Source organism: Mobula birostris, chromosome 10 (genome assembly GCF_030028105.1).
Source record: "Mobula birostris isolate sMobBir1 chromosome 10, sMobBir1.hap1, whole genome shotgun sequence".
Taxonomy (NCBI): Eukaryota; Metazoa; Chordata; class Chondrichthyes; order Myliobatiformes; family Myliobatidae; genus Mobula; species Mobula birostris.
The window spans coordinates 102,578,876-102,723,054 of record NC_092379.1 but is presented as its reverse complement, the minus strand read 5'-3'; the positions used below and the strand labels follow the sequence as shown (position 1 = coordinate 102,723,054).

General features: G+C 40.6%; 2 protein-coding genes across 6 annotated transcripts; both read right to left on the bottom strand.

Annotated features, from left to right (window-relative positions):
• Positions 1 to 10,650: 10,650 nt before the first annotated feature.
• Positions 10,651 to 14,588, bottom strand: LOC140204214 (rho-related GTP-binding protein RhoG-like). 3 transcript variants are annotated; one of them, XM_072270734.1, is made up of 2 exons: positions 14,481 to 14,588; positions 10,651 to 13,153 (listed from the first exon to the last, which is right to left on the bottom strand). In XM_072270734.1, exon 2 carries the CDS (start codon positions 13,125 to 13,127, stop codon positions 12,552 to 12,554), a length of 576 nt encoding a protein of 191 aa, XP_072126835.1. In that variant the 5' UTR covers positions 13,128 to 13,153; positions 14,481 to 14,588; the 3' UTR covers positions 10,651 to 12,551. The 3 variants fall into 3 exon arrangements, with proteins under 3 accessions (XP_072126835.1, XP_072126837.1, XP_072126836.1); XM_072270736.1 differs by lacking the exon at positions 14,481 to 14,588 and adding an exon at positions 14,310 to 14,474; XM_072270735.1 differs by lacking the exon at positions 14,481 to 14,588 and adding an exon at positions 14,334 to 14,474.
• Positions 14,589 to 37,914: 23,326 nt separating this feature from the next.
• fhdc2 (FH2 domain containing 2) lies at positions 37,915 to 105,558 on the bottom strand. Of its 3 annotated transcripts, XM_072270733.1 has the most exons (14): positions 105,390 to 105,558; positions 102,624 to 102,778; positions 100,896 to 101,464; positions 87,030 to 87,091; positions 84,879 to 84,981; positions 82,387 to 82,472; positions 78,369 to 78,469; positions 76,809 to 76,879; positions 67,021 to 67,128; positions 60,400 to 60,470; positions 57,111 to 57,228; positions 51,799 to 51,960; positions 41,155 to 42,384; positions 37,915 to 40,449 (listed from the first exon to the last, which is right to left on the bottom strand). In XM_072270733.1, the coding sequence occupies exons 3-14, from the start codon at positions 101,310 to 101,312 to the stop codon at positions 40,411 to 40,413; spliced, it is 2,568 nt and encodes an 855-aa protein (XP_072126834.1). In that variant the 5' UTR covers positions 101,313 to 101,464; positions 102,624 to 102,778; positions 105,390 to 105,558; the 3' UTR covers positions 37,915 to 40,410. The 3 variants fall into 3 exon arrangements, with proteins under 3 accessions (XP_072126834.1, XP_072126832.1, XP_072126833.1); XM_072270731.1 differs by having other exon boundaries at positions 37,915 to 42,384; XM_072270732.1 differs by having other exon boundaries at positions 37,915 to 42,384; positions 105,422 to 105,558.
• Between the last annotated feature and the right edge of the window lie 38,621 nt (positions 105,559 to 144,179).

Sequence of the window (144,179 nt, the reverse complement as noted above, 5' to 3'; positions counted from 1 at the left end):
CAGTCTGTGCCGTTCCTTTGGGTTCAGGTGCGTAGAGAGGGGGAGCTTGCCTCATTGGTAACAGCCTGCTCTCCATATCATGCTGCCCAGGCTTGCGTATCTAGACAGCTAGGTTGCAATATCCATGGTCATCTCTGACTCAGAGATTCTAGATTTTTTTAAAATTAAAAATTAACCCTACAGGATGCAACAAACAAAAATCAGTAGGATGAACCAAAGAATCTGCCTTCTACTGAGGGCCAGATCAGTGGCATTCGGGTCTGGTGATCAAATACAAGTGATCCAGTACAACCACCAATAAGCCATCTCGCATGCGAATTCCAGACCAAACTGGAATCACAGAAGGGTGCTCGATAGCCGTGATAGTGAAAGCTATCACCTCCAACAGAGTAAAACCAAGAGACATATGTGACAACAAGGCTTCACTCCCAGATGAGCTCAATGCCTTTTCTGCTCACTTTGACTGACAATACATGGAGGCACCTCCATGAACTCCCACAGCCCCTGATGACCCTGCGACTTCAGTCCCTGCGGACGATATGAGAGCATCCTTCTGTAGGGTGATCTACAGAAAGCATTTAGCCCAGGTTGAGCACTGAAGACCTGTGCTGATCAACTGACTGCAGCGTTCACTGATATCTTTAAGCTCTCACTTTGGCAGTGTGAGGTACCCATCTGCTTCAAGCAGGCTTCAATTACAAGGGTTCTCACATAGAACATAGTAAGCTGCTGCAATAACAGTAATACAGCAGCACTTACATCCACTGTCATTAAGTGTTTCGAAGGGTTGGTGATGAAATATATCAACTCCTCCTGGAGGGGTGACTTGGATCTGCTCTGCTTTGCCTGCTGTCACAATAGAACAACAGCATAGGCTCTTCACTCAACCCTGGAACATCTGGACACTGAAGATGCATCATTGGGATGCTCTTTATTGACTATAGCTTGGCATTCAATCATCCCCTCAAAGCTAAATCTGAAAGCTCCAATATCTAGGCCTTAATACCTCCTTGTGCAACTGGATCCTCGATTTTCTCAGTTGCAGGCCCCCACTAGTTCGGATCGCCAGTAATATCTCCTCCACAAACACCTTCTGCACAGATGCACCACCAGGCTGTGTGCTTAGACCCTGCTCTACTTGGTTTATACGAGGGGTGACTGATAAGTTCGTGGCCTAATGTAGAAGGAGTCAATTTTAGAAAACCTAGCACATTTATTTTTCCTACGTTTACACACTTAGTCCAGCGGTCATGGAGCATACGGATCCCTTCTTTGTAGAAGTCGCCGTCTTGGACCTCCAGAAGTGGTCCACAGCAGGGGTGATTGATAAGTTCGTGGCCTAAGGTAGAAGGAGATGAGCTATTAACTTCAAACTTTCTGCATTTTCACTCAAAGAATTGACCTGCGCGTGCATGTAATGACAGCTGTATAACTCACCTCCTTCTACCTAAGGCCACAAACTTATCTGTGGACCACCTGGAGGTCCAAGGTACTCTTGTTACATGCACATGCAGTTCAGCTCTTTGAATGATAATGCAGAAAGTTTTAAGTTAATAGCTCATCTTCTACCTTAGGCCACGAACATATCGATCACCCCTGCTGTGGACCACTTCTACAAAGAAGGGATCAGTATGCTCCACGACTGCTGCACTAAGTGTGTACATGTAGGAGGGGACTATGTTGAAAAATAAATGTGCTAGGTTTTCTAAAATTGACTCCTTCTACCTTAGGCCACAAACTTATCAATCACCCCTCGTATATATGACTGTGAAGCTAAGCACAGCTCCAATACATTATTTAAGTTTGCTGATATAACCATATAACAATTACAGCACGGAAATAGGCCATCTCAGCCCTTCCAGTCCGTGCCGAACTCTTACTCTCACCTAGTCCCACCGACCTGCACTCAGCCCATAACCCTCCGTTCCTTTCCTGTCCGATTTAACTTTAAATGACAACTTCTGCTGGAAGATCATTCCACACAGCTACCACTCTCTGAGTAAAGAAGTTGCTTCTCATGTTACCCCTAAACTTTTGCCCTTTAACTCTCAACTCATGTCCTCTTGTTTGAATCTCCCCCACTCTCAATGGAAAAAGCCTATCCACGTCAACTCTATCTATCTTCCTCATAATTTTAAATACCACTATCAAGTCCCCCCTCAACCTTCTACATTCCAAAGAATAAAGACCCAACTTGTTCAACCTTTCTCTGTAACTTAGGTGATGAAACCCCGGTAGGTGATGACACCACTATTGTTGGCAGAATCAAAGGTGGTGAAAAATTAGCATATAGGAGGGAGATTGAAAATCTGGCTGTGTGATGCCGTAACAATGATCTCTCACTCAATGACAGCAAGTCCTAGGAGTTGCTTGTTGACCACAGGAGAACCGGGGGACCATGAGCCAGTCCTCATCAGATGATCAGAGGTGGACAGGGTCAGTAACTTTAAATTCCTCAGTGTTATCATTTCAGAGGATCTGTCCTGGGCCCAGCAACTAAATGCAACTATGAAGAAAGCATGGCAGCATCTCTGCTTCCTTAGAAGTTTGCAAAGATTCAGCATGATATCTAAAACTTTGACAAACTTCGAGAGATGTGTGGTGGAGTTTATTAACTGGTTGCATCACTCTCTGCTATGGAATAACCTCCAAAAAATAATAGATACAGCCCAGTCCATCACGGATCAAGTCCTCCCCACCATTAAGTACATCTACAAGGAGCACAGGCACAGGAAAGTAGCATCCATCATCAAAGACTCCAACCACGCAGGCCATGCTCTCTTCTCACTGCTGCCATCTGGAAGGAGGTACAGGAGCATCTGGACCCATACCACCAAGTTCAGAATGGTTACTACCCCTCAACCATCAGGCTCTAAAACCAAAAGGGATAACTTCACTCACCCCAACACTGAACTTCTCCCATAATCAATGAATTCACTTTTAAGGACTCTTCATCTCATGTTCTCTATATTTTTTTGAATTTGAAGTTTGTTGTCTTTTGCATTTTAGTTGTTTGTCATGTTGCATACGTTTTTTTCATTGATTCTCTTGGGTTTCTTTGTTTTTAATACGAAAGCCTGTAAGAAAATGAATCTCGGGTTGTATATGGTATGTACCTTGATAATAAATTTACTTTGAATTTTCAAGTGAAATCACAGTCCCAAAGCTTTATTGAATATTAACAGCCTTTAAAAAAATTCATAGCTTTCAATATTGAGCTAAATTCTAGTACAGTATTAATTTATTTTAAGAGCAGTGTAGTATACTACAATACAATTTTTACCCCGTCTTTCCCATGATTATTTTTCTCCATTTCGTAACAGTATTCCTGTGGAAGAGCACATGAGATCATTAGTGGCTCAACATTTTTTGACAAGCTGGAGGAATAAAGGCAACTTTGTCCTTTCTTTTGGTTGACCAAAAGGTGACTCTTTACAAGTTTAAGGTCTATAATGTGATAAATACATAAAATATTTAAAACGTTCAGCAGCTCAGGTAAATCCTGACAGATCGAAGCAATTAATATTTCAGGTTAATGACATTTAATTAAAACTAAGAAATGCAAACTTATTTTAGTTTGCTGGGAGAGGGGAGGGCTGTATATAACAAATGACTGTGATAAAATCAAAACCAGTAGAAACCAAATGATGCAAATAATGGTGATGTCATCTGAGAGAGAATGACAAAGGCTTTTTAATAACCTCTCTGGAAGAAATGTAAATAGATGGAGACGAATGAGAAAAGAGAAAAATAATGAAGAAATTGTGTGATACAGCCTACGGTAACTGGCAAGTCCATTGTTTTATATCTCATAGCTGCAGCATTTTTAACCCCTATTTTCATTTATCTCCATGGTTTTTAACAGCTCCTTCATATAATTTGCACATAATAAGTTTTCACCACTCTTCCTCATCTCACTACTTCAGTTCTTTTTGTTTATACCTGCTCAGAGAGACACCCTTTGTTCTCTCCATCTTAATACTTATTTGCAATTTTTGGAAAACAAAAAGCTTGTTTTGAAGAAAGATCAAGCTCAAGGCATTACATTTTGCTCCCCACAGATGTTATGTGAACTGCTGAGTAATTTCTGCATTTCCTATAAATATTTCAGATTTCATAATTGAGTCCATTTGATTTGGTAAACAGATTAGAGACATTACACGGATAATGGTCAAATACACTAACAGGCAAATTGTGATTAGTCACTTCTTTCCATATTGCAGTCTCAACCATTAATATTTCCGGATGATAATATTCCAATTATATGTAATCTGCTGATGATAGATTCCATTGTGAAAATAATTGATACAATTATGTGAAGTGAATGGAAAAAGGCAATTCGATTTTTCCATTGACAAGAATTACGTTGTCAGAAAACTGGATCATGGCACCTTCATATCACTTGTGCTTCTATAGAGACCTGTATTTTATTAAACATCCTCTGCTGTACTAATCCAGACATTCACTTAACAATACTAAAAATAAAGTCCCTAGGTTGAAGAGCCAAAACAGTATTTCAGTTATCCATCAGCTACAAGCTGATTTGGAGTATAATCAATTGGAAAGCCCCTAAAAATAGTATCCATTTTCAGAACTTATAACGTTGCATAGACACAACACTTCCTTCTGGATTTCAAGTGACAGTTGTACGATTACAGAGAAATGAAGAAAATGGGAGAAATAGGTATTTCAGCACTTTAAGGTTACTCCACCATTCATGATCATGGCAGATCATCTACTTCAGTACATTGAAATAGTAATCAAAAATTGCAGAAACTGGAAATTTGAAAAAAAGCAACATTTAAAACACCAGCAAATCAGGAAGCATCTGTGGATAAAGAGAGCTTAAGATATCATGCAGAGTAGCTGAGGGAAAATGGAGGTAAAATGGATTAGAAGTTCACCATAATATTTTCAAGGAAAGACAAGCCTACTTTAACGCTGCTATTATGCTCTGCAAGAACAGTCCATTCTTCCAAGATTATTTCAGATATAGCGGTGATTCAAGAATGAAAATGATGTTTCCTATTGTGGGGGATCCAGAACTAGAGGGCACAGCCTCAAAATTGAGGGGTGACTCTTTAGAACAGAGGTAAGGAGGAATTTTTTAGCTAGAGTAGTAAATCAGTGGAATGCTCTGTCATAGACTGCTATGGAGGTCAAGTCTGTGGGTATATTTAAGGCGGAAGTTGATCGTTTCCTGATTGGCCAGGTCATCGCGAGAAGGCAGGTGTGTGGGGTTGAGTGGGATCTGGGATCAGCCATGATGGAATGGTGGAGCAGGCTCGATGGGCTGAATGGCCTAATTCTGCTCCTATGTCTTATGGTCTAATATTGTTCTCGACTATAAATGAACTGTAGAACCCTGCCCCAAACAATGTTCTCAGTCAAACATCTGCCACAAAATTTGAGGAATTCACAATATTTTAAATTTAATCAAAAGTACTCCCATTAGGGAGAGTATAGCTACAAATATTAGTGGTCTCTATAGCTAACCCCAGAAAGACAGCAACCATGTCACAGCTTACAAGGATTTCCAATTCAGAACTCTAAGATTGTAACATCTACTTTGTCTCAATCCTGTTGCTACCACATTTTTAAAGGCTCTTTTAACAGCGCTTTCAAATCTGTTATAAAAATTAACACATCCTTTGAAACTGGAGTTTTTCCAGATGCCTTCAGAATTGTGGCTGTCAAACCTCTATTTAAAAAGTTAAAGCTTGATAGTGAGGTACTAGTTACCCACAGGCCAAAATCAAATCTTCCCTTCCTGGGCAAGATTCTTGAGAAAGTCACTTTCAACCAACTCACCAATTTTCTGAATGAGAACAATATTCTAGAAAAATGTCAGTCAGGTTTTACTGCAAACCCTAAGGGAGACGGCCCTTCTCAAAATTGTCAGTGACTTTAGGCTCAGCACTGATGTCAACATTGTCTGATTTCTAATTCTCCTAGATCCAAGTGCTGCCTTTGTCACAACTGACCACAAAAGGAGGGGAGAAGATGGTGGTGCGACGCAGTGCGCGCAGCCGCTCCGAAATGATATCGTATTTGTGAAGTCGGTACTGTGCACAATCCTGATTTGATGGAGACGGCCGACAGAGCACGGAGGAACATCTGGAGAAACTTCCGAAATGCCCGCTTCGCTGCCGCTGCCACTGTGCGATCGAGAATCTCTGGAGGGGAAGGCCCCAAATCCTCAGCTTTGCCTATTGCCTGTTGACGGGGCCGGGGTCAAAGTGCTTGGCAGAGATGGTGCTTGGTGTCGGAGGCTCGAAGTTTTCGGACAGACTCAAGAGTCGGCTATGGTCGGGTGCTTCCAGAATGCTGCATCGGCAAGTTTGCGGTGCTGGAAGCTCATGGCAGGGAGAGTTTTTCTTCCTTCTACTGTCTGCGTAAGATGATGGGACTTTGCACTATTGTAACTATATGTTATAATTATGTGGTTTTTGTCAGTTTTTCAGTCTTGGTTTGTCTTGTGTTTCTGTGATATCATTCTGGAGGAACATTGTATCATTTCTTAATGCACGCATTACTAAATGACAATAAAAGAGGACTGCGTGTCCTCATAGTCTAAATCTAATCTAAAACGTTCTCCAAGATTGCCTGGGCTGGCCTCTCTGGTAATGCTCTTAATTGGTTTCACTCATATCTCAGAGTGGGGAAAAAAAACTGCCTGTATTGGAGACCAATTTCCTGAGATACAAGGTATTTGTTGGTGTTGCCCAGGAAGCTGTCTTGGTCCCTATTCTTCTCCTTATTCATGCTCTGTTGAGGAGACATCATTAGAGAGCATAAACTTAATTTTCACAGTTATACAGATGACATGCAATTGTATCTCTCGGTTGAGCCTGATGATGATAACATCCCACCTTCCCTGACTTCTGGTATGGCTGCAATAAACAAATGAACAAGAAATAATTTCCTAACATCGAATGAAGATAGAATTGAAACACTTTTGGTTAGTCCCAAAGCCAAAAGAGATAAACCTTTTGATACATTTGGGAACTTGGCTCCCCTTGTAAAATCAGAAGTAACTAAATCCCATATGAAGAAACTGACCACAGAATTTCTGAACTTAAAAGAATTTTTGTTTCTGTCATGTAATGATGCTGAAAAATTAATTTATGTCTTTATATCGAATAGATTAGATTACTGCAATGCACTTTTTACTGGCTTCTGAAGCAATCTATTGACAAATTTCAACTCATTCAGAATGCCACTGCTGGACTTTTAATTAAAACCACAAAGAGGGGGCATCTCACTCCCATCCCAGCTACTCTGCATTGGCTTACCTATTAGAATTGATTTTAAATTTCCCTTACTTGTTTTTAAAGCTCTCAATGGCCCTCAATGAACCAGAGCACATCAGAATTGCTTTCGTTTTTGTAATCCTGCTCAAGCTCTCAGGTCTTTCTCTGTCAGTCTGTTAAACGATCTCCCTCAAAAGGTAACTCGCAGGTCAGCTTTTTGGAACTATGTTCCTGAACAGTGGAACTCAATACCTGTAAGTGATGCAGACTCCACTGATACTTTTAACTCCAGCTCAAAACTGACTTATTTAACCTTGCTTTTAACTAACATGTCATCTTTTATTTTCATATTTGTACTTTATCCCATTGTAAAGCATTTTGAACCATATCATTTGCATGAAAGGTGCTCTATAAGTTATTATGATTAAAGAAAGTTAATATTTTATCCACTACAATGCTGTGTTGGAGAATGAGGTTCTTTTTCCTGTTCTCAATTTAAATGACATACTCCTTGTTATAGTCACTGTAGCTAGTGGGAACATCCTCCCTATATCTCATGTGTCTACTCCAATTAGAATTTTATAGGTTTCTATTATTCTTATTCTTCTGTACTGTAGTGAATTTGGATCAAACCTGATCAATTTCTCTTCAGATAGCAGTCCTTCCATCCCATAGATCAGTCTTAGTAAATCTTTGTTGAATTTGTGTCATGGAAAGGAGGCTAACATAGCACACAAAATTCTAGGTAGAGGTCTCACCATGTCCTGTACAGGTATAGAAAGACATTTTTGCTCCTAAGCAAAAGCCAACACAGCTTTTGCCTTCCTAACTGCTTCCTACATCTTCTCTTTTCCCAATTGCCATTCTTATGTCTTCCTATATTTAGAAGCAAAGTAGACAACCTGTTCTGGTAAGATGGTGGCATGCTTGGCTGCAGCACTCTTTCCAGGTTTAGAAAGTGGTATAAATGTGTCTGAAACATTTTTGTTATCGCAAGATCCTGTTAGACTTTGGTAATATAAAATACTGCAGATGCAGTTCATTGGTGAGACTGACAGCAAGGGAATTGTGTGACCTTGGTTGCTGCATGGAATTGTCCCTCATGCGCCAGTATCACCCATTACAACCATCCAGGGGAGGAGGCACCACGGGCAGTGGGAGAACTGGAATCAATGCTGACTCTTCAGCATTCACTTCCTGGAAGACATGCTAGATTGCATTCATCTGCAGCTGACTCAGAGGAACTGTTGCATACTTGTTTTTGCAGAAACCTGGCTCCAGGACAACATCCCATGTGCCAACAGTCTTCAGTCCATGTCACTCAGGGACTTGTACTATCGTTTTCCCACTTTTTGTACTATTGATATTCTATGCCCTTATGATTGAATAATTAAACTTGAACTTGCCTTTACCCACATTGCATTGTATCTTCCACACGATTGCCCATTCACCCTACTTGTCTAACTCACACTGGGCTTCTTTGCACCCTTTACTCGGTCTACCTCACCCAGCTTCAATTCATCTGCAACCTGAGGCAGTTAAAGCTGAGACAATAACCTTATTCAAGTTACTGATATACATTTTCCCAGGCACTGATCCTTTTGCATCCAATAATGTGCCTGTCCTTTTGAAGCAGACCCCTTTATTCTTTGTTTCCTGTCTGCCAATCAATTCTTACTACCTAACCCTATTTGCTTTAAATTTCCACTCTAACCTCTTAGGTGGGACCTTATTAAAGCACCTAAAATTAGCTTCTGTATCAGAGGCTTTAAATATTGATCAGGCATATTATTTCCTGACTATCACGTGACAGATATACAGTTACAAACATTAAACAGAAGGTTTCAGTCCTGCATTAAAGTGTAGAAGTTTCCCTTTTTAGTGATACAACATTGAAATCCATTCAGTGCAACACTTATGTGGGTTTGCTAATATCACATTCTGTACCAGAATAGGTTGATGTCATATCTTTCCCATTACCAGCTTCAATCTGTACAAGTACTTTTCTCAGGTGTATAGATGAGTGGTTTTCTCATACCAAAAAAAAAACCTCCCTGTATGCAATCTTTTAACATATAAAATGAACTGTCACATGCATTTAAAAAATTGGACTTGTATTCCAAATTTAAACATATTCCAAAACATAGGAAATTGCACTCATGTCTTTAACCGAACTCCCCATTAATGTACCAAGCAATAACATGTATTTCACTTTCTTGTAACAATTTATAGTCTATTTCTTTAGAATCCATATCTGAAATAATTAATTTCATGGTTGACTTTAATATTTTAAGTTTCTTCTACCCACACCACCCCAGCAATGCCACCACCATGATTAACCCTAACCTAATCACAGGGACAATTTACAATGACCAGTTAACCTACCCTGTACGTCTTTGGACTGTGGGAAGAAACTGGAGCACCCGGGGAAAACCCATGCATTCCATGGGGAGGATGTACCGAGACACCGTAGAGAACACCAGCAGAATTGAACTCCGAACTGTAATGATGTCGCCTGAAATACTACACTACCATGGTGGCCAATATTCACTAAATGCATCTACCATATTTATTTAATAAGATGCATTTGAGGCAATTTTGTTTGATTGTGCTTAGAGAGGCAAGCATCATTGGCAAGTACTACATTGATTACTCATATCTAAGATTGCAAAGGTGATAATAAACCTTCAACCATTTTAATTTAAGTGGTGAATATATTTGTACAATACTTAGATAATTTTTTTTACTGCAGTCTTAAATTTTATAGTGGCAGATTAGTAAAGAAGGCAAACTACAAAATAAATGTTCTTTAAAAATAAAGCCTGTAGTTTGCATAGCAAAAGTGTAAGTGATTAGTTACGTGCTTGGTTAGTGGCTTTAGTTATAAGGAACAAGCAACCTTAAATGGGAATGAATCAATTGAAATATCCATTGACATGGGGTTTGTTTTCACAAGTTTTTGTTAATAATTCTGTTAGAGAAAAAAGTTGGGGAAATTAGAAGTTCATAGTAGGATCGAGGAGAGTAACATCAAGATTGTTAAACCCCCATTTATCAGATAAGGAACAGATGTAGGTGTAGTTACAATGTATCAGTGCACTTGCAGTGTAGTTAAATATCTGACTGAGACTGAAACAGTTGATCCAAGTGTGACCACAAAGTTGAGGTTTTGTCTAAAACTGAAAGACAACATCACAAATTCAGGAACAAAGGCACAGTAATTGCATTTTGTTGTGAATAATTTGTAAAATTAGGTCATTTGCTATGGGCTGATAAAAAAACAGATCACTATAAGCTACTGCAATTATGCAAACACTTGAATATAAAACATTTTAGATTTTTAAAACTTAATAAGGCAGTTATCCACAGTTCAGAAAGTTACACAACTCAATTATGAATGAAAATTAAATTTTATTTCAGCAGTACAATTTTTAATAAATCATTTCAAAACAATGCAGTCCTAATTTACATTTTTTTTCTAAAAACATGACTCAGGTTTCTAGTGCATAGTAATAGCATTTCCCATCATGGTTACAGCGTAGTGAAAAGCATGATAATGACAAAACCAAAAAAAAGGATTTTATTCTTTAATTCCACTCAGACTGGCAACATTTTTCTTTGTGTTTGCTTCACTGTATCAATAACAATAGCAAAAGTTAATTATTGGACCCCAAATATACAGCTTTGTAAAACAAAGGACTGGGCCATTTTGAAATGAGAATCTAATACAATGAGAATCTAATACTGCAATAAAAAACCAGCAAATTTCCTCTAGAGAAGAAGATGGGATAAATTAAATTTTGTTTTAAACATACAACAGAATTTCAAAGTTACATTTAAGGTTAGAGTTTGAAATGTCTTTGGAGCAAACCGCTTTCTAGGTGTTTATTTGGCAATCTTAATGTAGAAAGCAGTATTTCCCTATCTTGCCTTGATCATGCACACCAAAAACAAAATGTTAAGACAGTTAAATTGCCTACACTGATCCATTCAGGTTGGCTCACTTTTGGTCATCTTTCTGCTAAATGATGCCATTAGGGTATCCCACAGACTGAACTAAGAACAGATCAAAGAATCCCTCAACACAAATATTCTTTTAACTAAAAAAAAAAATTAATTCAAGCTGAATATCACTGTTCCACAACTACCAGATTTAATGTTATGTTAGTCACATCTGAGTTTACTTCAAAGAACAAGAATTGTGCACCAAACGTACCACCATATGTAGAAGTGATGCAATATAAACTGTTCAGACTTGATCTAAGATAATTCATATTAGCCATCTTCCCCCACACATCGGCAAATGTCAGTAATTTCTCATTTTCCCTTTCATCCTATGTCAGTACCATCTGCAATGCGCTGAAACACCTGCAAATTCACGCTGCAGCAGGTTGATTCTAGAATTCGTACCTTGCCAGATCTTGCACTTGTGCAATATAAGTATTGGTCAAACTTAATTTGTTTTTGTGCGATTGGAGCTGCATGTATGAAAATGGTCACCAACCAAAAATTCCTGAACAACACCCAGTGAAGGTTACCACTAATATTTTTGTACCAAAATGCATTTGGGACATTTAGTTGCATAGAATTGAAATGTGATTTTAATTTCACCCATTTGAAATCTGATATTTAAACTTTGTTGCTTTTTGACTAATGTCAAACTTAGTAGGTGTTTCACCAAGTCTTGACAGTGCCAATGCAGACAGCAAGGATTGTGTTTCATGTTTATAACAGTAAACTGTAGTAAGTATTAGTTCAGGATTTTACATTGAAATGTATGCTTATAATTTATAATTTCATACTAGTGCCAATGTGAGAAATATGCTCTGCTTATAAACCAATGTAGTTGTGAAAGCCAGCATCAGCTATTTGAAACCTGAGCAATAGCAGAAAAAAATTGCCATTTGTTTAAAGTGATCAAAACAAGTTTGCTGCTAAACCGTTACATCTCAAAAAAAAAGATAGTTGTGAGTAAAGCTATTAATTTAACAGAATTAAGAATCTGAAAAAAATCTTTAAAGTGGCTGTTAGAAGGCAATCAATTTAGCTTAGCTCAGGAACAAGAGGACATTTAATTGCAAGCTAGAAAGTCCAGTGCCATTATATCATATCTCATTAAAGGCCTGCATTTCTGTAAAAATAACACCCAGCCAATAAAGCAGCATTTCAACAATTTCCAGTTTCAGTCATACAAGCTTGTTTTGTGCAAGATCCTTGCGTAACACCACAATGCAATCCAAAACACAGTCGATCCATGGCTTTCAATCTATGTGCAACCACAATGTTCGTGTATTTGGGCTACAAAAGTACACAATTTTTGTTTTTCTTTTTTCTGTGAGGATAAAGGACTGCTCTCACAGCCTCCACAAACACCTCTCTGATGCCCTCCTGATTGAGTGCTGAACATTCCAGGTACTTGACCGCTCTAATCTGTTTAGCCAAGTTTACTCCCTGTTGAAACGATGTCGGGGAAAGGCTTTGCTCCTTGAGCTTTTTTACGGTTTCAGGATCACTCCTTAAATCTTTCTTCGTACCAACCAAAAGTATGGGAACATTTGGGCAGTGGTGTAAAACTTCTGGTTGCCATTTATGGCGAACATTGGCAAAGGAAGAAGGACTAGCAACGGAAAAACATATGATGAAGACATTACTCTGTGGGTAAGATAGAGTGCGAAGACGGTCATACTCTTCCTGCCCTGCTGTATCCCAAAGGTTCAGGCTTACAGTTCGTCCATCAACAGTCATCTGTGCACTATAGTTGTCAAATACAGTGGGAACATATTCTGCAGGAAAAGCATTTGTTGTGTAACTAATGAGAAGGCAGGTCTTCCCAACTGCACCATCTCCAACCACCACGCATTTTATAGTCTGCATTATTCATACAGTATGAAGGTCACACTCTGTTAACAAAAAATTAACAGATGTTAAAACAACTTCACAGTATCCAGCAATCACTCAGCTCAACTCTGACTGGCTTCAATCCAATCACAATCAGCTGCAAAGCAATTAGGAGTCAAAAGTTGCTGACAGTTGATTTGGTGTTCAACAAATTAAAAGACAAACATGGTGGACCATTTTCTCAGAAATAAAACTTTCAAACATGTAGCTATTAGAGTTGAAAACCACTTTTGTTTTACCAGAGGTGTTAACTTTACATTATTATTTGAACAGCAGGTGAATTTGAAAGTATCTCTCATTTCATTTCTATTTTGAGTAGCAATTCATACTTTTTGAAAGTTTGCAATTTGTAAAATGGCTACTGCTGAACCAAATTTCAGTAAGTTGAAATTTATCTGACTCAATCCTGATTGGTGATCGATAAATGAAATATCATCAAATGAAGTCAAGCAGATTTTTTCACTCAGGTCCCTGTTCAATGTATTTGAAGTACATGGGCAATAACTTGCATTAGGAACTATTAATTATATCCCAACATGAATTTTTAAATTCATATTGTAAGCAGGTCAGCTAAATAATTGAACAAAGCTTTCACAAGAAACAGCTGCAACAAAAGAACCACACAAAGCTCAGAATTAAGTAAAGGTATTCTCTCCCTTCTCCCCCTTTCCGCCGATCTCGGTGAACAATACTGCCTGTCCTTTTATCCTCAACCCATCAACATTGTTCGCCAACCCAGTTTGGTTTTCTCTTTCTGTTACACCACCTCTTTCTCTTACCTCAGATCCCATCCATCTCCCATTCCTAATTCAGTAAACTCCTCCCCCGCAAATTCGCCACACCCAATACAACTTTATTACATATTGCGTGTTTTATTATTATAATTATTATACTTTTATTTTTTTTGCGCTGGATCGGATCCGGAGTAACAAATATCTCGTTCTCCTCACACTTGAGTGCAGGAAATGACATTAAACAATCTTGAATTAGCTTCTTCCAAACTTGACACAGTCTCCCACATTCAAGTCGTCTAACTACATATGGCCAAGGTTACTTGGCACACCCCAGCGTACCCTCCCCCCCCCCCCCCCACCCCGGCTCCAACTCTCCCCGTCCCACCATCCTTCCTTCACTCCAACTTTAGTTTCGACTTCTTACTTCCCGTTCCCGGAACCGACGCACCTTCACTTGTTCCGTTCGCTTTCAGCATAATACCCCCAATACCGGCGTCAAGAATCGGACTTCGGCAAGGAACAGACACCCGCCGAGCGGGTGAGCGGAGCAGCCCACCGCGGACAGTCCTAAATCCACAAACCCGAAGGCACTTACCTCCAGCTACCCGGGACAGGCCTCATCCGGGACTCACAAACACAGCCTGCCGGGGAATGTAGTACGGCTGGCAGCCGGTGCGCTTGCGCAGTAAAGCAGGTGTGGTGAGCCGCCCCGCGAGTTGGCGGCGCAGGCGTACAGTCAAAATGATATCATTTAGACGAAGGCTGCGTGTAGGGGCGTGATCGCTTCGAACTGCAAAGCAAGCTAGTGTATTGCCAGAGTTGGTTTAAGGACCTTGAGAGAGGATAGGGATATGAAGGAGGAACAATGATCCTTTGTACTTAATTGCACATTAAACATTCCAAGATAAATAAGATTGGTAACACATATGACACATCTAAATTTATGGAAAATAATTGTTTTGATAATAGCCTTCTTTTAAAGATTGCCTGCACCACAACAATGTGTATAGAAAGTTCTAGAGGCACTGTGTAAAAAAAATAATGAAAAAAAACACTTGCATCATATAGAATCCATGCAGAGAGAAACAGACTATATTGTATCTGTAGAAAGAGAAACAGTTAATGTTTCAGTTCTGATCAAGGTCTGGGATTAAAAATGTTAACTTTTTTGATATGTTGCAGACCACCCAGTTTGTTCTGTTTTTATTTCAGATTTTCATCGCCTGCAGTTGTTTTTTCACACTGTGTTCTCTCAATGGTTTCAGTTGCAGATCAAGAAGAGGTAGAAAGAATAAGGGGAAAGGCTGTAAGATAGTGTAGACCAATGTCAATATAATGATTATCTTAAAAGCTGACACACACAGAAGAGGTAAAAAAAAACAATTGAAACTGAAAGATAAAGTCAAATTTTAAAGAGGTATGAGGAATGATATTCTAGAGCTTTTGAGGGCACAACTCAGAATGTGGAAGGAAAGATAAACAGACATTCAAGAAACCAGCATTTTGGAGGACTGTAACTATTTTCAAAAGAGGTGCTAGACGTGAGCTATGGAGGTCAGGATAAAGGCATGGAAGGATTTCTTTCTGGGGATTCAGGTGTTCAACCCTCAGGGCACCAAAATCCTCTCCTTACTAACAATACTTGTTGTTAATATCGCAATTAATATATTATTATTCCTCTAAATGGACAAAATGACATATATTTTGTTAAGGTTACGATAGCAGTAACTCCACCACATCTAGGCCCATAACCAAATTCACAAAATCGCTCTACCATTTCCAACTTCCCACAAACACATTTCCTCTTGCTTTATTAACTATTGTGAATTCTCAGAGTAGTAGTTTGCAGTGTGTGCATTATGAAAGGCAGGAAACACAGCAAGCTCTGAAAGGTCAAGTTTAGTTAACATTCTTCTCAGACGGTGTACTTGCTCATAATAATGCATGTGATCAAAATGTCACAAATTATATCATACATTTAAACATATTACACTTTTTGTGTCTTTTAAAATAAAAAACATGGTCATAAAATCACAACATTTACAACATTTAGCTGACTTTCTGATCTTTGAAACTCATCAAGCGTCAACCATATTAGCTTTGTTTATGTTGGTTTTAGATACATATGATATTGACATTGTATTCACTTCAGAATTCATGGAAATTCTGCTTTTTTCAATGATGTCCTGTGTTAACTCTTCTACCAATGTTGGATTTACTTCTGGAGCATAAACTTACAACCTTCATCTTATTCTCATGGATATCTGGCAGTCATATAAAGTCATCTTCATGAACCATTTTGAATCTCTCCTAAAACCCCTAAATAAGCCAGCCGGTGGTGTAGTGGCATCTGCATCAGACTTTGGGGCGAGTGGTCCCAGGTTCGAATCTGGCCGGCTCCTTGCGTGCTTTCCATCCGTGTTGGGTTCAGTGTTGAGCTAGCAGCTATACCTTGTGGAAACAGACAAACGCTATAGAAACATCAAGTGTGCCGCCTGATGCACTAATGAGGTGTGGGAGGAATTCATTAATAATAACTAAACCCCTACATATTAATTCTTGAAAATGCATATCTGCACAGTCTCTCCAAACCCTTGCCTAGAGGTCTCAGCACATGACCTTATCATGCAATCTGAATTTTTGTCATTGTGTAGCTTGTGTCACATTGTTTACTCTGTCATTAGCCATTCCTCAACCTTTTTATCCTGGACAAGGCTCGGACACATCCCATGTTTTCTGTGCAAGTATATACCTTGCGGTGATGTTAATCTTTAGTTCAGAAGAAAGCTTGTAGATCAATGCTTAGTCTTGATATCTAGCTTACTTCCTAATGCTTGCTTTGCAATGCAGGTTTTTCAGAAGGGTGGGGAACCGAAGAGGAAGGCAGCAGTAATAGGGGACTCTATGGTCAGGGGGAGAGGCAGGCGATTCTATGGGCATGAACAGGAAAAATGGATGGCAGTTTGCCTTCCAGGTGCCAGGGTCCGAGATGTTTCTGGACGTGCCTACAATATCCTGAAAAGGGAGGGTGAGCAGCTAGAAAATGTGGTACATATTGGTACCAATGACACTGGAAGAAAAAGGAAGGAGGTCCTGAAAAAAAGAATACTGGGAATTAGGAAGGAAGCTGAGAAGCAGGAGCTCAAAGGTATTAATCTTGGGATTGCTGCCTGTGCCATTCAACAGTGAGGATAGGAATATAATGAGGTGGCAGATAAATGTGTGGCTGAAGAATTAGAGCAGAGGGCAGGGATTCAGATTTCAGGATAATTGGGAGCTCTTCTGGGGCTGGTGGGACCTGTACAAAAGGGACGGATTGCACTTGAATCTGAGGGGGACCAATATTCTACTGAGTAGATTTACGAGAGCTGTTGGGAGTGGTTTAAGCTAATATGGCAGGGGAATGGGAACCAGTGTGATAGTGCTGAAGATGAGCCAGCAGGTTTACAAGTAGATGATAGATGTAACATGAATGTTAAGGAGGACAAGCCAATGATTGTGTCCACGTCCTGACAGAACAAAGAGTTAAATTGAATCACAGAGGCAAAATTCAAAAGGGCGAAGAATGTAGGGCTGAAAGCCCGATATTTAAATGCACATGGCATTCAGAATAAGGTGGATGAACTCGTGGCACAAATACAGATTGTTTAATATGGCATTATAGGCATCACTGAGTCCTGGCTGAAAGAAGATCATAGTTGGGAGCTTAACATCAAAGGATATACTTTGTATCAAAAGGACACCGGAAGGCACAGGTGGTGGTGTGGCTCTATTGATAAGAGGTGGAATTACATCTTTTTGGAAAGAGGTGACATAGGGTCAGAGAATGTTGAATCTTTATGAGTGGAGTTAAGAAATTGCAAGGGTAAAGAAAAAATTGTGGGAATCATATATAGGCTTCCAAATAGTAGGCAAGATGTGGGTTTGAAATTCCAAATAGAGCTGGAAAAGGCATGTAATAAGGGTAATGTCACAATTGTAACGGAGAACTTCAATCTGCAAGGGGTTTGGGAAAGTCAGGTTGGTGTTGGATTATAAGAGAGGGAGTTTGTTGAATGCCTACGAGATGGCTTTTTAGAGCAGTTTGTGCTTGAGCCTACTCAGGGAAAGGCTATCTTAGATTGGGAGTTGTGTAATAACGCAGATCTTATTAGGGAGCTTAATGTAAAGGAACCCTTAGGAGACAGTGATCATGATTGAATTCATACTGAAATTTGAGAGGGAGAAGCAGAAGTCATATGTATCAGTATCACAATGGAATAAAGGGAACTACAGAGGCATGAGGAAGGAACTTGCCCAGGTGGATTGGAGGAGATTACTAGCGGAGATGGTTGAAGTTTCCGGGAACAGCTCACAAGGTGCAGGATAGAGGAAGAAGTTCTCAGATGGAAGGGGTAGGCAATTGTGGCCGACAAAGAAAGTTAAGGACAGCATAAAAGCCAAGGAAATGGCATATAAGGTAGCAAAAGTGAGTGGGAAGTTGGATGATTGGGAAGCTTTTAAAATCCGCAAGGCAGCTACAAAGAGCTATAAGAAGGGAAAAGATGATACTGTATATGAGAGCAGACTAGCTAATAATATAAAGCAGGATATCAAAATTTTTTTCAGTTTTATAAGAGTAAAGGGGAGGTGAGAGTTGATATTGGACCACTGGAAAATGTTGCTGTTGAAGTAGTGTTGGGGGACAAAGAAATGGCAGATGAACTTAATGGGTACTTTGCATCTGTCTTCACTGTGGAAGATATTAGCAGTGTGCCAGACGTCTGTGAGTGTCAGAGAGCTGGAGTGAGTGCCATTGCTATACAAAGGAAAAAGTACAGGCCAAACTTAAAAGTCTTAAGGTGGATAAGTCACCTGGGCCAGATGGACTACATCCCAGAGTCCTGAGAGAGGTTGCTGAAGAGATAATGGATACATTGGTCATGATCTTTCAAGAATCACTTGATCCTGGCATGGTCCCAGAGGACTGGAAAATTGCAAATGTCACTCCACTCTTTAAGAAGGGAAGAAGGCAAAATAAAGGAAATTATAACCAGTTAGCCTAACCTCGGTGGTTGGTATAGTGTTAGAGTCTATTATTAAGAATGAGGTTTCGAGGTACTTGAGGACTAATGATAAATTAAGTTAAAGTCAGCATGGTTTCTGTAAAGGGAAATCTTGTCTGACAAATCTGTTGGAGTTCTTCGAGGAAGTAACAAGCAGGGTGGACAAAGGAGAGGCAGTGGATGTCATTTACTTGGATTTTCAGAAGGCATTTGATAAGGTGCTACACATGAGGCTGCTTAACAAGATAAAATCCTATGGCGTTACAGGAAAGATACTGGCATGGATAATGAAATACCTGACAGGCAGGAGGCAGCGAGAAGGATAGGCTGCTGGTGACTCGTGGTGTTTCTCAGGGGTCAGTACTGGGACTGCTACTTTTCACGTTGTCAATGATTTAGATAATGGAATTGATGGCTTTGTGGCAAAGTTTGCAGATGATACAAGGATAGTTGGAGGGGTAGGTAGTACTGAGGAAGCAATGCAATTGCAGCAGGACTTAGACAAATTAGAAGAATGTGCAAAAAAGTGACAGATGGAAAACAGTGTTGGGAAATGTATGATAATGCATTTTGGTAAAAGGAACAATAGTGCAAACTATTATCTAAATGGGGAGAAAATTCAAACATCAGAGGTGCAGAGAAAATTAGGAAACCTTGTGCAGGACTCCCAGAATGTTAATTTACAGGTTGAGTCTGTGGTAAAGAAGGCAAACGCAATGTTGGCATTTATGTCAAGGGGAATAGAATATATAAGCAAGGAGATAATGCTGAGGCCTTATAAGACACTAGCCAGGCGGCACTTGGAGTGTTGTCAACAGTTTTGGGCCCCATATCTGAGAAGGGATGTATTGTCATTGGAGAGAGACCAGAGGAGGTTCACGAGGATGATTCTGGGAATGAAGGGGTTAACATATCAGGAATGTTTGGCAGCTTTGGGCCAGCACTCACTGGAATTTGAAGAATGTGGGGGGGCATCTCATTGAAACCTACGGAATGTTGAAAGGACTAAATAGTATGAATGTGGAGAGGATGTTTCCTATGGTGGGGGGGGGGTATCCAGAACTAGAGGGTACAGCCTAAAAATTGAGGGGCAACTCTTTAGAACAAGGTAAGGTGGAAGAGAATGGTCAGAGAGTGGTTAATCTGTGGAATGCTCTGCCACACATTGCAGTGGAGGCCAAGTCCGTGTGTATATTTAAGACGGAAGTTGATCATTTCCTAATCAGTCAGGGCATCAGAGGACATAGCAAGAAGGCAGGTGTATGGGATTGAGTGGGATCCGGGACCAGTCATCATGGAATGGTGAGCAGATTCGATGGGCTGAATAGTCTAATTCTGCTCCTATGTCTTATGGTCCTATAAGGCTGGACAGTAAGGAGATGTGAAGAGATGTTTCTCTCTATTTCTCAAACTGAATAAATAATAATTATGTGATATAAACTTTCCAGGATGATCATGCTTTGTCTAAACGGATCTAAGTGCTCCCTTTGCTATGTTCACTAATGCTGCATGATCCTACACACTTTACATCAATCCACCTCGAATAACTGTCCCCGAACACAAAAAAGTTATCCTTATCCCTGCGAAGATAGGCTATGCGAAATGGTGCCCACCCTTGGGCTTACTCTCGTGATAAGCTATGTACATACTCGTTAGCTCTTCCAAGTATTTTTCTATGCCAGACCAGCAGAAAAAGCAATGAGCTATTCTTCATGTTAACGATACCCAGATGTTCTCAGTGAGGTTTCTCTATTATTCTTCATAGCTCAATATAAGTACTTTATGACCTCATATGATGTGGCTTGGAATTATTGAATCTTCATAGCATCTATAGTGGAAAAGCTTTATATTCCCATTCAAACATTAGTCTGGTTGAGTCCAGACACTCAAAATGTAACTGCATACATGCTTTAAAAGTCAATTCTTCTGCATCCATCTCAATATCTCTACAACTGTAACTGTCTGCCAGCAGCTTTGTATTACAGTTTAAACAATACACCTAATGTAACATTTTGTTTGGATGCTCCATACACAATGTCATTGTCATATTGTAATAAAAGCACAGCCAACCATTGCGTTCAGGAAGACTTCTGTGATGAGAGACCTAGGCAAGGTTGGTAAGGACCCAAGTGCTGGAGTATCCGAGCTGGAATTGAGACGCGATGCAGGACTGAAACGAGGACAGTGCTCTAAACTAGATGCTAGATGAGAATCCAGAGTGGAGTAGACAATTGAGCACCGAACCTCAGTTCAGATGCTCTTTAAATATTAAAATCCTGGCGCCAAACATAGCTGCCAATTAGTGCGGGTGGGCCTGAATATTTAAAGGGGTCATGCCAGCTATCCATATTCCAGAGAGTCAGAGTGTTTAAACCCTGGAAGCTGGAGTGGTCGGGTACATATCGTGACAGCTTCATTTTGAAAACAATGGTCTTTGGTGTCCAAGAATAGCCAACAAATGTGGATGGTCTGCCACCCACCCTGCTCGTGGACTGTTTGTCCCATTCCCATCAGGGAGGAGGCAATGTAGTATCTACGCTACGACCACCAGACTCAAAAACAGTTACTTTCCCCAAGCAGTAAGGCTGATCAGCACCTCCACCTACTAACCAACCCCTCCACAATCCCACCCACCACTGCTACAGTCACCATATGTACCTAGCATCACTTTATGGACTTAATGTTTTGTATATAAGCTTTATATTATGTATTTATATTTGTTGTGTTCTTTTATTATTGGTTTCTTTGTCTTTTGTGGGGGTTTTTGAGCTGCATTGGATCCAGAGTAACAAATACTTTGTTCTCCTTTACACTTATGCACTGGTAATCCGAATCAAATCTTGAATCACCCATCAAAAACTGCTGGAACTTCCAAATAAGATTGTCAGTGCCTCTTTCTCTATCTGGGCATATATTTCTCATCTAATGCATATGACACAAAGACAATGGGACTTTCTGCTACTCTCCGCAGTGTGGCTCATTATTAGAACAAATCTGAGGAATCACACAAGGGTTCATGGCTCTGATGGTGTCACAATATGCCAATAAAAATATAAACTGCTGAGATTTTACTTAGAGTAGCTGAATACCTTCTGTTGTTCCTACTGTATTCTCATTTTCCAGTCTTCTTTAACAGCTTGTCTGACAAAAACCTGGCATGATATCAGACCGTCCCAAAGAAATGTTGGACCTCAGCTACTCAGGTTTCCTTACCCTCACAATGGGTTGTCGACTATTTTTATTGAGCCTCAGACCTAAAAAAAACCTCTTTCTTCACAAAAAATAACTTACTTTTCTCAAACGAGGTAGGGAGCCTCCTTATTATACCATCAAGCATTCAGAGATTTATCTCTTCTTTGATTGTATAGATAGCATTTTTTTTAGATAGCATTGAACTCCCTTTAACAGCTTGTTTATTATGGCATGAAATATTTTGGTTGATAAACTTTACTTTACTTTACTTTTTACTTGACCTTACTTTATTGTCGCTAAACAATTGATACTAGAGCGTACAATCATCAGAGCGATATTTGATTCTGCGCTTCGCACTTCCTGGGGTACAAATCGATAGTAAATATTAAAAATTTACATTATAAATCATAGATAGAAAATAGAACAGGGAAAGTAAGATAGTGCAAAAAAACCCGAGAGGCAGGTCAGGATATTTGGAGGGTACGGCCCAGATCTGGGTCAGGATCCGCTCAGCAGTCTTATCACAGTTGGAAAGAAGCTGTTCCCAAATCTGGCCGTACGAGTCTTCAAGCTCCTGAGCCTTCTCCCAGAGGGAAGAGGGATGAAAAGTGTGTTGGCTGGGTGGGTTGTGTCCTTGATTATCCTGGCAGCACTGCTCCGACAGCATGTGGTGTAAAGTGAGTCCAAGGATGGAAGATTGGTTTGTGTGATGTGCTGGGCTGTGTTCACGATCATCTGCAGCTTCTTCCGGTCTTGGACAGAACAACTTCCATACCAGGTTGTAATGATGATAATAATGATAACACATATGTACAAATCCTCTTATAGGCATTGATGATTAGTTAATGATGGCTTCCTTTATCTATATTTAATAAAGTAGGGAGCTGACTTAACTAATAAAAGCATAGCCAACCATTGCGTTCAGGAAGACTTCTGTGTTAAGAGACCTAGCAAGGTTGGTAAGGACCTAAGTGCTGGAGCATCCAAGACTGGAATTGAGACACGATACAGGACTGAAACGAGGACAGTGCTATAAACTAGATGCTAGATGAGAATCCAGAGTAGAGTTGATGATTGAGCGCCGAACCTCAGTTCAGCACTAAGTGGCAGCTATGTTTGGCGCCAGGATTTTAAAATTTAAAGAGCACCTGAACTGAGAATGGTAGGGTGAAGGAACCATGGGTGACAAGTGAGGTGGAGAATCTAGTCAGGTGGAAGAAGGCAGCATACTTGAGGTTTAGGAAGCAAGGATCAGATGGGTCTATTGAGGAATATAGGGTAGCAAGAAAGGAGCTTAAGAATGGGCTGAGGAGAGCATGAAGGGGGCTTGAGAAGGCCTTGGTGAGAAGGGTAAAGGAAAACCCCAAGGCATTCTTCAATTATGTGAAGAACAAAATGATGACAGGAGTGAAGGTAGGTCCGATTAGGGATAAAGGTGGGAAGATGTGCCCGGAGGCTGCGGAAGTGAGCGAGGTCCTCAATGAACTCTTCTCTTCGGTATTCACCAATGAGAGGGAACTTGATGACAGTGAGGACAATATGAGTGAGGTTGATGTTCTGGAGCATGTTGATATTAAGGGAGAGGAGGTGTTGGAGTTGTTAAAGTACATTAGGACGGATAAGTCCCCGGGGTGTGACGGAATATTCCCCAGGCTGCTCCACGAGGTGAGGGAAGAGATTGCTGAGCCTCTGGCTAGGATCTTTATGTCCTCATTGTCCACGGGAATGGTGCCGGAGGATTGGAGGGAGGCGAATGTTGTCCCCTTGTTCAAAAAATGTAGTAGGGATAGTCCGGGTAATTATAGACCAGTGAGCCTTATGTCTGTGGTGGGAAAGCTGTTGGAAAAGATTCTTAGAGATAGGATCTCTGGGCATTCAGAGAATCACGGTCTGATTAGGGACAGTCAGCATGGCTTTGTGAAGGGCAGATCGTGTCTAACAAGCCTGATAGAGTTCTTTGAGGAGGTGACCAGGCATATAGATGAGGGTAGTGCAGTGGATGTGATCTGTATGGATTTTAGTAAGGCATTTGACAAGGTTCCACACGGTAGGCTTATTCAGAAAGTTAGAAGGCATGGGATCCAGGAAAGTTTAGCCAGGTGGATTCAGAATTGGCTTGCCTGCAGAAAGCAGAGGGTCGTGGTGGACGGAGTACGTTCGGATTGGAGGGTTGTGATAGTGATCTTCCACAAGGATCGGCTTTGGGACCTCTACTTTTCGTGATTTTTATTAACGACCTGGATGTGGGGGTAGAAGGGTGGGTTGGCAAGTTTGCAGACAACACAAAGGTTGGTGGTGTTGTGGATAGTGTAGAGGATTGTCAAAGATTGCAGAGAGACATTGATAGGATGCAGAAGTTGGCTGAGAAGTGGCAGATGGAGTTCAACCCGGAGAAGTGTGAGGTGGTACACTTTGGAAGGACAAACTCTAACGCAGGGTACAAAGTAAATGGCAGGATACTTGGTTGTGTGGAGGAGCAGAGGGATCTGGGGGTACATGTCCACAGATCCCTGAAAGTTGCCTCACAGGTAGATAGGGTAGTTAGGAAAACTTATGGGGTGTTAGCTTTCATAAGTTGAGGGATAGAGTTTAAGAGTCATGAGGTAATGATGCAGCTCTATAAAACTCTGGTTAGGCCACACTTGGAGTACTGTGTCCAGTTCTGGTTGCCTCGCTATAGGAAGGATGTGGAAGCATTGTAAAGGGTACAGAGGAGGTTTACCAGGATGCTGCCTGGTTTAGAGAGTATGCATTATGATTAGAGATTAAGGGAGCTAGGGCTTCACTCTTTGGAGAGAAGGAGGATGAGAGAAGACATGATAGAGGTACACGAGATATTAAGAGGAATAGGTAGAGTGGACAGCCAGCGCCTCTTCCCCAGGGCACAACTGCTCAGTACAAGAGGACATGGCTTTAAGGTAAGGGGTGGGAAGTTCAAGGGGGATATTAGAGGAAGCTTTTTTACTCAGAGAGTGGTTGGTGCATGGAATGCACTGCCTGAGTCAGTGGTGGAGGCAGATACACTAGTGAAATTTAAGAAACTACTAGACAGGTATATGGAGGAATTTCAGGTGGGGGGTTATATGGGAGGCAGGGTTTAAGGGTCGGCACAACATTGTGGGCCACAGAGCCTGTACTGTGCTCTACATTTCTATGTTCTATAACTTGAGAAAGGTCTTGGTCCCTGCCAACTCAGCATACAAATCCTACAAAGGGTATGTTCTCCTCAGCTTGGTTGAGTCACTTTATGATCTGTGCAAAACCAGGCAGTTTGCAAAGCCAAAAGGGAGAAATGAGAGTTACCATCTCTGAGTTTTGATCATACTTTCTGTTTTAGCTTCTTCAAGCCATTTTCATTTTGAGCCTTCAATGCAAATATTACCAGACCATTTGCAGCTGATTAGCTTGGCAGCTGGGTCATATATTGGACCCGTGCCCTTTAATCTTTGAACAACACTGTCGGCTATGTGCGGAAACAAAGGAAATGGGGGAGATCTTAAATAGGTTTTTTGCATCTGTATTTACTAAGGAAACTGGCATGAAGTCTATGGAATTAAGGGAAACAAGTAGTGAGATCATGGAAACTGTACAGATTGAAAAGGAGGAGGTGCTTGCTCTCTTGAGGAAAATTAAAGTGGATAAATCCCCGGGACCTGACAGGGTGTTCCCTCGGACCTTAAAGGAGACTAGTGTTGAGATTTCAGGTGCCCTGGCAGAAATATTTAAAACGTCGCTGTCTACAGGTGAGGTGTCGGAGGATTGGAGAGTGGCTCATATTGTTCCGTTGTTTAAAAAAGGATCGAAAAGTAATCCGGGAAATTATAGGCCGGTAAGTTTAACATCGGTAGTAGGTAAGTTATTGGAGGGAGTACTAAGAGACAGAATCTACAAGCATTTGGATAGACAGGGACTTATTAGGGAGAGTCAACATGGCTTTGTGCATGGTAGGTCATGTTTGACCAATCTTTTGGAGTTTTTCGAGGAGGTAACCAGGAAAGTGGATGAAGGGAAGGCAGTGGATATTGTCTACATGGACTTCAGTAAGGCCTTTGACAAGGTCCCGCATGGGAGGTTAGTTAGGAAAATTCAGTTGCTAGGTATACATGGAGAGGTGGTAAATTGGATTAGACATTGGCTCAATGGAAGAAGCCAAAGAGTGGTAGTAGAGAATTGCTTCTCCAAGTGGAGGCCTGTGACTAGTGGTGTGCCACAGGGATCAGTGATGGGTCTAGTGTTATTTGTCATCTATATCAATGATCTGGATGATAATGTGGTACATTGGATCAGCAAATTTGTTGATGATATAAAGATTGGAGGTGTAGTAGACAGTGAGGAAGGTTTTCAGAGCCTACAAAGGGACTTGGACCAGCTGGAAAAATGGGCTGAAAAATGGCAAATGGAGTTTAATGCAGACAAGTGTGAGGTATTGCACGTTGGAAGGACAAACCAAGGTAGAACATACAGGGTTAATGGTAAGGCACTGAGGAGTGCAGTAGAACAGAGGGATTTGGGAATACAGATACAAAATTCCCTAAAAGTGGCCTCCAGGTAGATAGGGTCGTAAAGAGAGCTTTTGGTACATTGGCCTTTATTATTCAAAGTATTGAGTATAAGAGCTGGAATGTTATGATGAGGTTGTATAAGGCATTGGCGAGGCCGAATCTGGAGTATTGTGTTCAATTTTGGTCACCAAATTACAGGAAGGATATAAATATGGTTGAAAGAGTGCAGAGAAGGTTTACAAGGATGTTGCCGGGACTTGAGAAACTCAGTTACAGAGAAAGGTTGAATAGGTTAGGACTTTATTCCCTGGAGCGTAGAAGAATGAGGGGAGATTTGACAGAGGTATATAAAATTATGATGGGTATAGATAGAGTGAATGCAAGCAGGCTTTTTCCACTGAGGCAAGGGGAGAAAAAAACCAGAGGACATGGGTTAAGGGTGAAGGGGGGAAAAGTTTAAAGGGAACATTGGGGGGACTTCTTCACACAATGAGTGTTGGGAGTATGGAATGAGCTGCCAGACGAGGTGGTAAATGCGGGTTCTTTTTTAACATTTAAGAATAAATTGGACAGATACATGGATGGGAGGTGTATGGAGGGATATGGTCCGTATGCAGGTCAGTGGGACTAGGCAGAAAATGGTTCGGCACAGCCAAGAAGGGCCAAAAGGCTTGTTTCTGTTCTGTAGTTTTTCTATGGTTTTTCTAATACTGCATTTTGATCAAGATATGATTGGCTCACACTGAACCCATTATTCTTTGAGCCATACTTAGCCCAGTAGGTCAGCTAACATAATAGGTACCCTCACTTTTGGATCACAATAGACACTGTAGATCATTCCTACAAAAGTGTTTTCAGTATCTCACCAGATTACAGCATGTCTTCAAATTCATTCTGCTTTTTTTGCCAATGATACTTTCTCAGTTTCCTTCTGTAAATATTTCTGCCCATATGATCATACAACTTAGCACATGTCTGTGCTGACCATAATGCCAATCCATACTGACTGAGCAATCATTGACATTTATTTTGATATGATGATCAGTAACTTTTATTTCAATGTTGATTTTGCTGCTTTTCCACTTAATGTCCCTGGTAGCCTGTTCAATGGTTCATGGTTATAAAATCTGTGATGAAATGACTATCTTACAAGCATGTTCAAACATTTGGTCTTGCCCATTCAATGATTGGATTGAATCTCCTCATCAGCTAAGCCACAATTTGTTCACTTCCACTTTCTCTAAAAAGGCACCAAAGTGCAATGTTGCAACAAGTTCTTCAAAGCCAATATAAGCACAAGTAGCTGCTCTTGACCATAAATTTCTGGTTTAAACTTGTGGATTTAGCAGTCTGTGAGGAAACTGTGTTAATATGATGCTGCGATCTCTCAGTCATCTAATCAAATTAAACCTTTTTCACTTTGCTTGATACCAGAAGCTCGGCCAGAGTGACTTGTTTGTCTGAGTAAATTTCTATCAGTGAGGTTTATTTCTTGCAATCTTGTAGGTCTCCATTTTTGGTATGTATACACAAGAACATTGTTTACTCTAAAGAAACATCTTCATTCTTCCAATATGTGGACTGAATGACCCCTGGGCTCCTAATGCAACCAGTTTGAATTTACACTGTCACTGCCTTTTCTTTACACACTTGTAATACATATTCAAAACTCCTTTCTACTGGCCTTTAATTCTGTGTATTCAATCCTATGCTTGAGCCCCATCACTTCCAATCTGCGTGCTAGTGTTACAGTGATTCGCTTGATCACCAGAGAGGTGAAATCATTTGGTATCCACAGCAACTTCACTACTTGGGGAGGTTTCATTTTTTTCCCCTCATCACCAATGTGTATGTTTGTGAATTCGTTATTTATAATTCCCAGAGTGCACAGAATAAAATATGAGAAATTTGAAGATTTCCAAAAGGTACATTATGTTCTTCTTTGTCTGTGCAAATATATAAAGTGATGAACATATTATCAAATATGCACAAATAACAACACATATGTTCACATACACATACTCTCCAATCATCCCCATTCATAATGTCAATATTTTTGTCTCCTACTCAATAGCTTGACACTCTTTCCTCTCCTAAATACAGTTAAAATGATATTCTTATATTTTTCTCCCTGCTCCAATCAACCTCTATTTAATTCTTTGTTTATTTCATTGTCATCCATTTGCCATATTCTTTGTCATCTGCCCCTTTTCAGCATTAACTCTTAGGAAGCTGATTCTGTGAAAGTAGCTATTCATATTTTCACTGCCATTATTCTTTGCTTGTATGATGTTTCTTTCACAGGTTGTGGGATGACTGGGAAAATGCTCCACTGTTCTTTTAATGCTACACTACACTCACTAATCAAAAACATTCGTTATTTCATATTCAGTAGGAAAGTCTATATTCTTCAATCAAACTGGTACAGAGAGTCTCTAGTTGTGGATCAGAAGTGGTATTGATGAGAAAAAGGATTGATGCCAAGATAGTGACTATTGGACTTGGTTATGGATGTGATCAAGGTGAAGCCAGAGCACTCGCCATTGACCATATTTTTGTAATTGCTCACCTCCAGCCAGTGCCCCCTAAATGTTGCCTCTCAATGTAAGATGGGGATGACACGCAAATATGACTCAGAGTAGTTCCTAGAGTACATTATTCTACATTAATGTCTTTGCCCCTCGCCTGATCTACAAGTACTTGAAGTTTGCATGCAATATTGAAATTCGAAAAGTCCAGCTTCAGAGCAGTGGACAACATTTCCATGCTACGTTCAACAGGTTCGCCCCAATCTCTGTTCCATGGAGTGGTCATCCTTCCTCTACCGGTTCATGGTGCTCTTTGTGTACTCCAAAAGACTCCCATGTGTCATCTCTTGTCAATCACTTTATTTCAGCTTTGCTCCTTCTTTCTGGTTCTCTTTCTTCAACTTTACGATTGGCCATTCTGTATACTGCCCCCTCCCCAATTCACTTTTTCTGTGATTTTGTTCAAACTCAATACAGTTGCTGCTTTTATACCTGTGTTTATATTGATGCATATTACTTTTAACTTTTCTCTATTTGTCTTAATCCCCTCTACAGATGCACAGTCAGCCTGTTCTGTGTTGTTTTTGTCCATACTCTAAGGCCCCAATCGTACTTTTAACCATTCTCGTCTACTGCTTTCACACGTTGAGAGATCAGCACAATCTAAAATCTACATTTGTTTCATTGACACTGTGCTGTTGAGCTTTGTGTTCAAACTAATTGCTCCTTACTGCGATATCAGCATCACAATTTCTGCACAATATTTAGGCTGTACTTGGGCATCTTCTTTACTTCAGTAAATTGAGTGTATAATCAGCACAATTTGCATCCTTGCTTGGCAACTGTTTCTGGAAGCTAGCAAATCTACACAGAAATCTTCTGGCACAAAAGTGCAGCAGCAAACAGCAGAAAAAAATATAATAATACAATTATTTCAAAACTGCAGTCTGAAAGATCAATTCACCTAAAGTCTCTGAGCTTGAGTCTGTGTCCTCTGGTAAGGGCTAGTGGTTTTATCAAACATTCATGGGATAACGTTTTTCATGAGTTTAGAATATTAGCAAAGTGTTACCTGAACATTTTTACTGAAATAAGCAACCATCTACTTAGATCAGTCAGTGCATCTCCGCTGTCTAATTATCATGCTATGCTTAGCTGTCTTTATCTTGCTATAAAAAGAATTACAAACGTTTGTAGAAAACCATAGAAACCATAGAAAAACTACAGCACAGAAACAGGCCTTTTGGCTCTTCTTGGCTGTGCCGAACCATTTTCTGCCTAGTCCTACTGACCTGCAGATGGACCATATCCCTCCATACACCTCCCATCCATGTATCTGTCCAATTTATTCTTAAATGTTAAAAAAGAACCCGCATTTACCACCTCATTCCACAGCTCATTCCACACTCCCACCGCTCTCTGTGTGAAGAAGCCCCCCTTAATGTTCCCTTTAAACTTTTCCCCCCTTCACCCTTAACCCATGTCCTCTGGTTTTTTTCTCCCCTTGCCTCAGTGGAAAAAGCCTGCTTGCATTCACTCTATCTATACCCATAATTTTATATACCTCTATCAAATCTCCCCTCATTCTTCTATGCTCTCCCCTCATCCTTTTACGCAAGATTAGAAAGATCAAATGATTTCTATAGTATGAGTTGTAGCACTAGCTCAGGACGCCTGTGAGCTAAGGTTGCATGGGCAAGGGCATGATGCTAATTTGAACAAATATTCATTAGTTCTGATATTTCTTTTCTATTTTATTAATCAGGAAGAGTAATGGGAGAAAGAAGGAACTTACAGAAAAGAAAAAGAAGGGAGGGAATGACAGTCAAAAATTAAAAGAAGTTGAGAGTAACAGATAAAGAAAGACGGAGACAGAAGGAAATCAGTAAATGGATGTAGAGCAGTTATGCAGACTATATGTTCAGCCAGTGCCACAATTTCAGAGTGTTTCCATAAAATTTACACTTAATTTTATTCTGAAATTTTTGACAAAATTTGGTTCACATTCAGTGATTCTATTTATTTTTAATTAGAGGCACTAATTTGAGGATGGGTCACTGATTAAATGAAATTTAATTCTTTTGCATGCTTTTTTAAACTTAAGGGGTTAAAATGGATGATTGGTCCCATTATTTTGCATCAAATCAGTGGCTCTGGTTACAGCTGCAGGTGCAATGACTACAATGCGGCCTCAATGACTACAGACCGGTGGCATTGATCTCCCACATCATGAAGACCCTGGAGAGACTTGTTCTGGACCTGCTCCGGCCTTTGGTCAGGCCACACTTAGATCCCCTCCAGTTCGCCTACCAGCCCCGACTAGGAGTTGAGGATGCCATCGTCTACCTGCTAAACCGTGTCTACACCCACCTGGACAAGCCAGCAAGCACTATGAAGGTCATGTTTTTTGACTTCTCCAGTGCGTTCAACACCATCCGCCCTGCTCTGCTGGGGGAGAAGCTGACAGCGATGCAGGTGGATGCTTCCCTGGTGTCATGGATTCTTGATTACCTGACTGGCAGACCACAGTACGTGTGCTTGCAACATTGTGCGTCTGACAGAGTGATCAGCAGCACTGGGGCTCCACAGGGGACTGTCTTGTCTCCCTTTCTCTTCACCTTTTACACATCGGACTTCAACTACTGCACAGAGTCTTGTCATCTTCAGAAGTTTTCTGATGACTCTGCCATAGTTGGATGCATCAGCAAGGGAGATGAGGCTGAGTACAGGGCTACGGTAGGAAACTTTGTCACATGGTGTGAGCAAAATTACCTGCAGCTTAATGTGAAAAAGACTAAGGAGCTGGTGGTAGACCTGAGGAGAGCTAAGGTACCAGTGACCCCTGTTTCCATCCAGGGGGTCAGTGTGGACATGGTGGATGATTACAAATACCTGGGGATACAAATTGATGATAAACTGGACTGGTCAAAGAACACTGAGGCTGTCTACAAGAAGGGACAGAGCCGTCTCTATTTCCTGAGGAGACTGAGGTCCTTTAACATCTGCCAGATGATGCTGAGGATGTTCTACGAGTCTGTGGTGGCCAGTGCTATCATGTTTGCTGTTGTGTGCTGGGGTAGCAGGCTGGGGGTAGCAGGCTGAGGGTAGCAGACACCAACAGAATCAACAAACTCATTGGTAAGGCCAGTGATGTTGTGGGGATGGAACTGGACTCTCTCACGGTGGTGTCTGAAGAGAGGATGCTGTCTAAGTTGCATGCCATCTTGGTCAGTGTCTCCCATCCACTACATAATGTACTGGGTGGGCACAGGAGTACATTCAGCCAGAGACTCATTCCACCGAGATACAGCACAGAGCGTCATAGGCAGTCATTCCTGCCTGTGGCCATCAAACTTTACAACTCCTCCCTTGGAGGGTCAGGCACCCTGAGCTAATAGGCTGGTCCTGGACTTATTTCATAATTTACTGGCATAATTTACATATTACTATTTAACTATTTACGGTTCTGTTACTATTTATTATTTATGGTGCAACTGTAATGAAAACCAATTTCCCCCAGGATCAATAAAGTATGACTTTGACTATGACAATTTACTACTGAATTTAACCCAGGTCCTTATCTTGGTCCCTTTTTCAATGCTGTATTGTATGGATTTCTCCTTAACTTGTTCAGTGCCTGGATTTGACGAGTTTGGAACTTGCATAATATTCACATAATTTTCTGAAAAGCTGTGGAGACAGTCTGAACCTTGAGCAACTCAGGCGCCATGCACAAATCTGTTAGCTGCCACTTTTATAGATTTTATTCAAGGGTACTATCTCATCAATAAAGCAAATCTGTCAGCTCTGACTCAATAAAATAAATCTATGTAAGCATTTTAAGATGGCAATTTTATTTCTTTGAAAGGACTACCCAAAGCACTTAATATGCCTGGGGCATTTGGAAACAGATACTGTGGATGATACAGCTGAGAAGCACACCCTGAGTAATTGTACAACAAGTAATCATTTTATGCATGATCTCCTTAGACAGACTCATCACCTGCCCTCCTGTTATCATCATTGTGTTTAAAATACAATATTCCAGAGAATTGTTAAGCACCACTTCTTGCTGTCACAGATTGACAGGTTGAGAATTAAATTTTTAATGGGAACCTTTAGGGTTGATGTTAGGAGATGTACAGTATTTTCAGTTGTTTTTTTTTTCAAAATGTATAATTTCATTTTGAGAGTAAGTGGTGCTTTAGCCATGATAATCCATGATTGTGCATCTAGAATGGAAATCTGTGTGGAATATGGGTGTGGTGAACAATTTTAATGATGACACAGGAGAATGGATTTAAGACTATAAATTCAATTCAAAGGAATAATATCACATGTAAAAAGGAATTTAATCCGTTTACCAATTATATGAATCTAAAAACCAAATGCATCAAATTATTTGACATGTACTGATTTGTTAGTAGTCTGATCATTGACCAAAGGTCTTTTTTCAAGATGAAGCTGTGTGTTGTTGTCTTATTCAATTATTTGTATCTGATACAGGATCTATCAAAATCCATTCCCAAACTTAAAGCAGTATAACTGACTAGGACCTTTTTAAGCTTAACTGCACTATTAAAGCCATCCTCCACATCTTAAAAGGAAAATGAAATGAAACTATGTGACTGCAAGAAGTATCAGATATTTATTTAAAATAATTTTGGGCTGTAATTCTTTGAGTAATGATACAGCATGGAAGATTGAGTCCTCAGACCCGGCATAAAACTTATAATGTACCAGGCAGCAGTAATCTCTGCCACCTATATGCTTCTGAGTTTTGGACTATCTAGAACAGGCATTTAAGGGCACTGGAAAAAATACTCCAAATATTCTGTCTGCAAAATGCTCTAATGTCACCAGAAGGGTAAGTAAACCAAAGTTGGTTTCCTCTCTCGGACCAACATTTTAAGCAATGAGGATTGAATTGATATCATTCAGCTACATAAGAATGGGCTACGTCATTCACATTCCCAATACCAGACAGATGCTCTACTTCAAGCTTTGCTGTGGGAATAGATTACCAGCCAGGTTGAGAAAATTAATCAGTTTGTTCTCTGACGCACAACCCCTCAAAGTAGAGAAGTCGCATTCAGGACTGTATTGAAATCTTTGATGTCATGCAAGCAGAACACACAGAAGCCCTCCTTAAGCAGCTGGAGCTGTTCACCATCTCACAAACTCAGCCCCTGTCATCACTTGCCCCATTTGTGGAAGAGTTTCCATATTGGGCATATTTTCCACAAAACTTGAATGGAAACAAGTTTTCCTAGATCTGCCTCAGAAGGAGGAGCAGATTTGAGCACAATTACTTATTTACTGCCTTTGAAATCATTAAGTATCATCAAATTTAATATGGTGTGCATTCTGAGGAAATAAATAAGGCCCTTTCAAACTGCAACTACGTACCAGGGTATATCGTCCATGTTTAGAAAAATTATTTTCCACATTTTTAATTTTGTGCTGTTTTCTATGCCACAGCTTGCTGTTAAGGTATTCAGTGACACAAACTACCCCCAAAACAACCCATGCACCTGGGTGTGCCTATATGTATAATTTTGGGTGTGAATACTTCTTTCTGTCTCTGTTTATGTCTGTTTTTCCTTTGTGTGCAATGCTTTGATTGATGTTTGAAGCTTACCTGCTTATGAAAGAGTTTTTGAGGGCAGTATTTTCTAACTCCAGGAATCTGTGAAGAACGCTTAAACACCACCCCTAAGAAAGTTTTTTTCCCAAAGATTATTCTACTTGTATTCTATACACATTTTAGACCGAATTGATTTTTAGATACTCTTTAATAATATGATTCCCTAGCAAATACTACAATAAAAATAATTCAGTTACCTCTAAGGATGTTTGTAGCAAAAACATAGGAATTGGATCAAATGATCACAAATTACAATATGCCTTAAAAATATCTTCTTTTTAAATTAAAAATTCTTTGCAACATTGCCTGGTAAAGGTAAAGTCACCCATCCCTGTCTATTTAACCATTTTATTGGTAAAGTATGGAACAATTATTGAAACTTAGCTGGATGTATGCTGTTTCAGTATCAAAGCACAGCTTTTGTTCAGTAACTCTGATTACTTGTGGGATCTAAGGACCCTCAGGCAATCAAGAGCCATATCTGCTCTTCAGTGTGGCTCCAATTGCATTCTCTTCAGCTTTCCTGAGGCAGTAACTGATGGATAATGAAGAGTGGATTTACTGTACAAATAGTAAATCACAAAAAAAAACTAATAAAAACAAAAGGACAGCAGACGAGAAAAGGTACCTGGCTGAAACAAATTGCTTCTCCAGAGTTGATTCTTCCATAATGAATGAGAAATCTTCTATCCAGTTTGAAATCAGCAAAAAGCATCCTCCTTTATGACAATTGTCCTGCTGCACATGGCTTTTCTCTTTCTTTCTGTTATACTTTCTTATTCCAGGATCTTCCTAAAGATCACTGAGAGTCTGTAGCTTAAAAATATCAGTTAATTTAATGCTTATTTTGGAAATCCAGCTTTAGAACTGTTTGCTCCTGCTTTCTCTGTCTATGTAGGACAACCATGCACCATCTCTTTAACATGACTCAGTATCTTTTCTACTTCTTTTACTGAGCAGTGCTGAAAGAAATCTTTCTTAGGGAGAATAACATAAGTATTGCTTGCAGCTGACAACATGTTATCTTTTGCGTCCTTGGCAGGCTATTAACACCAATTGGATCATTTTTCCTGCCCTATCAGGGATTCCGTATTGAGTACTGTTTTTTTAAGTTGTGCATCCAAACAAACCGTCATGACAGATCCTAACTATGGTACTTTGGATAGGATTGCAATCAAATGAAAGAATCCTCAGTGTGCATCTGTCAGTTTTGTGCTCTGTGAAATTCTGGGCAAATGAATCAATCTCACTGGAGTAATGCTCACTTGATGCTTTATGAAATATGCTTGTCATCTTCAATAATAAAGTGGAATGAAAGCAATCGATAGCAAAGGCTGGAGAATGGAGGGAACCTTGTTTTTGCCTCAACCGCAGCTGACTAGAATGTAAATGCAACACAACTACTCTGAGTTATGATGGAGCTGGGTAAATGCTTCAAATTTGATCTATCCCCAAAGACTCTTACAAATTTCTTTCAATGTATGGTGGAGAGCCTGGTTGTATCACAGCCAATGGTGGAGCCTCCAATGCATAGGATCACAAGAAGTTACAGAGGGTTATTGGCTCAACCAACTCCACCACAGGCACCATCGAAGACATCTTTAAGAAGGTGGCATCCATTATTATGGACTTCCACCATCTGGGACATACCCCATCTCATTACTCCCAAAAGGAAGGGAGATACCTGAGCCTGAAGACCCATGCTCAAAGTTTTAAGAACAGTTTCTTCCCCTCTACCAACAGATTTCAGAATAATCCATGAATCCATGAACATTGCCCCATTATTCCTTTTTTATTTATTATTGTAATTTATAGATTTTTATGTTTCTGCACTGTAGTGCTGTCACAAAACAAACCTCACATCAGATGTCGGTAACAATAAATCTGATTTCGCATCATTTGCTAGTGATAATAAATGTGAATGGCTGCAAGCAGGTTGGGTTAAACAGAGTTAGTGTTTGGGAAATGGGGTGAAATCATCAGGAAAGGTATTGAGTCTGAGGCAGGGGTTGAAGGTGTTGGCTTGCAATGGACGTCGTTTCATTGGGGATACTGATGAGATAACAATGACAAGGTTGAGGCAGTCTGTAGATTGTTAGTATGGGATAGCATTAGCATACATGCCAAATCTCATCCGTTTTAATTGACAATGTAGGGAAGAATAGAAAGCAAAGTGATCTACGGTACTGTGCTAAAGCCTTAGGCACATATACAGTATATGGCTAAGGTGCGGAAGACGTTTGCACAGTACTATAGTAATTTTATGTATTGCACTCTCCTGCTGCCACAAAGAATAAATTTAATGATATATGAGAGTGATGATAAACCAGATTCTGATGTAGGTCTCTATTGCAGACTGAGAGTGGGTAGGGGGCAGGGAGAGGAGAATTATGGTTGGGAAAAGGGGAAGGGAGAGGGGAGGGAGTGGGAAGCACCAGAGAGACATTCTGTAATGATCAATAGATCAATTGTTTGGAATCAAATGTCCTTGCCTGGTGTCTCAGGGCTGGGTGTGTCTGCATTCACGCCATCCCCTGCCCCTGGCACTCCTTTCTCTGCCACCTGTTCACACCCCTCCCATGGAGCAGCACCCTTGCCATTCCCAGCATCCTTTGCTCCCACCAGATTTACAAACTTGCCCTCTGCTCCATGTTGACAAATACTGTACTTTTCAAAAGTCTTAGGCACCCTAGCTATACCTATTGGGGACTCTGAGAAAATGGGCGTGGGAAAGAAGCCTTTGTCGAAGCTGAATACAAAATTGTGATCACAAAAAAGGAGCAAATGTTAGTGACTTTGGTTTTGATCGTTGAAATATGGTGTAATCTTTTGAAAGGTATGCAATCAGTACCGGAGGCACCAACTGAAAACAAACTTTTTTTTTAGTTTTTGAGCTTCTGCACATTATTCTTCATAGTATTCCATGCCAATTTATTGCATTCATTAATTTCACCCATAAAATGCTCAGTGTTTCACTTCCAAAACTTTAAGCTGTTCTTAGATGTCTGATTAACTTCAAATTCTCACTGCTTAAATCATTGTCCCCCTCTATTACCACTCTGTCAGCTACAGAATAGTCATTACAGAGAAAAGCACATCAAAACTCATCGATTCATTATTCATGAAAATACACTTTTAATTTGAGTAATAAAACATTAATTTTAAATACATTTTGATAAATTATTTTAAATAAAGTGCAAACGCAACAATTACAAATTGCTCACTAAGCCCAGATCGTATAGTTGTCCAAAATTTCCTTGTTAGAAATCTGATAATCTACAACCAGCTTTCACCCATCCAAACACTACCATCTCTCCACTACCTGACCTATAGTATTCCTAGGAAATAGCTTCTTCTGATTGCTGAAGGATTGAAAGGTGCATTTAATTAGCTTGGGCATACATTATCTGTTTAATTTCAGCAGGATTTTGTTCTTACTTTCTATTTATAAATTCAATAGTGCATAACAATGGTCACAGAAATAGAAATTCTCCTGTGCTGTGAAGTGTATGTAAAACATGGAGTACATGAAAAGCCAATGCACCATTTCATACTGGAAACTGGCAGTGGGAATTCTGTTATGTACGAAGCCCAAGCTAAAATAGGCTAGGCATTGCATGTTTAAAGTACACTAAAGCTTTTCCTCTGCTTGCTCCACCAACTTACAGAAGCATTTACAGTTGAACATAGCAGACAGACGATCAGTATGGATCAGGGAGGGAGTGGTTGGGGTTGAATATCAACTGAAACGGGAAGGAAAATCAGCATCTTAAATTGGGATGATATTGTGTAACATGAAATTCATGATCAGGTAGTGAAGACAGTTTGAGTTATGATGGGTGTGGGAAGTTATAATTGAGATTAGGGTTGATGGAGAACTCCTACAGTAGGTTAGCTTTTAACATAAAGGCTCCTTCCCGGAACTGGTTTCCGGCATTCAACTTCAGGGGCTAAGACCAGGTTAGGCAGATTCTTGCTTAAGTAGTATACATATTCATAATGAATACCTGTTTCTTTACGTGATGCCCAATCTGTCCATGGTTCATGCATATATGAATAAGTTTTGTTAACATACATTGGACATCATTCTATTTATCCAGGCATCTCTAAATGTTAGTGTGTTGTATACAAAGAGGACCTGAAATCACAAACTTTGAAATGTATCAAGTACAACAATAAAAGTCCACCATATAACACATAAAATGGTCAATTACATGAGACTTTCAAGACCACATTCCTTTAAATTCTTCAAATTTATAAAACAAAGTGAACAAATGCAATATATTAACTGATACTATTGGTGTCAAACTTTGCAATGAGCAATGATAATTTATTGAATTCATAGAAAACATAAAAAAAGCTTTATCATTTCTAAAAAGTATATAGTATTCTATGAATATCATATTTAGCTTAATTTGATCCTTTTTTGTAGTATTTTCTCCAGTAATGTACTTATTTCCTACTTTTTGCAGATAATGTACAACTTCATGGCACTGTGAACTGTGAGAGGATTGCCATAAACTTGATGGAAATATGCCCAGAATGCTGGAATGAGTAAGACGGTGGCAGATGAAATTTAATGCTTCCATGAGGAAATATTTCCTCACAATAATTTTGATTCTTTTGTAATTACCTTTGTTTGATGACACCTGTTTCTTTGGAAACAAAATGTTAAATTTGGTTGAAAGTATGAGAAGAGCAATGTACAGCATAATTGTAGAAGGGGTACAGGAGAGTCTCCACATAATTTGCTGAAAATGGAAATGCAATTTGAGAAAGTGATTAAAATTAAATGCAACATCATGGACTATATATACACATAAGGGTGTAGAGTACAGGAGCAAGGAAGCAATGGCAAATTGTTATAAAGCATTGGTCCCATCATAACTGGACTCAACTGGAATAATATGTCCAGTTCTGGGTGTTACACACTATGGAAAACTTTAATGCTTTTTAGAAGGTGTAAAAGAGGTTTACTAAAAAGCGGGATGTGAGATATGTGAATAGACTGGGAAAGCTGGAATGGTTTGCCTTGGAGTATAGGATGTTATGTAGGGTTCATTGAGAGTTATGAAGTTTATAGCCAGATTAGACAGAGAGGAATTATTTGCTTTCAGAAAAGCATCAAGAAACAGGTGTCATTGAATGAAGATAATTACAGAAGAATCAAAATTAATGTGATGAAAGATATAGTCATGCCTGGTATGCAATGTTAGAAGTGCTACAGGAGGAAGATTCAATTGTAGTATTCAGAAGGAAAATAAAAATAACTACCATTGCTGAAAACCAAAAATGGAAGCAGAAACATTGGTAGTGTTCAGCATGTCAAACAGTATATGGAAAGGAAAACAAAACTAATGTTTCAGGTCCATGACCCTTGTTTAAAGCTGAATCTGAAAAGTAGGAAATTGCAAGGCTATGGAGATAGGGCGGGTGGGGTGAACTGGCACTTACATAAAGCTGGTCTTGACTTGACAGCCAAATTGTCCTTCGTTTCAGTCTTGTGGTAGCCCGCTTGTAGTTGTAGCTTGCAACTGAATATTGTAGCAACAATATTTGGAGACTACAGTTAAAGATCTGTATGAATTGATGCGAATTGGGGAATGTTTGATCATTTTTGCGTCCATCCGTAATTTTGCTTGAAGTTCATCTGTCAACATTTAAATTTATATTCTTACCAAGAAAAATGAGATAGAAGGGAATTTCTTATTGAAAGTTGAAATGCTTAATGTGTGTGATGATCCAGCACTTACTGGAACCATTTTTGCTTTGTTGTGCTTAAAATTGGAATTATGAACATGCAAAGCTTTCAGACCAAGAAATAAGTCTTGGGAATCAAAAATTTGGATCAAAACAGGACGTGCCAGTCAGAGTCACTTCCACACTCTCAACCCCAATATGATTTCCCTTCCAGCTGAAGTTAGCCAAGTCATTTAAAAACATCCAATCTGTTATTCTAAGATCAGAAAAATATTTATGCAATCCTGTTTCAGTACAAAGTTAAAGGAACTGAATTAATGGCTTGTTCACAGTTTCTAAAATAGGCCTTTCCTTTTTTTGTTTTCTGAAAAACAAATCATTTTTATGACTTGCCATTCCATTTTTTTTATTATATCCAGTTACAGGCAACATTGCACCAAACCTTATGATAAATATCTCAACAATTTTATTAAATAACAGGAAAATTCTTAACAAGAGTATTATTCAGAGAAACTCACTTGACCTCAAGATACAGCATTACCATCTAAGTCTCAATACGCTCACATCACCGCCATACTGGCTGTCTACTCTTTTTCAAAGGTCTGCACTGTTGAATTGCTCCTTTGTGTGAGAGAGAATCTGTTTGGTGATTTACCATAATAACTTTCTCAGAGTTTGGTTTCTTGAGTAGCATAGATTGTTTGGCATGAGGACTCATGCTAGCTGTAGTTGCAGTCTCTGATTGGCTTTGGACAGTTCTGGAACCGGTTATAGGGGAAGTTGATTGAGAAGAGGTGCTCTTTTCCTTTGGACTTTGGATAGATTTTCTCCCATTTCTTACAGCTACCTTCTCAGAGACCTGATATGTCTTCTCCTTGATGCTACTCATTTGCTTTATACCTCGAGGTGATGTGCCCAGTTGCCTCTGTACTGGTGCTTGTAAGTTCCTTTGTGTTAGAGTTGGCCTGGCAGAGAACTTTTCAGCTACCTGTCCTTTATGTCTCAGAGGTATTCCCACCTGCCCTTGAGTTAATGTTGGGTAGATCTTATTGGCATCAGGGTTGCTCACTTTGCCTTTTCTGTTTGTAATTGAACTTCCCCCGTTATCTTTACTTAACTCTGTGTCTTTCCATTCTCTTGCCTTCACAGAATGAACCTTCTGATTAATACTGGTCTCTGCTCCACCACAAGTCCTTCTAGCAGTGGGTGAAGACTGGTTTGATTGTTTCCCTTTTCCAGCTGCGATTTCTTCTCTACTTCGCTCCAAGGACTCTCTCTTCCATTTTGAACAGTGACTAGGATTAGACTTTGTCAACAAATTGTCATTAGGTTTTAATCTTTTGGTTGTAGTGCTGCACACAGTTCTGCAATTAACCTTTGAGTAATCCTTATCGAGCTGAAGAGCTTGCCGTGATACTTCAAGTTCTTGCACTGTTTTGATTGTTGCTTGGTTTGCCTCAGGTTCCTGGTTTAGAATTGTTATACTTTTCTTTGGAACAGGATTCACTGGCTGTTTCACACAGGGTCCCAACTGTTGATTCAGAACTTTCTCAGTCACCTTTCTCATGAGATTTGCTAGTTCTTTATCATTGTAGTCTTTAACTATGCTATTTGTGTCACGTTCTCGCTCTACCTGTGTTACTTCACCAGAGCTGTATGGCTTTTTCATGCTATGTGCATCTGAGAAAGTGTCATGTTTGAAAGACTTGCATTCCAATCGTCTCATACTCTGAGGTCTTAGATTTCTGATAAGTGCCCTTTCCAGTTCATCCTGACCCAGTTCATTCTCGATTGATGAACATATAGCTATAGAGTGCCGTTTTTCTGCATTTTTCTGCTCCTTTTGTTGCCTTCTCAGTTCTGCAATTTCACGATCTGTATTCTCCTGAGGAAAGTACAAACAATATGAGTGTTAAGAATTTGGGAATAGAAACTTAGAAAAGTCCCTTTCCTAATCCAATCTATTACTCTTGCTGTTGCCTATAAGGAATTTGTACGTTCTCCCTGTGAATTGGTCACTGTAAATTGTCCTGTGATTAGGCTAGGATTAAATCGAGGGATTGCGCGGCTTGAAGGGCTGGAAGGGCCTATTCCAAGCAGTATCTCAATAAATAAATACAAATAAATAAATAATTGCAACTGTGAAGTTATGTCTTCATTTTACTAAGATTTCATTATATCCTATATAGTTACTTTAGAAAAGAGTAATCAATTTAATTCATCTTGCAGACTCTTGGAAAAAGCATTATCCACCATCCTTATTGACACCATCATTGTTCCTGGATATATTTCAACTTTAAAAATTGGCAAACTCTGGTCAACAATTTTTAAAATACTAACACAAATACCTAAAATCAGAAAAATTACCTGCACTATATGGTTAAGACCATAAGACCATAAGACAAAGGAGCAGAAGTCAGCCATTCGGCCCATCGAGTCTGCTCCACCATTTTATCATGAGCTGATCCATTCTCCCATTTAGTTCCACTCCCCCACCTTCTCACCATAACCTTTGATGCCCTGGCTACTCAGATACCTATCAATCTCTGCCTTAAATACACCCAATGACTTGGCCTCCACTGCTGCCCGTGGCAACAAATTCCATAGATTCACCACCCTCTGACTAAAAAAATTTCTTCACATTTCTGTTCTGAATGGGCACCCTTCAATCCATAAGTCATGCTCTCTCGTACTAGACTCCCCCATCATGGGAAACAACTTTGCCACATCCACTCTGTCCATGCCCTTCCACATCCAAAATGTTTCTATGAGGTCTCCCCTCATTCTTCTAATCTCCAAGGAATACAGTCCAAGAGCGGACAAACGTTCCTCATATGTTAACCCTCTCATTCCCGGAATCATTCTAGTGAATCTTCTCTGTATCCTCTCCAACATCCTTTCTTAAATAAGGAGACCAAAACTGCCCACAGTACTCCAAGTGAGGTCTCACCAGTGCCTTATAGAGCCTCAACATCACATCCCTGCTCCTATACTCTATTCCTCTAGAAATGAATGCCAACATTGCATTCGCCTTCTTCACCACCGACTCAGCCTGGAGGTTAACCTTAAGGGTATCCTGCACGAGGGCTCCCAAGTCCCGTTGCATCTCAGAACTTTGAATTCTTTCCCCATTTAAATAATAGTCTGCCCATTTATTTCTTCTGCCAAAGTGCATAACCATACACTTTCCAACATTGTATTTCATTTGCCACTTCTTTGCCCATTCTTCCAATCTATCCAAGTCTCTCTGCAGACTCTCTGTTTCCTCAGCACTACCGGCCCCTCCACCTATCTTCGTATCGTCAGCAAACTTAGCCACAGAGCCATCTATTCCATAATCCAAATCGTTGATGTACAATGTAAAAAGAAGTGGCCCCAACACGGACCCCTGTGGAACACCACTGGTAACCGTCAGCCAAGCAGAATAGGGTCCCTTTATTCCCACTCTCTGTTTCCTGCCAATCAGCCAATGCTCTATCCATGTATGTAACTTTCCCGTAATTCCATGGGCTCTTATCTTGTTAAGTAGCCTCATGTGTGGCACCTTGTCAAAGGCCTTCTGAAAATCCAAATATACAACATCCACTGCATCTCCCTTGTCTAGCCTACTTGTAATTTCCTCAAAAAATTGTAATAGGTTTGTCAGGCAGGGTTTTCCTTTAAGGAATCCATGCTGAGTTCTGCCTATCTTGTCGAATGCCTCCAGGTACTCTGTAACCTCATCCTTGACAATCGACTCCAACAACTTCCCAACCACCGATGTCAAGCTAACAGGTCTATAATTTCCTTTTTGTTTCCTTGCCCCCTTCTTAAATAGCGGAGTGACATTTGCAATCTTCCAGTCCTCCGGAACCATGCCGGACTCTATCAACTTTTGAAAGATCATCGCTAATTCCTCCGCAATCTCCACAGCTACTTCCTTCAGAACATGCGGGTGCATTCCATCTGGTCCAGGAGATTTATCTACCTTTAGACTATTCAGCTTCCTGAGTACTTTCTCTGTCGTAATTGTGACTGCGCACACTTCTCTTCCCTGCCACCCTTGAGTGTCTGGTATATGGCTGATGTCTTCCTCAGTGAAGACTGATGCAAAATACTCGTTCAGTTCCTCCACCATCTCCTTATCTCCCATTACAATTTCTCCAGTATCATTTTCTATCAGTCCTATATCTACTCTCACTTGTCTCTTACTCTTTATATACTTGAAAAAGCTTTTAGTATCTTCTTTGATATTATTTGCTAGCTTCCTTTCATAGTTAATCTTTTCCCTCTTAATGACCTTCTTAGTTTCCTTTTGTAAGCTTTTAAAAACTTCCCAATCCTCTGTCTTCCCACTAATTTTTGCATCCTTGTAGCCCTCTCCTTTGCTTTAACTTTGGCTTTGACTTCTCTTGTCAACCATGGTTGCATCCTTTTTCCATTCGAAAATTTCTTCTTTTTTGGAATATACCTGTCTTGCACCTTCCTCACTTCTCGCATAAACTCCAGCCACTGCTGCTCTGCTGTCTTTCCCGCCAGTGTCCCTTTCCAGTCAACTTTGTCCAGTTCCTCTCTCATGCCACTGTAATTTCCTTTACTCCACTGAAATATCGATACATCAGATTTCGGCTTCTCTTTTTCAAATTTCACAGTGAACTCAATCATGTCATATGATATCATATTAAGTCATATGAAAGGAAGTAATTACAGTATGCTAAGGCAGTAAGACAGAAGCTAATCATGCAAGACATAAATAGATTTACCATTTCTTCAGTTGTGTTCAAGGAAAAGAACCAATCTAATAACACGAATTAGGTTGAAAATTAAGATGCATTTTAGGGAATATTCACAGCATGTTTGGTGTAGTTTAGAATGGCCGGGACTTTCAAAGATGATTGGATATTATTATTAAATTCCAACTTGCTTTTAATATTTTTTCTATAATCAATCCTGAAAGAAACAAATTACTGATGTCAAAAAACTGATTAACTAAAACAAATACAGGTCGACCTTCACTAATCCGACTACCTGTAATCCAGTTCCTTCGGTAATCCGGCACTGATTTCAAATTTTCCGCGCAACTGTAATTTTTAATTTCCCGGGCCACTGTACCGATCTGCTGCGCATTGTTTTGGTTGCACTAGATCTGTTCACATGTTGACGCGCTCTTGTAAGCACAGACAGGCGATTCCTGCTTGTTTTCCTGCATTTATTAATATCATTTGCCTGAGACGCGGCCGCCCGGCACCTGCCCATCTCACCCGCCAGCGGCGGGGGAGCTGGTGTGCGCTGGGCCGGTCTGCCTTCTCGCACGCCTGCTGGCAGTCGCGCACTGTCCTCCGGCGTCGCCTGGCTGGTGCTCTGTTCTCTTCTGCCTATGACCTCAGATCAGACGTGGCGACCCGCTGAATTTAAACATATTACTAAGCGGAGGAAAAGAAACTAACGACGATTCCCTCAGTAACTGCAAATGAAGAGGGAAGAGCCCAGCACTGAATCCCCGGCTGCCTGGCGGTCGTGTGAAATGTGGAGTGTAGAAGACGTTCTTTCTCTGACTTCTGCTTCTGCTCACCCAGATGTGCTGCCACCAACATCAACAATTTGTGAAGAAACTGCTGTGCCAGTTTCAGCACCAGCTCCTGATGCTTCACTCATTTTTCAAGATGAAGATGTTGATGATCCTGACAATCCCACACTTGCAGACAGGTAACTTTGCCTGAAGGTATATTAAACATCTCACTTTAGAAGCAGAAGTGCTCAACTGTTCTGAATAAATTAATTCCTGTACATTTACCTGTATCCTTTATTTTATCTGTGCCTGTACAGTATATTACTTTCTTAAAATTTCACTTGCTACTCATTTAATAGTTCTGTTTCATTATTATCTAACTAGTACTGATTTACATGATATTTTAAAGGTATGATGAGGCGGTTAGCTATTGCTTAATGTCACCCTTCTGTAATTCGGCATTTTCACCAATGGTGCTGGATTATAGAAGGTTGACCTATACAAGATTCAAAACTAATCTTATTAACTAATGGAGACAGTAATTTTCAAAATATAGATGCATCTTCTGAATGTTGTGGAGTATATTTCCCACCAGGGAAGTTTGAAGTTCTAACTAAAAACGGAATGAATCTGGTTAATTTTAAATGCTTCCACTTCACAACAGAAGCAGTTTAAATCCTAATAAAATGAAAAAGAAAACAAGATCTGTCATTTAACAAATTAGCTAGATCTGTGTTATGCCTCAATCATAATCATTTGGTCCATGCATTTTTTGTCATTTCACAGCCTCTTTCAACTCTCCACGGTGACCAGATCTTGAGGAGGGAAGAGTTCAAATAGTTTATAAGGTAGTGTCAAAGTAAAAAATATCTGGCATTTCTTTCAACGTTTTTTTAAAAATACTTCTTTTAACTTTTTTAACTTTTAACACATTTAACTTCTTTAATTATCTGAGAGGCATTAAACAGAACTTTTCAGTGTATTTTTACCAGTATTTGTTCTATTTTTGTTGTTCTTTCCCATTCCCTTTTTTTTTAGCCTTCTCCCAGGACTTCCAAAATCTGGCATGATCAGGTACAGTAACTCAAGGCCAAACAATGTCATTGACTCTTACCTCCCCTCTGAAATGGCACAGTAAGACATACAGTTCAGGAGCAGTTAAGGATGGAAATAAATTCCAATCATGTCAGTGATATTCCTGTACCTTGAACGAATAAATAACTAGACGTTTGCTGTTGTGAGAAGTAAAACTGAGAGGGAAGTATTCAGTTATGATGCTTCAGCTTTTGTGAGGTTTTTTTCCCCTGACATTGACTTTGTTTGAATGCATCAAGTTTCTCAAGGCATTGCACTCCTGCTACTTATTTTCCAAATAAACAATTGCACTTTAACTTCCAATTTTGTGCTATCACATTCACTCAACTTGCTCATTGTTAGATGGGGAAGGTTGCTTTTCATTAAAGCTGACATTATTTTCCATGGTCCTTTCCAAATTAACCAATTTTTTCTCCAATACCTATCCTAATCAGTGGTACTCCTTCTCTCATCAATTGATCTTATGTTTAAAACCTCCCACTCTTCAATCCATTCCTTCCGCGCTCTGCCTCCAGTTAGGACAGGCAGACTAAGTTATTTCATTAATGGATCCTGGCATTCCTCTCCATCTCTTCATATTCTACAGTAACACTTTTCTTTCCACTTTATACATACTTCCGAGACAGGATTCTGTACCTCACCTGCTCTCCACCCAACAAAATTAATGCTGGCACTTTACATCTCCGCGTGGCACTTGGTAAATGGATAACATTAATCACACTTTGCTCTCCACTACCAAAGTGCACTTTTTCTGGTTTTCACCCTCCATTTAGTGTAGTTGCGATCTCCTGTTTCTGTTCATCACTTCTCTTTTCCCTCTCTCTGGTCTACTTTACATTCTGTAACTGCTGTAAATAAGGTTGTTCCACTGTACACTATGGAAAATGTTTCTTGCCTTGGGAATTTCTGTGCCTTGTTTGCAGATGCAGGAATAAAATATGTGCAATTAAACTTCAGAAAGAAATGGTTTTCAAGTTTGCTCTAGACAGGGAGGAGTCTGCCATATCCTGATTTTCATCTGTAAACGTGAAAATAACTTGCAAAACACAATCAGTATTATGTGTGAACATTTGGCATGAATGTACCGTATCTGGTAGCACAGCCCTTTAGCAATGTTGGTGCGTTGCCATTGTGTTTGGAAATACTACACTATTACCTATATTCTCCTCAGTTAAAACAATTAAAACAGTCTGAAAACTTGTACCAATCAACTGGCAGAGGTATTCAAAGACATTTTCAACCTCTTATTGCTATAGTCGGAAGTTCCCACTTACTTCAAAAGGGCATCAATTATACCAGTAGCCAGGAAGTGCAGGCTGAGCTGCCTTAATGACTGTCATCCAGTAGCACTCACATCTACCGCGATGAAATGCCTTCAGAGGTTGGTCACAGCTAGAATCAACTCCTATCTCAGTAAGAACCAGTACCCAATGCAATTTGCCTATCTCCACAATAGGTCAATGGCAAACGCAATCTCAATGGCTCTCCACGTGGCCTTGGATCACCTGGACAATACAAATACCTATGTCAGGATGTTGTTTATCGACTGTAGCTCAGTGTTTAACACCATCATTCCTACAGCCCTGATCAAAAAGCTACAAAACCTGGTCCTCTTACCTCCCTGTCAGATCCTCGACTTATTGACTGGAAGACCACAATCTGTGTGGATTAGAAATAATATCTCCACCTCACTGACAATCAACACTGGTGCACCACAGGGATATGTGCTTATCCCACTGCTCTACTCTCTCTATATTCATGACTGTGTGGCTAGGCATAGCTCAGATGCCATCTATAAGTTTGCTGATGATACAACCATTGCTGGCAGAATCTCAGATGTTGACGAGAATGTGTACAGGAGCAAGATATACCAACTAGTCGGGCGGTGTCATAGCAATAACCTTACACTCAACATTAGTGAGACCAAAGAACTGATTATGGACTTCAGAAAGGGTAAGACGAGGGAGCACAAACCAATCCTCACAGAAGAATCAGAAGTGGAGAGAGAGAGAACAGTTTCAAATCTAGTGTCAGTATCTCTGAGGATCTAACACCATATCAATGCAGCTATAAAGAAGGCAAGGTAGCAGTTATATTTCATAAGGAGTTTGAGGAGATTGGGTTTGTCACTGAAAGCACTTGAAAACTTCTGTAAATGTACCGTGGAGAGCATTCTGACTGGCTGCATCACTGTCTAGTATTGATGGGGCAGGGTAGGGGGCTACTTCACCCTTTCAAAGTTGCAGAAATTTGCAAAATTGGTCAGCTCCATCATGGGTACTTGCCTCTATAGTATCCGAGGCATCTTCAAGGAGCAGTGCCTCAGGAAGGCAATGTCCATCATTAAGGACCCCTACCACCCAGGACATGCCCTCTTCTCATTGTTACCATCAAGGAGGAAGTACAGAAGCCTGAAGGCATACACTCAACAATCCAGGAACAGCTTCTGCCCCTCTGCCATCCAATTTTGAAATGAACATTGAATCCATGAACACTACCTCACTACTTTTTAAAAAAATTTCTGTTTTTGCACTACTTTTTCCAACTTAACTATATAATTAATATTATGTATGTATAAAAAATTAATTTTTTCTCAGATATTGCATTGTATTGCTGCCACAAAATTAAAAATTTCATGACATATGCTGCTGATATTAAACCTGATTCTAATTCTGATAAGTGCCACAGCAAGAAATTACTGAAGAGGCTGAAACCTGGAATTATGTTGACGATGATGATTTCCAGTGATTATGCTGTCAAAGTCACTCTGGCTCATCAAGGGGAAGCGGATGAGTCGTCCCAACAAAGACTGTATCAAGAGTGTATTTTAGAGGATGTGTGGGAACATGGAGTGGTGGGACTGAATTTTCACGCCAGTAAACGTTTGTCCACTAAAGCAATTTCCAAGCTTCAACCTTTCAGAGAGTGATATAATTCTACCACCTCTCTTAGCATGCGCTGCCAGGGGAGGTGGAAGAAGCACATGTGACAGCAATGCTGAAGAGGTATTTAAACATACACATGAACAGGCATGGAATGGAGGAATACCCACCATGTACAAGCAAACGGGATTAGTTTAGATTGGAATCATGATCACTGCCAACGCGGTGGACCAAAGGACCTACTTCTCCTGTACTGTATTGTTCTATGTTCTACATAATTCATGACCCCAGGTTTTTAACCCATCTGCTAATAGAAATAGGTCCTTCCTGGTTTTCTCTGCAACCGAATCTCCCTTTAGCCTCCACTTTTCCAAAGAAAGCCACTACAGGCAATCCCTAAAATACTTCTCACCTGGTACTTGTAATGATCCTCCATGCCCTCTCCAGTGCAATCACATTTTTATTTCAAGATGGGTAACCAGAATAGAATGCAGTATCCAAGCTGGGCCTAACTCGTATTGCGTACAATTCTAATGTAACTTCCTTGTTCTTATATTCTACACCTTGGCTAATAAAGAAGCATCCAACTGTCCTTTTAACTATCTTATTGACCTGTCCTGCTACTCTTCTACCATAACCCTATGATCCCTCCGTTTCTCCACATACATTGATATCCTCCCATTCCTTGTTTATGCCTTTGCTTCTCCAAATTTGCATTACCTCACACTTCTCAGGGCTGAATTTGATTTGTTCTTAATTTCCCACTGATCAGACCATCAGTCCCTTGGCCCACTTTTCTGTATCCTGATTCACACATTTATGTCTCAGTTATTCATATTTTCTGATAAATCAAGATACATAGTTCAGTGGAACTCCATTAGCAAAAGCTTTCCAGCTTTATAAAAAAAATACCCAAGATCAGTTATCCTCTATAATCGTTATATCGTGCCTTGTTTAAAATCCAGGTAGACTATCTCAAATTCACTATTCACATTGATCCTTCTTGACCCTTCTTCAAAATTTCAATCAACTTTGTCAGATATAATCTACCATTAATAATCCCTGCCTAATCTTTAATTAATCTGCATCTTCTTAACTGGCATATCACATTTCCATTCACCACCTTTATTTATTTGAGTTGAACGGTTAATTTGTCCTAGGTTTATGGTAATACCATTACTTTCATGTCATTATTTAATTTCATGTCATTACTTATGTCATGTCATTAATGTCATTACTTTTTAACATGCTTGCAAAATGCTGACAGTGGTATGCAAACACCAAAGACACTGGCATCGACATTTCATGAGAATGTGGTGGGAAGGATGAGGAGCACATCAACATGGATCTCTGTTGGTTCCAGAGTTGAATATTATTCCATTCCCCCATTGTAAAACACAGCCAGAGAGAGCACCCTGAGTCTCTGCCTCTCAGCCCCCCATGCAGTTCAGCTTGGGAGATGATACGCTTAATAAGCAGGGATGTATGAAATCTACAAGTATGTATAAAGGGCCCAGTGGACCTCGGGAGAGATGAGCTAAACAAAAAAAAAAATCACCTCACCCTAGGAGGGGAAATGAATGCCGGAGTTTCCAGCTAAATGTATTGGTAAATGCCCCAGAGATGCCTGTGTGGCATTCACTTCACCCATCCTTGTGATCTTCCCTCCTACATATTATACAGCTGCAACAGGGTCAGCACGTGAGTGCACCACCTGACACAATCTCACTGTTTCTCAACTAATGATATAAACCTTATGCCACTTGTAATTATAACCTTGCACAGTGTGAACAATAACACTAATTTAACTCTGTCTGTGAATACTTGACAGTACCTGAATTGCCTTCAGGAATTTTTCACAGAAGATTTTGAAAACAATGCAGTATTCCTCCAGCTTAAACTTCTCATCTTCACAGAAATATTCTACCAAAGACTTTCTCAGCTTCTGGAACAATTCAATTTTTTCCCATATCACTTCCAGTTCTTTCTTTGCAGTCTGTAAATGAAAGGAAAATAAAGGCTTATGAAAGGTCACCTGAAGTATAAACAGATTATTTTAATATTCAGTTCTTCCATTTTGGCTCAATACATTTCACAAGCCCTTTAAAAAAGTATCCAGCCGGTGTACAGTGACTGAATTAGAATACATAGCATGCTGAAACTTAATTACCATTAAAGATGGAGGCTCTGATGAAAATTTGTATACAGTGAGGGATGGTTCAACAGCATCTGAATTCCTTTCTAAATCAAGCTACTGGGGGTTGTTTTACTTGCAGGGAAATACATTGATAAACACCAGGCTGTTATTTCAAAATAACCAGTGACATCTTTGACAGAATTATCTGAGTTAATGAGGGCTAGTAATGAGACTCTGGATTTCTTGACAGAGAGACCACAGTCAGTCCGTGTTGGCAGGAACATCTCTGACTCCATCACACTGAGCACTGGATCCCCACAATGTGTGCTTAGCCCATTGCTGTTTACACTGCTAACACATGACTGCGCAGCCAGATTCAAGGAGAACCTGATCATTAACTTTGCAGATGATACCACAGTGGTGGGGCTCATCAGCAAAAATGATGAAACTATGTACAGGGAGGAGGTACACCTAGAGAGCTGGTGCAGGGATAGCAACTTGATGCTTAATATCGCCAAAACCAAGGAGATGATCGTCGATTTCAGACCGTCTCAGCCTGAGCACACACCCCTCAGCATCAGCGGCTCCACAGTGGAGAGAGTGGAAAACATCAAGTTCCTGGGGGTGCAGATCTCGGACAATCTCACCTGGTCCAGGAACACCACTGGGATTGTGAAATGGGCCCAGCAGAGATTGCACTTTCTGAGGAAGCTTAAACAAGCATCACTCCCCACTAACATCTTAACTACATTCTACAGAGGCATGGTTGAGAGTGTGCTGACCTTTTGCATCACAACCTGGTACTCCAGCTGCAATGCTGTCGACAAAAAAGCCTTGCAGAGGTTGGTTAGGGGAGCAGAGAAGGTTATTGGGGTCTCCCTACCTTCTGTCCAAGACCTCATTCAGAGTCGAAGCCTCCAGAAGACACGGTACATCATTAAAGACCCCTCTCACTCTCTCCATGAACTGTTTGTTCTTCTGCCATCAGGCAAATGTTACAGGAGCATCAAGACTAAAACCACAAGGCTACTAAACAGCTTCCTTCCACAGGCAGTCAGACTGCTAAATAGCTGCTCTACCTGACTCTGCTTTGGACACTTTTAACTTGCACTGGACACTTACAACTGATTTAACTGACATGTGGCTGTTGTGTTTTACTATTTATTGTTATGTTTATTATTTAGTGTTGCGTTTGTTATGTTATGATTACACTGCCCCTGAGAAATGCTGTCTCATTCTGCCCTGCAGAGCTGATGTATGGTTAGAATGACAATAAAGTTTTTTGAATCTTTGAATCTTTGGGTGATTTCAATTATATTTATCTATAGCTTTGAGTAAATTATTGCCTCAAGGTGTCTGTTATTATTGTAAAAACTGATCACATGGGTGGCACTCCTGAGTACCAATCAACTTCCTTCACATATATTCTAAGCTTTCCCTTCTGTCCAGCTGAGTAATGCAATAAGACAGAACAGAAATACTTTGTTCATTAAATGGTTTAAAATGAAGGTAAAAGACACCTAGGGGCCTAAAAAGATAACATTGTTAATCTGCACAATTATTTCTGCAAAGCAAAACAGTAGAAGCAACACTCACAACACGCTGGAGGAACTCAGCAGGTCGGGCAGCATCCGTGGAAAAGATTGGTTGACGTTTCGGGCCAGAACCCTTCGTCAGGACTGTAGAGGGAAGGGGCAGAGGACCTAATAGGGTTCCGGCCCGAAAAGTTGACCGATCTTTTCCATGGATGCTGCCCGACCTGCTGAGTTCCTCCAGCGTGTTGTGAGTGTTGCTTTGACCCCAGCATCAGCAGATTATTTTGTGAAAACAATAGAAGGCAAGGGAAGTCATTATCAAACTTCACAATGCTTTGATTAAACTGTGAATACTGCTGTTTCTGGGTGCCAGGAAATAAGAAAACATTCAGGCAATGAGAAGGACATGAGACATTTAGGTTTTCTGGGCTGGAAGTGGGCATCAGAAAGCAGATTCAAAGATCAACAAAATGGCCAAGAACAGAGAAAGAGTCTTGGAGTATTATTTCACATTACAATGTGGATGTGGTTAAAAAAGGAAATGATTTAGAGTGGTAAAACACAAAATGAACTTCTAGATGAAGTAATGAAGACAAATATCCTGCGATCATATATCAATTAGATTTCATAGAAGGATTACAAGTTGTTTATCTAGATCAATCTGTTATATAAGCAGAAACACCTTTAGTCATTATTACAGTAATTGGTATATTGAATTTTTAAACCACTTTTTGCAGCTTCTCTGTGTCCACGAATGCTTCTTTTCCTTTGAAATCACTTTACTACATAGATGCATGTAGCCTAGAGTTTAAAGTCAAATTTATCCATAAGTTAAAATACAAGAAACACTTTGAATTCATGTTACAGAAAGTACAACATTTAAATTAATTGAATCAACCCACAAGAATAGAATTGTTCTAAAGCTTGATACTTGCTAGAGTTTTTGAAGGCAATATCCTCTCAGGGACCTTTATGTGAAACTTATGGGAATGATGTTAGTATTCAATCACTGCAGTTTATAACTGAATTCAGAAAAATGAAGGGGTGACCTCATTGAAACTTATTGAATGGTGAAAGGCCTTGATAGAGTGGATGTGGGGAGGATGTTTCCTATAGTGGGAGAGTCACTGCCACATAATAGGCTGACTAGATATTTGCATTAATAAGCGGGTGTACAGGTGTACCTAATAAAGTGGCCACTGAGTGTATACTTCTAAAGTCTGTAACAGCAGAAGAGAATATGGGACATGCATTGCAGTGAATAATGTTGACTTTCAGCAAACGTTTTTCCTTTGTCTTTCATGTCACGTCTCTTAGTCTGCATATATTAACAATATAATCAAGGATTACCAAGCATTAAACAAAGTTTAAAATGCATTTGATTTCAAGGACTGTTGGCACAATCATAGGGAAATACACCAGAGATGGATATTTCCTGTAACAACCATATTATATATACAACCTGACTGTTTATTTGTGAGCAGTGGTACCTTTTCAAAAGATGCAGCCAAACAGAGATAGTATTTAAAACACAACCCCTCTGTCAGTTTATCATGATATAAAATACAGAAATTTTTGATATAACAAACTATAATGCCATTCATCCAGTGACTACTATCACAATAATGGATGCGAGTGTGTACTATTGCTATGGTGCCTCCAAAGATTGAGAGTTCAAATATAGCCAATTTTGTGTTATAATCAGAGAATGGCCATTAAAACTTTGGGATTAACATCAGAGTTTGAACCCAATATCTTGCCTCATCTGACGAGGTTAGCATATGCTGACTCCTAATGGTCCTGGCATAAGCAGATATATAAACCATGACTCAAAACCAAACTAAGAAAATAAGATGGAAGTCTAAAATTTTATTCCTTCCAGAAATGGACCAGAACCAGAAAATGTGATAAGCACAAAGTCCAAAATTTGTAATTGCAGCAAAACTTATCTAAATGCCATGCTGCTAATTTTAATGCCAGAAATGAATGACAGTAGATTTGATAGAGGTATACAAAATTATGAGAGGGTAGACAGGGTGAATGCAAGCAGGCTTTTTCCACTGAAGTTGGGTAAAACTGGAACTAGAGGACATGGGTTAAGAGTGAAAATACTGTTGCAGGAAAACAGCATCAGTCATCAGTGACCCCAACCACCCAAGGCCATGCTCCCTTCTTGCTGCTGCCATCAGGAAGATGGTACTGGAGCCTCAAGACTCACACCACCAGGTTCAGGAACAGTTATTACCCCTCAGCCATCAGGCTCTTGAACCAAAGGGGATAACTTCACTCAACTTCATTTGCCCCACGTTTAAAATGCTCCCACAATCTATGGAATCGCTCTCAAGGTCCCTTCATTGTATGTTCTCGGTATTTATTGCTAATTTATTTATTAAAATTATGGAAGGTGAAATATTTAAGGGGAACCTGAGGGAAATTTCACTCAGAGGATGGTGAGAGTGTGGAATGAGCTGACAGTGGGAGTGGTGGATGCAGGTTCAATTCTAATGCTTCGGATGAGTACGTAGATGGGAGGGGTGTGGAGGGCTATGGTGCAGGTGCAGGTGCAGGCCAATAGGACTAGGCAGATAACAGGAATTCTGCAGATGCTGTAAATTCAAGCAACACACATCAAAGTTGCTGGTGAACGCAGCAGGCCAGGCAGCATCTCTAGGAAGAGGTGCAGTCGACGTTTCAGGCTGAGACCCTTCGTCAGGACTAACTGAAGGAAGAGTGAGTAAGGGATTTGAAAGTTGGAGTGGGAGGGGGAGATCCAAAATGATAGGAGAAGACAGGAGGGGGAGGGATGGAGCCAAGAGCTGTACAGGTGATAGGTAAAAGGGGATACGAGAGGATCATGGGACAGGAGGTCCGGGAAGATAGACGGGGGGGGGGGGGGACCCAGAGGATGGGCAAGAGGTATATTCAGAGGGACAGAGGGAGAAAAAGGAGAGTGAGAGAAAGAATGTGTGCATAAAAATAAATAACAGATGGGGTATGAGGGGGAGGTGGGGCCTTAGCAGAAGTTAGAGAAGTCGATGTTCATGCCATCAGGTTGGAGGCTACCCAGACGGAATATAAGGTGTTGTTCCTCCAACCTGAGTGTGGCTTCATCTTTACAGTAGAGGAGGCCATGGATAGACATGTCAGAATGGGAATGGGATGTGGAATTAAAATGTGTGGCCACTGGGAAATCCTGCTTTCCCGACGCAGACTGGGAGACCGCTTTGCTGAACATCTACGCTCTGTCCGCCTGACGAAGGGTCTCGGCCTGAAACGTCGACTGCACCTCTTCCTACAGATGCTGCCTGGCCTGCTGCGTTCACCAGCAACTTTGATGTGAGGACTAGGCAGATAATAGTTTGGCATGGACTAGATAGGCCGAAGGACCTTTTCTGGTGCGGTAGTGCTGTATAACTCTATAACTTGTATTAAATATTTATTTAATTTTGTATTAAAATCTTAACCAAACTTTACCTGTAGGAATGATATCATCTGAACTTCAAGCTCCGGATCTTCATGCAAATTTGTCCGCAGAGAATCGAGTCTTTCCTCCAGTTTATTCAGCTCTTCTGTCAACCCATCTTCAGATAATCTTGGATATTGAAGAGTGAGAAGTTAGCAAATCCATGGTTGTTTTTTTCCTCAATATTACATTGTCATTTTGAAGCTCTTGTATTCAGGCATTAAGTTTGCTGAAATGTAATTCAGACTCCATCACTCAAATAAATAATTTAATGTTCACTCTATATCATACACTTTATTACAATTCTGTCAGACTTCATCTTGGAATTGAAGCTGCTGAATGTGTCTGGTTTTCTGCACTTGTTACTAATAATTATTAACTGTCGACCTTGATGGTAACATCTTTCACTCTCAACCAATGAAGTCTTAGCTTACGTTATCCTCTTTTCTCTTGTCCTATCAGTATCCTAGCAGTATTACAGATGACTTGTTGGTTGAAATCCTCAGTCATCATCGAGAAATAATTTTCTCTGCTTTCCAAAATAATGAAACCTTTTAATATAGAAATGTTATTATTCTAATGTGTTGTGCACATGGCCAAGTGGTTAAGGCATTCGTCTAGTGATCTGAAGGTCACTAGTTCGAGCCTCAGCTGTGGCAGCGTGTTTGTGTCCTTGAGCAAGGCACTTAACCACACATTGCTCTACTGTCTGTGCAAGGAGTGGTGCCCCACTCAGACTTCCAATCTGCGCCTTGTAAGGCACGAAAATGCCCATCGCAGGCCTCTCATGGTCTGAGTCGATGTTCCCTCCCTCTTCCCCTCCCCCCCATTCTAATATAATGGAGCATCTGGATAACAAAAACACCTACATTAGTCTCCAATTTACTACAGCACTGCCTTCAATAACACAATTCCACACAAACCTATCTACAAACTCCTAAACCTAGGACTTGGCACCTCCCAATGCAACTAGATCCTTGACCTCCTAACCAACAGATTGCAATCCGTAAGGATAAGCCGCAACAATTCACATGATTATTCTCAGTCCTGGTAACCTGCAAGACTGTATCCTCAGTGCCTTATTTTACTCCCTATACACTAACAAATGTGTAGTTAGATTTTGCTCTAACATCACCTGCTAGCTCACAGGTGACAACAAAGTAGTGAGCCAGATCCCAAATGATTACAGATGGCATTCAAGGTGGAGACAGAGTGCCTAGTGACATGGCATCAAGACAATAACTCACTTACTACCCATCAGGGCATTAGGGCAATAATGAAGGTCCTCCATCTCTGGCAGTGTTCAAGAATTCCTTCATCATGGCAGTAGCTTCCATCTTACTTAGTTTTTGCTAATGTCAGTCATGCAAGTCCCAGATGGAGGCTCAAGAATACCATCACACTCAGATGTAAAAAGGATTCTTCACTGCTGTTTCCATAACAATTTTGTTTTATTAGTCAGGATTGTTAGTCCAGAGCCGAACCCCCAAACTTAGAGGAGTGGTGGACCCCCAAATCTGGAGAAGTGTCTGTAGTCTAGCCTCTACCTTTTGATCTGATTGGCATGGATGACCCATTACTCCACACAACATAGCTTTGTGGGTCATGAGGCAGACAAGCCTCCAAACCTCCAAACCACAACAAGGTTGTGGTCCTCTTGGAGGAAGACAACCGCCTGTCCCTCAACATCTGCAAAACAAAAGAGCTTGTCATTAACTTCAGGAAGTGGGAAGGGGTACACACTCCAGTTTATATCAATGCACTGAGGTGGAGATATTTTAGTGCTTCAAGTTTCTCAGTGTACGTATTACCAACATCCTGTCCTGAGTCCAGCCATGTGGATATTATGGCCAATGAAGTACAGCAGAACCTCTAGTTCCTCAGAAGGCCAAGGAAATGTGGGAAGTCCTCTATAATCCTCACTAATACACCATTGAGATTGTCTACATTTCCCGCTGCCTCAGGAAAGCAGCCAACGTCATGGAGGACCCGCCACACCCTGGTCTGTTTCTCTGCTTTTCCTTGATTCAGGCAAAAGCTTGAAACCATGTATCACCAGGCTCAAGGACAGTTTCAATCCTGCTGTTAGAAGACTTTTGAATGGATCTCTTGTACAACAAAGATGAACTCTTGATCTCTCAGTCTACCTCGTCATGAACCTTGCACCTTATTTATGTGCATACCCTGCCCTTTCTCTGTAACTGTAACATTACTTTCTGCATTCTCTCATTGCATTCCTTTAGAACTACTTTGATATACATATGTTTGTAATGATCAATCTGGTTGCCATGAAAAACCAGGCTTTCACTGTGACAATAATAAACCAATATCCAATATCTAATTAGCAGTGTATAACTTCACAAAAATGTGGCTAGTGCTTAGATATATGTTAATATTTATTAATTGTTCTCCATGCAGCATAATATCTAAAAGCCCAGAAATCTAACTGCGTAACGTACTATTCTGGGAGCAAATTGCTCAACAAAGGATGACGTAAGCTTATTTTATTGCTAGATCATTGCAGGCCCTAGTAATGAAACAAGAACAATATGATACACTGTAGCACTCAAAATTTCCACACAGATAGGACAAAGAGCAGAGAAGAAGGATTATAAAAAGTTTTCAGGATACAACCAAACAGAAATTTACTAGGAAGAGAAAACCAAGCAACACACACAAAATTTGGAGAAACTCAGCAGGCCAGGCAGCATCTATGGAGAAGACTACAGCCGACATTTCGGGCTGAGACCCTTCAGCAGGACAGAACTTTTACTAAGTTTTTACAGAATTTTACAAAGATGTTTGATTTTAATACTGTATGTGGCCGTGTATTACAGTATATGCATTGGATATGTAAATGGATGGGCAAAGTTCAGAAGGTTATAATAGGACAAACGCAGGGGAATGAGACCTGCTTAAAAGGGCACCTTGGTCGACATGGATGAGTTGGGCTGAAGGGCCTATTTCAGTGCTGTATTATTCTACAAGTCTCTATGACTCTGTGAGACTGACTTGACAAAGCTGTAAGAAATCCTGGTATGAGACCAGAGCCACATGAAGAACAGCACAAAAGTGCAGAATTAATTCAACTATATTTGAATCAATGTGCGATAAAAGCAAAAGCCACAAAGCAAGTGACAAAACATTTGCAGGCAGAGGAAATTAGAGGCATTAAGGTATGCATTGCATACAGAAATGTTAGCGTTCACTAGTTGAGTCAGATTTGCAAGTTTGTGCATTTTGACTTCACTATTGCACATCAATCTAAAACGGGGCCATAGGGAAGGAATTTCATCCTACCTAGCAGCTGCACCAATGTGTTCCAATTTATCCGGGAAAGAGAGAAGGTTTTTGTCTTTTTTTCCTGCTTCCTGTTGAAGAAAAAAAGATTGTCATTCTTACAGAGGAATGAGGTGGAATGCAGTTCTGACGTTAAGGGACCCAAATTCGCCAGAGTGAGGAACTCTGTTCCAAACCACAGAAATTTGAAAAAATCCCACATTTGCATATAACCTATTTGTGATTAATTTAAATAGCAAATTTTAAACTCCAGCCTCTGGAATTCAATATACTTCAGTGTCTACCAACAGCGTACCACTCAAATTTTGTTCTGCAGTTGATTTATGCTATGTGGACAAATATTCTGAGTAAAGACATATTGGATTATTTTGTGCTTGAAGCTGACTTCTGTATGAGTAGTGAAGAGGTAGCCTACAAAGAGAACTGGTGAGGAAAAAAATAACTGTGGCAGCTGAAAATAAAAGCATAACCAGGAGTGCAAAAAATAAGCCAACCTCACAGTTAAAGCTTGTTTTCCATACACTTGATACTTGCATTTATGGAGCCCAATGTGCAATGATGCAATTGCCTTATTTGCTGAATAGTGGAAAACCATCAAAGAACCACCCCATCATACACTCAGTGGCCACTTTATTAGGTATAAAAGGCATCTACTAAAGTGGCCAGTGAGTGTATTTATCTTTTGTAGAACTGTTAATGTTTCTCTTTCAGTTTCATGTCTTAACTTACCATTCTGATAAATAAAACTATCAGTTCAGATGCCATTGAAATGGAATTTTCCTCCCAAAAGGAGAATTTAAATAACTCAAATAAAATGACATGCATCAAAGTAAAGCAGTCACAATGCATTCCACAAATTGAAACACTTGAAATTAAAGGATATTAGTTTTGGACCACAATTTGACCAGGAGCTTCGAAGAAAAGAAAGTCTTCCCAGGTGCCTAAAAATGTAGAAAAATGATTTATGATAAAACCATTCAAAAACAACACGGGTGAGACTTTGGTTAACATCCCTTCAAGGCCCGAAAGATCTCGTCAGGAGCTTATTTATGTCAATTACAGGTCGAACACTACCAATCCAGAATGAGTGGACCTGTGCAGAGCCGGATTAGTGATTTTGCCAAATCACAGGTGGCTTGGATTAATTAAATTAACACCTCTAACCTACTTGATGATGAACTTACCCTTGGATAATAACGAAAAAAGAAATGACAAGTGAAAAACAATTAGAACATAGAAATCTACAGCACATTACAGGCCCTTCGGCCAACCATGTAACCTATTCTAGTAGCTGCCTAGAATTTCCTGACCACATGGCCCTCTAATTTTCTAAGCTCCATGTACCTATCTAAGAGTCTCTTAAGAGACCCTATTGTATCTGCCTCTACCACCTTCACTGGCAGTGCATTCCATGCACCAACCACTCCGTGTGAAAAACTTATCTCTGACATTCCATTGTACCTACGTCCAAGCACCTTGAAACTATGCCCCTTTGTATTAGCCATTTCAGCCCTGGGAAAAAAGCCTCTGGCTATCCACATGATCAATGTCTCTCATCTCATTATACACCTCTATTAGATCACCTCTCATCCTCTGTTGCTCCAAGCAGAAAAGGCCAAGTTCACTCAACCTATTCTCATAATGCATGCTGTCCAATCCAGGCAACATCCTTGTAAATCTCCTCTGCACTGTCTCTATATCCTTCCTGTAATGAGGTGACCAGAACTGAACACAGTAATCCAGGTGAGGTCTAACTAAGGTCTTATATGGTTGTAACATTACCTCACGGTTCTCGAACTCAATCCTACAGTTGATGAAGGCCAACACACCATATGCCTTCTTAACAACACTGTCAACCTGTGCAGCAGCTTTGAGTGTCCTATGGACATAGACCTCAAGATCTTGCTGATCCTCCACACTGCCAAGAATCTTAACATTAATATTATATTCTGCCTTCAAATTTGACCTACCGAAATGAACCACTTCACACTTACTTCACAAATTCCTGTACTGGTCTGCCAGAGTCAACTGCACTCTGAAGCGGCTTTATAAACAGAGGGCGATATTCAGCCTTCAAAGTGCATAATATCCTATTCTCCAGGGATTGAATTAACGATGTACAGTTAGGTGGTGGATAGATACTGTAAACATTATTCTTTGTTAAGGATTCTGCTTTTAGTGTTAGGGCAATGTAACTGGTGGATATGTACATAATTCACAGCCACCGACATTGAGTTGGGGTTCACTCTGAAGGGTGGGTCTGAGGTGATGATGGAATTACATGAAGGGTTTTTAGCATGCTTTGTGTTCAGGTTTTGGAGTTCAATAAAATGTGTAATGGTTTTCCCTTAAACATAAAAGCATTAGAGCAGCCCAACACAGTGACATGATCTTTTGATGCTTTATAACCTGTTAGTGATTCTGCATCCTCTGTAGTGTTCGTCTTGGAGTGCAATGCCAATATAAGGCTCTTCCATCTGCGTTGGAGACCTGCTCAGGTCTTAAATTTTCATCAGAAACTAACTTAACAAACTCATCAACAAGCTCAGCAGCTGCTTCTTTATCTGCTGACCATTTTTCGCCACACACTGCATGAAGTTTTATGCCATGTTGCTGATTGGAAACACTGATGCCACCCTTCACTGTAATCACACTCCTAATCCAGTCCGAATTCTTCATGAAATAATTTCACTTGTTCCTTCACCATCCCTCCTGATGGTTCTACACCTTCGCTAACGTGGAGTTTAACCCACTTTATGAGAACTTTTATTTAGTTGTAAACATCTTCCATCTTCATTGTTTTCCTTATGCATGCCTGTTTTTTGATTCACAGTCAGCAAAGAACTGGAGCAACTTTTCTTTTTGTTTCTTTATATCATAAACTGTGGAAGAGCCAATACGAGTCGGATATGCTTTTTACAGACACACCATTGTCGAGTTTTTTTCAGAACTTCTACCTTATCTTGTATGGGGGTGGGGGGGGGTAATTGATAAGCTCATGGCCTAAGGTAGAAGGAGTCAATTTTAGAAAACCTAGCAGATTTATTTCTCAACATAGTTCCCTCCTACATTTACACACTTAGTCCAGCGGTCGTGGAGCATACAAATCCCTTCTTTGTAGAAGTTGACATCTTGGACCTCCAGAAAGTGGTCCACAGCAGGGATGATTGATAAGTTCGTGGCCTGAAGTGGAAGGAGATGAGTTATTAATTTCAAACTTTCTGCATAATCACTCAAGGAGTTGAACTGCACTTGCACGTAATGAGAGCTGTATAACTCACCTCCTTCCACCTCAGGCCACGAACTTATCAGTCACCCCACTGTGGACCACTTCTACAAAGAAGGGATTCGTATGCTCCACGACCGCTGGACTAAGTGTGTAAATGTAGGAGGGGACTATGTTGAAAAATAAATGTGCTATGTTTTTTTAAAATTGACTCCTTCTACCTTAGGCCATGAACTTATCAATCACCTCTCATAAGGATAATGTATGGTGCTTGTACGTTACACCACGCTGCACTTTGCACTTCCTTTGTTCAATGAAGACATGACTGGGACTAGATAAGCACAGGTTATAAAAATAAATGCAGAATAACACAGAAGAATGGCAAGCTTCTTTTAAAGACCGTGCCAACAGCTGATTCAGTCATTGGTGCCATCTAAACAGTGGCGATGGGTTGGCACAGCAATGCTGGCAAAAATTATGTCTGAACCAATGGTGGATCCAGATTAGTGACTGCCAGATTTGAGGTGGTTGATCTGTACATGTTTTCTACCCGTTTTAGTTCGAAATAAATGTCATAAGTATTAGTACAAATTATATATCTTTAAATTCATTTAAAAATGCATTGTTAAATGTTTCTAATATAAATGGCTAATAACTTCATTTCTGCAGTTGGATGTCACTATCCATGAGAGAATAGGACATGGACTTCCTATTGATAATAGACTGGTGGATACTTTCATACCCTCTTTTGTGAACCCATTACATCCCCATAAAAAAACACAAATGTCCATAATGAAAAATATCAATTGAAAAGCATTAAAATTCATTAATAAATACACTACCCTAATAACAGTAAGACCATAAGACATTGGAGCAGAATTAGCCCACCGAGTCTGCTGCACCATTCCAGATTGGCTGATTTATTATTCCTCTCAACCCTATTCTCCTGCCTTTTCCCTGTAACCTTTAGCACCCTTACTAATCAACAACTTATCTACTTCTGCTTTAAATACACCCAATGACTTGGCCTCCACAGTTGTCTGTGGCAATGAATTCCACAAGTTCACCACCCTCTGGCAAAAAAAATTCCTCCTTATCTCAACAAAAAAATATAAAAAGTATAATAAAATACATACACCTTTAATCTTGAGTGCTATATCATTTTGAGGGGAATGATGGTGCTCAGCCACTTTTCATGCATTCGAAGATTCAAGTGCATTTATTATCAAAGAACGTTGTAGATTTGTTTGCTTGCAGGCAGTCACAAAGCAAGGAACCCAAAAGAACCCAATTTAAAAAATAAGACCAAACACCTGTGCTCACAGAGAAAGAGGAAAAAAAAACACAAAACAAATCATATAAACAACAGAAGTGAGCAACAACAACAACAGCATTCCAAACCAAATTGAATCCTTAGATCCAAATCCTTGGAGCAGCCTAGAGTAGGCCCAAAGCCTCGGTATTCAGTCCTTCATGTTAACGGGACAAATCACCTCTAAATTTGCAGACACGAAGCACAGCAACCAGGCACAGTCTCACAGCTTTAGCATCGTGGAGAGAGGAGCCCCCAGACTATCAGGGCTGGTGTTTAAATTGTCCAAGCATCACACTAGCACTCAGCCCCGCTGTGGCGAATCAGTCCACGCCTAGATTTCGCTGCCTGAGAAGCCGTTTTTGACCTCCGTAATCAGCTCAGTGCCCAGGGCAATCCAACCTTGCCCGACACCGTACCTTCCAGTCTATCTGGGCCGGCATTTACATTGTCCAAACAGTGTACTGTGCCTTGCATTAGGACCCGGGTCTCACCGCAGTGAATTGCTCTAATCTTAGAACACGCTGCCTAATGATTCGCTTTGGACCTGGGTTTCTGTGCCAAGGAAGCTGTTTTCGACTTCACCAAATCAACTCAGTGCTTACAGTGATCCGCCCTCATACCCGGGTTAGCAGGATGGGCATCAGAAATCCTCTGTCCCGTCTTCTCCTCTCTGACTCGTTCACTCCAACCAGCACGGCTCCAACTCCAAGGGAGCCCATTTTACAGTGCACCAGCAGGGTGAGCCTCGTGAATTCACTTTGTCTTCGCTCACCTCTTCATTGTTTGCGGTGATAATACACAACAATTTTTCTTCAAAAAAATGTGTTATCAGTAATGTTTTTAATCAAATTCCTTTGCTTTTGAACCACCAGTAAGCTGTTGCATGTCTTTGGTAGCGTCATCTTAAGCATTGATGATGTGGGGTGAATTGCTGGTTGTTCTTCTGGGTCAACAGCTGTTGATTGAGGAGCCAAAGGCTGAGAGGAAGATGAGTCTGGGTGCAACATGGTGGCAGGGAAGAGGCACAGAACTCTGATTGTTTCACTGGCTTTGCAGCTGGCTTAGTTTTAATAAAGAACTCTCACAGGCAGAAGAATATATCTGTATGCACTTGTGCTGTTTTGGAGGCATTTCAAATCTTTCTGGTGCAGCTCTGGTCTGGGACTGACCTTGTGAGTTTGCAGGTCCACAGATAGTGAATCAACAGATAATGAGGTCATTGTGTCTAAACCTTCACAGATTAGAAACGTGCAGCATTTTGACAAACTGAATATTTTATATAAAGGCTTATACTCGTTGGAATTTAGAAGATTGAGGGGGGATCTTATTGAAACGTATAAAATCCTAAAGGGATTGGACAGGCTAGATGCAGGAAGATTGTTCCCGATGTTGGGGAAGTCCAGAACGAGGGGTCACAGTTTGAGGATAAAGGGGAAGCCTTTTAGTAGGACCGAGATGAGGAAAAACTTCTTCACACAGAGAGTGGTGAATCTGTGGAATTCTCTGCCACAGGAGACAGTTGAGGCCAGTTCATTGGCTATATTTAAGAGGGAGTTAGATATGGCCCTTGTGGCTACGGGGGTCAGGGGGTATGGAGGGAAGGCTGGTGCAGGGTTCTGAGTTGGATGATCAGCCATGATCATACTGAATGGCGGTGCAGGCGTGAAGGGCCGAATGGCCTACTCCTGCACCTATTTTCTATGTTTCTATGTTTCTAAAAATTATCTGGTAAAATTCATTTGGATTTTTTTCATTCCATTTATACTCTGCATAACTTCATTGAAGACTTATTCCGGCAGTGTTGCCACTGTTGGGAGCTGTACTCACAGTCACTGGGGAGTGCTTTCCTTGAGCTGTTGACGCAATCAGAAAGCATTTGCTACTGTGTTTCATCCAACAACACAATTCAGTAAACCCATTACGTTCAAGATTCTGTTGAAAAGTTACTTTTTTCCTGACACTGAAACAAGGGAAGTTATTATTTTCATTGCATTTCTATTTCCAAGTCAGCAACAAAACAACTAACTTTACACATAGAAGGAATTCATAGTAAGGTCTTCTTTATCTTTAGAATGCTCACCATGGCCACAAAGTGCATTAGGTTCATGCCAGGTTTATTTGCTTTGATGTCAGCGAGTTTCAATAACGATGCAATACGAAATCCTGCGGCATTTCCTGAATATCCTCCCTGTAAGTGGAATGACGACAATAGGTGAATGTGAATGGTGACAAAAAACCTGCGTGATTTGCTTTTGTAACGAGAACAGTTGGAATGCTCTGGTACCTCAATTAGCACTATCCGCAGGGTAGTAGTTTCTAATAGCACTATTGATCCTCCAGGACGAACACATACCTGCTGGCTCCCTTTGTACTTGAGTAAATGAAATCCTGGTGCCAAGCTCTCTCCAGTCAATCTCAGGAGTTAAGGGAGAGAAGACAAGCAAACTGGTGCTGTGATGGTTGGGTAAGCAGTGTCAACGTCTGGTGGCTCTGGGTCTGTATTCACTAGAATTCAGAAGAATGAGGGGTGACCCATTTGAAACCTATTGAATGGTGAAAGGCCTTGATAGAATGGATGTGGAGAGGATGATTCCTATGGTGGGAGAGTCTAAGACCAGAGGACACAGACTCAGAATAGAGGGGCGTCCTTTTAGAATGGAGATGAAGAGGAATTTCATTTGCCAGAGAGTGGTGAATCAGTGGAACTCTTTGCCACAGGCAGCTGTGGAGGCCAAGTCTTTATGTATATTTAAGGCAGAAGTTGATAGATTGTTGATTGGTCAGGGCATGAAGGGATACAGGGAGAAGGCAGGAGATTGAAGTTGTGAGGAAAATTGGATCAGCTGTGATGAAATGGCGGAGCAGATGTGATGGGCCAAATGGCCTAATTCTGCTACTATATCTTATGTTCTCATCTGAGATGTTGGAGCTCAGGCTGCACTCTGACCATATAGTGATATACCACAATGATATTATTGTGAACTGGCAGCATCTGCACCACAGGTTGATACGCTGTCTGGATCCTAAAGTTCCTCTTACTACAGCTCTCCCCAGTCCAGCGATCATCACTGAGTTTGTTTCCATACCTATCAGAAGGTGATGATATGGACAGTCTGTCAATACATGGAGTAGCTGATCATTCCCAGCAATGGCCATACTCTCCAAGTTGATCAGGATGCAACCATGAGCTCAGCTTAGCGCTGAGCGGCCACACAGCTCTCCCCGGACAGCCCAAGGCCAGTAATCACAGACAACTTCTCGTTTCTGAGCCATGAGTGATTTATTATTAAACTCGTGCTCAGTTCCCAGCAGAGCAACACACCTCTCTCGAAGTAAAGCTGATTGCATTAGTGCTGGTTGCATATGGGAGTGCATCTAGAGTGCTAAGCCAGGGACCAGTGCGGTTGTTTAGTATTCTGCTGTGTAAAGTAGTAACACCATTAGAAAACAGGAAGTCTGAATATAATTGAAAACAGAATGATTACCAGGAAGTCCTCAATGTATTTAGAGACTGAGTGTAGGTTTTATTTTCAGCAGATCGATGCACACTCTATGCAATATTCCATTACATCAGTCCAATGGAAATAAACATAGAATGGGGTGACTGAATCACAACCAATAACTTATTTCCATCACGAAAAATCAAAGATTCTGACTTCTAGTTACCAAGGATTTCGATTCTCCATCCCACTCACACTTTGACATCTCTGCCTTCAGTCGCCTATGTTGCTCCAACATCCTCAAGGCAAGCTTGACGAACAGCACCTCACCCCATAAGACATAGGAGCAGAATTAGGCCATGTGCCCCATCGAGTGTGCCCTGTCATTTCTTTATGGCTGATTTATTATCCCCTTAACCCCATTCTTCTGCTTTCTGCCCATAACCTTTGACACCTTGACTAATCCAAAACCTATCAGCCTCTACTTTAAAGGTACCTAGTGATTTGGCCTCCACAGCGTTCTATGGCAATGAATTCTACAGATTCACCACCCTCTGGCTAAAGACATTCCTCTGTCTCTGTTCTAAAGGAATGTCCCTCCGTTCTGACACCAGGTTCTCTGGTCCTGGACTCCCCCACAATGGAAAGCAACATCTCCACATCCACACTGTCTAGGTCTCAGTATTCAATAGGTCTCGGTGAGATCCCCAGCTTCATTCTTCTAACTTCCGGAAATTACAGGCCCAGAGTTCATTCCTGGAACCATTTCTGAGTCAACCTCCTCTGGACCCTCTCCAATGTCAGCACATCTTTTCTTAGACTGATCATAATACTCCTAGTGTGGTCTAACCAATGCCTTATAAAGCCTCAGCATTACATCTTCCCTTTTATATTCTAGTTCTCTCAAAATGAAAGCTAACATTGCATTTATCTTCCTTATCACCAACTCAAACTGCAAGATAACCATTAGGGAATCCTACATGAGGACTCCCAAATCACTTTGTGTCTCCGATTTTTAAATTTTCTCCCCATTTAGAAAATAGTCTACACTTTCATTCCTTCTACCAGAGTACATGTCCATGCACTTCCCAACACTATATTCCATCTGCCACTTCTTTGCCCATTCTCCTAATCTGTCCAAGTCTTTCTGCAGACTCATTGCTTCCTCAAACTACCTGCTCCTCCACTTCTCTTCCTATCACCTGCAAACTTGGCCACAAAACTAACAATTCTGTCATCCAAATTTTTAATATATAACGTGAAAAGAAGTGGTCCCAACACCGTCTGGAACACCACTGGTCACTCTCAGCCAAAACATAGAGGTTACTTTTTTTCCCCCACTCTCTGCCTCCTGCCAATCAGCCATGCTAGTATTTTTTCCTCTAATACTGTACTATGGACTCTTAACTTGTTAAGCATCATCGTGTGGCATCTTGTCAAAGGCCTTCTGAAAATCCAAGTACTCAACATCCACCAATTCTCCTTTGTCTATCCTGCTTGTTATTTCTTCAAGAGGCCTCACTGGAAGTATCACGAGCAATAGATGACCCGAAATGCTTTCCGCAGGTATCGCTTCCTATGCGACTCCCTTCTCCAATCGTCCTCCCCACTGATCTCCCTCCTGGCACTTACCTTTGCAAGCGGAACAAGTGCTACACATGACCCTACGCTTCCTCCCTCACTGCCATTCAGTGCCCCAAACAGTCCTTCCAGGTGAGGTGATACTTCACCAGTGAATCTGCGATCGCTTTGCCATGTACCTACGCTGTCTGTCAGAAAAAGTGGGATCTCCCAGTGGACACCCACTTTAATTCCACTTCCCAATCCCATTCTGACATGTCCATGCACAGCCTTCTCTACTGCTGTGATGAGGCCACATTCAGGTTGGAGGAACAACAAGTTATATTCCATCTGGGTAGCCTCCAACCAGATGGCATGAACATTGATTTCTTGAACTTCTGGTAATGTCCACCTCTCCTCAATCCTCCATCCTCTTTTCCCTCTCTCACCTTACCCCCCTGCCTGCCCATCGTCTCCCTCTGGTGCTCCTCCCCATTTTTTCTTTCTTCCATGGCCTTCTGTCCTCTCCTATTAGATTCCCCCTTCTTCAGCCCTGTATCTCTTTCACCAATCAACATCCCAGCTCTTTACTTCTCCCCTCCCTCTCCCGGTTTCACTTATCACCTTGTGTTTCTTCCTCCCCTCCCTTCTAACTCTGACCCCTCATCTTTTTTTCTCCAGTCCTGATGAAGGGTCTCAGCTGAAATGTCGACTGTACTCCTTTCCGTAGATGCTGCTTGACCTGTTGAGTTCCTCCAGCGTTTTGTGTGTGTTAACTTTTCTGGAACGTGATTGTTTGAAAATGGCGATAACGTTTGGAAATATGGAGCCCTATGATGAAATGACAGAGCAATAGAGTTCATATACTGAAAGATTTCAATATTTTACACTGGCAAATCAAATTTCAGATGATATTCATTTTCCAACATTTTTTGACTGTGATGGGTGCAAAAAACATTTCATTCATTACGCAGCATAGTGCAACCTGCTAAGCCAGGCAATAAGCCTTATGAGGACATCACTAAAGTCTTAAAGGGCCACTATTCACCTAAACCTTTGATTATTGCTGAGAAGTTCAGATTTCATAAAAGGAAACAGGAGGAAGGTGAATCTATTTCACAGTTTATGGCAGTGCTGAAACAATTGTCTGAACACTGTTAGTTTGGACAGTTACTAAATGACACGTTATGTGATGGACTCATATATGGTCTGCGTAGTGAGGGAATTCAGAAATATTTGGTTACTGAAGACAAACTTACATTACAGAAGGCAATTGAGATTAGTACATCTATGGAGATGGCAGCTTAAGAAGCACAGCTATTAAGTGCATCTTCCCAAGTTCATAAAGTTTCTACTGACTTGAAGAATAAGACACCTGTTGGCAACCAATGTCACTGTTGTGGGAAAACTGGGCACTCAGCAAAAGATTGCCAGTATAAGGATTTAGATTGCTGAATCTGTGCCAAAGGAGGCATATCAAATGTGCCTGTACCTTCTGTGCACCCAGCTTGACCTGCTTAGACCCCAAACACAAAACAGATTGTGCTAAATGAACAGAAAACCCAAAAAGAGAGATGTGCCAAAGCAAAGTACAGAAGTTTCATGACAGCAGAAAGAGAGTACTTGCCCAGAACTACATCTGTGGAACAAAGTGGACACGTGTGACGATGGTGGCACAAGCTGGTCCTGTGTTGTACACGTGGAAAATTAGTAACCACACCATCTGGAGAAAGCTGTTTTCCATCTCTGAGGCTACTAAAACCAACACAAACTGACCAACCCAGATCCAGTGGCAGAAATGTGACAAGATTCTGAAACAATGACTGCAGAACCTCTGTTAAGGTCAAGTGCTTCTCCCACTACCTGTGCTTTCTGAGATGCCCCTTACTGGCACCTGGGATAAAAATATACCTTTCATATCCACAGAATCTCCTGTTTGTTCTTCTAACTCTGAAATCCCCTATCACTACTGCACTTTTCTTCTCCCCCTTCCCTTCTAAGCCAGAGAGTCAGACTCAGTGCCATAGACTTAGTTGCTGTTAGAATTGATAGAATTACCATGAAGTGATTGTTTTTAAAATTCACCTTTTGTTTAAGTACTTTGCAGTCCTGAGGATTTAACGTGGAATTTAACAATTTCAGGTCGCCACTCCCTTTTCACACATAGTTATAATTTTCTTGATTTTTTAAAATTTTCTGACTACAACTGGCAGTTTAAAAATAATGATACCTTGGAAACTTTGATCAACATTGAAACATGTTCTCTCATTCCTCCCCCTCTCTGTAAATTAAAACATCTTGTTTTCTGATTTTGACTGAAATGTTAACTCTGTTTCTCTCACCACTGACTCTGTTCTACATACCGTGTGCTTCCTGTTTTTGCTAGCAGTTAAGGAGCTGGCTGCTATGAACACCTTGCTAACAATAGATTGAAGGTTTGAAAGAGTATGTTCATAGAAATTTCTCCTTGTCATATCTCATTTTCTCCCTTATCTCACAATCTCTGTTCAGGATGCAGATGATTTAAGCACATTTCTTTTGCTTTGCAACCTCGTTTATCATAGACATAATGTTGGACCTTTCTCTTCTGAGATAAATCATTTGGATCATATCAGGCTGAGAAGGAAGAAATGTCAAAGAAGCAATTCCATCCCTCTTAACCATTAACTCATATAAGACCATAAGACCATAATGCATAGGAGCAGAATTAGGCCATCTGGCCTATTGAGTCTGCTCCTCCATTCAATCATGGCTGATCCCTTTTTTTAAAATCTTCTCCTCAACCCCAGTTCCCAGTCTTCTCCCTGTAACCTCTGATGCCATGTCCAATCAAGAACCTATCAACCTCTGCCTTAAATACACCCAATGACCTGGCCTCCACAGCTGCATGTGGAAACAAATTCCACAAATTCAGCACCCTTTCTCCATATCTCTGTTTTGAAAGGGCGCCCCTCTATCCTGAGGCTGTGCCCTCCTGTCCTAGACTCTGCCACCAAGGGAAACACCTTTTCCACACCTACTCTGTCTAGGCCTTTCAACATTCGAAAGGTTTCAATGAGATCCCCCCTCATCCTTCTGAATTCCAGTGAGTACACAGAGCCGTCAAACGTTCCTCATATGATAACCCTTTCATTCCTGATATATTGGCACTTCACAATGGAGGAAGGGATAGTTTACAGACAGAATCCTGAATCAGTCACCTAGTAGCTGGCATTCAAGTTTCCAGAGAGCAAAGTCATACACTGGTTCTCTAACTGCAACTCAACTTATAACAAAAACTGATCACCTCTTCAGGCTAAAGGGTTGCACATTCAGATCAACGTGCGACATTGTTCTGCTGCTGCTAAGTTAACAAATTTCATGACACATGCTGGAGATAATAACCCTGATTCTGAAATGAACTATTTTCAGGCCTGCTCAAAAAATCTGCATGAAATGTGGTCCAGTTCACCCTTGCACCTGGCTGAGAGGAGTCAGGAGCCTTTATTACACAGCAGGGAAGTTCCATATCAACACTTGTGTACCCAGCGATGTTGATAGCCATGATCTCAACTTCCACTGCAGCAGAGGGGGTAACTCTCTAATTTCTGAATGTGGCATAGAGTGCTCAGACTTCTGAAATTATGACACTGGATTTCTATTTTCAAAGGAGCCTCACAGTGCTCCAATAATCTGCCCTGTAACAGATTACCAAACTATCAAGTGGCAGTGCTTCTTAAATTTTGAAGCTTTCCTCCAATAACATTATTGTTGCCCATTAACCAGCTATTCCACCTGCAAAGTCCAACACTGCAAAATGTCAGCCATCCACCAGACACCAAGGAAATCCCTCCAAGAAGCTGCATGGCCGACAAAAGACCATGGAACATGGGAATTAGACACTTGCACTTGAGTAATTAGGGCATATGATTTTATGGTTTATTATTGATTACTTGTGTAAGAATCATCCCTTCAGAATTGGTGACGAAGTAGATGAAGAAATGAACTGGGATAAAATGATGGTATTGAAAGAACTGGATCAGCCTCACGGGCATGTGATCAGCATATACGAATCATCTTCCGCTGATCGTGGAGTCGCTGAGGAGACTTATTCCTGACCTACTGCAGTACCTGAGATGAAGCAGCTCCCACATACTACTGGATGGGCAGCTTTGATATTTTGCTTCAGTAAGCAATAAGGGTAAATGATTCCAGATCCACAGTCTGCAACTAGGAGGTGACTTTGCAAAGTGTTGTAGAGAATCCAAATGAATCTTGGCCTTGTTTTTAAGGCTGACAGAGCAAGACATTTTCTTGTGCTGTTTTGGAACCTTTACTAGTCACTCATTCCTATTTGTGTAGAAACCACATACTATTGTATTGTGTCTGTAATGGGCAGCGGTAATTTTGAAGGTGATACATGCGATAGGAAACTAAATGGCTGCTTTGATCTCAAAGAATTTGAACTTGAGTTTTCCTGAAGTTTGTTATTTTGCCACAACAGTAAAAAGACAAAAATAACCAAAAGTTATTTAACAAGTTAGTACAAAAGAGAAATAACAAGGTAGTGTTTGTTCATGGGTTTATGGAAGATTTTGAAGTCTGAGAGCAGAGGAGAAGAAGTTGTTTCTGAATCACTGGGAGTGGGTTCTCAGCATTATTTTCCTCCTCCCTGATGCTGGTAATGAGAAGTGGGTATGTCCTGGATAGTGTGTGTCGTTAATGGTGGATGCTATCTTCTTCAGGCACTGCCTCTTGAGCATGCCTTCAATGGTGAGGAGGCTAGTGCCCATGATGGAGCTGACTGAACCAATGGCCGTGTGCTGCCTCGTTCTATCCTGCATGTTAGAGCCTCCACACCAGATGGTGATGCAACCAATCAAAATACTGTCCACTATACATCTGTCGAAATTTGCAAGAGCTGTCAGTGCAGTTGGAGGAAGAAGAAATGTGATTAAAATTATATTAACTGAAGCACTGAGGATATTCTTCAGTTGATGAATTTAGCTATGTTTTAGAAATGCTTCCTGTTGCAGAATTTAAAAACCTATCATTCCACAGTATTGTAGTGCCTGTTTAAAGTTAGTTTCTAATACGTTTTGCCCCAGTATAACCCCAGTATATACAAGTCGGATGAAAGGGCAATCATGAGGTAAGAGGTTGCTGTAGGAAGGTGGAACCGAGATAATAGATCAGCCACAGTTTAAGTGGATGATCCAATTAAGTGGCTGACCCAATTAGCCAAAGTTTAATGGTATTTGTTAAAAAGGTATAAAAATATGAACTATCCATTTAACTAGTAATGAATTGTGTATTTAAATAAAATACAGAACAATTTAGACCATTACCAATACTACCGCAGTATTATAAAGCTGTGTATTTGTTCCTAATAGTTGTCAACAGAGGAATGCATCCTGTGTAAGCTGAATGTTCTTTTGATAGACTGTAAATGAACAAAGTCAGTGCAGACACCTAGTGCAGGACATGACTGTCTTCATACAGTGTTTTCAAGACAATTGCATCCTCCAAATCTTCATTTACTTTTTAAATTTCAAGATTATTGTTGATACCTTTGATTTCTTCATAGTTCCTACTATGAATTGTTTCATTTTCATTCCCAATTGTTTCTGGCATCTCCAAGCCTAAATGTTTGAAACTGCAGTGAGCAAACCTATTCTGAATTATCGTACTACTTATTTCCCAACAATTATCAGCAACAAAAATCACTGCTTTTTGAACACAAACACATAATTGACACCGTTTAAAAATGGTTTGCTCTATGTTCTGTGTTGTGTCTAAGAGCCACAACAAGTTCATGTGACTGACTTTAGTTAGGTACGGTTCAACAACAATCTCCTTAACTAATTAAGTGGCATAGTGTCCCAAATAAAGACAAAGGCAATACCAGCTATGTTCTCACTTAGTTTTCTGTTCTTTAAGAGTTGTTCCACATAAATAGTTGCCCTGATTAACTAACGGCCCAATCAACTGGAATCCATTGTACTTACTTTGCTTCATTTACGTGAGAGTGTTCGTTTCAGTCACACTTTTCAGTGAAACATATGGCAATTGAATCTTAATGGAGGCAATTCTTATAATTGCAGCAACTGAATCTTCCTGTGAATTGTTTTCTAAAGAACAGATCTGCCATATACAAATCACTATTGACCTTCAAGTTGTACACCTCAATCATTCATCTGCCTAGAAATTCTACTACATAAAGCTAATATTTTCAAACAATGATTTGGCTGTTTCATGTTTTGGAGAAGTGAAATTAGGTATTATACTATGTTGGTAATGTTATTTTATTATTTTCTAGATATCAATCATCTGCAGAAATATTTGAGTCTCACTTTGGAAACTTAGGAAGAAAATGCAGTTATTTCAGTCAGACTGGTGAGAACAGTGATGAGTAGGAACTTAGTGGGTTATCCTAAAAGTCCATCTGCTTCACAATTGGCCTTCAGGGAAGAAATTTTGTTTTGAAACCAAAGTCGGTCAAGTTCCTCATATTTTTCATCCTTTAGTCCTAACCCCCTGTAGGCCACACCATGATCATTAACACTTGATTCCACCTGGTTCTATCTATCAAAGGCCCAAATGTCTCTTCCCCACTTGACCATCCATCATCAGGCCCTAATATCACTGACCTGAAAAAAATGGCCACAGATGATCGCAGTCCCAAAACAGAATGGAAGGAGGCATATTTTATTAAGAAAAGCCAACTGAAGATTGTAGTGGGCGCACAGCCTTTTGGGTGCCCTAGAATTTTCATGATATCATCTTGAGACAGATATAAGAATGACAAAATATTTTGGCAGTGAGCAAATTAATGAAAAGGTGATTTTGAATTCTACTCTATTAGATTTACTTTGATCAGTATACTTACTGCATTCATGAAGTTTCCAGCTTTCAACACCAACCTCAATATAGTATGCAATTCATTACAGTTCTGCAGTTCTGCAAGACAGCAAAAGCATTGTGCACATTCAGAACTCTATTTCATACGTGTGAACAACAATACACCAAGTGGTAGAGTTTATGCACCAACAGTTCATGGAGATCTTTTCAAGCATTGTTGTACTATTTCAGAATCTTGGTGTAAGCCTTCTTTGTGTGGGAACGGTCCAGAAGGGTTGAACTTCTGACAGAGGTCATTGAAATACCATATCAAGAAAATACTGATTTTGGAAATGTATTCCATGTAATGCACTGTAATGGCTTCTCTGTAATGTTTCACTGCTAAGGCTAATGAAATTGCTTCTCTGTAATGTTCACTGCTGTGGTAACGGTTTCTCTGTAGCAGCAATGTTTGGGTTATGGCTGGAGATAACTGGATTGTGGTTTGCATGTTAGCCAATCAGGATTTTGTTGGTCTGTCTTGTGAATCTGGAAGTAGATTTTTCGCGGGCTTTTGCCAGGGAGAGATGCGGAGAGAAGACGCGAATGGAGAGAGTTGGTAGACCGCCGGACTGGGTGGACTCGGAGTGAGGGTCCGAAGGGCAGTGACGATCGGAGGAGGTTGATGGTGAACGATCGATTTATCAGTGAGCTCCAACTTTGTGCAACGGACTGTTTAATAAGATTGGGCCCTTTTTTTTTCTTTTATTTCGTTTCTCTACTAACCATATAGTCAAAGTAAGAATTATAAAGCTTAATCGTCTAATTGCATATTGTGTACTGCTTGTTATTTCAGGGTTCAGATTTGTAACAGGGGATACATCACGCAGCATCTACCCAAACGAGATTTCTTAAGTTTGGCCAGGCCGGGGGCTATCACCCCCTATATTAAGCCGCTAGCCGAAGCGAGAGTTACATCTAACACTCAAAATTGAAATTTATAGGTGATTCTTGCATAGCTTTGGTTAGTATTTACTTCTTCTCTGATAATACATTCCTCTCAGAATCACCCATCTGTAGATTGCCTGGTTGAACATCTGACTTCACCTCTGTGTCTGCAAAATAGTACTATCCATAAATTGCTGATGAAAAGTTGAAGTTTATTTTAAAGGTGGTGAACTATAGAGTCATAAAAATGTACGACACAGAAAAAGGCCTTTAAAGACCAGCACATCCACATAGGCAATAATTCCTTCCCATGCCAATGACATTTGCCCACATTTGGCCCATACCCTCTACACTTTTCCTATCAAAGTTTCAATCCAAAAGCTAGTTAAATGTTGTAATAGTGTCTGCTTTCACAACCTCTACTGGCAGTGTTCCAGATATTCACCACACCCTCTGTGAAAAACACACCCCTCAGATCTCCTTATATCTTTCCCACCTTACTTTAAACCTGTGCCCTGTAAAAAGCTTCTGCCTTGCGATCCTATCTATGCCTCCCAATTTTATAAATCCCTATATTAATAATAAAGTGTGAGGATTTGAATTAGCTGCATGTGTTTCCATGCCAAGACATGCATGACTGAGCTCTCTTTCAGAATCTTACCTTGTGCAGCTTCCATCAACATACAAACAGATGCCAGAAGCGATTTTACTTGTGGCTCAAATTCTTCCTTAAGGATCATAACTTCCAAACGAAGGTAGTAGCTGAAAAATAAACAATGCTTATTCACAAAGACCAAATTAATCAAAATGAAAATTCCCTGAAACTCCATGGTTTACAGCAAATGACCATAAGAGGTGAAGACAAAGGAGCCCAATTAGTCCATTCAGCCTATTGAGTCTGCTCTGCCACATGACCCTGGCTGATTTATTTTATCTCTCAACCCCATTTTTCTGCCTTCTCCCTATAACCCTTGACACCCTTACTAAATAAGAACCTATCAGCCTCCACTTTAAATACACCCAATGACTTGGCCTCAATGGCCATTTGCGGCAATGAATTCCACAGATTCACCACCCTCTGGCTCAAGAAATTTCTCCTCATCTCTATTTTAAAGGGACATCCTTCTATTCTGAGGTTGTGCCCTCTGACCCCAGAATCTCACACTATTGGTAACATCTACTCCACTTCCGTTCTATCTAGGTCTTTCAATATTCAATAAGTTTCAATGAGATCCCTCCTCATTCTTCTAAGTTCCAGGAAGTACAGGTTCAGCCATCAAATGGTCCTCATACATTAAACCTTTCATTCCCACGATCATTCTCATAAACTTCCTCTGGATCCTCACTAATGCAAGCACATCCTTTCTTAGATGTGGGACTCAAAACTCTTCATGATCCTCCAAATGTGGTTTGACCAATGCCGTATGAAGCCACAGCGTCACATTGTTGCTTTCATATTCCTTTTCTCTGGAAATGAATGCTAAAGTTGCACTTGCCTTTCTTTCTGCTGACTCAACCTGCAAGTTAACCATTGGGAATCCTGCACCTAGACTCCAAAGTCCCTTTGCACTTCAGATTTCTGAATTTATTTATGGGTTAGAAAATAGTATATCCCTTTATTCCTTCTGCCAAACTGCATGAACGTACACTTCCCTACACTATATTCCATCTGCTACTCTTTTGCCAGTTCTCCTAATCTGTCCAAGTCCTTCTGTAGATTCTGTGCTTCTTCAATACTCACTACCCCTCCACCTATCTTTGCAAGATCTTCAAACTAGGCCACAAAGCCATGAGTTGCATCATCCAGATTACTAATACATATTGGGAAAAGTAGCAGACCCAATATTGCCCTTGCTGAAATGCACTCGTCACCGACAGCCAACCAGAATGTCCTCCTTTATTCCCACTCTTTACCTTCTGCTAGTCAGACAATCGTCTGTCCATGTTAGTGTTTCCCCCCTAATACCATGGGCTCTTATCTTGTTTTGCAGCTTCATGTGTGCACCTTGTTAAAGGCCTTCTGAAAATCCAAGTAAACAACATCCACTGACTCTCATTTGTCCATCCTGCCTGTTATTTCCTCAAAAGATTCCAACAGATTTGTTAGGCAAGATTTCCCCTTAAGGAAACCATACTGACTTCAGCCTATTCGTCATGTATTTCCAAGTTCCCTGAAACCTCATCTTTAATAGTGGACATCTTGCCAACCACTGAAGTCAGACTAATGGGCCTATAATTTCTTGTCTTTCGCCAGCCTCCCTTCTTATAGGGTGGAGAGACAGAGATAGAGGTGGTGTGAAGGAGAGGGGGAAACATAATGCAGAATTATCTCTTTTCTTCTGGTTCAATATATGCCTTTATTTCATAGATATCAATGAATCAGTTCAGGACAAAAGTAAACCTGATCTATCAATCATCTCGTTTGAGTTAAACCAAGAACGTGATTGTACTGCAGCCATTACACTGCACTAATAACCTAGTAAAATATCAAAGCTTTCAGTTACTGCATCTGCATTCTTGCAGACCAAGTAAATACAATCAGCAGCATTTTGCACCTCAGACAGTTCCGGCTGATGCTGAGCTTAAAGATAATTCAAGTGGTACTGGCAAACTCTTCAATAATTGAATATAGGAGCATAAACCACATCCTGCAAGTTTTCTCTATGTGTCTCTTTTTATCACGATAATATGGTTCTGAATGTTTTACAGTCTTATTTTGCAAAATTCTGTATCTGTCCTCCTATAGGTACAAATCTTGAAGTGCAGCAAATGTTTGTACAGCATGAACACATTCACAGGGCAGATCAGCCAAGGGTGCGGCATGCAAGTTTAACTGAATACATCAGTCTGTATTCAGATGTGTATTTTTATCGTTAGATTAAGTAAATTTGTATTTATATTTCTACATTAAATGTTAGTAATTTTGGCCTACAGTGTAAATTTCTGGGTGTTAACATTTTCCCAACCTTTCTAATCTTATGTACTGCTCTAACTAACATTTGTACACTGTTATTGAGGCACAGTGATTTTTTTTCTACCTCAATGGTCAATGGTTCAATTTAATATCAGAGAATAAATACAGCATACAACCTGGAATTCATACTCTTCACAGACATCCACAAAACAGAAAAAAACCCAAAAAATGAATGGCAGAAAATGTCAGAGCCCCAAAGCCCACCCTTCCCCCCTCCAACGCACAGGCAGCAGCAAAAGCATCCTTTGCGATGATAGGAGAACTTGCAGAATAGTCTTACGACTCACTACAAACTGATTTATTACAATTAAGATTCACCATCACTCATTGGATATTCTGTACTCACTGATGAATTTTGTGTTGCCTTGGAAAGTGTTAAACATTACGTTGGGCATAAGTTATTGTGACAATTTTTAACCTGTATCAAGGGGAGACATCGTTGACATATGTAAGGTGTCGCAGAGAGGATGACTGTGAGGGCGAAATTCCAGAAGAGGAGAGGGATTAACAGAGGTGGTCTTTGTTGTAAGTGAGGAGTTCAGAATTGTTATTGCTCTTTAGCATTGTCCTTTAGCTGCTATTGATTTCCAGAATAAGAAGGAAATATCACTTGTGCTAAGCAGCCATGTGTGGCTAGCAGTTGGTCATCAGTTGTGTGTCATTCCGTTTCTACCCCTCAGATCTGAGTCATGTTAAGAGATGTGGGCTAATGGATCATTTTGGTCCAGGTAAATAAACAACAGCTGTATAAACACGTTGTATACTATGCCTTATGTTATACACTCATTTAGTAAATAGATTCCTAAATTAGCAACACACATCAAAGTTGCTGGTGAACGCAGCATCTCTAGGAAGAGGTACAGTCGACGTTTCGGGCCGAGACCCTTCGTCAGGACTAACTGAAGGAAGAGCTAGTAAGAGATTTGAAAGTGGGAGGGGGAGTGGGAGATCCAAAATGATAGGAGAAGACAGGAGGGGGAGGGATGGAGCCAAAAGCTGGACAGGTGATTGGCAAAAGGGATATGAGAGGATCATGGGACAGGAGGCCCAGGGAGAAGGAAAAGGCGGTAGGGGGGGAAAAACCCAAAGGATGGGCAGGGGGTATAGTCAGAGGGACAGAGGGAGAAAAAAGGAGAGAGAGAGAAAGAATGTGTGTATATAAATAAATAACGGATGGGGTACGACGGGGAGGTGGGGCATTAGCGTAAGTTAGAGAAGTCAATGTTCATGCCATCAGGTTGGAGGCTACCCAGACGGAATATAAGGTGTTGTTCCTCCAACCTGAGTGTGGTTTCATCCTTACAGTAGAGGTGGCTATGGACAGACATATCCATTTTTCCCCCTCCCCCTTTTCGTTCTCCCTGGGCCTCCTGTCCCATGATCCTCTCATATCCCCTTTGCCAATCACCTGTCCAGCTCTTGGCTCCATCCCTCCTCCTCCTATCATTTTGGATCTCCCCCTCCCCCTTTCAAATCTCTTCCTAGCTCTTCCTTCAGTTAGTCCTGACGAAGGGTCTCGGCCCGAAACGTCGACTGTACCTCTTCCTAGAGATGCTGCCTGGCCTGCTGCATTCACCAGCAACTTTGATGTGTGTTACTTGAACTTCTAGCATCTGCAGAATTCCGCGTGTTTGCGTCCTTAAATTGGCTCTTTTTCCAGGAACATTAATGAAGTGTTTTGTTTCCCTGCACATTACTCTCCTACCTTGGCACTCTCACCAGGAGCAACATGAAGAGATCTGCCTCAGGCAGTTTACAATGGTCTCCTTGAAACATTTTCAGACGTTTCACCTGAAATAGTAGAAATTCAAATGAAGGCTCATGTTTTATAGTCTTGCACCTTGATTTTGGATGTACAACTTAACTGAGAAGTTAGAGCCAATGGTACCACAAAGCATCCACAATTCTTCAAACAGGCTAAATATATCTTTGAATATTTTACTTTGTTGTTTGCTGCCTGAAATACCTATTGACAGTATGTAGACTCATTTCCCAAGTATGGCAGGTAAAGATCCCCATATTGTAGCAAGGGTCTTTATGTTTATAAATCTCAAGCTCTGCTTTTGGAATGGACAGAGAAGGTGAGGATTCTTGCTCTTAATCAACAATGGAACAGATTTAAAAGGACGACTGTCAATATATCACAAGACTCCCAATTACACAGGTTATAACATCTTAATATCCTTGTGTCTACAATCTTTATGGTATATACAAAGCCTGACATGAAATCGAAGATATTTTTGCAAAATATCATTGTTTATCAAGTCATCTACCTGTAAATGAATTATGACTTTTCACAAGAATTTGGAAGTGATTTGGCTGAGGTAGTGCAGATGAAAACTTTATTGAACACATGACACTTACTTCTTCCAAAATAAACATTATCAGGAGATCAGAACTACGAGAAGATACTATATTGATTTCATGAAATGTTGTAAGCCAATATCACATATTTTCAGAAATCAATTGAGTGAATATTACTTTTTAATAGGAAATGTAGGTGATGAATCCATCTTTATTCTGCAGGACAAAGTGGGTTTAATAAAGGAAGGTGAGTTAAATTAAGAAGTGGTAATTCATTTATGCAAGTTGTAATCTTTTACAACTTGCAAGTGGTCAAGTGGTTAAGGCATTCGACTAGTGATCTGAAGGTCATGAGTTCGAGCCCCAGCTGAGGTAGTGTGTTGTGTCCTTGAGCAAGGCACTTAACCATACAGTGCTCTGCGACGACAGTGGTGCCAAGCTGTATCAGCCCTTGCCCTTCCCTTGGACAACATTGGTGTCATGGAGAGGGGAGACTTGCAGCATGGGCAACTGCTGGTCTTCCATACAACCTTGCCCAGGCCTGTGCCCTGGAGAGTGAAGACTTTCCAGGCGCAGATCCATGGTCTCGCAAGACTAACGGATGCCTTTACTTTTAATCTTTTCAAAAGCAGTACAGTTTAAGGGGATAGGAACACAGAGAATTATAGTTCGTCAGTTTTGAGTTCAGAAAAAAACAAGTCAAAATTGCAGATTAATCTTTTTAATACTTAAAGAAGATAATTAAGAAAATATATTGTGTGCAACAGAAATATGAAGAATGGGGGCAGTAAGTATGATAGCATTGATAATAAGCACAGCAAAGCTGCAGAAAAATAGGTAGAAAATAAAATTCAGTGGTTGCAGAAGTATTGTCTATCAGATTGGAAGTTCTTGCTTTGTATCCTGTTAATGAATTGAATATGCTGGAATATGCTGCCCAGACAGGAGAACAGCACTGCAGTCTCATTCACACTTGAGCTTTATAAAGTTGACCAATGGAAAAAAGAAATTTGGCAAGAACTTTGGCAGAAACCCAACTGTTTGTAGCAAATTAAACAATAGAGGAAATATGGGAGTTCCATTTGAGATCCTGAGAGAAATTATAGTAAAACCAGTGTCAAGAATTGAAGAATTTAAGGTGGAGACAGAAGAAATGAGAAATATTGGTATCTCTGAAAGATGCAAATAAAGTACGATCAAAAATTTGAAATGCATTTTCATTGCCTCTTTGGTTACCATGGAATAAAGTATGATATTTCCAGAAATTACTATTGGCATTATTAGTATTTATTTTCATTATAATGTCATTTCTGATTTTAAAAAACACTTGAGATACAAATATATGAAGAATTTGTGTGCAATTATAAACAAATATAAATTTTAATCTTCAGTTTTATAACAATTGTATTTATGATAGAAATGAAGGGCATGAGCATTGAAGGTAAATAATTTGAGGAAGACAATGGATGATTGTGGGGTCATTGTCAAAACATTTCAAAATTTTGACTAATTTTAATCATAACATTCACACATAGCTCATTGCCAATCGAAAGGAAAATTACAATATATTAACCAGCTTATTGCTACTATGAAGAAAACTTATACAAATGAAATTAAACCTTTTACATTAAATCCAACTGTGTTATATAAAACATCTGAAGTACAGATTCTGGAGCAGAAACTACTTATTTTTGATAAGTAAAACATTTTAAAGGCCAAGCTGCTGTGGCTAGACATTGTTGGCCTGAGCTTCATATGTGAGATTCACAATTGTGTAGGGTTCTCAGAAATTGCTGCAACTGAAGTCCACAGCAGACCAGATTACATTGATTTTAATTAATTTTTCCATCATCTTTGTGCCAAATCCATAGTCCCTAAAATAAAAAAATTTACCTCTTCAGCTTCTGGCAATAGTTTGAGCAGCTTAGTTAATTCTTCAGACCCATATCCTTTCGTTGTTCCATGTCGAATGTCTTCTACAATCTCTTGTGCAGATCTTTGGTGTTAAAAAAGATCAATTCAGTACCATGTTATTTATATCGAGAAGTAACATTAAAATCCCTTGAACAGCTTCGGCAGCACAACTGACGCTAAGCATGTCTTTAAATTAAGGGAAAGATATTGTAAACAACAGGAATTCTGCAGATGCTGGAAATTCAAGCAACACACATCAAAGTTGCTGGTGAACGCAGCAGGCCGGGCAGCATCTCTAGGAAGAGGTACAGTCGATGTTTTGGGCCGAGACCCTTTGTCAGGACTAACTTAAGGAAGAGCTAGTAAGAGATTTGAAAGTGGGAGGGGGAGGGGAGATCCAGAATGATAGGAGAAGACAGGAGGGGGAGGGATGGAGCCAAGAGCTGGACAGGTGATTGGCAAAGGGGATATGAGAGGATCATGGGACAGGAGGTCATGGGACCTTAAGATATTGTAATGCTTTAGTAATTATTATAATTCAGTTATTTCTACTTTTACAGACACCATTCCTGAAAATTCAAATAATACTCTTTCTAATAATATATATTTATGTTTGTTTTCAGGGCTAAGAAATTTTAATTTTCTTGGTCCATCTGGCTCAGAAAATCAAGGCAATAAAAATTGAAAATGCAGCAAAACCTCAGGAAAGAAAATTACTAATGTTTCAGGTTGAGGACATTTTTTTCTGAACTCTCAGTATTTTAAAATTTTCATAGGTGGAAGATAATGTTTGACTATTTCAATATTTGGCCAACATATCCAACAGGGTGCCAACAGAGTTTACCTACCTCTTGTTTATTGAATATTCCAGAACTAAGACACAAATGAACATAGTGGGATTATATTTTTTTAAATTATACTCTACAATTCAGTTTGATCAATTAGATACCAAATTATGGGGATTCAGGAATTGAGTCTCAAGTTACCTTTGCAGTACATTTATTTCATGCTGATTCAGATCATAAATCTAGAGTAGAAAGTTTTAATTTATCCCAGAAATACTGAAATAATTGCATTGTCAATATTGTTTTCCTTGCAAATTATTCTCTATACCTTGTTCCAACACTGTAATATCTTAGTGTACACTATTCAGCTTACCAAAGAAGGATATACCTGGGGTTTTTCGGGTTATGACTAAATGCCACTTAATATTTCTGAAGAGTTTCAAAGAGCACTTGTTTTAAGTCTGAAGCCTTACACAGTACTAACTGTTTACTTTCAGCCTCTAATAAGGCCCACAGAAAGCTTAATGCCGTGGGTCAAGTAGCAACTTCCCCTTATGAAGGTTGATCTTTACCCAAGTTCTAACTGGTAATTGCAAATAATAGCGGAGAGGTGGGGTGCGGTGATTTGAAAGGGATCGATGATGGCTGATATATAGATTACAGCTACTGCAGAATAGCTCATCTTTGAGGACCACTTCTCTTCCTAACAAGGAACATTAAGTGCAAAATACAATCATTTGCCAATTATTGAATGCAGTGCAGAAGAAAATTGAATTTTGGAAAATCATTTCACCAAAGATCTTAATGTGATCAGCAAAATGGATGTTATTTTGATAGCTCTCCGACAATATTCTCAAGATGGGCATCAATCAGCAATCAGAAAAAAATTATGTTTCCTTTAGTTGCAAGGTCTAGGATCCAAGGGTACAGCATCAGAATAAAAAGATATCACCTTAAAACTCAGTTGAGGAGGAAATTCTTCAATCAGGTGGGTGGACAATCCGTGAAATTTATTGCCACAGGCGGCTGTGGAGGCCAAGTCATCGAGTATATTTAAGGCGGAGATTGATAGATTCTTGATTAGTAAGGGTGCTAGAAGTTACAAGGATGAAGGTGGAAGAATGGGGTTGAAAAAAATACCCATAACTGAATGGAATTTATTGAATCTATTCTGGTTTTTGAATTTATTGAGTATGCCTGCAATAAAGTGAATCTCAGGGTTGTATACAGTATCATATACGTATTTAGAGAATAAATTTACTTTGAACTTTGAATGATAAAGCAGACTCAAATAGCTTATTTCTGCTGCTCTATCTTATAGGCTTATAACCTCAATTCTTCCTACCTTTTGAACTGTTTTAGAAATATCCCCACATTCATGCTTCTTCTGGAATCCAGTAGAGAAATCTACAAGTAAAAACAGAGAAATTCAGTGGTCATAATGAGAAATACCAGAAGGGACAATCAGAGAGATTGTGAAAATGAGAAATAGTTAAAAAGGGCAGAACAGAAAGAGGAAGTGAAAAAACATATTTTATTTTATGGGGTTCTTAAAAATGCAATATAGTTGTTATTGGTCTTCATCAATCATGGGATTGAGTTTAAGAGCCGAGAGGTAATGTTGCAGCTATATAGGACCCTAGTCAGACCCCACTTGGGAGTATTGTGCTCAGTTCTGGTTGCCTCACTACAGAAGGACATGGAAACCATAGAAAGGGTGCAGAGGAGATTTACAAGGATGTTGCCTGGATTGGAGAGCATGCCTTACGAGAATAGGTTGTGTGAACTTGGTCTTTTCTCCTTGGAGAGATGGAGGATGAGAGGTGACCTGATAGGGGTGTACAAGATAATGAGAGGCATTGATCGTGTGGATAGTCAGAGGCTTTTTCCCAGGGCTGAAATGACTGGCACGAGAGGGCATAGTTTTAAGGTGCTTGAAAATAGGTACAGAAAGGATGTCAGGGGTAAGTTTTTTACGCAGAGAGTGGTGAGTGTGTGGAATGGGCTGCCAGTGGCGGTGGTGGAGGCGGAAACGATAGAGTCTTTTAAGAGACTCCTAGATAGGTACATGGAGCCGAGAAAAATAGGGGGCTGTTGGCAACATTAGGTAGTTCTAGGGTAAGAACATGTGCGGCACAACTTTGTGGGTCGAAGGGCCTGTATTGTGCTGTAGGTTTTCTATGTTTCTATATACGTTTACAAAGGTGACTACACTTCAAAGTAATTCATTGGTTCTTAAATGCTTTGCAACTTTCTAAGTATATGAAAGCAACAGTATGATTACAGGCTCTTCTTCCTTTAAACATGATATTCATTTTCAAAACAAAATTAATTGCCATTCCATCATCATTGCCGAGTGAATCCTGGACCACCCAACCCTGAGGGTGCATCTTCATCTGAATGCTCCTGAGAAACTTCCCCAGACCCAGCTGAAGAAACTCAAAAAGCTGCAGATGCTGGAAATCTAAAATACGAACAATAAAAGCTGTTAACCCAGTAGGTCTAGCACCATCTATAGAAGGAGAAACAGATTAAACTATTCATGACAAAGATACAACAGAACAGGGAAAGGGTGGGAGAGGGACTCATAGCATCAGCCACCGAGAGGCAGAACACCCAAACAGGCCCCAATACCTACCAAGTATGCAGTGACCATTAAATAGCTCTTTAGACTAATCCTACATTAATCATGTTTTAAATTCTGCTCACATTCTCATTAATCATCCCAACCCCACCATACTTTAGCAACCACTTACTTTATGGTTGCCAGTTAGCCAGTCTAGCTGCAAGTCTTTGTGACATGGGAGGAAATGGAAGCACTCAGTGGAAACCCACGGGATCACATGGAGAACATGCAAACTCCACAACGGCCTGAGGTCAACCTCAACACGGGTTGCTGGCACTGTGAGACTTGCTCCACAGTGACAACGGAACTATCCCTAACAAGAGAAAATCTGCAGATGCTGAAAGTCAAAGTAACACACACAAAATGCTGGAGGAACTGAGCAGGCAGGGCAGCATCTTCAGAAATGAGTAAACAGTCGATGCTTCAGGCGGAGACCCTTCATCAGTCTCTTTTCCGTAGATGCTGCCTGGCCTGTTGAGTTCCTCCAACATTATCTGTGTATTAAGGAACTATCTCTGATAGGGCAGGCCAGAATGGTTGCAGCGAAAAGCAATTAACAAAACTATTTTGTTGATGGACTAATTAAGACAACTGAAGAGTGAGAAAATAGACAAAGGGACATATAAAAACCATGAAATGTAGGTTATGGCTGTTGCAAGTGCCCATGATATCAGGCAGTATCAGTGGAAAGAAAAAAACTAAGTCAATATTACAAATGGTTACCTGTAGGAGAAAACTGGGCAGTCAGATACAAACAGAGAAATCAACGTTCTCTTTAACGAAGTTCCACCACTAAACATATAGTGGAAATCAATATTAAATTACAAAGGCTGCAACATACTTAGATGTAAAATGAGATACAAGCTTAATTTGGGCTTCATTGCAACAATGCAGGCAGTCATAGGCAGAAATATTAGAATGGGGGTGAAATAGAGACCTAAAGTAATGGCAAGGTTGCCCTTGAGTACTGAAAGAAGGTCTCTGGAGAGTAGTGTAGCTCCCTCACTGGGCTCGTAAGCAAACTTGGTTCGTTAGCTGGCTCTGCCAACAGCCATGGGATTCAGCACCTTTCATAGACGATACATATGTCCAGGGTTGGTATGACTTGGGGTTCAACCAAACAGGAATGTAACGAAGTTCTGATTAAATTTGCTTGGAGTGAATGCTGTGTAAATACTGTCCATACAAAATTATTGTTCAGTAAGAAATAACAGATCGTATACTGCATAAATATATAAAGCTAGTATATTTACCAATCTCAGCTTTATCAGACAGTTATTAAGAGAGGGAAAAGATGAAAAACATAAAAGGGCCTGGTACAGTTAAAGTAGTCTAAATGTGCATGCAACGATGGAAGTAGTATCTTCCAAAAGGGTCAGGTCACAGATCTCTCAGTGGGTGAGCATCTGGGGGACAGTGACCACCGCTCCCTGGCCTTTAACATTATCATGGAAAAGGATAGAATCAGAGAGGACAGGAACATTTTTAATTGGGGAAGGGAAAATTATGAGGCTATAATGCTAGAACTTGCAGGTGTGAATTCTTAGAGATAGGATCTATGGGCATTTAGAGAATCATGGTCTGATCAGGAACAGTCAGCATGACTTTGTGAAGGGCAGATCGTGTCTAACAAGCCTGATAGAGTTCTTTGAGGAGGTGACCAGGCATATAGATGAGGGTAGTGCAGTGGATGTGATCTACATGGATTTTAGTAAGGCATTTGACAAGGTTCCACACGGTAGGCTTATTCAGAAAGTCAGAAGGCATAGGATCCAGGGAAGTTTGGCCAGGTGGATTCAGAATTGGCTTGCCTGCAGAAAGCAGAGGGTCATGGTGGAGGGAGTACATTCAGATTAGAAGGTTGTGACTAGTGGTGTCCCACAAGGATCGGTTCTGGGACCTCTACTTTTCGTGATTTTTATTAACGACCTGGATGTGGGGGTAGAAGGGTGGGTTGGCAAGTTTGCAGATGACACAAAGGTTGGTGGTGTTGTGGATAGTGTAGAGAATTGTCAAAGATTGCAGAGAGACATTGATAGGATGCAGAAGTTGGCTGAGAAGTGGCAGATGGAGTTCAACCTGGAGAAGTGTGAGGTGGTACACTTTGGAAGGACAAACTCAAAGGCAGAGTACAAAGTAAATGGCAGGATACTTGGTAGTGTGGAGGAGCAGAGGTATCTGGGGGTACATGTCCACAGATCCCTGAAAGTTGCCTCACAGGTGGATAGGGTAGTTAAGAAAGCTTATGGGATGTTAGCTTTCATAAGATGAGGGATAGAGTTTACGAGTTGCGAGGTAATGATGCAGTTCTATAAAACTCTGGTTAGGCCACACTTGGAGTACTGTGTCCAGTTCTGGTCGCCTCACTATAGGAAGGATGTGGAAGCATTGTAAAGGGTACAGAGGAGATTTACCAGGATGCTGCCTGGTTTACAGAGTGTGCATTATCATCAGAGATTAAGGGAGCTAGGGCTTTACTCTTTGGAGAGAAGGAGGATGAGAGGAGACATGATAGAGGTATACAAGATATTAAGAGGAACAGATAGAGTGGACAGCCAGCGCCTCTTCCCCAGGGCACCACTGCTCTCTCTCTCTCTCTCTCTCTCTCTCTCTCTCACACACACAGGAGTATTGGCCCTTCCTCCTCGGAGCCATTCATCTGCACAAAGCACTTCTTACAACGGGGGCTTTCCTTCCTAAGACATTCTGAGGCATCTTCCCTCCTGTTCTCTCTGCAGCTCCCACCAAAAGGACCCCGAAGTAGACTACTGTCCATCACAAATCTCTCTAGATCTTTCTCCCGATTTCACCATCCTGATTGGCTGACACAACATTCTTAAGTTGAATAACAGGGCTTCTTATCTTTAGCTGAAACCAAAACATTCTACCAGGAGGACACACTGTTTTTGCAGGAACAGCCAAAATGAAATACCTACGGCATAGCAGTAGAAGTCTGAACCAGGACATTACAGTAATAACTAGGTTTGGTTTCCCCTGTGTACGAGAGAGTACTGAAGCAATACACTAGCTTGGAAAAATTGCAGGAGAATTACTACTTCAGTGTTTAGGTATCAGGAGCTGAATTTAGTCCACCTGGGCTTGCTTGTACAAGTTGTCATGAGAAGGAGAGCAGCTGGTGAACCAGGGACTTGCAAAGGGAAAAGGTCAGTTATGTATGTCTGGCAGTGAAATCTCATTCAAGAGAGAAATCTTAGAGGTGATCTGCTGAATCTGGAAACTGGTGGGCTTGAAGGTGTCCAGGGGCAGAGGGTGAGAAATACGTTGATGAGATGTAGTCAAGGGCTCTGCCAATTATGGAAGAGGGAATAATAGTAAAAGTAGATATCTCAGAGGTAACTGTTCAGAAAGACTCATTATTGGAGCAGATACAATTAAAACAGGAACAAGAATGGAGAAGAGTCCTAACGGGAGGCATGGTGGGAGGATTTCATCACCGGTCATACCTTCCTCTCCTCTTTCAGCATTCCAAAATGACTGTTTCCTTCACAACTCCCTAACCTACTCACAGTACTTTCCCATGCAACCGTAGTGGATTGAACACCTGATCTGCTTTTATATTATCACTTCTTACCATTTAGGAACTCAAACAGTTTTATCTGTGAAACGGCAATTCATTTACACTTCCTGCAGTCCAGTTGAGTGCATCCAGTGTTCATAACGTGGTCTCCCCTACAATGGGGAATCTGAATGCTCTTTGGAAGTTTTCACACATTCTGCAGGACTAATCCTGAGCTACTGATTGTTCATCACCTTAACTTTGCTCCCCACTTGCATTTTGATTCCTCTCACTTGCTACAAATCGAGGGTGTAGCCATGGGCACTTGTTACACCTGGTCTTCTTGTTGGGCATGTCCAACAGTCCTTCTGCCAAAGCATCTTGGTACCACTCCACAATGCTTCTGTAACATGGATAACTGCATTGGTGCAGCTTTCTGCACCCCTGCAAAACATGTTAATTTTATCACCTTCTAAACAAACTTCTATCCCCTTCTCATATTCACTTGGAGCATTTCCAATACCTCACTCCCTTTCTGCCTCCATCTCAGGAGACAAATTATCCACTGACATTTACTATAAACCGACTGACTCCCACAGCTACCTAGGCTACACCTCTCTCCACCCTATCTCTTGCAAGGATGGCTATCACTTTTTCTCAGCTTCTCGGTCTGCACTGCATCTGCTCTCAACGTGAGCCTTCATTTCCACAGGATAATTAGTTTCAATATTTTCTTATCCCTCTCTAGCCTCTGACTCCACTTTCACATCCCCTCCCCCTTCCCCACTTGGCTTCTTCAGCTCATCGTCCCTCATTACTCTGTCCATTTATAATCTACCAACAATTGACTCGTCACTTTCCCTTTTCTATTTAGGAGGTCAACATTCTGCATCATGACTGACTGGCTATCTTCCCTGAAACATCAACATTATACTTTCCTTACAGATCCTTCTCAACCTGCTAAGCTCCTCCAGCAGTTTGTTTTTTTTTCCTTCTCTAATCTATCAGCTTTATGACTAATAAGTCTTTGCCATAGCAATCCTGGCCCCTCCCATTTGAGGCATACCCTTCATCCCGTGCATCTTCCCTCAACTTAAAAATAACTTGTTTCTTTCTCTTTGTCTGAGAAAGGGTCTTCTTTTCCACAGGTGCTATCTGACTTGGTCAATTTTTCCTGCATTTTTTTTTTTAGTTAACTCAGTTTCTTGATGGATTGTAGTGAGTCTTATCAGGTCTTGTAACTAAACTTCTGAAAAATACATATGAGAGCTCAACATGATTGATTGAGTTCAATATAATGAAAATTCATGGTAGGTATTCTGAATGGTTGAGCAACTGACCAGAAAACAGCAGATACTGTTTGGTGGAGTTTTTCTGTGGATAAGTGGAACAGAAAGGGATAGCAAATGAGCAGGCTGGTGAAATGGTATTTACTGGGGCACTACTATGTTCAAATGCAATAACATGCAGGAGAAATTCAAATTAGAATTGATTTTAATAAAGTTCTTAACTCCAAGCACAGGCAATGCTTGGAATAGATTTCTGGATAATAAAGTGGATAAACTTGTAAGGCAAAAAAACAATGACATCATGTTCCAAGGAACTAATTAATTTAGGCTTGGACAATAAACAGGCGCTTTCTGGTTTGGGCAATAAATAGACCACTGTGAATCTACCATAACTCAACACCCATTTTCTTATGTGTTCTGTGGTTTCACCTGAAGATTAAAATTGAGAATATGTCCAAAACAATAATTATCAAAGCCATTTATTAATAGTTTTAATCGAGTTAATGCAGAATTTTAAACCTAAAACTGTGCTAATTAGTTTGAATTGAAATAAACTAATGAGTCTGGCATTGTATATTGAGTTATGAGTTACAACAGCCTCTGCCATAGGATTCAATACCTGCTATTTGATGAAATCCCAAGCATTTGATGTGGAAAATAAAAATCTATGAAATCCAACAGTTAGGTTAAAAATGGCCTTAGTGATAGAGAGCAAAGAATAATAGTCCAGTATTTTTTTTTGTGATTGGAAGGCAGTGTACAGTATGGATCCATAAGCCTCAGGATTAGATCCTTTGTGTTTATGAAGTATATTGACTAAGACTTAAATGTAGACCCATTGATTATATAAAAGCTGACGTTTGTTGACAGTGAGAGAGGAAGTTCTACAAAATCAATTTTCTCATTAGGTGGCCACAAATGTGACAAATGGAATTCAGCCTGTGGGGAATGCATTTGGAGAGGGAAAACAAGGTGAAGATTACATGATAAATGAAAGGATACTAAGGGATCTTAAAGCACACGGTGATAAGATGATTTGAATATAGCAGAATAAATAGGTAAAGTGATTAATAATGTCTATGGACTACTTGCCATTATTGACCAAGATAAAAATATCAGAGAAGGATATCCTTTCAGAATTATATGTAGCACTTGCAAGGTTGTAGCTCAGATTCCAGTCATGACACTTAAAGAAGGATGTGATAGTGTGAGAGAGGAGATATATGTAAACATTTCCAAGGCTGGAGAACTACAGGTGTGAGAAAAGGCAGACTGAGCAAAGGATCCTAAGGGGGTGGTGGGGTTATTTAATTGAGTAGTACAAAATTATAAGAAGATCAAACAGAATGCCCAGTAAAAGGGACAAGAATAGAAAAAAAATCACCCAAAGTGTAATGGGGTCTGAAATGCTTCCTGAAAAGATAGTGAAGATAGAAGTGTTCTTACTCTGCATGTAGAGGACCACTTGAAAAGCAGGAATTGGGAGCTGGGAACTGGAAGTAAGCTGAGTACTTTACTGCATTTGATGTTCACAATGTGGTCTTCTTTAGAGAAACTAAATACTGACTGACTTCACTCTGCAGGAGCCCCTCTGAACTCCCTGATCACTGCCTATTTAATCCCACTCTCACATTATCCTGCCCTACAATAATAATGCTGCTCATGAGCTTGAGGAACAGCAGCTCACCTACCATCAGGGAAAATTGCAGCCTTTCAATATTGAATTTTACAACTCCAGATAACTTGCTTTTCGTGTCTGAATAAGAATTATACATTTTATCTACCCGTGGTATTGTTCAGTTTTTCTCTGTCCTACTAGGCATCTACTAGCCCTGTAATTAACAACTTTTCATCGTCTTGTTTTTTCACTTTCCAACTGCCACCATCTAATAGCCTTTATTCGTTTCTCCTTTTCAAATTAACCCAATAACTGAACAACCAGACGATCCCCACACACAGCAACCCTAGGCTTTCCGAGGTGTTCTCTTCGCCCTATTCATTTTGCCCCACTTTCATTGTGACTTAGAAATATCTTGTTCTCTCTCTTTCCCAGTTCTATCAAAGGATTTTTCACCTGAAACATTGACTCTGTTTATCTGTCCACATTGCCACAACCCAGCCTTTCCATATCTTTTTATCTCAAATTTTCAGCACTTACAATTTTTGATTTTCAATGCAAACTCACTTTATGGCTGCAACAAACGAGATGCTGGAAGAACTCAGTACGTCATGCAGCATCTGTGGAAGGGAATAGATGGTTGCTGTCTTCATTTCCCTCCATAAATGTTGCCTGATCCATGAGTTTCTCCAGCATCGTTTGTTGTTATGGCTTTCAGTCACTTGAGTCTTCAGTTTTTGGTTGGCATGGATGGAATATGATGAATAGTCTTCTCCTGAAAAGTTAAGTTTCTATCGAAAATGTATAGAATGAAAATGCAAGTGCATTAATCAACGTTCATCAAGAGCAGATCAAAATCTTGGAAATCCTTGCTTAACAGCCCTGCGATTGCAGCTCCAGTGCATTCAAAAAGAGGATGTCACCATCCAACCTGAAGCAATAAAGAGAAATAAATGGCAGCAATACCAAGATGTGAAAAAGTGGATAACTTAAAGAAGGGATTTTATCCATTAATGCATTATGAACAATACAATGAGATCAGTAGTTAATAATTTAAAAATAATTGTACCTCTGGTTTACATTTCTGTGATACCTTCTGTGTTGCACCTTTGGTAAACAACACAATCTCTGTATTAATGATTGCAAATTTCCCCTATTATAACTCAGCAACTTGTATTGGTGGCCTGGAAATGGTTATCTTCATGAAAGGGCAGTGCTTGATGGCCAGTTTTAAACAATGCCCATAGCACGTTGTGTGATGGAAGTGGCAAATTATATGTGCACAGTTACATGTACATATTAAATCTTTCCCCATAATCTCCCACCCTGGTCAAGGTAAGAGCAGTGGAATAAGGCTCTAAGGAAGATTATCAGTGAGGGTGGAAAGGGAAGCATCAAAATATCCCAGGAAGATGAGCAGTGAGCCTGGTTAAAAATTGGACGCTGGCATGGAGATGATCAGGTGGTGAGGAGGAGACACAGCTCCCCAAGGGAAGATGAGATGGCCTATAGAGAGAAGGTCGAAAAGCTCAAGGCCTGATGCCAGGCAAATACCCCCTCTCATGGTAAGGTCCAACAGTTTTGTAGATTTTCAACAAACCAAACCAAATTCAAGACAAGTCAGGGAAATGGTAATACAGAAGCACAAACCTGGGGAAGGGTACAAGACCATATCAAAGGCATTGAAGATACCTCATATCTCTGCAGTTCATTGTGAGAAAGTAGAGAAGTTATGAAACTACAGACACACTACCAAGGTCAGGCCACCCCTCTAAACTCAGTCACTGGAGAAGAATGGCACTTGTAAGTGAGGCTACTGTGACAACAACAGTCACTTTGAGTGAGCTGCCAAAGTCAATGGCTGCAACTGGAGATGAAGTTCATGGCTCAACAATTTCTAATGCCTTGCACAAAAAGGGTGTTTATGGGAAAGTAGATAGGAAAAAGCCTTGGCTAAAAAAGAAGCATTTCCTGGCCTGCAAAGACTTTGCAAAGCACCACTTAGAAGATGCAGAGGGAGGACTTGTGGTCAGATGAGACTAAAATGGAATTTTTTGACAACACTAAGTGGTATGTACGGTGTAAATCTAATACCGCCTATCAACCAGGTAATTCCTATTGTAAGGCGTGGTGGAGGTAGCATCATGCTATGGGGATGCTTTTCAGCAGCAGGGACTGGAAATCTGGGGTCAGGACTGATGAGAAGATACAGAGAGATCCTGGATAAAGACTTGCTAGGCTCTGCCAGAAAGCTTAAACTTGTGATCTAATATAGTTGTTAATGGATTGTTTCCCTGCTTGATATTCCTTAGCATTGATCTGAACAAAATGCAAATGGATGGAGTACATAATAGGTATGACATTTGTATACCAGTACATCAAACATGTGATTAGAATTTTTAGAAATAGTTAATTGACAGTGACAGCCTTTGAGAGGGGATGATAGTGGACATCGGTGCATCATAAAGGTCGGGCTACTGGTCAGAATGTCAGTGAGGTGTAGTGATTGCACGGGTGGGGGTGGGGAGGGAGTTACCATGAAAGATATTGGGAGGGACAAGGAATGGGTGGGATAGAGGGAATGGTGATCACTTTAGTTATGAAACGAAAATAGAAACATGTTTAGGGAGATCAATGGATTCTTGAAGATTTTTGTTGTCAGATTCCCCAACACAGCTTGGTTAAGCAACACACAGGATTCTGGATGGAATCGGCAGGTTAGGCAGCATATTTACAGGGAAATGAACTGTTAACATTTTGGACTAAGATCCTACATCTGGACTGAAAGAGTGACAGAGCTATAAAAAGGGTGGAGGGAAGGTGTGAAACCAGTGCCAGCAAACAATAGGCAGATCCAGGTGAGGAGGGCTGATAGGTAGTTGGGGGAGGGGGAGAGCAACGTGGAAATAGTGCTAGAAACTGGGAGGCAGTAGGTAGACGTGACAAAGGACTGAAGATGATGAAACCTAATCAGAGAGGAAGTTGGAAGATGGAGCATAAATGCCCCCAACCCCTCCACCAAGTAGCACAGGGGAAAGTCTTAGTCCTCAGCTTATGTCTTGCTTCTATTATTGAAATTGCCATCATTTGTCAGTCAGGTAGAATGAAGGACTTACATTACTATGATGATGTGTGCAGTTAATACATTATACAGTGAGGTCGATTGACACAAACTGATGTCATGGCATAGGCTCAGCTTGCCCTCTTCAGTTTGTGCTTTGTTGTGACAGAGCACTAATTTCCTTGAGTACACTGTACACAGACTAAGTACCCAATTGCACGTAATTAGCCAATAAAAGTTCTAGATTAATGACTTCTGCATGAGTCCATGATTCATATTCCTACTGGTTTACCAATCAGTTTCACATTTGCTTTTCCAGGCATACTATTTTTATGTCATTCAATTTTGAATAAAAACCATAAAACATTGTTCTGACCCCAATGAAAAGCAATATCTCTGCGCCAAGAATCAATTTTGCTTAGTTAATAGCAGCATCCTTTTAAAGTGTTCACTTCATGGGCTAAATTTGGATTTAAATACATAATCTATAAGATAGTTCAGCACTGTGGACTTCAGGTATAATAAAGCCTCTGAACTGGTAAAAGAAAACTGTACAAAAATTAAATTCCGGTAAGAATGCCTGTTGCTCCTTAATCAACCTATCATCCAGATTTAAAAGCAAGACTCTTTTAAAATCTACACAGTGGGATAATAACACATTGGTCTCCTTTCTTGATTTTTCCTGTTATTAACTTGAACAGAAATCAAAATGGAATGGGATGATTAATGGGTGGGTAATTTGGTTCAATTATCAGCAGCCAGACTTTGTGATTAAATATAGTTAAAGTGAGTGTTGATATTACTGAAAGACTTGAAAGGCTATACAGCCTTCTCTTGTTCATATATTTTATTTTAACATCATTCTTGGGAAAGAATAATAAATTGCGCCCTAGTTGGCACAATGAAACAAAGCACCATCCAACTTAACACCAACAATCCCACGAGACAGCCAGTTAACTACAAAACGTACAGGAGTCAACTAATCCATAAGTACTCGTCCAGTTATTTTTTCATGGAATTACATCTTGCAAAATACTCCAAAGATCTATTTTCATACAACTTACACACAAACATTTGAATTAGTAGCAAAACCAGGCAACTCACCACGTCAAATCTGCTCCACCATTGAGGAAGAGAATTACAAAGACTCACAACCCTCAGATAAAATCATCTCATCTCTCTCTTACATGGTCATCTCCTTATGTTTTTACAGTGGCTCTTTGTTCTAGATTTTCCTACAAGAGAAGATATCCTTGACGTATCCATCCTTTCAAGACCATTCAATATCTAAAATTTTCAAACAAGTCCTCTCTTGTTCTCCTGAACTTGGGCAGGTACAAGTTTAAATTATAAAACCTCTCCTCATTAGATACTTTGTAGAACATAGATTAGAATTTGCATGAGCAGGGATGAAGTTCTGCTGTAAGTCAACCAGAAATGATGCCTCACCTTATGGAAATTCAGTGCATCTAGCAATGTGCACACAATGGAACTTGAAGCCAACTTAAACAAGGCCTGCTGATGCCAGAACATATGAAGCCAGGGAAGATGATTTCCATCAGAGATATCTTCCCAATCTCAATCTGTGTCTTGTCCAGCACTAGAAATATGGGATGAACTTAGCATTCACCTTCTTTGGGCAATTCTTCTTGAGGTGGTTTACGATGAAGATGGTTAGAGGGTTGGGGTGGGGGGTGGGGGAGAGTTCAGATTTGAATCCTCACAAAATCGATATCATCTTTGCATCCTTATTGCAGAGTTAATTATATTTCATGCCATCCTTTGTCAAATAGTCAACAAGCCCTGTTGGCTAAGTGATCTCACTTTTAATTTGGAAAACCAGAGGGATGAGTAACGAACCTCAGAACTGTCTGCTGCATTGCATTTCCACCGGTCAATATTTGACCATGTAATGTATTTTGGAAATTATTGTTTAGTATTTATCCATGAATTTGTTCACTGCAACATGTGGCACTTTGAAAATTATCACCCTACTTTGTGACTTTATAATTGATATCAGTGAACAGGATTTATCTGACATGGGCTTCGTCTTGTTCTTGTTTCCAAGATTTGATGGACCCAATATTCCGATATTATATGTTGATGTTAGCGTCATGTAGTTTAGCCATTGGGACTTAACAATTGGGAAATAAATCAGACAGAATTGGTTGTTGGCAGAGGTAGATTTATCCCCACAAATTATGTGTCTAAAAATAACAAATTTAATCCGGTCAAAGGTCAAAGTTCTTGTTTTTTTCAATCTCCACCTGTTCTGATTTGAGTGATGTATTTAGAAAATAGACATGTTGCCTTTAGCATGTGTCAACTCCAGGAAGCAATGAGTTCACACCCACTGAATATGAGCCTTAAATGAAGTAGCAAGATTCTTTTTCAATACTGTGCCACTATAAAATGATTCTGCGGGCTGTGCTTCTACAACATCAAGCTGCAAAATCCATTGCATTTTACTCTTTCCACCTCACTCTGTGGATCACTATAAGGGATTTTTATGAAGGGAACAAAGCAAGAGAATGGAGTACTTTGTTTTCCCTTTAAGGCTACCTTTCCACCAGAGTCTCCATGATGTCTCACTCGGATATTACAGAGATGATCTGCCAAAGAGGGAACATATTGATGAGGAGGCTGAGAAGAAAATATGAATTCAATTTGCAAACCTATAGCGAATCATGCATCAGTTAAAAAGACATTTCATAGTAATGCATGTAAACAAATTGCAGTCTCTTTCCTAATACTTCTTTGGCTACTTGTGAAACCTGTCTAAGAAGGTCAGGACTGCATCCCTGCAATCATTTGATGAAAAATGTGTGTTGCTTGGATTTCCAACATCTGCAGATTTCCTCTTGTTAATGAATTTTCTCACCCCACCTCTCTCGCCATCTCACAGTCATAACATGGAATTAAAAAAAAAAACAAACTGCTGGAGGAACTCAGGATTGATTCAGGATTATGACCCGAAATATCAACCAACTCCATGTCTCCATTGAAGCTGCTTGACCTACCAAGTTTCTCCAGCAGTTTGCTCCAGATTCCAACACCTGTATTCCAGATACATAACCTGATTTACTTCCAATTAACTTACCCTTTCACTGGTACGGTATGGACAGCTGCTTTTAAAACTTCTTCGAATGGTCTTCTCCTCCAATGATACATTCACCACCTGTTCAAATAACTCCTTCATTACTGAAGTGTCTAACTGAAAGTCATCGTCATATTTATCCGCAGTCCAGATGTTATTTTTTCCTAAAATCCTCTCCTTCGGAATGGGGATCCAGTTCACTTTTTTCAGTTTGGACTTGTGAAGAAGACAGGGAGATGTTGATTCCAAGAGCGGTAGTGGTGGGGGTGGGGGTGGTGGAGGTGGGGGAACTGGTGGAGCCATCTGAAAGCCACCATTTGGTAATGGCTCAGAAGTGGTATCAAGGACAGGAGGAAATGGTGTTGGGCACAGTTTGATAGCTTCAGCGCATTTTGTAGTGACCGTCATATCCATCATCATCTAATTGCAGCCTCTTGATAAGGAGGAGCAACGAAAGTGTCAGTCTTCATCACCAGGATAAACATTACTCAGCGACTTAGCATGTACACATCCATCTGCAGCCTCTGTTATCGAGCTGCTCTCTGCAGTCCTTCATTTATTGTGTTTGCATCCTTCAATAAAAGAAAGGAAAGTTCACTTGCCAAGTGTTCAGCTCCCGATTATGTACATCTATTGTTTAAATGCACACTGAACAAAATAGTCATTTCCAGTTATGAAGTCTGTGAGTCTGCCTGGTTCATCGAGACTGTTACTGACACTTTAAATGTTTATTGCAAATTATGAGTCACATACATAAAAGGCAATGTTGGACCATTGACCCACATTACCAGAAAGCCATATTCCTTTCCAGTTTGTAGAATTTCCCATAACATTTCTATTGCTCATCGACTTTTTATAGCAAGATGTTCAAAAAACAGATTTAACAAAAAAAATCTGCTGGTCTACCAACTCTCAGCATGTGCAACATCCACATTATAAATGCAATGAACACATAGATATGCATTTTTCTCTGAGTTATTTCTCAATGTAAAAACTATCAATGGTGAATTGTAATTTCTGCTTATTTTAAATACAGTAGGATTTTGTCTTGACAGTACGTAGCTGATCCTGATCAAGCAAGGGACACAGAAGATGATGCAATCCCCCGGGAATAACTTTGCCTGATGGAATACAGATTTCTATGAAGTGAAACAAACTATGAAAATTGTTGACTGAATTCAACAGTACCAAGGTGATTGATATTGCATGGCAACTGTTCATTCATTGAATGAAAGCCTTTCCTGTTTATAAAATCTAATGGATTGCCACATGGGGCCTTGAGTGGCACATGCATTCTGTCGATTTCTTCTGGCACTTGTGTGAAGATTAATAGTCTATAGAACTGGAGCGGTTTTTCATGTTGTTTATATGATTTGATTAGGAAAGAACTGAATTGTGTGGCTCTCCTGAATAGAATATTAATTACTATAAGGCCACAATGGCTAATGGTCTGTTAATAAAGCAAAGACTGCCTCACGCTACCTGAAAGCACAATGTCACAAAGAATTTTGAGGTAAAATCGTCGACAGCCAACAGTTGATTTATCATTTTAATACATGGGAAGGAGAACATTGATGATAGCAATGAAAGCAATTAACAAAATGATCAGAAAAATGTTGAAGAAAGCTCATTCCTGGTCTTTGGACCCTTAAGTGGGTATGTTGATATAGGGAAAAATGCCTTCTCTGGGTCTCTGTTGAGGAAGGTGGGAGAAATGAAGAGAAGGATTACCTTTGGCTACTGGGCATCATCCACAGCTATCAATTGCTTATTTTAAAATAACGTGTGTTTTATTAGACAATCGGCTTCGAGGACATAGTCTTTTTATGGAGTTTCAGACTCCTAGGCTGAAGGTTTTCCTTATGTACATCATATTAGGTATTAACCTGAAAAGAAAAGAAAACTGCTCAAATTGAAAAACAGATTTCCAAAAAATAGCAATTCTGTATAAACTAAAAAGAATAAAAAAAAGTAGACTTATGACATACCTCATCCTAAGAATATGCATTCCAAAGTAAAAGTGATTAATATGACACAAGAGTAACCAGCATTTTCATGGAATTACAAAAACATTCACCAACACAAGGAGACTATTTAACCATTATAACCATGCCGACTCCTTTCAAGTGCAAGTACAGCTTATTTTCTTCCTTTTTACTGTCTCTTTTCCCTTTTCAAGGTGGATGAGGTTCTGTTGGAGTCCGTGATCTATAGCTACACTCAAATTGTGGTTCTCTACCGAGAAGGTTTTCTCTCTTGAGGTTGAATGACTGGCCATTTATGGTTATCCAAGGATGCAAGTTGGAAGACGTGTGTGCCTTTGTGGCAAGGTCCTGCAGCCCTGTGGACGGGCCGATTCTATACTGTTTTCACTGACTGAGGTGTTGTGGGAGAAATGGAGCATCACAAACAGTGGATCAGCTGTTGGAGGCCTCTCTCTCTCTTTCTCTTTCTCTCTCTCTCTCGATGGTGGGGGAGAGTTTGCTGATGATTCTTGAGTCAGAGAACTTGGAATAAAAGCAACGTGGCAGACTGTAGCATCGTAATTAGCAGCTTCTTGCTTTTGGTCTCCGTTCTCGCTATGGGCAAGGTGTCATGTCTCTGTTCCTTTATCGGGGGGGGGGGATTGTGGTGTGTCGAATTGTGGGGTGAACAATTGTTTTTTGTTGTACTGCATATCATGGTCTCTCTTTGGAGGCTTTGCTATTGCTTGCTTGGAGGGTGGCGGATGTGAGGCTTTCTGCTGGGGGAGGGGGACTGTTGATGCTTTGCTGCTGCTTGTGCTGGGATGGGGAGAGGGGAATTTGTGGCTCTAACATTTTACTGTCATTCATTCTTCGGGGTACTCTCCTGCTTTTGTGGATGTCTGCGAAGAGTAAGAATTTCAGATTGTATACTATACACATTCTCTGATATTAGACAGAACCATTGAACAATTGTGTTTCATCCTATATTGTTGATTTTGTCCATAATCCATTTGGCTCTTTATCCACAAATACCCACCCAACTCCGTTTTAAAATGTCTTGCAGAATCAACTTACACTACTGTTTTAGGTAGAACTTCCCAAATCCTAAGTGCAAAATATTTAAACTGTGGTTTTAGCCAATGAGTTAATGCATGACCTCTGGTTACTCACAACTCACCAGACAAAATGTTTTTATTTCACCATCTCCTCTTTTAAGACCCTGTTCCAAGAACAGCACTCCCAACATTTTTCAGTCTTTTCATGACTTAAGTTTCTAACCCCTGGCAACTTTCTCATTTATGTTCTTTGCATTCTTTGATGTGCGGTGTCCAAAATTGTTCACAGTGCTCCAACTAAAGTCTAATCAGCGATTTATGAACTTCTCCATGTGTGAATACATCAAGAATAAAAACAAGAGGATGTTTCCTGCTGTAGACATTATGATCAGGCATTTTTTGAATATCATGTTTGGTCTAACACCTAATTACAAATAATAATGTTTAATTCATTTTCAGATAGTGCAGATGCATATAATGTGGATTCAGCTGTAGTAACAGCAGAAAATTGGAACGATAAGAGTTACTAGTCCGTTTTAAATTAATAAACTTCAATCCAGGCTGTTGATCAGCATAATATTTAATCAGCGAACAAAGCTGAAGAGCTCTCCAGCGTGTGATTTTTCCCCTACAGCTTCAGTTTTTTTTTAAAGTTTCCAACACAAAAGAGCTAGGTCAAAAGAGGAAAATGGGCTGGACATTTCTAATGCCAATAATAACAGCAGTCAAACAATCTCAAATAGATTCCTCTGTCCACTATTTACAGCTTTACCAAAATATTTCGAAAGGGTTATCAGCCTATTCCCCTTCCTGCCGGATAATTGCCGTTTTTTTGCAGGACAGGGACAAATATTTTTATTTCCATATTAAAAATATTTATAACCCTTCCAAGTTATATTTGGATTGCAAGATAGAATTAAGCACGAAGTTTAACACTGCCAGAAATCCAGCACTATCTGCAAATTATATCTGGGATATAACTGGTCAGAAGAGAGAGTTCTGACAACTTCGACACAATAAGAAAACTGCCGTGGTGCCATGTGTTTGATAAAACACAAAAAAAAAGTCGGAGGGGACTACTGAAGAACGCACAATAGCAAAATAAGTTCGATTTTAACAGTGAAGGCTTCATGTGTTACTCTGTGATTCTGGATGGGCGCCAGAGTACAATTACCTCTTTCATCCTGAGGCAGAATTCCAAGACAAAGCAGATCAACTATTCCTGAGTAAAATGTCAGAACTACATGCACAGCACATACGTTGCGAACGACCCTCCGCAAACTTCCCCTATCCGTCGGTCCTGATCCCCGTAAGAAGCTGTACTTGTGAAACTTGGACTAAAATGTGAGGTGCGCCGCTCTATGTCCTTCGGCAGTGCGCAACTACCAGTCACTGTGCCTGGGGACAGACTCACCTCACATTTGTTTCTTAAATCATCCCCAACATCACCCTCAGCCCCTCTCCCCTTTACTCACTCTTTTTTTCTGAACCGCAATCAGATTCTTACAGATTTCCCGATCTCTGGTGCTCTGTTCGCTGGTCCAGTGCCTCGAAGCCGGTTACTCTGAGATTTGTATCCCTGCTTTTCCAAAAGTTTCGAAAGCTTGACGCTGCTGTCCCTGGAGCACGAGCGCAGTGTGTAATCGTCCAAAGCTTGGAATAATGGGAACTTGGCGTATTAAGTGGGAGTGTCCAACTACAGGTGGTTCTGTGACGACAGTCCTCAGGGATCCCTGTCAGGGAGAGGGTGGGATCATAGCTGAGATTAAAATCAAGGCAATTTTGAAAGGGATAACATCGATGAGTGGGATACAGAACGGCACATGACCCCCGTCCTCTGGCCAGTGAGAAAATAAACGGGACAAATCCCACACATTTTCTAGGGACTGGAATGAAAGTGTAGCTAGATCAGTATGGTACTTGGATCAACACATTGAGTCATTTCTTTTATGATTACTTTTTTGAAGACTCCAATAATGATGCAGGAATGCATTTATCATATCGATTGCATCCTCATGATGGCAAGTAATGTATTAAGGAACAAGAAGCTAATCAACAGAATATGATATTGGAGGTACTATGGTGAAGTCTGGCAGAATTTCAAATGGAGCATTGCCAGTTCAGCATGGATGTTAGTCATGGGGGATTTAAAAGACGCGGATTTCATATCAGGGGTAGCTATGAAAACAGAATCTACTTACACTAGAATGCTAATATGGGAACGTCGCAATAAATGTTTGCGAAGGACTAGTTTTTTTTTTAATTGCATTAGACTTTGTGCGCCACCACAGGGACAGTTTGGGGCACCTTGCTTTCGAGCTGCACAGGTGTATTTCTCCAGGACTCTGGATGTTAGGTTCAATCTCGGCCCCAGGATTTCGCTGTTGAAGTTTCACAAAATAGTATCCTTCACTCAACCGTCTTCAGCTGTATTATCAATGATATTCATCTTATTCTGCTCGAGGAACTCAGCAGCATCTATGGGAGGAAAGGAATTACGTATCGACGCTTCGGGTCAACACCCTGCATCAGAACTGGAGACGAGGATGCGACCTCTGTCCGGCATCGGGAGGACAGTTATGAACTGGCAGCGTTCATGACAGCGGGATACTGCCGTCATGAAGAGTTTCGACACAATTCACTTCCTTCCACAGGTGCCGCTCCATCCAGCAGACTGCCTTGTGGGCTAGGTTCCATAGACTCCATCTGCCTTTCATTGGGCCAAAAAGGTCACTGATGATTGTGCAATTCCTTTAAAAAAAAATCTAGATAACATTCAACACACAAAAACTGCTGGAGGAAATCGGCATGCTCCTCTAGCATTTGTGCGTGCTCTTCAAGGTTTCCAGCATCGGCAGAATCTCTCGTGTCCTGAAAATATCAGGCTTGGGGCTTCTAATTATCATTGCATGGCAGTGACAGTATCCTACTTATTGATTTCCAAGTTTTGGGGGCATATTACAGGCTTCTATCTATGCCCATGTGACTGACTGTCAAGTGCCCTGGAAATCCAGCTATTTCTCAGATATATATATATATATAACCTAATGCAGGTTCTATGTCTGTAGAGATATGATGGCATCTCATTGGAAATATTGTACTTGTTCCAACATTCTTCATTATTTCTCCATTATGACAGACATATCACTGGCATTTCTCCCATATTGATTTCCTTGATTTAAGTTGAGTTGAGTTGCATTCCATTCTTCATTGGATCAGTGTGATCAGCTTGCAAAGATGCAATCAATGAGGCAGGTGATAGAAGCTTTGCTTCCAAAGCCAGAAGAAAAAATTTGCCAGAGCCTGGAACCAGTCAGTTGCTGTTCAATTCACTAAAGTGTTAAATTATTGTCACATGTACCAAAGCACAGTGAAAAAAACTTTGTTTTGCATTCCATCCATACAAATAATTTCATCAGATTGGTACATAGAGGTAGTATAAAGGGAAAGAAATAAGAATGCAGAGAAAGTGCAGTGCTGCAGACAGTAAGGTGAAGGGACAGGGGGACAGGACAAGGCTGGAGTCTAGAGACCAGAGCTTGGAGACAGGCTAGGGTCTTTGTTCTTGGGGCTTGGGCCTTAAGCTTGGCTGCTGGATCCTCAAGGCTTCGGTTCTTGCAGCTTGGCTGCGGGATCCTCGAGGCTTTGGTTCTTGCAGCTTGGCTGTGGGATCTTCGTCTTGAAATGCAGAGGCAGATAACTTGGAGGCTGGAGCTGAGAGACAGACTGGGAACTGAAAATTAACATAGAGCCAGGTCTTGTCCTTCAAAAAGCCAGGACTCATCATTAACACGACATTAACATGAGACAGGGCAGAACATAGACATAGAGCCAGGACTTATCCTAAGACAAGCTGGGACCATCTCCACACCAAGGTGGGACAGGTCCCTCCATCAGGTCACAGCAGGACAGCCAGACTTGCCCAACAGAGGCAAGGACAAGATAAGGCAGACCCCACCCCCACAGGGCAACAGCAAAACAGCCTGACTTACCCCACAGAGGCAAGGACAGGACAAGACAAGTGGCTAAAGGGATCAGGGGGTATGGAGGGAAGGCTGGTACAGGGTTCTGAGTTGGATAATCAGCCATGATCAGACTGAATGGTGGTGCAGACTTGAAGGGCCAAATGGCCTACTCCTGCACCTATTTTCTATGTTAAGACAGGACCCTCCACAGGGCAACAGCAGAACAGCCTGACTTACCCCACAGAGACAAGGACAAGACAAGACAGATCCCACCCCCCACCAGGGCAACAGCAAAACAGCCTGGCTTACCCCATGGAGGCAAGGACAAGAAGAGACAAACACCAATGAATGACAGACAGTTCCATCTCTGCTCCAGGGTAGCTCTGAGTCTCAGTTCAGCCAGCAACCTAAGCTGGCTATGGAAACAGCCAGATCCCTACCTAGCTCAGAGTGGCTGGCAGCCACTTAGCTGGCCCAGGAAACAGCTGAATCCATACCACAAAGACAGCTCTGACTACTGACAGCAAGGGTCCATGAGGGGATGATTCCCCAACATGGACTAAAGATGGCAAGTGACCACTCTAGTCTTCCACCAGCAGGTTACTCCCAAAATATCTTGACAAAACAAACCAGCAGCTCACACTCAACCCCAAGGGTACTTATATTCTAAGCCCCAAGATGGGAATCAGGTGCCTACGATTAACTCAACCAAGGGACAGCTAGAAGACCCGGAGTCCTGTGTCCACGGACCGGACCGTGAACCGGAATACGGACTTCACAGACCGGACCATGACACATATATTATGATTATGATTATGAAGACACGTAGTCCTCTTTTATTGTCATTTAGTAATACATGCATTAAGAAATGATACATTATTTCCTCCGGTGTGATATCACAAAACACAGGACAAATCAAGACTGAAAAAACTGACAAAACCACATAATTATAACATATAGTTACAAACAGTGTAACAATACCATAACTTGATGAAGAAGTCCGTGAGCTCAAAGTTTCTCAAATGTCCCACATCTCACGCAGATGGGAGAAGGAAGAAAAACTCTCCCTGCCATGCCGACTACAATCCGACTCTGAGTCATCCAAAAACTTCGAGCTCTGATCAGCTCTCCAACACCGAGTACTGAGCGCCATCTCTGTCCGAATGTTTCAACCTCCTCCTCAGTCGCCAAAAGCAGGCAAGGCCAGGGATTTTGAGGCCTACCCTCCGAAAGATTCCCAAGCACACAGTAACGACAGCAGCGGATGGGCGTTTCAGAAATTTCTCCGGATGTTCCTCTGTGCTTTCACGTCCATTCTCCATCAATATTGAAAAGATTATTAAAAAATGGGCAAAAACAGAAATACTGTATATTAAAAAAAGTGAGGCAGTGTCCAAAGCTTCAAAGTCCATTCAGGAATAGAATGGCAGAGGGGAAGAAGCTGTACATATTTCATCTTCATGTGGCAACAGCTTATTCATACACATTAAGTGTCTTCGCAACACTTTACTTGTTGGAGTACACCAAGATCCATTGATTGGAGGACCTTTGTTCTTGTGAGCTGGGAATTTCTGCAGGTTTTTTTCTTGAAGCAGTGAATGAGTGGCTGCAACATTAATGCCAGGCAAGTGCAGGTAATGACAATCTTTGGCACTTACATGAGATTCAATGGATAATCATTGCTGAGCCCTTCACCATTATTATCTAATTAATCATCACAAGTTAGCAAGTTAACTGGAGAACCAGAGAAGTATTCCTGCACAGCGTGTCAGAGGCTGGGCAAGCTGCACCAAGAAAGAGTTTTTTGGATAATAGTGGTCTCAAGTGTTATGGGGAGCAAGCAGGAAAATTAAACTGATGATTGGATCACCTATGAACTTATGAATGTCATCAGCCTCTTGATTTGAGATAGTGTATCAGTATCAGAGTTAGAATCAGGTTTAATATCACTGGCATATGTTGTGAAATGTGTTGCTGTTGTGGCAGCAGTACAATGCAATACATAATAATAGAGAAAAAAATCTGCAAATAACAGTAAGTATATATATTATATGGTTAAATTAATTAAGTAGTGCAAAAATAAAAAAAGTAGTGAGGTAGTGTTCATGGGTTCAGTATCCAGTCAGAAATTGGATGGCGAAGGGGAAGAGGCTGCTCTTGAATCACTGAGTGTGTGTCTTCAGGCTCCTGTATCTCCTTCCTGAAGGCAGCAATGAGAACAGGGCATGTCCTGGGTGATGGGGGTCCTCAATGATGGATGCTGAATTTTTGAAGTAATTGTTCTTTGAAACTGTCCTGCACACTGCAGAGGCTTGTGCCCAGGATGGAACTGACTAAATTTACAACTCTCTGCACTTTATTTCGATCCCCTGCAATAGGCACCACCCCCCTCCATACTAGATGCTGATGGAACCAGTTAGAATGCTCTACATAATACATCTGTAGAAATTTGCAAGTGTCTTTGGTGACTTACCAAATCTCCACAAACTCCTAAAGAAGTATTGCCACTGTCATTCATTCTTTGTAATTGTATCAATATGTTGGGCCCTGGACAGATCCTCAGAGATGTTGACACCCTGGAACTTGAAATTGCTCACTCTTTCTGCTTCTGGTCCCTCTATGAGAACTGGCGTGGGTTCTCTTGTGTCTTCTTTTCCAGCTCCTGGTTCCTTGAAGCCTTTCCAATAGCTAAAAGTAAGCAGTATGAAAAATGACTTTCTCTTGTGCAGACGAATGCAGCGCTAGTATCAAAAAGCTAGGACAGTCCATGACAAAACATCAAAGTCTAAAGTGCAAAATAAATTTATTATCAAAGTACATATATGTGTCAATATACTGTTCTGAGATTCATTTTCTTGCAGATATTCACAGTAGAACAAAGAAATATAATAGTCATAGTCATACTTTATTGATCCCGAGGGAAATTGGGTTTTGTTACAGTTGCACCAACCAAGAATAGAGCATAAATATGGCAATATAAAACCATAAATAATTAAATAATAATATGTAAGTTATGCCAGATGGAAATAAGTCCAGGACCAGCCTATTGGCTCAGGGTGTCTGACCCTCCAAGAGAGGAGTTGTAAAGTTTGATGGCCACAGGCAGGAATGACTTCCTGTGACGCTCTGTGCTGCATCTCGGTGGAATGAGTCTCTGGCTGAATGTACTCCTGTGCCCAACCAGTACATTATAATACATTATAATAGAATCAATGAAAAACTGCACACAAGCAACCATTGTGCAAAATAAGACAAACTAAACAAATACAATAAAAATAATAATAATACTTTTAGAATAATAGTTTTAGAATCAGAATACCACAATTTATATTATGACCAATCAGTTATTACAAATAGGGCAATCCATAACAACTGGCTGGATCTAATAATACAAGATAAACAAGCAAGAACAACTTATTTAATAGATATAGCCATTCCAAACACACATAACTTACAGAAATTACTAAGTGTAAAACAACAGAAGTATGCTGAATTAAATGAGGAAATTGAAAGACTTGAACAAGGTATACATTGTCCCGATAGTAATATCTACAATTGGTGCCATCCCAAAGGCACTACATAATAGCATTAAACAATTAGGACTACACAGTAATATTTATGTAAATCTTTAGAAAGCCACAATACTAAACACCACGAAGTTCCTAGCAATTGATCAATGAGCATGCTTGGCTATGCCCGTTCCTTAGGTTTTACCAGCTTGAGATGAGAAAAAACAAATAATTAGATATTGAGAGCATGAATTATAGAGTCCTTGAAAGTGAGTTCATAGGTTGTGTTCAGTGATCAGTTCAGTGTTGAGGTGAGCGAAGTTTTCCACATGGGTTCAGGAGCATTGCATTGAACTGCTGCTGCTAAGTTAACAAATTTCATGACACATGCCGGTGATAATAAACCTGATTCTGATTCTGATGGTTGAAAAGTAATAACTGTTCCTGAAGCCAGTGGTGTGGGACCTCAGGTTCCTGTACCTCCTTCCTGATGGCAGCAGCAAGAAGAGAGCATGGCCTGGATGGTGGAGGTCCCTGATGATGGATGCTACTTTTTGGTGGTAGTGCTCCTTGTAGAAGTCCTCAATAGTGGGGAGAGCTATTCCTGTGTTGGACTAGGCTTTATCCATCACTCTTTGTAGCCCTTTCCATTCTTGGGCATTGGTGCTTCCATTGGTGTTGCAAAGCAGTTCATTTGGTTGGTACCCCTTGCACCACCTAAATATTCAGTCCCTGCAGCCCTGTGCACTATGGCTGCAGTTTGTACAAACTACAAAACTCTCTCCAGTTATCTTCAGACAGCACGTATCAACCTGTGGCCTCTATTTATTTATTTTTATTTATTTAGTGATACAGTTCAGAGTAGGCCCTTCCGGCCCTTTGAGCTGCACTGCCCAGTAACCCCTGGCAACCCAGATTTAACCTCAACTTAATCACCAGACAATTCACCTGGTGTGTCTCTGGATTGTGGAAGGAAACCGGAGGACACACCCACGTATTCTACGGGGAAGACATACAGAGACTCCTGACAGAGAATGCTGGGATTGAACTCTGAACTCCGATGCCCCAAGCTGCAATAGTGTTGTGCTAACTACTACACCACTGTGGCTCTCTACCACCAAGTAAGATGGCTGCAAGCACATGGGAGCAACACCAGATGCAGATTTCCCTGCATGGCACACTATATTGCTGCTCTTTCTTCATAGTTCGGTTTATGTTGTAACAACCATCACCCAACAGCACCTTAGGAGTGCCATTATGAAGAGGAGAATGTTAATCCAAGATGGCAAATCATCACCAACTTCTAAAGAGCAATTGAAAATGGGAAATAAATTCTGTCTGTGCTAGTAACATCTATACTCATGAATAAATTAAAAGAATTTAAAACTACCCTTGCAAGTTGGGGAATGTCAGCTTACAAGAGTGGACGCCAACCTTTTTAAGCCCAAGATCCCCTACCTCGCCCTTAGTGAAAGGCAAGATCTACCTACTAAATCGTTTAGAGAAAAAACAACTCGGATTGTACTTCCAACTTGAGGCCTTTTAAATGGGCTAATTGTATTTGAATTACATAAAATGCTTTTGTCAAACTTTCAAATTAATTCAACCAAGAAAACATTGTAACTAGCATATCAAACAGGCCCTAGCTGTCTTTCTTTAAGAATATTACAATACTTCATACCTTTTGTAGTAACTTCTACTTTGAAAACGGACCACTTGGCAACTTCATGTCCAAAGGAACAACTTTATCTGAGACGGCAAAACCAATGCAGCGGAGGGGCTTATACATACATGCGCAGAAAAGACTGGAAGTAAAACCCCGCAACCCCGGAAACAACCTCTGTTCACAAACAGTTTTCCGTTGCGGGAGTATTGCTATATTACCATTATCTTAATTGGTATTAACTTATCTTTATAATGCTCAGATTACAACACTTCTCTCCCTTTAAATTCCAACATTCCCCAAATGTAAAAGAACTGGGAAACAAAAAACAGTGGTGTCATTAGCTTGCGTACCCCTGAAACTTATACTAGTGTCTCAGTAACAGTTACCAATACAAAACACCTGAAAAATGTGGCAGATTCAACATTCAGTCTAACAAAGGAAACTGTCCATTCGAATATTCAGTCCGTCAGGAGGTTTGCGAGGGTGCTGTGCTGCAACGGTTTGTTGACTTGCTGCCTGAGATAAAGAAACGAGGAACACGAGGAACTGTCAGATGATGTGTGGCTACTGGATTTAGGGTTTCTGACAGACCTAACTGCTAAATTAAATGCACTTAACAATGAGCTCATGGGAAAAGACCGACACCTGCCCCACGTGATAAGCGTAGTAAATGCGTTTAAGGCCAAGCTCAGTGCTTGGATTTCAAATTTAAAGAACGGGAGGCTGATACATTTTCCCAACTTGGAGAAACTGTTATAGGCCATCAAGGGAAAAAAGATGCTTTTCGCCCTGAGCAGTACTGAGCTTATCTCGACAAACTGGCAATAGATTTCGATCGGTGTTTTGGGGAGTTAAACGTTATGAAAGATATTGCTGCATTTATTTCAAACCCATTTCTGCCGGTCAATATAGAACAGATACCAGCCAAATTCCAGCAAGTACTTGGTGTGCCAAGTGATATTGAAACGGAAATAATTGATTAGCAAAATGACATCGAGCTTAAAGCAAGATCAACGGAGGGTGAATTTTGGGGGGCTTGTCAGCGGGGAGAAGTGTCCTCATCTCACCACGTGTGCACTAAAAGTCAGTGCCTACTTTGGGTCAACTTATCTGTATGAAATAGCATTTTCACAGATGAAAATTATTAAACCTAAGTACAGGAGCTGTCTTACTGACAGACACCTCACAGACTGTCTCAGACTGGCTGTCTGTAGTTATGAGCCAAATTTCAAGGAACTAGCAGAAAGTATTCAGCCCCAGTCATCACACTGAGTGCAACAATTTTTATTCATTTATTTTTCATGTTGAAATAAAATTAAATAATGAAACTTAGAATTAAAGGTGTTGTAACGTGAGCATTATAAAGTTAATACCAATTAGGATAATGGCAATATAGCAATACTCCTGCTACAGAAAGCTGTTTGTAAACAAAGGTTGTTTCCAGGGTTGCGGGGTTTTACTTCCGGTCTTTTCTGCGCATGTGTGTATAATCCCTTCTGTAGCATTGGTTTTGCCATCCTAGATAAAGTTGTTCCTTTGGACATGAGGTTGTCGAGTGGTCCTTTTTCAAAGTAGAAGTTACTACATATGACACACATATGCACTCTAGGGGTAAAATTTGCTTTTGCATCAAAAGGTTTATCAGGCATAATGTATTTGTGTATTTATTTTTCATTTTTTTCGGGATCTACTGGGAAAGTCTCAAAGATCAACCGGTTGGCAACCACTAGCTTACAAGATCAAAAGAAAGTAGGAGGAGGAGCAAGTCATTCAGTCCCTCAACCTGCTCTGTCATTCAATATGGCTGTGGATTATCTGCCTCTTGCTTCACATCCTCTCTAATGTAATTTTCTGTAGGCCTAATCTTTCAGAAGTACTTCAATTTATTTTTTAAATGCCCCAGTTATATGGCCTCCACATCTTTTATAGTAGAGAATCCCAGAGTTTCACATTCTTCTTTTACCCTGGGTTTAATATGAGAGGGGAGAGATTTCATGGGAACCTGAGGGGCAACTTTTTCATCCATAGGCTGGTCAGCATATGCAATGAACTCTCAGAAGTGATTGAAGCAGGCGCCATAACAAAATTTAAAAGGCAGTCAGACATATACATGGACAGAAAAGTTCTGAGGGGTGTGGGCTCCTCATCTGTTATCTATGTGCTTATCCCTGTTTCAGATTTTTGCACGACTGGAAGCATCTTGACATCTGCTTTGGTATGCTCCCCAAGGATCTTAAATGTTTCCACAAATTCACCATCAAGAACATTCTGGAGGCTGCTGAAAAGGCCTCGCAGTGGCTGTGGATCCGGAGGGGAGATCCGTGGATTAGTGCGCCACTTGGACATGTCGGGGGCTGATCACCCCCGGCTGGGTCGACTGGGTGAGGGTGTCTGATGATTAAGGACCCGAAACACCCTATGACCCCGGGTTCATCACTGAAGACGTGTCCAAGTAGCACCAGAAGGTGTATTCTACAACTACCCCTTCTCTTGTAAACTCCAAAAAATAAAAGTCTAGTTTCATTAGCCAGTCAAGATGGAATAGACCTCTCATCCTAAGAATTAAGTACTCGATCACCTTTGGACAGCTTCCTGTATATCCTTTCTTAAATAAGGAGATCAAAACTATTCCCTGAAGTCCTAGAGTGGCCTCGCTAGTTCAGCATAAAATTGTAACAATTTCTAAACTCCAACCCACTCGCAAATTTCCATTGTCTTCCTAATCACATGCTGTACTTGCCCGCTCACCTTCTGTGATTTATGCATTTGTACCTTGCTGATCTGCAACTTTTTTTCCATTTAGATAAAGTTTGCCTTCATTCAATTTGCTGAAGTGCAAAACCTTACACTTTCCCACATTAAACTTCATTTGTAAAGTTTGCACCCACTCACTAAACCTACATATCTATTTGATGTTGCACAATCCAAATATCTAAACCATAACATGTCTTCCCACCTACTTTCGTGTCATTGGCAAATTACCACCAGTGAACTTTATGGAGGAGATAAGATAGGGCTTTCTTACCGGATACAGTAAAGTAAAGAGCATTTATGCTCAAGTAGAGATTACATTAAATTTGAAATAATAGTTTAAAAGAATGAAAGACGCTTAAAATGCTCATTCAATAAATCAATATAAAGTATCTGGACAGATTTTAAAACATCTTAAGTGAATAAGATTTTTTGTTGCAAAGTAAACACAAAATGAGCCTGAAAGGCAACTATGACAGCCCAAATAGTCTTCCTGCACCAAAGCTTTTACTTTCATGTTCAAATACAGTTACAGCACCAGATAACTGATGATCTCACCAGCACCCTAGAGGCACTAACGATAACTTAAATGTGTTTCTTGCAAATGTTCCTCTTGTGGACTTTTATCTTTGACTCCTCCTATTGATAATCCCGTGATATCATCAAAGCTGTTGGATCGGGATCAGTGGCTAGCAACTGTGTTTTAATTTTTGATTGGTTTGCAGAGCGATAAGGTCAGTACATTCCACTCTGCAGTTGGTGAGGCTGAATCAGTATCCTGTCCATGCAAGGCTATAAAAACAGCCTTGATCCTTGTGAATTCTCAAGCAAAAAAAAATCCTTTTCAGCATGATTTGACTGTCTGCCAGTGTCATGACACACATCTTGCTCATCTCAGCCTCCGATTCACAGAAAAACAAAAACTTTTTATTTTCAAATTGCATCTATTCCTTTCCAAAGTAGACTCAGAATACCCTGTAAAAATATCCCCATATATTATCCTGCTGCTTTCATCTCCTGTCAATTAGAGACAAATATTGTAAGTAGCTTCAGTAACTTACTTATTGCCCTTGTTTGTTCTTCTTTCCGTGTCATGTTTTCTGTTTGTTCCTCTGTCCCTCTTGTGTCTGTTTTTCTTTATCTTTGCCTGTTTGTTTTTGTCTCTTTGCTTCTCCCTCCTTCTCCAGTACTGCCTGGATGTCAATGTCTAGTTCTCCTGTGTCTCAGTCTTTGGGACTGGAAATTCTTATGTATATTACTGTTGGAGAATATACAATTTTATAAATTTTGCACTAGTATTTAATAACGTGAAATGCTAATAAGGCATGCTACGTTGGACTGTGGTCCAAACTTATTCACAGTTCCTGTGTAAAGTTCATTTATGCCACTTTGTCCTGTAAGTAACCAGAGTGCAATTCTACAGGCTCACAAGGTGAAGGTTTATCATCTCAGTTTCCTGCTGATTGTTTAGCATGAGATCCTTGCCACCCAACTCTGACTTCACTGAACACAAAATAACTGGCTCATACTGCCAGCTGTCTGAAGATTCTGTACTCTTGATCAGTCAAGTATTAAACTGCCTCCAGAAATGATTTCTTAACAATGGTTACCAAAATCCATTATAAAATGCTTCAAGGGGCTGGTCATGGCACGTCTTAATTCCAGCCCCACCCAGACAATTTTGACCCATTTCAATTTACCTACTCATGAATGGATTTATGGCAAACACTTTCTCACTGGTCCTACACTCATCCCTGAAGCATCAGGACAGTAAAGGGACCTGCGTTAGACTATTGCTTGTTGACTACAGCTCCACCTTCAGTACTATAATTCAATAGGTTCAATAGGTACAGTACATTTAATGTCAGAGAAATGTATACATTATACATCCTGAAATTCTTTTACTTTGCAAACATCCATGAAAACAGAGGAGTGCCCCAAAGAATGAATGACAGTTAAATGTTAGAACCCCAAAGCCCCCCATCTCCCCCCTTCCACGCATAAGCAGATGCAAAGCAACGACTCCCCCTCCCCCACCATCAAAAAAGCATTGGCACCCCCCACCAGACACTCAAGCGTGCAGCAAAGCATCAATAAAGATACAGACTTGCAGTACCCCAAAGACTACTTATTCACCCAGTATTTGACATACCACAGGCTCTCTGTCTCTCTCCATAATGAGGGGAAAAAAGGTGTCCCCATTTCACAATGAGAGGCGAGACATAACAAAACAACTCGCTGATTTATGATGTTAAAAGTCTGCTGCATCGCTTTTTCCGAGCTCTGTGCCCTAAGAACTCGGGTTCCTGGGCACACAGCCAGCAGCCAGCTTGCTGCTTTCGATCTTCCATGTACTCCCACGACACATCGGGTGGTGGCAACGACCTCGAATCTGCCCGCTTCCAGAGCCACAAAAATCTGACACCCTGAAGGTGCTAGTCTTCCATGCCGTGTCCTTGGCATATTGAAAAACAGCTGGTCGTGAGGCCCTGAGAGCGATCCCATTTCCGCAAAGAATTGAAGTCAACGTGTAACTCCTGACCGAAGTCTGGGGCTTCAAAAGAACGATGAAAGGGAAAAAGAGAGTTATCAATGATAGAAATAAAGCTGTTTCTGAAGATACAGGCAAAGGAGTTGCCGTTAGGTGCCATCATCCTCCTAAGTTTCACCCACGATTCCAAGCATCTCCAAACTCTTAGACTCCATTACTGACTTAGAGTATTGTGAGCAGTTTTGAGCCCCTTATCTAAGAAAGGATGTGCTACCATTTGGAGAGGGTCCAGAGGAGATTCATGAAAATGATCCCAGGAATGAAAGGTTTAATATAAGAGGAGTTTCTTATGGCTCTGGGCCTGTACTCACTTGAGTTTAGAAGAATAAGGGAAGACATTGAAACTTATTGAATATTGGAAGATTTAGATAGACTGGATGTGGAGACAGGAATCTAGGACCAGTGGGCATAGGCTCAGAATAGAGGGATATCCTTTTAGAACAGAGATGAGGAGGTATTTCTTTTGCCAGAGGCTGGTGAATCTGTAGAATTCATTGCCACAGATGGATGTGAAGACCAAGTCACTGGGTATATTTAAAGCGGAAGTTGATAAGTTCTTGATTAGTCAGGACATCAAAGGTAACATGGCGAAGGGAGGAGAATAGGGTTGAGAGGGATAACTAAGCAACCATAATGGAATTTACTTATTTAAAGATACAGCATGGAATCGGCCCTTCTAACCCTCCACGCGGTGTAATCAGCAACCTAACATTTAACCTCAGCTTCATCACAGGACAATTTACAAAGACCAATTAACCTTCTAACTGCTACATTTTTGGACTGTGGGAGAAAACGGTAGCATCTGGAGGAAACCCACATGTTCATGGGGAAGGCAGAGCAGTCTTGATGGGCTGAATGGCCTAATTCTGCTCCTATGTCTTAAGGACTTATCGTCGTAATACCACCCTTTCAAAGGGACTCTTGACTTCCTGACCAACAGACACAAAGAGTAAGGTAGACAGCAATGTCTCCACTACAATTATCCTCAATGGTTTTGACCCACAAGACAGTGTCTACAGGTCTCTAAACTACTCCCTATACACACATCACTGCAAGGCCAGATTCTGTTCTACTCATTTTCAAGTTTACGGAATGCTGTGGTCAAGAAGGTTGAGAATGAACCTGTCCTGGTTCAACCAACTGATGCCATGGCCAAGAAAGCTTACCAGTGCCTCTGCTTCCTCAGGAGGCTGAAGGAATTTGGCAGGTCCCCTTTGATCCTCACCAACTTTTATAAACACACCGTAGAAAGGTACATTATAGCTGGCTATGCATGTGGCTGCAAGATACCGCGGAGAGTTGTGGACACAGTTCGGCACATCATGGAAACCAGCTTCCCCATCAAAGACTCTGTCTACACTTCTCACTGCTCAGTAAAGCAACCAGCATAATCAACAACTACCCACCCCAGACATTCTCTCTTCTCTCCTCTCCCATTAGGCAATACATAAAAATTCTGAAATCACATACCAGCAGGCTCAAGAACAGCTTTTTTCCCTGCTATTACAAGACTAGTCATCCTTCATACAATAAGAGGGACTCTATTTTTTAAAGTGATACAGCACGGTAACATGCCCTCCTGCCCAACAAGCTTGGGCCACTCAATTACACTCATGTGACCCATTATCCTACTGAATCCCTAGGTCTTTGGAATGTGGGAAGAAACCAGAGGAAACCCAGGCGGTCACAGGGAGAACGTACCAACTCAGCAGGAATTGAACTCAGTTCGGCAGGAATTGGCTCAGTAGAGTGACGTGCTAACTGCTTCACCGCTGTGCTGTTTTCACCTCACTCCAGAGCAGTTGGACTTTTGACATTATGACCGTTGATTCTAGATAACCCCAATCTGGGAAATAAGGATACCTATCAAGACACACAAGAGGTGAATTTATATAATACAAGATTTAGGTGGCGTTAACTGAAGGGAGTTGTAGGAGATGTTGATAATAACCAACAATACCCAATGGTTCAGGAAGTGATAGACGGTCAGTTTAAACTATAGCACAGAATAAATTTAAAAGAATGCCATACTTAGGGACAACATGTTCAGTCACATGAAGAGCAAAATCTTTGGGAAATAGGATTGCATCATACATCATGCAGAGGGAAATAGAGTCAGTTGTCTGCTCTGCTCATGAAAAGCATATAGAGCTAATCACTACGGAAACAGGCCTTTTAGCCTCATTTGTTCATGCTGACTAAAATAAACTGCCGAACTGGGCTAGTCACATTCGCCTGGGTATGGTCTAAACCTCTAAACCTTTCTTATCAGGTATCTGTCCAAATGTCTTTTTAATGTTATATTTGTAACAATCACTACCAAGCCATCTGGCAGCTCGTTCCATTTACAGTATGCACTATCCCCTGTGTGAAAAGATTGCTTCTTGGGTTTCTTTTAAATCTTTCTCCTTTGACTTTAAACCTATGCCCTCTAGTTCTGAATTCCCCTACCCTGGAAAAGAGAGGCGCTTTCACATCTATGCCACTCATGATTTTATAAACCTCTATTAGATCACACCTCAACCTCCTGGTCTCCAAAGCAAAAGAGTCTGAGCTTTTACAGTCTCCCCTTATAACTCAAGCCTTCCAGTCCTGCTCATAAATCTTTTTTGTACGGTACTCTTTCAAGGTTAATTATGGTCTTCCTGAAGAAGGGCAACCAGAACTGTACACAATCTACAAATGTGACCTTACCAACATTTTGTACAACCATAATATGATGACCCATCTCTTGTACTTAATATAATACTATAAGAACATAAGATATAGGAGTAGAATTAGGCCCTTTGGCCCATCCAGTCTGCTCTGCTATTTCCGCCCTCTCAGCCCCAATCTCTTGCCTTCTCCCCATATCCCTTCGTGCCCTGACCAATCAAGAATCTATCAACCTCTACCCTTAATATACCCAATGGCGTGGCCTCCACAGTCACTCGTGGCAACAAAATCCACAGATTCACCACTCTCTGGCTAAAGAAATTCCTTCTCATCTCCATTCTAAATGGATGTCTCTCTATTCAGAGGCTGTGCCCTCTGGTATTTGACTTCCCCATCAGAGGAAACATCCTCTCGACATTCACTCTATCAAGGCCTTTCAACATTGGATAGGTTTCAATGACAGCCCCCCATCATTCTTCTGAATTTCAGTGAGTATAGGCCTAGAGTCATCAAAAGACCTTCATATGATAAGCCTTTCAATCTTGGATCATTTTTGTGAACTTCTTTTGATCTCCCTGAATGAAAGCACATCTTTTCTTAGACATGGTGCCCAAAACTGCTCATGATACTCCAGTGAGGCTATTCCTACATTGATCAAGATCCCAATGTAAACAGATAACTTTATTCACTGTCCACTATACCATCAATTTTAGTGATATCCTGATGTACTCAACATGACTGAGGAAGGCAATTGTCTTCTTTACACCCTGTCTCCTGTTGCCACATTCAAAGATCTATATACCTGCGGCCCTTGGATCCTCTGTTTTCTATACTTCACAAAGCTCTACATTTGGAATTGGAATTGGTTTATTATTGTCACATATACTGAGACACAATCAAAGGTTTTGTGTAAGTCTTTCCCTGTTTTTCTTATCAAATTGCAACACCTCACATTTATCTGGATTAAACTCTATCTGCCATACCTTGGCCCACTGACCTCGTAAACTGTAAATTTAGATAAATTTCTACACTGTCCACTGTGTTGCCAAATTTAGTAATACCTATAAATTTACTAACCACACTATTCTACATCCTAATTTTAAACATTAATATAAATGGTGAAAAATAGTGACCAAGCACACCACTGGTGATAGACCTCCAGTCTGAGAAACAACTAGCGTGCTTTGCATTGAACCTTCTGGACCAGCCTATCATTTAAAACCTTGTCCAAGATCCTTCCTAAAATCCACATAGCTAACACTTTACTATTTTGCCCTCATCTATCTCCTGGGTCACAGCTTCACAAACTCAATCAACTTCATGAGACATGAGTTCCCGTGCACAAAGGCATGTGTAAATAGCCCTTACCTTTCCAAATGCATGTAGATTTTGTGTCTTAGAATTCCCTCCAAATACCCACCACTGGTGTTAGGCCTATTGCTTTGTATGTCCAGGCTTTTCCTTGCAGCCTTTCTCAAATAAAGTTACAACATTAGCTACCTACCAGTCTCTGGCACCTCACTTCTAGCTATTGATGATAAAAATATATCTGCTAGGGGGGCCGCAGTTTCTTCACTAGCTGTAAAAGTGTTCTAGGGTACACTTGATCAGGTCCTTGGGAATTATTTAACTTTATGTGTTTAAGACATCCAGCACTTCCTCTTCTGTAATATGGGTTTCTTCAACATTAACTTCCTTTTATATGAGCGACTATGTAAGCCATATGATTGGCCAATGTGCAACCCCAACTTGGTTTTGGGTGCTGCTGCTGACACCTCATGTGGGTTGTTTCAAACTTGTTAATCATGAATAATCATGTCTATTAGGCAGCTCATTCAGCTTTTTAAAATTTATTCATGGGGTGTGGCTATTGGTTGCAAAGTCATATTTAGTACCTAGCCATAATTGTCTTGAAAATATGACACTGTATTTTTGAAAGGTTATGATCATTCTACTGAAGAGTATCCAAGAATAGTGACACAGTCAGAATGTTTTGACCTGGAGAGGAAAGGAAGGATTGGCGTTGTTATGGTTTTGAGGGACGCTGTTGAAAATGCTCTGGTGTACTGCTGCAGTATCTATTCTGTCAATGTTACTGGATTGTGGAAGAGAATGAATGTGTAGAATGGTGGACAGATTTAATCAACTATTAAGTTCTGCTTGGCATGAAGCTTCTTAAGAGTGGTCAGAACCCTACTTATCCAGGGAAATAGAATGACTTCATTATGCTCCTAAGCTGGCACTTGCAGGTGGTTCAAAGGCTTTGGGAAATCAGAAAGTGAGGCATAGGGCATTGGATGCTGAGTAGCAGTTTCTTTTTTAAACCAAAATACTTATTTAGCTGGTCTTTTAAGATTCAGATCAAGATGTGATGGTGGGGATTTGGTGATTGACGTGCCATTGACTATTTAAGGGAGGTAACCAGATCTGCTCCTAGAAATGGTCATTTCCTGGCAAAGCCTGACAAAGAAAATATCATCCACATTGAATTAGTTCAGGTCTTGCTGCATACAAGCACAAACTGCTTCATTATCTGAGAAGTTGTGAATGGAATCAAACACTGTGTAAACATTATTGAACATCCCCACATCTGACCTGTTGCCAGCAGGAACACACAGAGGACAGGAATACCATATGCTTGGACTTATTTAAACAGGAACTTCATGGTAATCTCTCTGCTCGACTCAGAAAATTGAATTGCAGGAAATCACTTGGTAGTCATTTTAAGTTAAGCAAATTGAATTACTGATCTAGGAATTATTGGACAGTCACTGCTTTTGTTTTATTATATAAAGTTAAGTTGAACTGATTGAACAAAATTGGCCAATCACAACATTTGCTCTGAGTAACACACACAAAATACTGAAGGAACTCAGCAGGCCAGGCAGCATCTACGGGAAAGAGTAAACTGTCGATGTTTCAGGATGAGGCCCTTCTTCAGAACACATCATCGTGTGTGTTGCTTTGGATTTCCAGCATCTGCAGATTATCTTGTGTTTGTGTTTTTCTCTGAGTATTTATTTGCTGTGAATGAGAACTTAGTGATTCATACCGAGCTTTGATTAACCTTATTTTCCTAATCATTAATTAATTGGTGAAGTGTACGTGGTGACATGTGCAGCAGATGCTAGAGTTACAAATATTCAACTCAGAACTCAGTTGGATACTCTTTGGTTTATATCTTTGATTTACAGTATTGCAATGAATACTAGACAAAATAAGTGTACATCATATGCATACGATAATCAGAGTTCTTATAAAATAATCAGATTTGGGGAAATGTCTAAGGCAAGAGCGAAATTTGTAAGAGTTTACTTTGTACTTCCAAACGTCTCCTCTATTTGTCAAATGCACACTTTCTAAATATGCCCATCACCTGTGCCAGTGTTTGGCAATAATGCATTCCATTGATTGAAGTGATTTAATTTAGCAGTCTGAGGCAGGGGCAGATGATTACATTGATAACAGCCCTGCTGCACTGTGAGAACAAAATTTACATTGTCTGATACTTCTAGCATAAGAGGAAAGTTGTAAGACAGCAATGCAGGCTGCATGCAATTCAAATTTTAAAAAAAACAACTGGATCATATTTTGTTATCTATTACCTCAATTCCATCTTCCTCTATTTGCAACTTATTTACTAATTGGTTTAACTTCTCCTTAAATAAAACATTCTATTTTGTCAAAAGTTGATTCAGTTATTCAATATTTGTTAATATGAACCAGTTATTTTAAAATTATGCTTTCAATCAGCTTTTATTATCAATAATCATCTCATTTATTTTATTGTTGACTTAACACGTGACACTTTCTTTATTTTTAACATAGCCAGCACAAACATCCCGCTTCATTGGTTTTAAACATAACGATCAGCAATCTATTTTTTTCTGGAAAATCTAATCTGCAGCTCTGACATACTAATTTTTTAAAAAAATCTTGATTCTGCTTGAACACATTTGCTAACTTTCCAGATTTGAGACGTTCTGTGAACAGTGTATGAATCCAAGCTGAATAAGCCGCTGATCTGCGCATGTACATGATGGGAGACACTGTTGTTGTGTCATTCCTCACAACGTGCTTTCTCCACAGTTTCAGCAAGCTGATTGTGCTCAGATTAAGTGGCAATGCTTCACAACTTTGACCTTATGTTTCAGCTCATTAGAAGAATATTGAAGCTTGTAGTATTGTTGCCCAGGATGACGTCTAAGACCTGGTTTTCTCAAATAGCTTTATATTATGTCACATCCAGAAAACAAGTGAAAAGGAAAAGAGAATGGGTTCTTTACAATTTGGCAGGGTATGAATGCCTGTTTTTACAAGCAGGCTTACTTTCCTGCTGGTTTTTGTTCAGCCTGTGGTTCTTTTTTTCAGAAAGAACAGAATTAGAATCAGGCTTAATTTTTCTGGGATATGTTGTGAAATTTGTTGGTTTGCAGCAGCAGAAAATTGCGATACATTATAATAAAAACTATAAGTTACAATAAGAAAGGTATATGAGAAAATTAAATAAGTAGTGGAAAAAGAGAGGGAATAAAAACTGAGGTAATGCTCATGGTTCATTGTCCATTCAGAAATCTGATGGCAGAGAGGAAGAAGCTGCTCCTGAAGTGTTGAGTCTGTGTCTTCAGGCTCCTGTACCTCCTCCCTGATGTAGCAATGAGAAGAGGGCATGTCCTGGATGATGAGGGTCCAAATGGATACCACCTTTTGAAGGTGTCTTGGATACAGGAGAGGCTAGTACTCATGATAGAAGTGGGGGGGGGGGAGTTTAAAACTTTCTGCAGCTTTTCCTGATTCTGTGCAATGACACCTCCATACCAGACAGTAATGTAACCAGTATGTTCTCCACAGTACATCTGTAGAACTGTACAAGTGTCTTTGGTGACATATCAAATTCTCCTCAAACTCCTCACGAGTATCGCCACTGTCGTGCCTTCGTTGTAACTGCATCAAAATGTTAGCGCCAGGATGGATCCTCAGAGATCTTGACACCTAGAAACTTGGAACTGCCCACCCTTTACATTGCTGATCCCTCGATGAGGACTAGCATATGCTCCCTGGACTTCCACTTCCTGATGTCCACATCAATTCTTTGTTCTAACTGCAATACCATTCAACTAGCTGATACACCTCACTCCTGTTCACCTCCTTGTCATCATCTGAAATCTGCCAACAATACCGGTATTGTTGGTCAAATTAATAAATGGCATTTACGCTATGTCTAGACACACAATTATGGGTGTAGAGAGAGTAGAGCAGTGGGCTAAGCACGCATCCTTGAGGTGCGCCATTGTTAATTGTCAGTGAGGAGATGTTATTTCCGATCTGCACCGACTGTGGTCTCCCAGTGAGGAAGTCAATGATCCTGTTGCAGAGGGAGGTACAGAGGTCCAGGTTTTGGAGCTTGTTGATTAGTATTGAGGGTATAACTGTGCTGAACACTGAGCAATAAACAATAAACAGCAGCCTGACATAGGTACTATTTTTGTCTGGGTGATCCATGGCCGAATAGAGAGCCAGTGAGACTGCATCCGCTGTTGACCTGTTGTGACGATAGGCAAATTGCAGTGGGTCCAGTCCTTGCTTAGACAGGAGCTGATTCTAGCCATGACCACTTCTCAAAGCACTTCATCACAATAGATGTGAGTGCAACTGGGTGAGAGTCATCGAGGCAGTTCATCCTTCTCTTCTTGTGCTCTGGTATGATTGTCACTCTTTAGAAGCAGGTACGAACATTTGACTGCAGCAGTGAGAGGTTGAAGCTATCCTTCAACGCTCCCATCAGGTGGTTGGCACAGGTTTTCGGAGCCATACCATGCTCTCCATCAGGGCCTGATGCCTTGCAAGCGCTCACCCTCTTGAAAGATATTCTGATGTGAGCCTCTGAGACAGAGATCCCAGGGTCACCAGATACTGCAGGGATTTGCACAACTGCAGTTTTATTCTCCCTTTCAAAGCATGCATGAAAGGTGCTGAGCTCATCTAAGGGTGAAGCATTACAGTCATTCATGATGTTAGCTTTCACTTTGTAGGAAGTGATGGCTTGCAAATCCTGCCAGAGCTGATGTGCATCCAATTCTGTCTCTAACTTCAATAGGAATTGCTTTTTTGCCGCCCTTAAAATAGCCTTCTTGTATAGTTCCAGATCACCAATGTTGAGTGCCACAGATCTAGCCTTCACCAGAATATGAATCTCCTGGTTAATCCATGGCTTTTGGTTTGGGTATGTCAGGTATGTTCTCAAAGACAAACACTCATCCACACAGGTCTTGATAAAATCACTGATAATTGTGGCATATTCATTCAGGCTGGAAGATGAATCCCTTAATATTGTCCAGTCCATCAACTCAAGGCAGCCCTGCAAGCGCTCCTCGGCCTCCTTTGATCAAATCTTCTTGGTCCTCACTGCCGTTGTTGCGGTCTTTAGTCTCTGACTATACACTGGGGGGAGTGGAAGTACAGTCAAGTGATTGGGCTTTGCAAAGTGTAGGCATTGGATGGTACCGTAAGCGTCCTTGATGGTGGCATAACAATGGTCAAGTATGTTGTCTCCTCTGGGTCCACAGGTGATAAGTTTGTGGTAGCTGTTCAGAGACTTCTTCAAGTTAGCCTGGTTGAAATCTCAAGCAATGAAAGGGAAGACACCAGGACGTGCTGTTTTGTGACTGCTGATTAAAGTTCTCAGCTCCACCAGTGCCTGCCTGACATCGAACGGAGGTGAAATGTATATCACTAACATGATGCTGGTGGAAAACTCCCTCCCCAGATAAAACGGACAACATTTGACCTCTAGATGTTCCAGTTCTGGTGAGTAGACTGAGGGAGAACCACCATGTTGTGCACCACCATGAGTTAAGCATAAAGCACATTTCACCTCCTCTGCTTTTAAAAGACTGAGTTGTCCTGTCTTTGTGGAGAATGATCAAGCCATCAAGCTACAGTGCTGCATCCAAAATGGTGGGGGATAACCATGTTTTTGTGAAGCAAAGTACATGGCAATCCCTGATGTCCCTCAGGTACAGCAATCTTGCTTCGAAATCTCCAATTTTATTTTCCAGAGTCTGTACATTCACCAGCATAATTGTTGGGAGTCCTCTGTGTTTCTGCTACTGTTTCTTGAAGGGGAACTGCACTTGTGACCCAAATCTGCCATTTAGGGTCCATGGATTTTGAGGATCGATTGATTTTTTAAAAAGTCTTAAAATGACGTTGCTAACTGAAGAACCCATGGCTGTGTCTGTAGATTTCAGCTGTAGTAGTCCTATATTAGAATATTTGATAATTCCCATTGGAACTGCATGCAAACAGTCACTACTTAATGGCGCCATTTTACCTATGATCAGTAAAATAAAGCTTCCTTAACTGCCTTGCAGATATCAATTTGTCCCTTTATTTACATTGTAAGTGGAAAAATGTCTAACCATCAACACTAAAATAGCACAAATTTTCACCTTTAGCAGTGAAGTGCTCAGCCACAGTTTTCTGCATTTATGTACCTTTTGATAAATTTTATATGTTAGGTATGCATAGATGTATAAGAAATGCCTCATTGATGCGAGTATTGAGGCCTGAGATCTGCAGCCTAAGACAATGCTGATTGCAAGCACTTTGAAACTAGTGATCAGAAGAATGGCCAAAAAGGCAACTTATTTACTCATCGGAATTTAATCAAATTCAGATAAGATTCAGACAAATTCAGATAACCAAAAGAATGAAACTGAGATTGAAAGCATGCGAAGTGTAGCTGATTTAGATGGGAAGGGGCTGAGCCAAGGAGGTTAGATTGTAAGGGTAGTTATAATTTTTTAAAATGTCTGCTCATATTAGAATCTTACATTTTCTCATGACATTGAAAGAGACCATTTTGCTTACCAAATCCATGCCAATTCGTAGAACATTCCTATCGGTGCTGTTCTCCTATTTCTTTTAATATACCTGATTTTCTTTTCTTTTTCTCCAAATAACAGAAAAGTGTAGGGATTTTTATGGGATTACCAATAAATTATAGGGTGATGCAACCAAAGTTGTTTCTGCCAAGTTTTTCCTTCCAAAGTCTAGAAAAACAACAAAGCACGAACCCAGTCAGAAATAATACATCACAGTTTTCTCAAGAACTTTGCATTATCACAGAAGCCAGTCTTTGGGCAATTCAGTTCAGTTCAAGTAATATCAAGAAATCACTGAGACTCCTGAATATAGTAAAGTTATGATAGTCAATGACATGCTGGCTGTAATTCTGATGTTTATGTTCTTAAGCCAGTGTCAGACGAGCCCAAGCGATTACAGCATAGATACCCGTAAATGTGGAAAATTTTCTGAGGGAGTCCAGAATTAAAGGACAAATCCAAAACAGAAATGCTTCAGCACATTAGTAGATGATGTTGCTGTAGGTTTCATCAAGTGCTGCTTAATAATAACCAGCTCAATGATGCTCAGCTTGGATTCTGCTAGAATTACTTGACCTCTGTCCTTATTACAGTCTTAATCCAATCATGGAATAAAGAACTGGAACAAAAGGCAAGGTAAGTTTGATATACATTGAGTCCTGATGAAGGGCCTTGGCCCAAATTGTTGATGGTTTATTCCTCTCCATTGATGCCATCTGACCTGCTGGGTTCCTTCAGCACTTTATATGTGTTACTCTAGGTAATTTTGACAGTCCTTCATATTCAAGTAGTATTGGATTGACTAGTGATACTAGGTCATTATTAATGGATTTCAAGGTAAAAACACTCCACTGACTAGCACAAGGAAAGTTAACTTTGCTTGTTGGAGGCTAATCGTTCCATCCTGAAGGCATTAACATAAGAATTCCTCAGGGCAATGTCAAGAACTAACCACCTTCAATGGTTTCATCATTGACCTTCCATGCCATCATGTCTGAAGATGTGGGTTTTTGCTAATGACTGGAAAATTCCTTTATCAACCTTAAAATGACAAAGCAGCTTATGTCTACCTGAATCAGGGCTTTCATATATTTGTGCATTCAGTGACAAATGGTGAGTAATATTCATGCTCAATAACTATCCATCTCCAGCAACAGAGGTCTCCTTAACCATTTTCCCTTGAGATTTAACATCGTTACCACCACTGAGTCCTCCACCATCAAGACAATGCAGTTTATAACCCAGACTACCCATTAAATCCTGTGGTCAGAGATTGTGGGCTCTGTGGTGAATGACTCACCATTCTTCAGTATCAAAATCCTGGATCTGCTTACCCAAGGGAATGAGGGGTCTTTTACTGAGGGACTGCATTTATCCAAGAAGATGACTCACCATCACTTTCTCAAAGGCTGCTATAGATATGCGTTAAATATTTTTTCAAAACAACTTTAGATCAAATCACATTTTCTTAAAGTGGAAATAACTTGTATCATAAATCTCCTCTTTAAATGATAGTTTGAAATGCCATATTCAAATAATTCAGTGAACACTTACAACTGAACAGTATCAAGTACTTTGTCTGCCAGATTCAATCAATAAAGCCATTGGAAATTCAGATCTGCTCCAGCTAATTTATCAGGTTCAATGGCATCTGTAGCTCCAGTAAATTGGCTAATCATCTTTTTAAGGAAATTGGTTCAGACACCCAAGATGTAACAAAAGTGCCCCCTTCTGTTTTGGACTGGATTCTCATATCTTATAGACATACACTTCTCTATCTTGCTGATGATAATACTGATAAATGAATAGTTGTTTTAAATTATTAACCTTGTTGTTCATAGCAAGACAGTTAAGCTTAGTTTGAATTCGCTTATTTCCATCAATGGCATTCGTCACTGCATAATGTGAAAAACAATGAATTCAGAAAATCATTACTTGTCATAAGGGGGGGGGCGATGAGAGGCAGACCCGAATGCAAGACACAGACACTATCTATCTAGCCCTCCTGGCTTTCCTAATTCCCTCCTTGAATTCTCTTCCGGCTCTGTTACAATCCTCAATGGCTCTGTTTGATTTTAGATTCCTTAGCTTTTCACACTTTTCCTTTCTGTTCTAGATTAAATTCATTACCTCTCTCAATATCCAAGGTTCTCTTACCTTGCCATCCTTGTCCTTTAGACTGACTGGAACATACCTGTCTTGTACTCTGTGCAGTTGGTTTTTAAGAATGTCGGATGTGGGCTTGCCCCAATGCAGCTGTTCCCATTTATCTCTCGCTAGCTCCTGCCTAATGCTCTTGTAATTTGCTCTGTTCCAATTTAATACTCTCCCACAAGGTCCATACTTACCCTTATTTATAGCTACCTTAAAACTTTAGGAGTTGTGGTCATCATTCTCTAACTGCTCACCCATGGGTAAGGTCAGTCACCGGCCCTGGCTCATTACCCAACATCAGGTCTGGAACAGCCCTTCCTCTTTTTGAACTATCAACTTATTGATTGAAGAAACCTTCCTAGATGCAATTATCAAATTCTGCTCCTTCTAAACCTCTTGCACTGAGAAGTTCCCAGTTTACATTAAGGAAGTTGAGGTCTCCCATGACACCAAACCTATTGTTTTTCCATCTTTCCTTCATCTCTCTGCAAATCTATACTTCAATGTCCCAGTGGCTAATGAGGGGATCGGGAGGGGAGTGTCTGTAGTACAATCTCAAGGTCTCAGAATATTTGATTGTTTTAAATATGAATAGTATTTTATGTCTGTATTCTACCTAGTCTGTGGGCACTGCTCTCCTTGTGTGTGAAGTAAGCACACATTTGGAAATATGGCACAACTTAGCACGAAGCCAGAGTCCACTCAAGTGAACACAGGAGTCGGGATATAGTGTCCAGGCTCCAGGTGCTTTATTGGGTAGCACTCACATATACAGTCGAATAAGTGTGAAACAGAGACAGAAACCGAAAAATACCCTAAGTATTTAATGCAGCAAACTAATGATGACTAACTCACACATTCATAAGAAATTAGGAATATATGAAACTAGACTTACGTACAAAATATTCAAAAATTATTCACACAACATTGGTAGACAAAGTTTAAAATTACATAAGAAGGTTAATATCATGTAAGCATTCTTTAAATTACAGTACCAAGGTTGGTCAAACACTATATTGATAATCAGGAATAAACTTTTACTTAAATAGACATGAGATATTGTTCATATAGTGTTCTCCTTTATGAACTAAAACAATAATGATTTTGATGGCACAAATGAAAAAAAGATGGTATGGGGTTGTGAAAACGTGCTTCAGTCAAACTGAAAAACAAAAATGGCTGTCTTCCTCTTGTGGTCCAACTGCATTTCAAAATAAAAGTCAGCAGGGCTATTAGTTAACAAATAAAAGCATGAACATTGTGTGAGTACTTCAACAAACAGACTGGGAGTTTTTTCATCTTTAAGTCAATAGTTGGCTGTCTTTGGGTGTATATATCTCGAAAGTAGCTCTGACAGTTTTCTGTCTAAAAACTAGTGAGATTTGGGATAAGGATACTGGAATTGGAGATTATCAGAAAAATAATTGGATGAAATGGTATCAGTGAAAAACTGCAAACAAAGATGGACAAACAACTATGTGCAAGAGAAGACAAACTGTGCAAATACAAAGAAAAATGAAATAATAATAAAAATATGTAATAAATAGTATTGAGAACATAAGTTGAAGAGTCCTTGAATGTGAAGCACCAATGCTTGTGGTATCAGTTCCTTGTCGAGGTCAGTGAAGTTAATATGCTGGTTCAGGACCCTGATGGTTGAAGAGTCATAACTGCTTCTGAGCCTGGTGGTGTGGCACTTCCTCCCCAATGGCAGTGGCAAGAAGAGAGTATAGGCTAGATGATGGGTGCCCTTGATGATGGATGCTGCTTCTTTTGTGGCAGTTTTATTTGTAAATGTGCTCAAGGAAGGGTAGGGCTTCACCTGTGATGGACTGAGCTGTATCCACTACTTCTTTTTAGACTTTTCTATTCCTGGCCATTGGTGCATCCATACCAGGCCATGATGCAACCAGTCAGGATACTCTATAGAAGTATGTCTAAGTTTTAGATCACATGCTAAACCTGCACAAATGTCTAAGAAAGTAGAGGCGCTGCTGTGTCTTCTAGGTAATGGTACTTACATGTTGGTCCCAGGACAGATCCTCTGAAATGATAATGCCAAGGGATTTAAAGTTGTGAATCTCTCCCTCTTGTGCTGACGTTGGAGAGGGTACAGAGAAGATTCACTAGAATGATACCGGGAATGAGAGGGTTAACATATGAGGAACATTTGTCCACTCTTGGACTGTATTCCTTGGAGTTTAGAAGAATGGGGGGGACCTCACAGAAACATTTCGAATGTTGAAAGGCATGGACAGAGTGGATGTGGCAAGGTTGTTTCCCATGGTGGGGGAGTCTAGTACGAGAGCGCATAACTTAAGGATTGAAGGGCGCCCATTCAGGACAGAGATGTAAAAGAAATTTTTTTAGCCAGAGGGTGGTGAATGTATGGAATTTGTTGCCAAGGGCGGCAGTGGAGGCCAAGTCATTGGGTGTATTTAAGGCAGAGATTGAAAGGTATCTGAGTAGCCAGGGCATCAAAGGTTATGGTGAGAAGGCGGGGGAGTGGGACTAAATGGGAGAATGGATCAGCTCATGATAAAATGGCGGAGCAGACTCAATGGGCCGAATGGCCGACTTCTGCTCCTTTGTCTTATGGTCTTATGGTCTTATGGTCTTTGATTCCCTGATGAGAACTAGTTCATGGACCTCTGGTTTCCTCCTCTTGTAGTTAATAATCAGATCCTTGGCCTTACTGACATTGAGTGAGAGGTTGTCATTGTGGTGCCACTCAGCCAGATTTTCATTCTCCTTCCTACAGTAAATGCTGATTCGTCACCACCTTTGATTCAGTCAATGACAGTGGTGTCGTCAGCAAACTTAAATATGTCATCAGAGCTTTGCTTAGCCTCACAGTAATAAGTATAAAGCGAGTTAAGAATGAGGCGAGGCACATAGCCTTGTGGTGCACCAGTGCTGGTGGTCATTGTAGAGGAGGCGTAACTGACTGGGGTCTGCAAGTTGGGAAATCGAGGATCCAATTGCACGAGGAGTTATTGAAGGCTAGGTCTTGGAGCTTATTGATTCGTTTTGAGCCTATTGATTAGTTTTGAGCTTATTGATTGGTTCTAAGCTCATTGATTAGTTTTGAGGGGATGATGGGATATTATGGACACTTCATTTCTATATAAATATCCTACTATTTATTATAAACATCTTATTCTAGAAAGTTATTATTATTTTGAAAAGTCTGTGGTTCTCATTATCATTAATAAATTAATTTTAATCAATGAAAATTGGATTACAATTATAGCCTCTGCTGAAAAACAACTACTGTTGGAATAGCTTTGTGAAACATTAAGGAAACTGAATTCAGAGTGTTTTTGGCAATGTTTCGGTGTACTTCAATAATTTCCACAAAGTTTCCACCCAAAGGATCTTTTTTTACATGCGAGCTGAATCTTAGGCAAGCAACCTACATGGGTATTCTTTATTTGGGTGTTGAACATCTCTGGCCTGAACTAAATGTCCCCAACTTTTCACACTTGTTTTCAGCCATCCTAATTCATGGAAATACACCAATTCCATGGGGTCAGGCTGGTGTGCTTCTCCCATTCCACATTTACAGCTTTTCTCTATTTTCCACTATGGAGCTGTTGGACATCCAGAACACACACCCCCCCCTCCACAGAACAGTGCTCACAAAAACTTTGTAATATCTGAACTGCTTTGCATCACAATACAAATGAGACCCAAATCCAAAAATAGTTGAAGGCTCTCTACTGTGGGTGGTCCACTTCCTAAAGCTTTTGCATGGTTACCCCACCTCCTGACCTGAATCATAAAGTTGCTATTATTATGTGTCCTGGCCTTCCTTGGTTGGGGCGCACTTCCTTACTCTTGATTAATGAGATTTTCTCTCTCCACTGTCTGTCCAACAGGAGTGAATGTCGATTCTTTCATCTGTGGTTGAACAGCTATTTCCAATGATAAAGCTTCTTTATCCTTCCTATATAAACAGATCGATAGGGATTGAATATTATTTTAGAATTTCCCATGTTTCCAGAAGATTACACCGTGAGATAATTATATTATCAAAAAGAAGAAGGGTACTTACAGTGTTCCATAACACAGTTAGTGGAATAAATTATGTCACACCAAAAACTTAACATCATTGCTGCTGCTGGGATTCTTATAAACTTCTGCACAAAAATAAAGACTATCAGTGATAATAATTCAGACAAGAGGGTGACATCATCTGTAGCGGTTAGTAATTTATTCTTCAAATTACTCAGTAATTTAGGAAGTGTAATAACAATAATTCAGAGCTTCATAATGACATTTTTGTACTTAATTATTGAAAAGTAATTAATGTTTACAAGCTGACTGTGAAGAATATATTTCTGAGCTCATTAACTGTGCTGTGAAAATATTTATAAATGAGGGGGTAGTTAGAACTTATTTTAAGAGCCAGATGAAGGTTACTGATGAACGCCCCTGAGCAAACAGTCTTGCGAATCTCACTGTTTGGAAGCAGGAAGGCCTAATGAATATAGCTGAGAAACTCATCAATTAACAAAGAAAGGCGAGCAGTATGAAATCATTAGAAATATTAGGATTCAGGTCAGGGAGATCATGTGAAAGCTGCTGGAGATGATTTTGGACCACCCACACCAATTCACCATAGTGCCTGATTCTAGCTAGATTTGAACTGTGAGATGAATATCACAAAATTAAATCTATTTGATACAATTTAATAGGAGTATTCTGTGCATGTCAACCAAAAATAAACTTCCTTATTCTATTCTTCTGAAATGTTGCATGCATCTTCACATTCTTTTCCAAAAATAACACTTCAGCTTGTCATCTCAGTCGTACAAGCAACAAAGAATACAAATGGTACAAAGAGGAAATAGAATTGGACCCTGCTGAGCCTTACTTATCAGCACAAAATTCACTTCTTGAAACTGATTTCTATGCTCAACCCATTGACTCTTTTTCTGGGCTTCGTTTCCACCATGAGAAGCTAACAATTTATCAGAAATTCAGTGGACCATACAGCATGCATCCAAGGTCTATTCCTATGGATTGTGCAATGACTCTAAAGTTCAATCAGTAACATTCCATACCAGACTTATATAATGCTAGTCCAGATTTTATATAAAGCACATATCAAATATCTTGTCTAATATTGTTGTGGATATTCAGAGCACAAGCAAAGTTAGGAAGATAGATTGTCAAAAATTCCACAAGGCAGTGGACATATCATCTTCCATTAACCCTCTAGTTGTCTGCTTATACTGAATTTCATGTCTTGTAATGGAGTCACCTTGTTGGATCTTTGGCTGAACTTTGGAAGCCAAATTGAGTTCAGCACGAAGGGCAACTCTGTTGCTTGGTTATTCCAATGTAGCTGTACCTTCTGTCTCTGTGCTCAAATTCTTCAATAGTCTTGGCACAGTATTTCCAAGAATCAAACGGCATAAATTCCAAAAACCTACCATGCACTAAATTCAAAGGCGTCCTTGTCCTCATTGGTTCACTTTTAAAATATCATTATTCCCAACAATATATTCTTCCATAATCTTACAATAACTAACCTCTGTGAATTCCTCCATCTCTATATTCCAGTTTAGGCCTCACTATCACTCAGTTCCTGTAAATTAGATTTCCCTCACCATTATTCCCCTCTTAATAATCTATCCTGATGTCCTTGCAATACCCATTATCTTCAAAATATATGTTCAGCAAGCAGCTCCTTGATTTTGTGTTTGGCTACTTCCTGTGACCCTTGCAATGATTCAATAAGTAATGCATGTCAAGGACAGGAAAGGTCACATTGCCCATAAATCTGTTCCACCAGGCAAGTCGAGTAATTTAAGTTCTGAAATTAAAACATTTAGATATGGTCAGAATGACATTGTTCTGCACAAATATGTCAATGTTTCAGTAACAGACATTGTCAAATTCCTTCCTATTTCATTGTTGGCTGATTTATTTCAGATAACTTTAAATTGAATCATCAAACATACAAACTCTTTAGAGTGTAACTACATAGACTAATTGATGAAATACTCTGAGATTCATTCCATACATCTTTTCTAATCTTATTTACCTGCAATATCTCCCCCTTTCACAAATTTGTACTCAGTGTGTACCCAGGGTAATGACAACCTGCAAAGTTGGATACTGTTAAATAAACTATCTAATACAACCCTTTATGCAAATACGATATATTGCACTTTAGCACCTCCTTAAATAAAAGAGCCAAACAAATTAAATCCAATCTTCTCAATATTTTAATAATCATAATTGTATGTCAATAAGAACAGGCAATGCCTATTGGCACTCTGATAACTTAAACCCTTCAAACCAAGTATCATTTTGAATTTAATTTCCTGACGAATGTGGATGCCAAAACTGAATCCAACTGCAAATGCTTTTTTTCAACAATAGCAACTGCTAATTCGCAATTGGATGTGATTAACTTGGCCATGCGTGCTAATTTAAGTTCATACATCGCATAGTTTTGAAACAATGTGGATTTATTCCAGCTGGTTGAAGCAACCATATTGATAGCTTCATTCTCCATATGTCAAAAAAGTCATGGAGCTGGACCCCTGCAGCTTTATCAATATGCCATTTTAACAGATAACAAAAGGCAGGTATCACAGAAAGAAATCACATACAACAATCAAGAAGTAATCAAAAGCTCTTCTATTTGTCTCATTATTTTACTAATGAACACACAAGTACACACATTGTGACTTATAGATGTCAGCACTGCAACCTCATGTCAAATGGCAATGTCTTTCTTGTATCAGTGGAAACACATTTCTGTCAGGAAGTCATAAGTTCAGTTTCCACTCCAGAGACTTCAAGCCGTAAGCTAGGTAGACTCAGTGTCATAGAACTGTTGAAGATGTTGCCTTCTCAGAAAGGTAGTGTCCATTATTAAGGGCCTCCAATACCCAGGGCATGCCCTTTTCTCACTGTTACCATCAGGTAGGAGGTACAGAAGCCTGAAGGCACATGCTCAGTGATTCAGGAACAGCTTCTTCCCCTCCATCATCCGATTTCTAAATAGACATTGAACTCTTGAACACTACCTCACTTTTTTAATATGTATTATTTCTGTTTTGGCACGATTTTTAATCTATTCAATATATAGAACCGTAGAACCATAGAACATTACAGCACAGAAACAGGCCTTTTGGCCATTCTTGGCTGTGCCGAACCGTTTTTCCGCCCAGTCCCACTGACCAGCACCTGGACCATATCCCTCCAAACACATCTCATCCATGTACCTGTCCAAGTTTTTCTTAAACGTTAAAAGCGAGCCCGCATTTACCACTTCATCTGGCAGCTTATTCCACACTCCCACAACTCTCTGTGTGAAGAAGCCCCCCCCACAAATGTTTCCTTGAAACTTTTCCCTCTTCACCCTTAACCCATGTCCTCTGGTTTTTTTCTCCCCTAGCCTTGGTGGAAAAAGCTTGTTTGCATTCACTCTATCTATACCCATCACAATTTTATATACCTCTGTCAAATCTCCCCTCATTCTTCTACGCTCCAGGGAATAAAGTCCTAACCTATTCAACTTTTCTCTGTAACTGAGTTTCTCAAGTCCCGGCAACATCCTTGTAAACCTTCTCTGCACTCTTTCAACCTTATTAATATCTTTCTTGTAATTTGGTGACCAAAACTGAACACAATACTCCAAATTCGGCCTCACCAATGCCTTATACAACCTCACCATAACATTCCAACTCTTATACTCAATACTTTGATTTATAAAGGCCGATGTACCAAAAGCTCTCTTTATGACCTTATCGACCTGTGTCGCCACTTTTAGGGAATTTTGTATCTGTATTCCCAGGTCCCTCTGTTCTACTGCACTCCTCAGTGCCCTACCATTTACCTTGTATGTTCTACCTTGGTTTGTCCTTCCAAAGTGCAATACCTTACATTTATCTGTATTAAACTCCATCTGCCATTTTTCAGCCCATTTTTCCAACTGGTCCAAATCCCTCTGCAAGCTTTGAAAACCTTCCTCACTGTCCACTACACCTCCAATCTTTGTATCATCAACAAATTTGCTCATCCAATTTACCATATTATCATCCAGATCATTGATATGATGACAAATAACAATGGACCCAGCACTGATCCCTGTGGCACACCACTAGTCACAGGCCTCCACTCTGAGAAGCAATCCTCCACTACCACTCTCTGGCTTCTTCCATTGAGCCAATGTCTAATCCAGTTTACTACCTCTCCATGTATACCTAGTGACTGAATCTTCTTAAGTAATCTCCCATGCAGGACCTTGTCAAAGGCCTTACTGAATTCCATGAAACAACATCCACTGCCTTCCCTTCATCCACTTCCCTGGTAACCTCTGCAAAAAACTCTAATAGATTGGTTAAACATGACCTACCACACACAAAGCCATGTTGACTCTCCCTAATAAGACCCTGTCTGTCCAAACACTTGTAGATCCTATCTCTTAGTACTTCTTCCAATAATTTACCTACTACTGATGTCAAACTTACCAGCCTATAATTTCCTGGATTACTTTTAGAGCCTTTTTTAAATAACGAAACAACATGAGCTATCCTCCAATTCTCCGGCACCTCACCTGTAGATACTGACATTTTAAATATATCTGCCAGGGCCCCTGCAATTTCAACACTAGTCTCCTTCAAGGTCCGAGGGAATACCCTGTCAGGTCCTGGGAATTTATCTACTCTCTTTTGCCTCAAGATAGCAAGCACCTCCTCCTCCTCCATCTGTATAGGTTCCATGACCTCACTACTTGTTTGCCTAATTTCCGTTGACTTCATGCCAGTTTACTTAGTAAATACAGATGCAAAAAACCCATTTAAGATCTCCCCCATTTCTTTTGGTTCCATACATAGCTGACCACTCTGATCTTCAAGAGGACCAATTTTATCCCTTACTATCCTTTTGCTCTTAATATACCTGTAGAAGCTCTTTGGATTAACCTTCACCTTGACTGCCAAAGCAACCTCATGTCTTCTTTTAGCCCTCCTGATTTCTTTCTTAAGTTTGTTTTGCACTTTTTATACTCCTCAAGCACCTTATTTGCTCCCTGTTTCTTATACATGTCATACATCTCTCTCTTCTTCTTTATCAGAGTTCCAATATCCCTTGAGAACCAAAGTTCCTTATTCTTATTCACTATATACTTATATACTTCCATCCCCCATCGGGAAGGTCTCAAAGCTCTACGCTTCTTTTTGGATTCCAGACCTAATCAGTTCCCCTCTACCACCACTCTGCTCCGTCTAGCGGAATTAGTCCTTACTCTTAATAATTTCTCCTTTGGCTCCTCCCACTTCCTCCAAACTAAAGGTGTAGCTATGGGCACCCGTATGGGTCCTAGCTATGCCTGCCTTTTTGTTGGGTTTGTGGAACAATCTATGTTCCGTGCCTATTCTGGTATCTGTCCCCCACTTTTCCTTCGCTACATCGACGACTGCATTGGCGCTGCTTCCTGCACGCATGCAGAACTCGTTGACTTTATTAACTTTGCCTCCAACTTTCACTCTGCCCTCAAGTTTACCTGGTCCATTTCTGACACCTCCCTCCCCTTTCTTGATCTTTCTGTCTCTGTCTCTGGAGACAGCTTATCCACTGATGTCTACTATAAGCCTACTGACTCTCACAGCTATCTGGACTATTCCTCTTCTCACCCTGTCTCTTGCAAAAACGCCATCCCCTTCTCGCAATTCCTCCGTCTCTGCCGCATCGGCTCTCAGGATGAGGCTTTTCATTTTAGGACGAGGGAGATGTCCTCCTTTTTTAAAGAAAGGGGCTTCCCTTCCTTCACTATCAACTCTGCTCTTAAACGCATCTCCCCCATTTCACGTACATCTGCTCTCACTCCATCCTCCCGCCACCCCACTAGGAATAGGGTTTCCCTGGTCCTCATCTACCACCCCACCAGCCTCCGGGTCCAACATATTATTCTCCGTAACTTCTGCCACCTCCAACAGGATCCCACCACTAAGCACATCTTTCCCTCCCCATCTCTCTCTGCATTCCAAAGGGATCGCTCCCTACACAACTCCCTTGTCCATTCGTCCCCCCCATCCCTCCCCACTGATCTCCCTCCTGGCACTTATCCGTGTAAGCGGAACAAGTGCTACAAATGCCCTTACACTTCCTCCCTTACCACCATTCAGGGCCCCAAACAGTCCTTCCAGGTGAGGCAACACTTCAGCTGTGAGTCGACTGGGGTGATATACTGCGTCCGGTGCTCCTGATGTGGCCTTTTATATATTGGCGAGACCCGACGCAGACTGGGAGACCGCTTTGCTGAACATCTACACTCTGTCCGCCAGAGAAAGCAGGATCTCCCAGTGGTCACACATTTTAATTCCACATCCCATTCCCATTCTGACATGTCTATCCACGGCCTCCTCTACTGTAAGGATGAAGCCACACTCAGGTTGGAGGAACAACACCATATATTCCGTCTGGGTAGCCTCCAACCTGATGACATGAACATCGACTTCTCTAACTTCCGCTAGGCCCCACCTCCCCCTCATACCCCTTCTGTTACTTATTTTTATGCACACATTCTTTTTCTCACTCTCCTTTTTCTCTCTCTGTCCCTCTGAATATACCTCTTGCCCATCCTCTGGGTCCCCCCGCCTTGTCTTTCTTCCCCGACCTCCTGTCCCATGATCCTCTCGTATCCCCTTTTGCCAATCACCTGTCCAGCTCTTGGCTCCATCCCTCACCCTCCTGTCTTCTCCTATCATTTTGGATCTCCCCCTCCCCCTCCAACTTTCAAATCCCTTACTCACTCTTCCTTCAGTTAGTCCTGACGAAGGGTCTCGGCCTGAAACATCGACTGCACCTCTTCCTAGAGATGCTGCCTGGCCTGCTGCGTTCACCAGCAACTTTGATGTGTGTTGCTTGAATTTCCAGCATCTGCAGAATTCCTGTTGTTTTTATTCTTATTCACTTTGCCTTTAATCCTGACAGGAACATACAAACTCTGCACTCTCAAAATTTCTCCTTTGAAGGCCTCCCACTTACCAATCACATCCTTGCCAGAGAACAACCTGTCCCAATCCACGCTTTTTAGATCCTTTCTCATTTCTTCAAATTTGGCCTTCTTCCAGTTTAGAACCTCAAACTGAGGACCAGATCTATCTCTATCCATGATCAAGTTGAAACTAATGGTGTTATGGTCACTGGAACCAAAGTGTTCCCCTACACACACTTCCATCACCTGTCCTAACTTGTTTCCTAATAGGAGATCTATTATTGCATCCTCTCTAGTTGGTGCCTCTATATATTGATTTAGAAAACTTTCCTGAACACATTTTACAAACTCTAACCTGTCTAGATCTTTAAAAGTATGGGAATCCCAATCAATATGTGGAAAATTAAAATCCCCTACTATCACAACTTTATGTTTCCTGCAGTTGTCTGCTATCTCTCTGCAGATTTGCTCCTCCAATTCTCGCTGACTATTGGGTGGTCTATTATACAACCCCACTAATGTGGTCATACCATTCCTATTTCTCAGCTCCACCCATATGGCCTCAGTAGACAAGCCCTCTAATCTGTCCTGCCTGAGCACTGCTGTAACATTTTCCCTGACTAGCAATGCTAACCCCCCCCCACCCTTCATCCCTCTGCATCTATCACGTCTGAAACATCTGAACCCTGCAACATTAAGCTGACAGTCCTGCCCCTCCTGCAGCCAAGTTTCACTAATGGCTATAATGTCGTAATTCCATGTGTCAATCCACGCCCAGAGCTCGTCAGCCTTCCCCACAATACTCCTTGCATTGAAACAGACACACCTCAGAAGATTATTACCACCACACACAACCCTTCTATTTGTGACTTCACATGAACTTTTAACATCATTTATTTTCACCCCCGCTCCACTATCTGCTCTGGCACTCTGGTTCCCACCCCCCTGCAAATCTAGTTTAAATCCTCCTCAAAAGCACTAACAAACCTCCCTGAAAGGATATTGGTCCCCTTGTAGTTCAGGTGTAACCCGTCTCTCTTGTACAGGTCCCACCTGCCCCAGAAGAGGTCCCAATGATCCTGAAATCTGAAACCCTGCCCCCTACACCAGTTCCCCAGCCATGTGTTCATCTGCCAGAGCATCCTATACTTATCTTACTGGCACGTCACACAGGTAGCAATCCTGAGATTACCACCCTCGAGGTCCTGCTTTTTAACTTTCTACCAAGTTCTCTATACACACTTTTCAGGATCTCCTCACTCTTTCTTCCTACATCATTGGTACTGATGACATCTGGCTGATCACCCTCCCACTTCAGAATGTTGTGCACGCGATCAGAGACATCCCTACCCCTGGCATCCGGGAGGCAACAAACCATCTGGTAGTCTCTGTCACCACCACAGAACCTCCATTCTGTACCTCTAACTATCGAGTCCCCTATCACGACCGCTCCCCTCTTCTTCCACCCTCCTTTCTGCACTGCAGAACCAGACTCAGTGCCAGAGATCCGGCTGTGTCGGCTTGTCCCAGGTTAAGTCATTCCCCCCCCCCCAACAGTATCCAAATCGGTATACTTGTTGTTGAGGGGAATGGCCACCGGGGAACCCTGCTCTGCCTGCCCTTTCCCCTTCCCTCGCCTGATGGTAACCCAATTACCTGTGCACTGCTCCTTTGGTGTAACTACCTCCCTGAAGCTACTATCTATAAACACCTCATTCTCCCGAATGATCCAGAGGTCATCCAGCTCCTGCTCCAGTTCCCTAACGCCGTTTGTTTGGAGCTGCAGCTGGATGCACTTCTTACAGGTGTCGTTGTCAGGGACACTAGAGGTCTCCCTGACTTCCCACATCCTGCAAGAGGAGCATTCCAACATCCTGCCTGGCATTCTCTCTACTCTAAACAAATAAAACAAAACTTACCAGAACCTACCCTCGCCTCTGCCTGTTCACACTGAAGCCTGTTGAGCCAAAGCCGTCCCACTCTGCTCCCTCTCACTCCACTACCTGCTCTCAACGCTGCCCACTGTATATGATGGTCTTTTTTTAAACCTTTGGTGCTCGACGTCGTGTGCCTGCGCAGTCTAGCCTCTTTTCCCCGAGCAGCGTAAAAAAAATGTCTTCTCTTCAAGATTCCTACACCCTCTCTCTCGGCCTCTTGTTCCGATT

Coding starts and splice junctions, on each gene's coding strand:
- fhdc2 (XM_072270731.1), bottom strand. CDS start 101,312: ATGATGATGGATATGACGGTCACTACAAAATGCGCTGAAGCTATCAAA. Junction 76,880..78,368: donor GTTGATGGAAGCTGCACAAG/GTAAGATTCTGA, acceptor GCTGTCTTGCAG/AACTGCAGAACTGTAATGAA. Junction 51,961..57,110: donor AGATGATATCATTCCTACAG/GTAAAGTTTGGT, acceptor TTTCATTTACAG/ACTGCAAAGAAAGAACTGGA.
- LOC140204214 (XM_072270734.1), bottom strand. CDS start 13,127: ATGCAGACTATAAAATGCGTGGTGGTTGGAGATGGTGCAGTTGGGAAG.